General features: G+C 31.7%; 3 protein-coding genes across 3 annotated transcripts; 2 read left to right on the top strand and 1 right to left on the bottom strand.

Moving 5' to 3' along the window:
• Positions 1 to 5203: 5203 nt before the first annotated feature.
• LOC145316536 (uncharacterized) lies at positions 5204 to 33131 on the bottom strand. The gene is made up of 7 exons (XM_080157108.1): positions 33087 to 33131; positions 25071 to 25177; positions 24364 to 24516; positions 22031 to 22158; positions 18097 to 18177; positions 12370 to 12440; positions 5204 to 9566 (listed from the first exon to the last, which is right to left on the bottom strand). Exons 4-7 carry the CDS (start codon positions 22033 to 22035, stop codon positions 8035 to 8037), a joined length of 1689 nt encoding a protein of 562 aa, XP_080013234.1. The 5' UTR covers positions 22036 to 22158; positions 24364 to 24516; positions 25071 to 25177; positions 33087 to 33131; the 3' UTR covers positions 5204 to 8034.
• Positions 33132 to 48132: 15001 nt separating this feature from the next.
• Positions 48133 to 79769, top strand: LOC145318273 (uncharacterized). Its single transcript, XM_080159588.1, has 6 exons — positions 48133 to 48231; positions 68889 to 69034; positions 70935 to 70986; positions 74597 to 74633; positions 76468 to 76549; positions 79529 to 79769. The coding sequence occupies exons 1-6, from the start codon at positions 48160 to 48162 to the stop codon at positions 79668 to 79670; spliced, it is 531 nt and encodes a 176-aa protein (XP_080015714.1). The 5' UTR covers positions 48133 to 48159; the 3' UTR covers positions 79671 to 79769.
• Positions 79688 to 117541, top strand: LOC145315406 (uncharacterized). Its single transcript, XM_080155387.1, has 19 exons — positions 79688 to 79710; positions 81560 to 81697; positions 85121 to 85213; positions 85812 to 85886; positions 86365 to 86479; positions 87411 to 87516; positions 87582 to 87642; positions 88275 to 88349; positions 88698 to 88881; positions 89050 to 89142; positions 89594 to 89682; positions 95220 to 95269; positions 104866 to 104936; positions 105138 to 105211; positions 105563 to 105633; positions 106497 to 106572; positions 106890 to 106976; positions 107957 to 108061; positions 117406 to 117541. Exons 1-19 carry the CDS (start codon positions 79688 to 79690, stop codon positions 117503 to 117505), a joined length of 1686 nt encoding a protein of 561 aa, XP_080011513.1. The 3' UTR covers positions 117506 to 117541.
• Positions 117542 to 144179: the final 26638 nt, after the last annotated feature.

The raw sequence follows: 144179 nt of genomic DNA, 5'->3' as shown, positions 1-144179 counted from the left end.
ATTTTCAAGTACACTTATAAATATCTAATTTTTAAATACTTGAGCAACGGTTATTTCTAATTCCACGCAAATTTTTTCTTGCTAACTCTTATTCCCTAACTCTTATCAGAGAAAATTATTTTTCTTCATTTAGAATTATTTCTGTAGGTTATAAAACTTATTCGTATATTGTACAAAATTCATTTAAGCTTTTATATGGCTTTTAAAGAATAATTTTATAACAGTTTAATCAAAGTTTAAACCCCTAGCTTATATATGGATTAACATTTGATTTGGTCCTATAATTGTATTAAGTAATTAACTAGTTTTTGTTTTCATATTAGATTAAATCGATTTATTTATAATAAATAAATAAACACTGAAAATTGGTTGAACTGAAGGTCGTCGTAGTTTAACCACAGTTTGAACTAATGATTCGAACCAGAAAATACTGCAAAACCCTTCAATCATTGCTATACATATTGCCATTTTAAAATTAACACGTAGCATCTCTTAAAGTATCCATTTCCCACCAAGCGATCTTAATTGCTAAAAAGCTCATTTGTACTATGTTATGAATGTAAAAATCAAAAAATTTCTACTGCTATTTACATCAAATTTAGCAATTTCACAGTAATTTGAAAGGGACGTAAGTGTAGTCTTTTCCTTTAAAAAAGCATTAGTTTTCATGGGAACTCTTCATATTCATCATAATGTTCTATTTTTGACATCTTTAAATGTTCATGCCTTTGTTTATATTATTTTTACAATGCAAGGTTTCGTGATTGTAATTATAGGAATTATTTTCTTATTTTTATTTCACTTTCTCTCCAATTCAGCCACTGATGAATATTAATATAAATAATAATATACCTTACAGCAATCACAACTAACCCCCACCCCTTTACCACAGATATTATTTTGAAATATCTTTATGAACTTTGGTGTAATTGTAGTTTGGAGCCATTTCATTTGGCACTGAAATACTCGAATTATTACTGATATATAGCAGTGGATATCCCCTTTCATAATATCCACATCTATTCTACATCCATTCAGATCATGATCAAGCATACAATATATTATCGCATTTCCATACCTTAACAGTATAGTAGGACTAGTAGATATTATTGGAAATATCAGCAATTAGCGGATGGAAATTCTAATGATATCCTTATATACATACACTAGCGGCTATATATATATATACACTAGCGGCTTCCCTAGCCTCTAGGGGCTTTGCCCAAAGGGGTAATTTTAAAAAAATTGAGTACTACTGGTGTTTCCGCCAGTAATTTTATGTGAACTAACTTCTCCATAAGAAAAAAATCTAACTTCTCCATAAGAAAAAAATCAAAAAAAAAAATCGGAGAGGAGATTTTTTATTTTTTTTGGGGGGGGGGTGAGGGTGTCCCACCTTCCAAGAAAATAGCTTAAAACCACCACAGGACCAATATGTATATACCCTGAAGAGTAGAATCCGATCGGTTCAGTGGTTACCGAGATCTTCAGACAGACGGACAGACATCATTCTACTTTGTATATATACATACATGGATATTTTTAAAATTCTACTCTCTAACAAACCCTATGGATGTAAAAATACACTCTATCTCTGTGAAATTGTCAGGATCTAACTTTATAGTAAATTATATCCCAATTTTTTGAAAAAAATTTCTGGCTGATATAGAGCAGTGGGTCCTAAAGGATGTGAATTCACCCTCTTTAAATGTTGCCTAACCTAACCTAAGTACATATCTGGCGAACATTTTTGTAATCTATAATCAACACCTTAAAAAAAGTAAGTATGACCTTAAACAGAAACCTGTATCTATAATACAAAGTAGAACGATGTCTGTTTGTCTGTCTGTTTGTTTGTTTGTCTGTTTGTTTGTTTGTCTGTTTGTTTGTAGCGAAGGATCTCGCTAACTGCTGAGCCGATCGGGTTCTCCTTTACAGGGTAGCTTCTCATAGGTCCCGGGAAGGTTTATAACTATTTTCTTGGGAGATGGGACACACCCAACCCCCCCAAAAAATGAAAAATACCCCCCCCTTAAAAAAAAAATTTCTTTTTAAAACTAAAATTAAAATAGTGGGGTCGAATATCCCCCCCCCCAAAAAAATAAAAATTTTCCCCCCAAAAGAAAATAAAAAAAAAATTTCTTTTAAATCTAAAATACGAAAAATAGAGGCTAGGGGCGAAGCCGCTAGTTCATAATTAAATTAATATACATACTGCTTATTGAGTTTTGACACTCTAAAAGTGTTTATGTTCGCCTAATGTGTACTTAAGTTATGTTAGGTTAGTTAATATTGTGTAGCCCTGCAGGGTTAAGCTATGTTGGGTTAGGGTATATGGATGTTATGATTCTTATTTATGTTTGTATTTAATTTTGGCCTTTTGTAGGGTAAGGTCCTTGGTAATTTATGTCTTTTGTAGTTTTAGGTCATGGTAAAATTAGGTCTTTTGTAATTTAGGTGTTTTGTGTTTTAGGTCTTTTGTAGTATTAGGTCTTTTGTAAGACTAGGTCCTTTGTAAGATTAGGTCTAATGTGTATTAGGTAATGTAAGGCCTTTCACAGGAGTTAGGTTAGGAATTATGAATGTTGTCATTCTTGTATTTATGTTATATTTTATTTAGGCCTTTCGTAGGATTAGATCTTTTGTGTCTATTGTAATTTAGGTCTTTTGTAAGATTAGGTCTTATTTAAGGTTAGGTCTTTTTTAGCACCGCCGTTTAATCCGTTCAATTTTAAGATCTACTTAAAGTGTTCCAGTAATCCTATAATATAAAGCAGTTAGGTTTTTGTATGTAGCTTAAGAGTTTACTACTGAAAGATCTTCATTTTAAACTATTTAATTTCCATTTTTAAAGATTGGAATGGTTTGAGGCTATTTTACTGCCTCTCCCTGACCCTCTAAACACAAAAATCAAAGGATATACTTTTATTTATAGGAAAAATATTTGATAAGATGAATATAGAAGGTTAATTTTTTTTGGCAAATGATAAACAATTTCTTATATAAGCATCTATAAATTCACTACAAATATACTTTTTAATGTTAATCACATAAATTTCATTCATACAATTGTAATAAAAATAAATTTGATATGTATTTATGGAAAATAAATAAAGTTTTCTAACTATTTTCATGGTGATTTTTTACAATTGTAACATCAAAATAAAACAAGTTTAACTTAAGTAAGAAATAGAATTAAAGATAATTTAGTAAGAAAAGAATATAAAAGTTATAAGTCACAAATTCAAACAACCAATGAACTAATCAAAAAGGTGGAATTTTAACTAAAAAGAAATTCTATTTTTAAATTCTTTTAGTAGTCAAAATGCCCATAACTATTATTTTTCTATGCGAAGCTTTTCTATATTGAAGGTTTGCCCGTCCGCCCGTAAAGGATGGCTCTTTTCGATAGTTTAGACATATTAGAATTGTCCTATCAATTTTTAAATTTTGCTTGATGATCCCTATAACAGTTAGATACGATTTAGGAGGTGTATCAACAATATAATCATTACAAGAAAATCCGTATGTCTATGTAAAACTGCTTATGTTTAACTTTTTTTTGACGATTGATTTTTGTATGATATAAGTATCCTATTCATCTGATTTTGGTAATAATGATTCCTAGTACAACAAGGTCCTGTATCCCGTATTTGCAAATTTGCAACAAAATTATGTACAATTTTGTTAAGACAAACAAAGTCATGTTCTGACACTCTGCCCGAGTTACTGTTTGTACTTTCTTCTGATTTTAGAGCTTTGCTTTTATGGATGTTATCATCCTTGTTTAGATCATCAAGCCATCTGAAACCATTTTAAGAATTGATCTCAACAAGACCTTGAAATGTATATTGATTCCACGATAAATTTAGTTACGAGATCAGAGAAAGGGCTTGCTAGGGGTGAGTGTTGGAGGGGGTGGGGGGTAATTTAGATATCTGTCTTTGCAAGAAGTTTCCACACCATTAAAACATCTTTTTGCAGTTTTGAAAGAAATAAAACTACATATTGTTGGACAATATTACCAAACTTGTGGGTGGTGGGGGGGGGGGGGGGGGGAGATTAACCCTAAACTACTTAAAATTGTGCACGCACCTGGACCTGAGTTACATTGTAAGATTATATTAGACACAATTACAACTTGAAAGCTTTGCCAAAATTTCATCTAACCAACTTTACTTTCAGATATTGTGAAGGTTAATATTTCGTATACGTGCAATGAACTTCCCCCCCCCCCCCTCCCCTAAAAATCCCTCAAAATTGAATGCCTTGAGCCCAGGAATGCAAGAAGAGGACATTAGAAGATTTTACTCAATTTTACCCTTTAAAGGGATTAGTTCGCAAAATTTCGTAAAGTTGTGAGTAAGATTTCAGTCAAATGCGCTTATTAGGTCAAACTGTTTTTAAATATGCTGATAAGTATACTATGCGTTTAGGCAACATTAAGAACAGTTAGACCTAATAAGCGCATTTGACTGGAAGCTTGCTCACAATTTTACGGAATTTTGCGAAAGCTACCATTCAATTTTTAAAATATTTATTGGCAGAAATTTATATTGTATCAGTTATTGTTCGGCCCTCTGAATTTATCAAATATTATTAAAAGACTTATTTTTGGTGCATCTTAATTATATGGGATACTGCTTTCCTTCCAACCCAAAGATGGAATAATATAAAAGTTAGATAGAGCTATCTCAGTAATAAGTAAAACTATGCATGAGCTATTATATATATCCAGAGGCCGTCCAGTAGCAATCAAATAATTTTTTTCTGATATGCTTAGTTGTAAAACTAATTTTGATATGTTGATAATATTAAAAATAAAACTTTAAATAAGTGAAAAAAATATGAATGAATTTAAATATATGGGATAGGTAATAAATATTCCTAAACCTATTTTAATAAATAATATGATAAAATATCACTTTTTTTCAATAACAAACAATATTTTATACGATATGAATTATGGAAGCACTGGAATAATTAATAATTAATCAATTAGTTAATTAATTATCTAGATTAATTAATAATATTTATAACATTCACACAGTCTAGAATCAGGTAGTAAAGGTACAATCTGCGATTTTAGTTTATAAATATTATGTATAATGAATAGAGAATTTGTGGATATTGTGAGAGATTCTCGCATAACCCTGATAAAATGTTTTTCCAAGCTGGCTAATACAACGCCCCCCCCCCCCGCTTATGACTTTACCCCATCCCCTACCCTGATCATAGAGGCAAGTATTAACCAATATCTGAGGACTTTATTAGCTACCTAAATATGCAACAAAAATTCTCTTGTTACAATAACCACTTATACTATATCCATTAATTTAACTTTCTACTTCAAACTTATTTTTCAAGCAGAAAAATAATTGATTTTTTTAGTTTATTTAATTCTAAAATTGCAGATTGTTCACATTATAATAAAATTAAATAATCATTAATAAAAAAATATTTTAAATCAAGTTTCACTGAATTTTGAATCTTTATCAAAATATATCATTTGGTAGAGGTTTTAAATCTAACTATACGATTCCTAGAAAAAAATATGAAATTCAATTCTACTTTTTTTAATAGTAAATTTTGGAAAAACAAAAAAAGTGCTGTTTAAATTTTGATAATTTGAATACTATTCTATTGCTTGAGGATTGAAGATAGCAATTTTTATGAAATCATTTAGAGACTTTTTTAGGATAGAAATAACTTATTTTTAGTACTTTAAACATAAAAAAAATATGAATAAAAGTATTTAATGGGAGATGATTTATATCTAGCAATCTAGGTGTAAAGGGACGAATAAAAACAAGCCAAATCACCAAAATTATTTTTTTAAATCTTAAAAAAAAATTTAAATTCTTTATAATAATAGTAAAAATCTTCCAAAATACCGTTAAAAATCATCATAAAAATTGGATAATTTCTCACTATACTAATACTAATTTTAAAATATGGTATCTAGCTAATCGTAGCTGATCCAGGTATGCTTGTTTTTTTTAAGAATCCACCTCAGAGATATTACCCCGGATTGCAAAATACGGATATTATAAACATCCCCCCCCCCTGCTTTATCTTAATTAAATAAAATTATTGTAAAAAAAAATTTCATAGTTATTATTTTTTGATAATATAAGTTATTTCTATCACTGAAAGCCAACCAGAAAAAATAAAAATTGTACAATTACATTAAGTTGTATTGACAAACTTGTATGAAAAGCAAAACTCTTGTTGAAAAATGGCAAAAGCCTAAATGTTGATTGTTATCTATAAAAATTACTTGCACAAGTCCTATTCAATGTGTATCATAATTTAATTATAATTTTATTCATAATAATTATATTAATAATTTTACATATAATGACTGCGGCAGTAGAGTAATGGAAGGTCTAATGATTATGTATTTTCATAATGAAAAAGATATTGTTGAAAATGTCTAAAAATTCAGATATCAAACAAGATGTGTTTTGATGCTAAAAGATGAAAGCCTTAGTTTTGAAAATGGCGAGTCCTTTATTTGCATGAAGAAACGGAGCTTAGTATTTCTTTAGGTCTTGAAATTAGACAAATATAGAAAGCATTTGATAGGTAAAAAAAGGCATTTATTGAGCCTCACTTTCTTTCGGCAAAATATAACAACACAAATAAAAAATTATATTTTGTAACAATTAACAAATTTACAATATTTGACATCTAGTTAAAAACTATTTTACCCTTAGAATATTGAATACATGTAGTCCTTTGAACAAGAAAGGCACGTTCTTGGTATTGAAAAAAAAGTAAACTAATTTTTAAGATTAGGGCATTTAAGAAGATTAACATGTAACTAAGGGGCTATACTTACAATTTCTTTTATAAATCATTATTTTGGAAATAAATAAAAAACAAAGCTAAGGTATCAAAATATTTTTTTTTATGATAACATTGACTAAAAAGTTGTAAGCACATTATTTGTAGATTCATATTCCGCTAATATTTAAAAGGCAGACAAATTCTCATATTCTTAAAGGATCTCTATATTTTATTCTCATTTCAATAAGATTTAAAGAAAAAAACATTAGTATAATAACCGCTCAATAAAACACTAACTTAAACTTGTTGCTGTGTAACTTAACCCAAAGATAGAAAAAAATAACTAACAATTAAATGCTTGAAATGCAAACATTAAAATCTCATATTAAATGAAAATAGAATTTCTGGAAATTATTCAGTAATATCCTTCTAATCGCTAGTAGAAACAATAGCCCTCACTCTTTTGATTTCGCACAAAGTACCTGTCAAGCACTGAAACCCTTCTAAAATTAATAGAAAATAACTATTTTTCAAATGTCTTACCCCTGCGGGACTACCAAGTACCCAAAAGCTAAACAGACCTAGAGTAATAAACAAACAAGGGACCCCCCCCCCCCGTTGTTTTCAATTTAGTGAAAAATTAAGGAAGGCGGGTGTTTATGCGCAACCAGGCACTTGGGGGAAACTGGTAACAAACCGGTTATGGAAAAGTTCTTACATTCAGAAGAATTAAAGTATAGAGAGAAAAATATAGAGTTCCGTGCAAGAAATAGAAAAGAAATATATATATATGTGTTCTACTAGGAGATTTACGGGTTAATACCAAATATTTTGATGAAATTCTGTGTAAATTGTAATGAACAGGTTGCATAATTAAAAGACCAGGGCAAGGCTGCGAAATGTTGAAAATGATTTGAAATAGGGCAGCTCTGCTGCGAATTTACTGAACAGAATACAGACACTTAGCCGCAAAGTTTTTACACCTGCCGCTTGAAATATCGACTCAATCCGACTGCGGATGCGGCTGCTTTACCTTGACAAACTGTAATAAAGAGGTTGCATAATTAATACTAAAGTTTATATTGATAGAGCTCCTCGCTGTGTTGCTACAGTAATCAAATTCACACCAAGTTTGAAACCCAAGGATATATATTAGTTCACCAGTAGTTCAGTAATTTTAATATTTGTAAAGATGGTAGGTTTGGTAACAAACTTTGTTACTATAAATTTTATATATTTGTTTTAAATGTATAAAGGCTGCGGATTCTTAGGTTTACTTTTGGTCTTGGGTGGGGCTGGGTAGTATCGTTTAAATGTGACAGTTCGGTTCACATTTTTGGCATATTTTATCAGATTATTTGGATCAAAGCTGTATGAAAACTCAGGGGACACCATTTCTCCGGTTTTATTTCTAAGAACTTCCCACTCCCGCCAGATTTTGTTATCATAGAATTCTGGCGGGGCTTCGGTGTCACCCGCACCCCCAGTGCTGGACGACCCGCCGCCGTTTTCCAGCGATGAGGTGTGCTCGGATGTGCTGGCAGTAGCGGCCGCCCCTGCGATTGCTGTTGTGGGTGCAGCTGTTGTGTAGCTATTCTGTGTAACTAGCGATGATGTTGTTGTTGTTGTAACAGCCTGTGGCGGGATGGTCGTCTTTTCAAATGTTGTTTGGATTTTATCCTGAATGTTTAGCAGTGATGCGTAAGTGTTCAGATTTAGATGAAGATTTTCCCGCTTCGGCGGTTGGGTTGTGGTTTTGTTATCAGAAGCTGTTGTGGGCAGTGGTGATTGCTTGTCCTGTATTTGGGGCGTGGATTGTTGCTGCTGTTTTTGTGCTTGACTTCGCGCCAAATTCTTTGCGTCTGCACTAGCTTTGCGCCACCGATTGCTAATCTCGAACGTGTTTCTTGAGAAGAATTGCGGCAGCATAACGTTACTCTCCACGTTTTTATTGTCATCAAGGCCTGTGTATTGGTCATTACTCTTCAGAGTGTTCATCTCAAAATCTTTCTTGAGCTCCAGCAGACTTGAGAATACTGATTGTTTACGCTTGGCATTGTCTTCGTTGTTAGAAGCTTGTGTGTCAGCTGTTGTGGCAAGGTTGGCAATATTGGTGGCATCTGTGGCAACGTAGGTGTTATTATGACCTGTCTTATTGCACGACATCAGCTTCACATTGACATCCTTGACCTGAGGCGGGGACACGCTTGTGGTAACAGTCGTGGAAGCTGTGGATTTCAACGTGATATCAGTCCGTCTTGCCACGCCATAACTCTGATTAGCAGCGGCCACCGCGGCTGCCGCTGCAGAAAATGATTTGTTATTACTAGTTTTAACATTTCTATAATCCAAATCAAGATTTTGTCTGGCCATATAGAAGCAGGCGTTGTTACTTTTGGTCGACAGCATGTCCGCGGAATTGGTGACAGCATCTGTTGTTGAGCAACGAAGTGTTGAAGTAATTGGAAGCATTTGAGAAGCTGCGGCAGCCTTGGCGGCAGCGGGCACAACCATATCACAATTATTCACAGTCTGGGTGCAGTTCACAGAGAATTGAGACTCTAGGGGCGGCGAGGTCTGCTGGTTGACGCCCACGGACAGAATGTTGTTTCCCGGCTCCGGTTTGTAGCTAGGGCCTATGGGCGGCGGGGAAACGGCGGGACGATCCATGCGGCCTGAGGGAACTCCCCGCAGGTCTTCCTTCCACTCTGAGAACTTGAGTTCCAGGCACTCCAGTCTTTCATACGTCTGAAGCCTTGAGCAATCTGTTTCATCTAAATATACAAAATAAGGTCGTGTAAAGTGAATTTTAAAAAAACAACCTTTGTCTTCGTGTTCTACGAATGGGTTTGCTTTATAATGTTATGTACTTATATTAAACCTAAGCTAAAGTTGTGTAGAATAAGTTAAAGACTATGATTTTCTTTTTAGTTTAATTAGATAAGTTTTGTGTGAAATATAAATTAATTTCCTATTCTACAAAGCTTGATACAAGTTCAATTTAAGTCTTAGCAAATTAAAAAATGAGATCAAGTCAAATACACGAAGAATTCCCACATTCTCTGTTCTTTTATAGCGAAGCTTTTTAGAGAGCCCATAAAAATGACGTCATACTGGCCTTCAATTGGTCTATATAAAGTGTGTTACTTTTTTATATGTTTCATCAATATTTGGCCACAACTCAGTCAAAAATGCTTACAAAATAGACCTTTTTCGACCGAAGATGCTCAAATACTTTCTTTACAAGCCCCATCAATCAGTTTTGAGATATCTCCATATTTCAAGGAAAATTTACAAAAAAGGCTAATTTGGGTGTTACCTTTTTATATGCTCAGATACCATAAAATCAATAAAAAAATACTTATTTTTACTTTTCTCTCATTTTAAAAGTTTGATTCTGTTAAAGTAAATATTCTTGAAGGGATTTATGCATTGATTTTACAGAAACATAATATTTGGTAGAAATAAATGATCTTCAAAAGAATTTTTTTTGGAAAATAAGAAATTCAACCCCCATTGCCCTAGAGGACAGCTGCTGACCTCTAGTGTTCATGGTTTTGTCAAGTACATGTTAAAGAAAAAAAATAGCCAAAAAAGTACATAAAAAAGTATCTTAATGTGTTAGAAAATTAAATTGTTTAACTTCAAATTTGGGGATGCTGACCTTAAAGATGCTCTTACTGGTGGTGATGGTGACCCGGAAGGCATTGAAGTACATGAGCATTATGGCAACACAACTATTGATCTATGTTCTGATTTTTAAATTCCTAGCAGCCTCCAATGAAAAAATATAACAAGAACTTTTCAAAATTACAGTATTTACCTTATGAATTTGAGAATAAAAAAATCATTTAGGGATTTCTCTTGATTGGAGGCTGCTAGGAATATAAAAATCAAAACATAGATCAATAGTTGTGTTGCCATAATGCTCATGTACTTCAATGCCTTCTGGGTCACCATCACCACCAGTAAGAGCATCTTTAAGGTCAGCATCCCCAAATTTGAAGTTAAACAATTTAATTTTCTAACACATTAAAATACTTTTTTATGTACTTTTTTGGCTAAATTTTTTCTTTAACATGTATTTGACAAAACCATGAACACTAGAGGTCAGCAGCTGTCCTCTAGGGCGATGGAGGATAAATTTTTTATTTTCCAAAAAAGAATACTTTTGGATACAATTTATTTCCACCCAATATTATGTTTCTGTATAAATCAATGCATAAATCCCTTCAAGAATATTTACTTTAACAGAATCAAACTTTAAAAATGAGAGAAAAGTAAAAATAAGTATTTTTTTATTGATTTTATGGTATCTGAGCATATAAAAAGGTAACACCCAAATTTGCCTTTTTTGTCAATTTTCCTTGAAATGTGGAGATATCTCAAAACTGATTGATAGGGCTTGTAAAGGAACTATTTAAGTACTTTAGGTCGAAAAAGGTATGTTTTGTAAGCATTTTTGCCTGAGTTGTGGCCAAATATTGATGAAACATATAAAAAAGTAACACACTTTATATTGGCCTGTAATTTGTAATTTAGTGATTGGTCATTAGTATTTTTAGTATAGGTACTATAAACAGCCCATTTTATAGCCAAATGGAAGCTAGTAAAAGTGGCTGACTCAGATTATGACGTCAAAAAAAATTAACCAATTAAAGGCCAGTATACACTGTAATTGACCAATGGTAAAATTTATAGTGGCCTCCATTGGTTTATTTTTTTTTTGACGTCATAATCTGAGTCAGCCACTTTTGTTAGCTTCGCCAAATGGCTAGTTCTGAAGCATCGCTTTTTTCATTAAAGCCGTCCAAAAGGAGGCCTACAATAAAATTAAAATAAGGTGCTTTCATAATTACATTCAAGTTTTGAATTAAACAAAAACTTATTTTTTGGTCCCTCTGGTCGTGTCTAACCCCACAGGCCATAAACCTACGGGATATTATCCCTGTGGGGATTTTTTTAACCTATTTTACTTAAAATACCCTTATCTTAAGAAGCATAACTCAGTAGTTGTCAGTCTTAATTTATATCAATACAAATGGATTGAATTAGTCCATTTTAGCAATTTTATACTTGATCTTAAATTTTTGTAGTTCATGTATTTATCATATAAATATATTAAACTATTAAATTGCATTTTCAGCTTTCAACATGAATATAATTTTTGTTAGAATATATATTTTCTATTCAAAACCTTATTATCACGAAACCTATTGATTGACGTTGAAACGAAAACTTAATAGTAATGAATCAGTTTACCGTTCTTTTTTTCATTCAACCTATTGACATCTAATGTTGCGCTACTTATGGATACAATTTTCCTTGTTTCATCATAATTATATACTGTAAGCTAGTTATTGCTTCGCTTCCAATAATAATACACAAAATTACCCCTTCTGTAAATTACAATAAATGGTTTTAACGTTTAAACACTAAATTAAACGCACCAACCAATCTTATTTCACTAAAGTCCCCAAAGTTGTTAAGTCAACGAATAAAAAAACGTTATTACAAAACTTTGGAGACTAGTTTAATAAACAGACTATTGTCCCCTCTCTCTATGAAAAAACTTACCTTTTTCTAAGTTATTTGAGTTTTGGTTGTAAATCTTGGCATTATTCAAATCATGAGCACTATTGTCAGGCCTAAATAATTAATCCAGTTATCTACTTGTTTTATAGTAATTTAGGAGCTTTCAGGGAAACAGAATCAATTGCCGCAGCCAACTATAAAATAAAATAACAGGATGTAATAAGATAGATTTACAAGAGTTGAGATTCCTAATGGATTTGTGTTTACATACCACTTGTTAAAAACATTTCAGAGTTTCAAACTATTTAGAGAAATATTTCTCTTTTGATTCTACAGATAATGTTTTTGACAACCTATATTATTTGTTAAATACTGTTACCTAACTACATTTACTGATTAATATAGATTTGACTAGCTAGGTCCTAGGATGGTGTAAGTTTCGATTGTGTCCCACAAATATTTATAATGTGCACTGATCCTAAGGCAATCCTGGAATTTTGGATTTCAATCAAATGGGTTAGTTGTCTGCAGAACAAAATTGAAAAATTAAACATGGTTTTGGCTATTTTTAAGGATATTATTTTCCTGTAAGGTTACAAAATTTGAAATATTTTGTTTTTATTAGTGCAATTAATTTTTTTTTAAGCTTAGAAAAGTACAATATACCTATTCAAAACTAACCTATAAACTAGGTGTTTTTAAAAGGTGTAATTTTCCCAATGAAAAGAAAATTTGTATCCACTTGTTGTTGTGTTCTTTTGCTAACTGTAGAAAAAGTAGCACCTTATCAAATTTACTTTCTTTATTAAGAAATTTAAGACCTTTATTACTCAAATTTTAAGGTTTCCAAATAAAGTTACTCAAGAGACATATTGTCTAAATCGGCCAATAGGAGAATATTGACAAAACATTCAAGAGATCTCATTGGTTGAAACATTTTACAGATCTTGGCACTTAGGGGCATAATTTTTTCATTTTGTTCACATTAGGAGTCAGCTAGAAATTGTCGAATCTAAGGATTAAGCTTGCAAAACATATAATACGTTAATTATAAAACTTTTCTAATAAGGTTAGCTTTCTAAAAATCATATCGTCGAATAAATTCATCTCAAATTTCGTATCTGGTATATAACAAAATGTAAACAACATTTTCTGTGTGCAAAAATTTCCTTTTTAACCCTTAACAGTCGGGCCCCTTGCCGCACCTTAATCAGTCGGGGGGGGGGGGGGGGCGTTCAACGCCCTGCCTCATTATCTCAGTTCCTATTAGAGCTAGAGGGCTAAAAGTGCAAGTGCAAGTCCCCTGTGTTATGGTGAATTTCCGACCTTAAGTAAGTCAAGGTCAATTTCCGCTTCCTTCCCCCTTTTATTTAACAACCTTTGTTTTTAGGTCCTTTTTTACTTAAAAATATCAAACGGCTGTAATTTTTTTATTTTTAAAGCTAGAAGAAATTTTTTTTGCAGAAAATGTTTATTTATATTAAATTTTATAATTGAAATATCAAAACATAAGTTTCAGCGGCCGCAGCTGTACTTGGCAGCTGCCAGCCGCCGCAGTCGGCGGTCGGCGGGAAAACGGCGGCGGATCTTTATTAGATTATAATACATTATGTAGACATGTAAGAAAAGCTTAAGTTTAAAATTCGAAGTCTCTAAGTCAAAATTTGCGGCCACAGGAGCATTTTAAGATTTCTGGAGACCTGGAGGATCAGGACCTGCAGGATCATACCTGGAACCTGAAATTGAATTGAACACCTGTATTTAATATGAGGATGTAATACTAGAGGATATTTTAGTATTTTGGTAAGATAAAATGCTTTGTTTAAGTCAAAAACAAATTTTTGTTCTTTACCTGGATGACCCTGCCAGGTTTGCTGGCATCCTGTGCCCGCCAGGATGGAGATATTCAAAAAATTCCAACTCTCAGTTATGTGTCATACCCATACTTAAAAAGTCAAGCAGTTTGGGCTCTTTATCTTTCACACACAGAAAATGAGATAGAAAAAACCGGATGGGGGGGGGGGGGCGTTCAACGCCCCCCCCCCCCGACCGTTAAGGGTTAATTTTGACGAAAAATGAAGTCAGTTTGACCATCTAGATATACTATGTCTATTGGTTTCCATCTATAGTTAGCAAAACGAAGATGAAAAAGTACAGTATTAGTGGCATGATTGTTTTTGATTATTAAAATGCAGGTGTTGAGAAGTATATAAATTTTAATGTTCTCAAATAAATGGTCTAAATTTTCCACTTCTCAGCCTTTTAAATAGTACATATATTATCAATGTTAAGGATCGCACTTTGATCTTGAGGCCTGTGTGTAAGGTTATTATTAAAAACTAATATAAGGCTAATTATGGTTTTAACAATCATTAAGTAAAAAATACTTCTACTTAAATAAGTATATCCAAATACTGCATATAATGACTGAAAACTACTACTTTTAGCCCCCCGCAATAAAAATACAATGGAAAATTGCCAAGATAAACAAAATTTAGACAGACTAGTATAGCAGGTAGGCACACAGATAACTTTTTGAGACCATTGATTTGGAGGTCCTCGGAGCCATACATTGAACAAAAGAGCATTCAGAAAAATTGTTTTGGTGAAGAGGTAGAAATTTTATGATTTTTTCCCCAAAAAATTTAAACATTCATACAAAAACATTTGTACAAAAAAATTTATAATTAGGATTGTCCAATTCTAGATTGTAAAAAAATCAACCACTTTTTGATTCAAAATGAGGCAGAATCAGGAGGATGTAAATGATAGAAAACTATGAAAAGGTTCAACATATGAATATTAAATGATGATAATGTGAAAAGAAATATGTAAGAAAAATACATAAAATAATCCTATCTCTGATAACTATACAATGTAGGGAAAATGTAAGAAGACATAATCAGGGATACTCACATTGGGGTCATAATCTAATCTTTCCCAATTTGCATTGCAATTATGCTCCAAACAGCTTGTAATATTTATCATTAGGGTAAAGAAAATCATTTGAATAAGTCAAATAATGTCCTCCCATTCCCTGAGAAATAATATAATTGTGTGGTGTGTGTATGTATATATTTTTATGAAAGGTCTGATTATTTTGTTAGGTATTTCTCTAGGTATAGGCATAACTAATGATACCATCCAGGTCTAGTATTAGATGCATAGCATCACTATAAGTGGCTGTGTCTCTCTGTAGGTATATACATAACTAATGATACCATCCAGGTCTAGTATTAGATGCATAGCATCACTATAAGTGGCTGTGTCTCTCTGTAGGTATATACATAACTAATGATACCATCCAGGTCTAGTATTAGATGCACAGCATCACAATAAGTGGATGCGTCCCTCTCTAGGTAAAGGCATAACTAATAATACCAAGCAGATTATGTATTCTATATTTGTAGTAGCACTTCACTATATGAATGTCATCGAATCACATCAAAATATAAAACTTTTGATTCTTTTATTGTTCCTTATTGTATTATAATGTAATGATGTACCACATCCTATTTAAAAATATAAAGTGTCAGTTTATTTATGCATGTAAGTTTTGTATTTTTGCATAATGAAGCATATACTTTAAAAAAGAGCTCTAATTTTTACTAACATAAAAAAATAGTTAAAAAAAACAATAACTACATTCTCTTATTTTTTAATTATAATAACTACACAACTGACTTAATTATTTTATTATTTATTGGTTTTGCTGTGCACATGATGATGTTATTGTTCCTGTTATAGCCTTCTGTTGTGAATGGATTTTGAAAATACCTGGCAATTTATTTATACTCAGTCATTTATTTTTCTTAGTTTGTATGTTTGTGAAGGTGTTTCTGGATTATTAATCCATAGATTAATATAATACTCCTTTTTTTTGTTTTTATTTATAATTTCAATCCACTTCTACAAGGCCTACTTGTTGGATGCTTAAATATATAATCAGCTTTAAACATTCACTTTGATTTTAGATTTTGCTTTTTAAGATAGCCTTTTTAATTGTGTTGTTTACAATTTATCAGATTTATAAATTGTCTATTTTTACAAAAATTGCCTATTTTGATTATAGTATCCTTTTTCGATGGTCTTAAAGTTCATACCAATTTTTATTTGTCAATAGATGCAAAGAATTCTAACATGTTTACAAGAACTATTTATTATTGCTTTAATATAATTGTTAACCACCAATGACTGGCGGCTGGGGCACCCTGGATGTATGTTAGTTAGTGATGTTTGTGAATGAATAGAATTATGATGACACAGAGAGATAGGGACAGATATATTAGTAAAATAATAGTTTTAAGTTAAAGCTAAAAGATAGAGAAAGACACTTTCTATACTTTGAAATCATGAAAATAAGAAGATAATTTTATATTTTCCTGACTTCCCCATGTTCCTGGATTCCACCTTAAACATTGAATCTAAAATCTAACATTCCTAAAATAACAGAAATTGTTGTCACCTATCACTACTTCCTAAAGTCAACCTTGAACATTTTAACCCTAATATATACGCTGACAGAGATAGATTTACCCTATCCCCTTTCCCTGAAGTCAAACTTGAACATTGTAACCTTAATTTCAAATTCCTTATCCTCTGACAGATATTCAAATCATAAATTTAAATTGAATGAACATAAAATTACATTTGCTCTATAAATTTTGCATATTTTAACTAAGATGTGCTTAAATTCTTTAAAGATTCAATAGCAAATCTACAATACAAACCCTATGCATTGGTATTTTGGTACATTTGAAGATTAGAAGATTTCCTTGTTAAGCCTATTTAACCTGGGTAAACACAGATTTGCATATTCCACTGACACTGGCTAAACTTTAAATCAGTTTTTACACAATTTCTTTAAAGATTTTACTTTTTTATAAATAATATGCATTGTAACAAACTTTTGAAAAAGAATTTCCTTTTTCATCGTTTTTATTGCAAGTCGATTCGCCTCTAGTATCTAGGGGTTTATGGCGTAAGGGAGATAATCTTGACTTTTCTATAAACACCACAAAACCACCTTAGAAAAATTAAATTCTTTTGCTTTCACGACATATTTATGATTAATCTTTAGCTTACACCAAAATGAAATATACATATTTCAGAGGTTTGACATTTTCTTTAAAAAAACCTTTGAAAAAAAAACAATTTAAAATTATAAAACCTCTCAACATAACCTTAGATTAAATATTTTAAAAACGGAGCCACACTTTGTTTGTATTTCATATTGGTTTATTTAGATTAGTTTTACAAAATATAACAATAATAACAAAATCTATAAGTAGCGTAGCGCAGGAATATATCATAATTTATTAGAATACTAAAGAAGGCTGAATGAACCCTATAAACATAAATCTTGGATGCCATTAGAATTAAAAATCTTGCTTGGAATAAACTTTTAACAATTTGTTAAAACTATTGAATTTATCCCCAGCTTATAAGAACTGCGTTAAAAGCAAGTTGACTTTCTTGGAAAATTATGGAATTGTCCGTCCTGCTGATTAAGATATCTTGGTGGACATTAATACAGAAAAACATACTATGACTTTATTTTATATAGATTTGATCAAACCTTTTAGCTTTTTATTATAAGTTATAGATTTGTTTCATTTATAAGTAGAAAAGCTCGTAATAATGGTTAATAGAGATACTACTTTTTATTGTTGTAGACTATTACTTACTCTATTCAAGGTTTCAGGATGGTAGGATGATTTTAAAAAGCTAATTCAAATTGTAAAATAAATGCTGAAATCAATAAAATACCTTGTTAATGAATTTGTGAGCTGATTATTTTGTGAGCTGTTAGACACACTTCTACCACGTAGTCTTCGTTGTATAGTTGATCTAAATTAAAGTAATGTCTATTTTGCAGGTATAAAAGTAGTGTGCTGTCAATCTAAACTTATGTCTATTTTACAGTTACATATAAAAGTATTTGGCCGTCGACCTAAATTTATGTCTATTTTACAGGTATAAAAGTGTTGTGCTGTAAATCTAAAGTTATGTCTATTTTGCAGGTATAAAAGTGTTTAGCTGTCAATCTAAAGTTATGAGTATTTTGCAGGTATGAAAGTGGTGTGCTGTCAATCTAAACTTATGTCTATTTTACAGGTATAAAAGTGTTGTGCTGTCAATCTAAAATTATGTTTATTTTACAGGTATAAAAGTGGGTACTTGCTTACATGTGGTAGACTGGAGCACCGAAAACCCCCATTTTGCGCAAAATTAAAACCTTTTACTGGCCCCCCTCCTCCTTATTTTCTGTTCAGGGATACATCAATTACTAAAATCAGTCAATAAATAAGGAAATTATGCCCCAGAACATGAATATCTCTGTAATAAGGTTTCCCCTCTGGTATACTGGATTTACTTGATTTACCTCACTCAACTTTCTGGCGTGTTGTACAGTGAAAAAACTACCCCCCCCCCCCTTATTTTTGATTTTCTTCGAAATTAAGGGGGGGGGTAAAAACTACCCCCCCCCCCTTATTTTTGATTTTTGTCAAAACTAAGCGGGGGGTTAAAAAACTACCCCCCCCTTATTTTTGATTTTTGTCAAAACTAAGCGGGGGGGGGGGGGGGTTTTCGGTGCTCCGGTCTTCACATGTAAGCAAGCACCTAAAAGTGTTGTGCTGTCAATCTAAAGTTATGTCTATTTTACAGGTATGTGCTGTCAATCTAAAGTTATGTCTATTTTGCCGGTATAGAAGTATTGTGTTGTCAATCTAAAGTTATGTCTATTTTGCAGGTATAAAAGTGCTGTGCTGTCAATCTAAAGTTATGTCTATTTTGCAGGTATAAAAGTGGTGTGCTGTCAATCTAAAGTTATGTCTATTTTGCAGGTATAAAAGTGCTGCTGTCAATCTATAGTTATGTTTATTTTGCTGATATAAAAGTAGTGTGCTGTCAATCTAAAGTTATGATTATTTTGCAGGTATGAAAGTGGTGTGCTGCCAATCTAAATTTATTTCTATTTTGCAGGTATGAAAGTGGTGTGCTGTCAATCTAAACTTATGTCTATTTTGCAGGTATAAAAGTGCTGCTGACAATCTATAGTTATGTCTATTTTGCAGGTATAAAAGTGCTGCTGCCAATCTGACTACAGATGATATAAAATTACAGAACACATTGTTGTCAAATATCTTGTCAAAATTAAAAGAAACGCTACTCTACAAGTCACTTGTGTCGGATTGTCTATAGTAAAGTTCACCCCCCTACATAAAATAATTTTTGGAGGGGTGAAAAAATGTGGGTCCCTAATATTAAACTAACTTGAACTGTTATGTCTGTACAGTTCTCCTGGACATACTGACAATGCTAGTTAAAGATCTGATTATGAGTATTAAAAAGAATCTCAACAAAAATAATTCTGCCGTCTATCTCAAATTGCAAAAAAGTTATTGACCATCTTACTCGTTTAGCAGACATCTGAATGCATAGTTTCGACATGTTAAAGACTAACGTTTTATGACTGACAGGAGGACGGATGGACAGACAACGTTAATTATAGATTAGCTTCGCTGCTAAAAACTGAGGGACATAATTGAGGGACAATGCGACACAGTAACACAAACACACACACACTCACAAACACACATGCACAAAAGAATACACATAGAATACTGTAATTATAGGGATAAGGCAATGAAAGAAAAGAAGTTTCCTTTGAATTTCAGAAAAGGGGGTGTATCCATCTTCTGGTAAAATTAAGAGTGTTGTATAAAATCCCCCTTCAACCGTCTAAATCCAGCTTATACCAATAACGAAATTAATTCGGGAAAAAATCACGAAACCTATACGTGTTTTTTCAGCTGTCGTTGGGGGGCAACACATCGTAAAATTGACGACCTCTCCATTTGCCCCCCAAATATTATTTTAGATTTATTTCACTTGTTGGTTATAACTTATACCTGGTCTAAACCCCCTACACCCGTCTATACCCCCCCCCCCTCCCCTTTTAAAACCCTGTGTCATAATCTAAATATTTGTATTGCGTTACATTGTTTAGTATCGCAGTTACTCTGTAATCTATGCATGTCCGTATGTACGTCCTCCCACCGCTTGGTAACTGATAATTCAACAATAAACACTTTTAATAAATTATTGATATTATATGACAATACGGTTCCATTAGGTTTAATAGAGGTTATAAAAACACACAAAAACAAGTTACCCACAACACACATGCACATCACACACACAAAAACACAGACAGACACAAACACATATACACATAAAAAGTAGCATACTTTTTTATGTAGCCTGTCTTGTTATCTATAAAGATTACATTACAACCTACAGCAGCAAAGCTTTTGAGCAAAAAAAAATATTCAAAACACGACAATTTAAAACATATTAAACATCACGAAACCTTTTTGTTAAATACATTACGCCTCATTTGTAGCATTATCAATTAACCAACGGATCGAGTAAGTTGTATACTAGTTAGAAAAAAAATCAGCCAAGTACCTAAAAAAAAGGAGTCGAAAACCACTTTTCCAATCTTACAGACAGACAGACGGACGGAGTAAATTGTAGAGTAGCTTCGCTACTAAAAATACTTGACAAAAGGTGAGACATAATTAAGACACCAAAAGAAACATTTATTTATTTGATTTTTCTTTTTATGATAAAAGAGGAAGAATCCCTTCAATCATTAATAGTGGACCACCAACCCCCCAAGCCTATTATAAAAAAATATATATTATTGAGGAGTGGGGGGGGGGGGGGAGAGTTAAAGAAAAAAAAACAGGGGACGAGAAGCTCCATATCCACCCCACTACAAAATTTATGCCCGGCCCTTTGGGAAGCTCTTACACTTGATGCTTGAAGGGATATTACTATTGTATTCTACAGATGTACCACGAGGTTAAGCTTATAAAAAATCTCCTTTTCTTGAAAAGAAAAATAAATCATTTAATGAATCACAAAGGGATCAGAGATCAAAGACGCGTTAAGGAGAATCTTGGGAAAAATTCTTGAAAAAATAGAATCTTCTATAGGAGGTAGTCTCACCACTTAAATTATTTTTGTACAATTTAATCAAAAAGTTTAAAGGAGGTTTGATTTTTAAGATATAATTATGTTGGTGCGGCTTTGCAATAGACAATTCTCATATTCTATTTTTGAAGAACTCCACTCTAATAAATTCTTACTTAACTTAACAATATTTTAGATGAAAGGAAAGGTTAAGAAAAAGAAAGAGGACTTTAAAAAAATATAGAAAAAGAAAAAAGACGCACACACACATACACAATAACACCAATAAAAACACAAACATGTGTTTAAAACTATTTTGTTGACTGACAGTGTCATAAAGACGGACAAACGGACCAATTCTATTTATAGAGTAACTGCGCTGCAAAAAGGGGGAAATTACGATGTTTGAAATTAGCGAGAAGATAGTCAACTAACAAGGATGACAACATCCAGAAAGGGAGGCTCTGAAACTGTAAGCAGAATATAAATTTATGATTCTAAACAAAATTGTATGTATTTTTTTTGCAAAACTGCATAAATAAAGGATATTATTTACATGTTCAGGACTTGATTATACATATGCTTCGCTTATAACATTATACCTTGATGTAATAGGAGTCTTTATTTCAAAAATAAGATGAAAAGGAGGATTATAACACCGTTACGGACGGCCGACCCTAATTATAGAAAAGATTCGCTTTAAAAAAAGATGTCTTACCTCATATGAATTGAAAGAATGATAGCCACAATAAGAAATAATGTAGAGAATATTAGGAAAATAATCTTCAGATTAATACCAGAACTATCATCAGTAGGCACCACCAGGTTTCTTTCTTGTGCGGTTGCCTACAATTAGATAATAATTATTCCAAAGCAACGTATTATAGACACCTTTCCGCGGATAATAAAGTAAGAAATTATAACATTTATTCCAGTTTTGTTACAAAAATTGTATTATGATTATATTTTTTCTATTTGTAGAAAATTGCTATAATACGATGGGATACATGATTGTTCAACGATATTATTCGATTTCGAAGCCATATTGGGAAAACAATGATCTTTAAAGAAAGAAAATCGTATTTTTCATATTTATGTTAGGTTAGGTAAGTAAGGATTGTAATCACAGAGAATTTGTAAAAATCCTTAAACCATACAGGAACATAGTTGAAGGTTCTCCTAAAAAGAGACTTTTTTTTATGATAATTTTATATAAAAATTGTCGCGTTTGTGATTGCCATTATTGTTTGCGCATTACCAATCAAACAATTTCTAAGAAATACCTATCCCTGTATCTCTAAATTGCACGAATGCAAGGTATTGCAATCATTTATCTCAAAGTCCCTGCAGGCTTTCTAATACCTGGAAAAATGGGATTGGGAATCATATAAAAAAAATATTTCTCAGTCAATCAAAGTAAAGTTGTATGTGTTTGTGTAACGCGAAAGCCCAAATTTGCAGGAAAGTTTTTAAATTTATTGGAAAGGTTTTAGGCTATTTTATGATAGGGTTCGTGGGGGAAGGAGATACCGCCACCTCAATAAAAATATAACTTTTCAAAATTAAGGATATTTTTTTCAAACTGAAACAAATGTAGGAAAAAAATATTGGAAGTAAATTTTTTTTAAATAAGCTAAAATTCGCGTTTTTTAAATGCCAATAACTATAATGATAGTGTTATAAAATTGTACTTCTCAAGAAAAATACACAGGTTTTGGGAACTTAAAAGTTTTTATTTGAAGTAGTTATCCCTTATATTTTATTGTAATCGAAGTGGCAATGTTATTTATATATCATACTCCAACCAAGATATATTTATATCATAATAGAAACAATATTTAAAAATGTACTTTTAGGTCGATTTATCAATCTTGTAAAGGAAAAAGCATTTGATTTTGGAAACACCGAGGAAAATTTATTTTTCATTTGTGTAACAAGGAAGAAAACGTTATAATTCGATGTTTTTAAATTGTAAACTCTTTTCAGTGACTCTTTTTGTTTTTTTAGACATGTCCACAGTAGTTACAAAAATAATGTGCATTTGTTTCTTATAAATGCATCTATTTTTTTCTTAAAAAGCAGTCAATAAACACAATAATAATTAATTTGTGTATGTTTGTGCCTATGTAATATATGTTTTACAATTTAGGCAGTGTTTTCAAGATAAATGTATCTAATTCTATTCTTGTTCTAACACAGACATATAGGTATAGCTACCCGCATTTGTTTTTCTAAACTTTAGTTTGCAGTTGAAACTAAATATGTGATAAATATAGAGAGCCTAGACGTTTAATACCTTAATTGAACCAAAAGTAGGGAAAATGTTGGTTAAAAATTGTACACCTCTTGTTAAAGTTGTTATTTCATTTCATTGTAAGTCAGCTATGAAATACAGCTTTTCTTGTACAAATTTTTTAGTCGAAATGATTGGTCTGATTGACCATTAATATAATAATTAATAAAATGATTAAATCTATTGAATTTATCTAAAATGACCTTTATTTCGTTTTTACGACAAAGGTACACAAAACGGTAAGAAAGTAACTTTTTGTAAAAGTTGTCTTATGCAATTTTAAACTAAAGCACTTTCTCCATATATTGAAAAATCTTTGCTGTAATTGGATTTAGTCATTACAGATTTGCGTAAATTTTAAAGAATAGTAGAATTATGTAAATCCTAAATCTAGGGAGGAAGGGGACATTGAACTGTAAAGTGTAGATTATACTAATTCCCAATGTTTTTAAACACATTCTCACATTTTTTGGCTAACAACTATGGGGTCTCGGTTGAATTATGATTTGTCTGTATAAAAAAAGAGTATCCAAACTTTTATACCTATAGTTTTGATACAAATAAATTTTAAAAATTAGGGAAAGTGAGATTTTTGGTGCCCCAAAAAGGCATGTTTTAATTGCTGCGGTCGGATATAACTTAATAATGTAAATTTTCTCGCGGCATCGGCTGCCCGACCCCGCAGACAACTAAATGAAAAAGTAAATAGTGGAGATTAGATTAATTTGAAGATGTTGGAAGTGAAAAGAAAAACTTACTAGATTTGATCTGAATAGAGAAAATTCTGCGCGGGAGGAGAAATAAATTCTTTTTCTCAATGGAAAGCCCAAACTGTCTTCAAACTTTTTATTATCATTTCCATAATTTTTGGAAATCTGTTTTGGCTTCCAGGTTGACTCGAGTTCTCCCTGCTCCAAGACAGGCAAAGTCAGATTAGAATTTTGTTTGGCAGCTTTTACATTTAGATTATTCCTATTCAAGATTAACCTTAAACTTTTGGGGGATATATATTTGCTAAAATATCTTGTTCTTTACTATAAAGAAGCAAGGTTTTGTTGTTTATCCGTTAAGATCTCACTAACTACTGAACCAATGTTTTTTAATTTCGGGTAAATTTTTATATTGATCTAAAGCAAGTTCTAAATATTTTATTTATGAATTAAAAAATCCCCTCTAATAATTTAAAAAAGTGAAACTTTTCAAGAATTTCAGTTAGTCGTTCCGTTGTCGGTTTGTCTAATTCTATGGGTGTTTGGTAAAAAGAATTTTTATCAAAAATCTGTAAACAACCAAGTACTAAACCTCTCTACCCCTCCACCGTAATTCAATAAAAAGATTAAAACTAATGATAACTATAGTTTTTAAATTGCCAAAAAGTATAAATAAACTATTTTCTATTTTTCGCAAATTAAATTTGAAGTTACTTTAGAACTTGGGAATAGTTAAAATCTGATCTTCCTTCCTGGTGGTTGTCTGGTGGCCATGTTGGAATATGTTGTTGTGTGTGTGGTGAGTCACCAGAACCAACCTCCTCATTCACTCCATACAACAACAGATTTTCTAGCTCTGTTACTAAAATCAAATAGTTTGTTAATTTTAAGTAAAAAATAGAAATTTGAATTTGGTATAGAGTCAGAGGCGTACGGAAGGGGATGTACGATTAGAATAAAACAATAGAGGGAGAAAGATTTAAATAACTGTAGGTCCCCTTCCCGAGGACCCTGTGCCGACTTTCAATTGGGTTTTTGAAAATTAATCAATAGCGTCACAGCCAAGTCGTTACAAAAGACCAGGATGCAATTTACTAGCAGACGAAAAAGGTCCACAACAGGCGGATCCAAGTAGTTGTCTGGTCATACATATATGCTACAGATTTATTGATGTAGGAGTTAATAACACCGTTTCTAAAATTCAAATAAAGAATGCTTGTCCTCCCTTTTTCATACTCTATGCACGACGCCTTTACAGGAATACAGTTTGTTCTTCATTCAAAAAAAGTGAAACTTTTTGATAGGTCCTGGGAAAGTTTTTAACTATTTTTTGGGGAGGATTCCTCCATCATAAAATGAGAATTTACAATATTACTCTGTGTCTTGATTGGGGGAGGGGGGGGGGGTTGTCTCTAGTCATGGAAGACCTACCCTTCTCCAACAAACCTTCCTGGACCTTTATTAGAAGTTCCTGTAAAAGAGAGCCTGATTGGTTAGTGAGAGCTTTTAATACAGACAGACAGCCAAACAGACATCCCACATTTTAAAAAACAAAGCTTTTCTATAATTAGGGTCGGTCCGTCCGTACGTCAGTCACACACGGATAGCTATTTTCGTTAATTTAGGCATGTTAGAAATGTCCTATCGATTTCAAACTTTGCATGGTGATTCCTTTAGTAGTTAGGTACGATTTAGAAAGCGTAGCAACTCTATAATCATTACAAGAATGACCGTACGTCCGTAAAATTTTTTTTACTTTTTTAACAACAAATTTTTGTGTGATCTAATCATCCGATTGATTTTTGATATGTTGATTCCTGGGACAACAAAGTATAATGTTATAAGCGAAGCAACTCTATAATCAAGTCCTAAAAATGTAAGTATGTCCATATTCTGATTATTCAATTCTGACTCTATATAAGTGGTAATGTACGTTTGTCCTACCGTTTCAGTGCTTCGCTTTTATGGATGTTATTACTTATTCTAACACTAAAAAAAGGTTCATTTCTGAAAGTAATTTATTATTGTAAATTATATAGTTCCATGTGATAAATTAAGCAAATGTATAAATTTAGAATGAAAAATTTAAATAATGGATGAGTAATTAATAACTTAAAAAGTCTGAAATAATGCAATTTAAATGATGTTTGCATTCATTTCGTTTAGACTTAGGCGTGGTCAAGGGGGATAGTAATTTAGACCTCAGAGAACTTTTGTAGATTATTTACACTCACCAGATTGACGCGCGAAGCTTGCAAATTTTTTTTCAGCTACATCTTCCCCCATAAATTTATGGGGCTGTGACTTTTTTTTACCTTGACACCCCCCTTGATAATTTTAGAGGGGGTAGACCCTTGTCAAGAAAGTTGTCACACCCCCTTCTGCAAGTATCTACACAAAAAATAATAGCGCGAAACGTTTTTTATTTGTGAAAATAAAATTATGTAAATTGCTTTAAATGTACAATCGGTACAGCGGTTATTGAGATCTTAAGTTTTAGACGGACGGACGGACAGACACCATTCTGCTTTGTTTTGTAGATATATATTTCTTTTTCACAGACAGATTTTGCTGATACACACAGAAATGATAAATCATTTTCGAAGTCAATTGAAAATTTATCATCAATGTTTAGAAACGGTTTTTATCCAATGTAAATAAATCGGATTCTGAGCCGTGATGATTAAATTAAATTTCTTCCCAAAGCATATTCTGTATTTTTTGTACATTTTATGTAAGTGTATGTATGTGTAAGTATAAGTGAACTTATTTCATCATATTTAATTTCCTTATTTAATTTTAGCTGATTAATGGAAAAACAAAGTAGAAAGCACAAAGCAAATCTTGGTTGAAATCAATAATAGATGTTTAGAGAAGAAATTCATGAAATATCTTGTACTTATTTTATCGTCAAAGTTAATTACGTACAGGATGCTCAGAACGACAGGAAATTAAATTTTGATATCATTATCCACAAAAAATTTTTTAAGTCGGACCAAAAAAGCCAAAAAAATGCTACATCTATCATTTCCGAGCAGTTTTTTGTATCGTTTACCAAAAAATGTTTCAATCTTTCTAACATTTAGAATTAAGGGATTTAATTTAAATTCTTTTTTTAACCGAGAATTCCAACTATAAGTTTTCAGAATGGAGGTGTAAGGGGGTGTCTACACCCCATAAAACAAGATTTTATTAGGAACTGCCTTCCACTTTTTGCACCCCACTAGTAAAACTCTGTGCACGCCACTGTAACTTTCATTGTAACCCCCGCCCCCCATCTCAAGATTATTGAAAGGGTACAAGCGAACATAAAAGTAAATTGAAAATTGTGATCATCTGCAAAACTAAGATATGAAGAAGAAAGTGTTGAAGTAAGATGCTCAACCCAATAAAAGTGTGTGTATGATTTTGGCCTTGCAGAGAAAATAATTAACATCTTTATTAAGTTATAAAAGAAGATAACAAATTTCATACCTTACTTTACTTTACTTTAAGATTTTTAATTTTTATAATCATATTGAAGGCCGGAAGTTTTTGGATTCGAAATAAATGCTTGTTGTTTGGGAGGTGCCGAGTTCTAGTCTAAACCAAATTGCGTCATACCAGAGACGTACAAATTGTGCTATATCAGAAGCTTGACATTAAAAGTAAGAGTTTTTATAATGACTTGGTTCATGCACAGTTATAACTTACAGACATCGGTTGTGCAATCAAAGTAATAGGTTGATTGTCTGTTTGTTGTTACTTTACCTAATCCCCGGATGTTTGTACAGAAAGGGAAAATCAAAAGTTTAAATGTAAAACCACCTAACCTCTAAAGTTACCATGATATTGCTGCGCAACTTTTCACAAAAATATTCCTTGTTATAAAAAAAATGATAAAGCATTTTTCTCCACGATAAAGAAAGTGTTATTCTTATTTGTATTTTTTCCTTTGTGTTTTTTTTTTCAGGGTTAATATTGTATAATGAATGGATTATATAACCTACATTATTACAAACATATTACCTGTCTGATAACCTTTCCTATATACTAGCTGCTCCACCCCTAGCATTTAGGGCTCAATATTCTAAGAGGTATATATCGACAGGAAAAAAACAAACCAAGACTTATTTATGTAAATAAAAAAAACCTAAAACTAACCCTAGACCTATAAGAAGATTCACTATACAGGAGAACCATATCGATTTTTAGTTCTTTCGCTACAAACAGAAAAAGCTCACTTCTTTATATGATAGGATAAGTGCTGGAGGCTTCGCCACTAGCATCTAGTAGAATTGTTTAATTAAGGGTAGTGTTTCGGAACGCAATGCCTAGCCGTTCTCGAAATCTTATCTCCAAGCCCTCCGAATGACCAACATAGTGAAGTTTACGAATGTGTATTTATTACCATGAAAACAGTAAGTCTAAAACAAAAATATAAGAATTAATTACATAAAATTAATGGTTATTATTTTTGTAAGGTCGAGGTTGCGTGATTTCAATTTAATTAAAAATATAAAATTTCTAAAAAACTTTAAATTGGCACGAAACATATTAAATCACATCAGAAATTGATAATTTTAGAATAAAATAATCAATAATATAAAGGAAAATATTCATATGTCAAAACTTAGCAGTTAAATGGTCTATTTATTGAAAAATTAATGTTTTAAATTTCTTCATAAAATTGTACCATTCTACGCTTATTTTCAAGAATTAAAAGATAAATTCTTACCACATATGATGTCAAACTAAGCAGGAAGGCTTATTTGAGATATTCCACACATCAGAGCGCATGTATATTCAAGCAATACATTATTTTCATTCACGTAGCTCCTCACGTGGGACTAATCAAAGGAAAAGTGCGCGTTTCTTTTGTTCGTTTACAAGCCACGCGCCGCGCGGAGATAGTTAGGAATGCCGCGTAACACACTCATTCTCTGGGAAATTTGGTGTAAGGAAACAGGGATTAATGGGTTCGAGCTTGCCAGGGAATACAAGAAATACATACCGAAACAGGTAGGGTTACTAAATAGCCTTAAACCACCTAATATAAAAGAAAAAGCGACCAGTTATTTTCAAGATAATTGTCTAAGAAAAAAAATTCTTTAAATGATCGACTATTCATTTTTTTTGGATAATTTATTGATAGAATTTATCAAAAGAATTTCACAAACAATTTACGGCTAAAAAATATTTTTCTTTAAAAAAACCAAAAAAATAAGCTAATTCACTTATACGGATGAAATATAAAACATTGTAAAATGAGTAAAACCAAACCTTAAAGAACAAGTATATATAACATTAAATTATATAACAAGAAATATTTTGTCCATAAGTTGCGCAGCAAAAACATTTTTCTAAAAAATACATATGTTATCAAAGTCCGCTCATCAATCAATTTAATTATTTCATTTTCCCAAGTTTATTTAAAATACATTTCTGAAAACAATCTATCACTAAAAGACGTATTTATTTACCCTAGTTATATTTTTTTACCATTACCTCATAAGGGCGGGATTCTACTTCGATTTAAGAAATCATTTAGAGAACCTTTTGATTGCACGACCTTTGTCTAAGAAATCCTAACTGTGTATAGTAATGAGTTGCGCCTGTTTATGGGCCAAGGCATTCCAACTACTCTTACTATTTATGTCGCACACCTGACATCGGAGCAGTAGGAACCATTTTAAACGTCTTTAGTTGTGATGCGATTCCGGCCCGAGATTCGAACCTATTACCTCCCCGGCGACAAGCGGATGTGCTACGTATTAAGCCACGATTGCGGGTTTGACCCTAACTATATAGTAGCTGCGTAACCCAAAAATGAAATATATTTTGAAGAAAAGACTTTGTGAAATGTTTTATTGATATTGATGGGTATGAAGTAAATGTGTCATTTTCACTCCACAATATTTTACTAGAAATATTATGCTCAAAGTTTACAGAATAAAGTATTTTCCACGACGATTAGGTACAATCATATTTTTGAAGGATTTAGTTAAATAAGTATACTGTATACACCGCAAGGACGTCCAAGCTTTTCTTTTGTGTGGGGTGGGGACAAAATTTGAATTTGTAAATTTTGTTTACTCCCTGCAATATGTTAATTCCTGGGGTAAAATTTAAGGAAGACTTATAGAAGCTCTTAATACTGACATTAAAAAAGGGGATAAATTAAAAAAAAACTTTTGGCGGAAGTTTCCCGAATTGCGTCATTTAGAATAATGGACTATTCTAATATGACGTCATTCGGGAACCTTCACTAAAAGTTTTTTTAATCTTATCCCCGTTTTTTATAGGCACTATAAAGAGCTTGAGACAACACAGCTATTTGTATTGTTGCTACACTTCTAAAAATAAAAATAATTTTACTTTGTACCTTATATACATACATACCTGGGGGGCCCGGGGGGGACTATAATTCTACTGACCCATGAAGTTTTAGAAAAACAGTCTCGCATTCGTTGGCTTCAAAAATTAAAGACTGTTGAACAATATTTCAGAGTTTATTTTTTTCCACCAATAAAGTAATTTTGTTTATCATGTTACATCAATTTATATTTCTTTTTGTCTTTGAAAACTAAAAACTGCCCCTAAGAGCATACTAGAATTTTAAAAATCTGCGCCCTTTAAATTTTTATACTTTCATGGTAGTTACTTTTCCTGTCTCTTTTTTCTTTTCATAGAAAAATTCAAAAATGTCATCGCTAATAAAAATCTGATAGGTTAAATGTTTCATATTTGGATCTTTTTTAAATTTTATGGTTGACACTTGTATGCAAAATCTAATATTAGTTATTTATCGCATCGTATTATAGACAGCTTTCCGCAGATATTAAAATAAAAAAATACAAGATTAAAACTAGTTTTGTTAGGCCCGAGGGACCGAAGGTCCTGGCTAAAAAAAATGGTATTATTTTAAGATTTTTGTTTTTTTTATTCGTGGAAAATTATCTGTAAGACGATGCTGTAAATGATTTTTCAGTATGGGTGAAAATCGATTCTAAACCAGCGTACATTAATTAGTTTCGAAGAAGATAGTTTCCTTAGCTTTTATGGATGTGTTTATCCTTGTTTTATCAAGCAAATTGAATGGTTTGATTGTAAACTAATATATTGTAAAGGTATATTTTTATAAATTTATAATTTTCCATATCATTTACCACTAAATATCATAAAGGTTTTATCTTTCCAGGATAGAAATACAGGGTTCTGAAGGAATTAGATAAATCTATGAACATCCCCAATAATGATACAATAATTGGTTGAAACGTTTGGACACTCAACTTAATGAATCAACTAATTAAAATTCCTAAAAGTTAAGCCAACGAATTAGAAAACAGTGTTAAAAACATTGGAGACTAGTGTATTAATCAGCCCATTGCCCCCTTCTTTTCTGATAAATATGTGCTTTACTATATTATACATCCAATAGTACCTTAGCCCCCAGAATCTAATGGAAAAATTTAATGTTGTAAGGGAAAAAAAACTAAACTTTTGGTAAAAGTAATTTCTCGGCACCTATACAAAGAGTTGGTAATTAAAATGACACAGTTAAACAGTTTTTGTAAATTACTAAATTAAATTTTGTAAATTATTGTTTAAAGCAAAATTATAACCTACTCTATAACTCTATTTCCCTATCTCAATTAATTACAAAATTGGAGTTAATAATTATTATATTGTTGGTTAGTTAGGCAAAGTAGGGTTTAGGGGAACCTGCAGGGTTAGATCCTACTAAAAGGGCTAAAAATTGACATAAACCTAAATGTAAACTAAAAATAAACTTCCATGAATTATACAGGACATCCTAACATGTTAAAAAAGAGCCACCCTAGTGTAGAATATGCAAAAAAGTGCATATCAAGTTAAAATTAATACATTTATCAATATTGTAAATATTGTGAAAATAGTGCACAAAAATACATATAGCGTTACACCATCAAAAGATAAGATTTGATAAGTTTTTATTTTTGTTATTCTGCGGTTACTCATGTTCCTAAGGAAACATATTCTCTATGTAAGGAAATGTGGCCATTAGACGTGCCCATACCACAAAGACCTCCCTCATTGTCACTATCAAGGAGAACTACGCCAGCTTGGACAGGTATATTTTGACCTGGACCTGCCGGCGGTTGAGAAGGCGGGTAGAGGCGGTGATTGAGGCTGGCGGCGATTTTATTGAAGAATCCACTAGTCATATACCTATTTTGCTTCCCAGTTTTTAAAATTCAATAAAATCTTTAAAATTGACGATTTTATGTTCATTTCTTTAAAAATTACAAAATGTCCCGATTTATGTGCCGCACCCTGTATATTGATTTATATTATTTAAAAACTTTGATTTTTTCTTTTTTTTAATGTTTTTAAAAATTTCTTTGCCACTAGCCTTTTTGGGGCTTCGTCCCTACAGGAGAAGGAAGGTTTCACAATCTTTTTGAATTTGATAAAACAAAGTTTAAAAGAAGAAAAGAAATTTAAAAAGAAGAAAAATAATTGAAAATATAAAAAAATATAAAAAAGTAGAAAAAATATAAAAATATATATACACATATAAAAACATAAAAAAAGATTTAAAATTAGAAAAAAATACGAAAAATTTGGGGGGTTGGGGGTGTCCCATCCCCCCAAAAAATAGCTTAAAACCACCACAGGACCAATAGGTATATACCCTGAAGAGTAGAATCCAATTTGTTCAGTGGCTACCGAGATCTTAAGGGACAGACGGACGGACGGACGGACAAACAGACATCATATTACTTTGTCTTATAGATGTTTAAACATACCTGTGGTGAAATTAAAACTGATGAAATCTTCATTCCATGAATATTCCATCTGAAAAGAAAAGATTGATTACAAAAAATCCACAATTCTGTAAGAAAAATCAGGGAAAATGGATAAATGCACTATAAGAAATATCCGCTAGCCTTATAAATGAAATTTTAGACAAAATTCATGGTTTCTAACGCCCTAAAACAAACCGGCTAGTTGTATGTACCTTTTAAAAAAAATTTTAGGAAATGCAAAACATTTGCGTAAAGTTGTTTTCTTATGGTGAATTATAATTTGTTCCTGGGTGTATTTGTGGCACAGATGCTCTATAATTAGGCTTAGTTCTTCTAGTAAATTGTCTTTTATTTATTGACTTAAAAGTTTAAAAACAAGGATTGCTAAAAGTTAATAAGCTTAGGAATATGTCATATGCAGTTTTTTAAGTGACAATCCTATTATATAAAGTAGTAAGCGTTTTTTGTCTGTCCCGAAGGATCTCTCTAACCGCTGAACCGATATTGTTCTTCTTTACAGTGAAGCTTCTTATAGGTCCTGGGAAGGTTTTAAACTTTTTTTGGGGAGGGTGTCTTTACCCCCCTCCCTCCAAAAACTATTTTTTTTACTCTTTTGAAACTCAAATTTAAAAATAGAGGAGGTCAATTTTCCCATTCTACCTTAAGTGCCCCTAGAGGCTTCTAGGGGGCGTAGCCGCTAGTGCATTTAAAAAGTAAGATTTTAAGCATTTCTTATAGAGATAATTGTTCTTGTTAATTAGGAAAGAAGATATGTTAGATTATAAGCTAATGATTATATTTATGATTAATGTTATCTAAGATAGAAAATGATTACATATTTTAAGAATGTAAATACATACAAAAATAAACTGCGAACCAAAAAAATAGGCAAATCTGAATTTGCAGAATAGCAGCTTTAATATTCATTTAGGATGATTTTACTGTAAATATAAAATGTAGATGCATCTTTTGGTTGAAGCACAAGATCTCAAAAACAGCATTTTGGGTAAAAACTGGTGAACCAAAAAGATATGCAAATCCAAAACAAATCAATGGAAAAACGATATTTTTGCACTTTTCTTCTGTTTTAAAGATTGATTTTGATAAATTAACAATTTTTTAAGGGATTTATGCCTTAATTATTATGAAATGTAATATAATGTAGAAATTAATAAATTTAAAAATAAGAAATATTAGAAAAAAATAAATTTGACCCCTATTACTTTAGAGGACAGTTGCTGACCTCCAGTCTTATGGATGAAGCTAAATACATATTAAGAATAATAATTAATCCCAAAAGTATACAAAAATGATTTTTAATGTGTTAAAAAAATCCATTTTAAAATCTTGATTTTGAGGATGATGGCCTTTAAGATGCTCCTATGGGTTGTAATAGTGAGCCAAATGTTATCAAAGTGCATGACCATGATGATTACTTATATATTAAACTATGGTCCAATTTTTGTATTCATAGCAGCCTCCAGCCAAGCAGTATTAAAAAAGAAAAATAATGCAATTTTAATTACTCCAATTCATAAGGTAATTACCATAGTTTTCAGAAGATGTTTATATTTCTTGACGTCAGGCTCCATTGGAGATTGCTATGACTACAAAAAATGGTATATAGGTTGATAGACAAGTTGTTGTAATGGGCATGTACTTAGATAACATTTAGCTCACCATCATCACCAATAGGAGCATCTGAAAGGACATCATCCTCAAAATCAAGATTTTAAAATGTTTTTTTTTAACACATTAAAAAGCATTTTTGTATACTTTTCAGGGTAATTTCTATCTTTAACATGTATTAGGCTACATCCATTAAACTGGAGGTCAGCAGCTTACCTCTAAAGTGATAGGGGTTGAATTTCTTTTTTTCTTATATTTCTTATTTTAAAAAATCATTAATTTCTACCTTATACTACATTTCATAATAATTAATGCATAAATCCCTTAAAAAATTGTTAATTTATCAGAATAAATCTTTAAAACAGAAGAAAAGTGCAAAAAAAATCGTTTTTCCAATGATTTGTTTTGGATTTGCATATCTTTTTGGTTCACCAGTTTTTACCCAAAATGCTGTTTTTGAGATCTTGTGCTTCATTGGTGCTGATTAATAAAAAATCAACGGTAGAAACTTGTAACAAAAAAATGCATCTACATATTATATTTACAGTAAATTCATCCCAAATGAATAATGAAGCTGCCATTTTGAAAATTCGGATTTGCCTATTTTTTTGGTTCGCAGTTTATATAAGAGAAAATTCTATAGTTTAGAAAGAATAATATTTTTAGAAATGTGGTTACTAAGCTTAGTTAATCCAAACTATCTATTCATGATTAATGCCTTTTCATTTCTATAAGAGATAACACAACGGAATTTATTTACATCCCTAATTATGTTAAACAAAATTATCCCTTATTAGAAAAGTTTGGTTGTGATAGTTTGTACCAAGATTTTAAAAATTTGGCGATTGTTTGTAAAAAAGTTTGGTGTCAGAATAATTTATAGTTCAATGTTCACTCCTTCCCTGCCCTTTACAAAGAAATCTATGATTGTTAGTTTTGTTATTTTCACATCAAACACTATTCTTATGTCTAAAGTACACAAATTGTCCATAAATAAAGTTTTAAATTTAACATAAGTTAAGGCCTAAAGTTATATTTTTCGCAAATCAAGAATTATTCTTTTTTTCCCAGGGGGGGAGGGAACATTGGACTGTAATGTATACTCTAAGTTTTTTCATTACGATCTCCCATTCGTTGCTTTAAAAACTTTGGAGACTTTTATCAAATCTTAATTGGGCAGTCCAATATCTTTAATCCATAGAAGAAATATTTTTGTTTATTGTAATTGTGGGTGTATATCAATTTTTCATCCATTGTGTTATTCCTTATGATCACTTTATTTATCCAGTAAATATTTTTTTTCTATTTTTTCTTTTATTATTATGTAATAATTTGAATTGAGTTTTAAATTCAAATTAACTTTTAAAAATTTAAATACTGTAAAGAGTAATTAAACTTGAGAAATAGTGCAAAACAGTATTACAAATGCTAGGCGGTGTTCATTTAATTCAACAAAGTTTGCATGGGTAGTTCAAAATGTAATTACTATTTATAGATTACACTTTGAAATTGTTAAATGGTATTATTAAAGAATACCCATAAAATGCTTAGGTTCTCTAATATTTCTTTTAGACATTTTCACTTTTTGTATGACACTTATTGTTGTATATTTTTATGTTTTTAATGAGGTCATTGAGGGACTTTCTTCGTTTTCTCTAAAAGCATTCAAAGGGGTTTAAATTGGTGCAGCTGCCGATACTTTATTATCAGTAGCAAAACTACTAGAAAATGTCCTTCTGTTCGTAAGAACGTTTCGGTAAAAAAGTGTCTACTTATTGTAATTCAATAAGTTATTTAAGTCTGTGTTTCGCAACCAATGGATCATGACATTTCTTGTTACATTTTCTATTATATTTATAAAGTAAATAGTTAGCTATCTGACTTTAAAATACATGTAAACTGAACACCAAAGCATAATATTTGGCCGGAAGCAATGCAATAACAAAGAAATAAATTTGGTTGCAAGTATATTTATTATTTATACCAAGAACTCTATTTATTGGTCAATATTAAAGGAAACAAGTATATCAAAAAAAAATTCAGTTTTTAAATGTTTTTAATATTATTTTTTTATATAGCTGAGATGATTTAAAAAAAAATTAAGCATTAATTAAGCTGTCAATTCAAAGCTTATTTTAAAATTCTTTAGTGGTTGGAACTAAATGAAAGGTATACTGCTTGTTTAAATGCGATAATATTTTATTAATTTTAGTAACATAAAAAGTCTCATTTTTAAACCAGGCAAATAAGCTGGAAAACAGTTTTAAATCCCATACACTGTCCCTAACAAATATCTATATAGCCTATTTTGTTTTGGTTTTCATCTTCTTTAGGTAGATTAGCCATAAATAACCAAAGAAAAAAATTTAGGGGGAGAATGTTTCAAAAAGCTACATCAAAATAAAAAATACTAAAGTTATTTTGACAACCAAAAAACCCAACTTGTTTTATATAAAAATTCTACTATAGGTATACAAGTAAATAATTATTGCATATATACCTATATATATATATTGTAAACAGAAAAAGATTTACAACTTTCTAATTAGATAATTAATTACAATTAGATAAAAACATCTCAGTAATTACAAACAAATTACTCTAAGTATTACTAATTTCTAACCCAAAATCTACAAAAATAATGATTACAAAAATTAATATAGAAACCAAAAATTAATGATTTAATTAATGGTTATTGTTGTAACATTGTATAGATGAAATGACACGTATAATTGTTTAGCAGCAAAGCTTTTATCTTTCAGCCGTGCAAATCTGAACTGTTGTTAGGAGAGAGAAAGAGTGATAGAGAGAGATAAAGAGAATGAGTAAGAAAGAGAGAGATATGGGTTCTGTAAAGTTTGGGTACTGCGGAAGGAAGTGGGAAGGGGACTGTATGTATGTACATATATAGAACAGAGGGTACCCAAATTAAATATAATAATGGATTTATGCTGGATAAAGATACAATTATTACAATAAATATGCTTTTGTATTTTCTTAAATTTTATTTATAAAATCTTCTAAATAATAAGTTGAAAAAAAATTGGAAATAAATGAAACCTCAACAAACAGTCAAGTTTTTAGAAATGTTTAAAAACAGTAAAAATAAAAAAAAATTCTGCAAAATATTTCAAAATTTATCTTTTAAGTCCATATATTGGTTAAACAACGATTTACACAGTATTTTAAAAAGTTTAAGATTTTGGAAGCCTCTATTGTATTTATATATTATGTATATAATATACCCCATACCCCCATCTGTTATAATATTGTACCAAGGCCTATTTATTGGCGGGTGGGTGGGTGGCTCTGCCTGGAGAGGGGGGCGGATAAAAGTTTTAGAGGTCAATATTCCACCGAGGCCTATCCAAATATTTTTTGCAATGTTTCTCTACTTTGTAAGCTCATGCCTACCTGCGCATTTATTCATTTTATTAAAAAAAATAATTAATAGTATTTAATAAATTTAACCACAAATGATTCTAATATAAATATCCCCCCCCCCCAAAAAAAAAAGGGAACATACTTAAGTATCCAAAGAATTTAATATTTTACACCCAAACTTTACAAATTCGCTATGACCTAAAACAGTTCTGTTTTCATTTTTTTGTTGTTTTTTTTTCAGCTGAGATTGATATGAAGTAACTAAAATGGAATAAGATTAATTACAGTTTTTATAAAATGATCAATGCAAATTATGCCTTTTCATTAATTGAAAATTTGAAATATTTTTTTCCAGTTATTAGTTAACTTTTTTCTTTGACATAATATGTTGGGATTTTGTCAGTATTTTTTTTAAGAGTTGGTTTTGGTTAAGCTTCCTTAAATGAATTTAATGCTTTTAATTTGCCAACTATATGGTTCCACCTTAATTTCACCCCTCTCTTTATCTCACTTTCTAGCACTCTCTTTTCTTTCTCTCTTTCTTTTTTTTCTCTCTTTTCCTCTTTCTCTCTTCTTATCTTTCTCAGCATTTGAAAAATTTCTCACCCACCTTTTATCTTTCTTTCTGCGTGTGTGTTTGATTGTGTAGTTGTGTGTGCATGTGTGTGTGTGTGTATTGGTGTGTATGTGTGTAATACCTTGCCTCCTCAAAATAAGGGTCTGTGTATGTGTGTTTTTGTATAAGTGTTTGAGAATGTAAAAATATACATAAGTGAGTATGTGTTTGTTTGTGTATTTATATGTGTGTATGCGTGTTTGTGAGAGGCATGTTTATATGAGGAGCTTCCTCTTGGTACAAGTAAAGAGGGTGTGTGTATGTGTGAGTGTACCTCCGAGAGCCCCAGCAATATACCCCCTCCCCCGGACTAAAGCATCCCCCCCCCCCCCAACTCCCCTGTTCCCATCCAAATTTTATTACCTTAACCCCAAACTCCACGAGACAATTCACCGGTCTTCTCATGTGATGATGATATGGTTGCCCAGCCACCCCTCCCACCCCCCCCTATCGCACCCAGCCACCCCTCCCACCCCCCCGTATTGCACCCCGGAGCCCCTCCACCCTCACCCCAGCACACTTACCCTGTCCGCCCGTTTTGGTTGGCTATTATGGTTTTGGTCCTTATGGTGCTGGTTCAAGCCCAGGACTTCAACACCCAAGGTATACCCAATTATTTCTTTTTGCTTTCAATTTACTCATTTTCAACAAAAACTAATTTGACAATATCCATTAAAAAATATACTAGGTCCTTCACATAATCATTAAGGGAAAAAAAGAAAATAGAGATATCAAGATAGATAAATGGAAATAAATAAATACAAAATATAAAGGAAAATAGAGAATAAAAGACAAAAGTTGAAAAAGCATGAAAGAGAAAGATAAAGAGAGTGTGAGTGAGAGGGCTATAAGAGATTTTACAGAAAGGGTTGTTAAATTTATGAGCAAATAGAAGAGAATTTGGTAGATAGAAATTCTTGCGTGTTTGCAACCCTCTTCTATTGCTTCTTTGGCTGGTTCCAAAAATAATTTATCAGTTTAATCACACCATAGTAAGAGACTATCTTCAACTGTAGATAAATTGTTATTAAATAGTATAAAGATATTTCAAGAATCTCCTTTTTCATACACAGAACTGTGCAAGCATTATTACTTTTGTCCTCACAATTAATTCATTACAATTTTAGTTTTCAATATTTTTTTTTAAAAACTTACTTTACACGACTTAATCAAAAATAAGAGGAGTAAAATTCGTCAATATGCTTTTCGCTGACTGCATAACATTTTGTTCTTCTTTTCAGGGAAGTTTTTTACTTCTACTTTGAGAAAGGGTGGGTAAATACCGGGTACCGGGGTCGGATGAACCACCCAAACGACTAAGTTTTAGATTTTCTCTCTCGATTAACATACATCTTACAACTATGTAAAATACTTGCGGCTGCGCCCATAGCATTTAGGGACTCTGTCTTCAAAGTGGTAAGAAGGGAGCATCTTAAAGATTAAATATAAAAAATAGCATGAAACCATCCCAGTTTATAACCCAAAAAAAAATCGCAACCAGATTTTTTTTACAATTTTAAAACTTTTGAAAACTGAAATAAAAATTGTAAGCTGGTCGATTCCTCTCCACCCCCTCCCCATTTAAAAATGTATTATCCTATTATATAAAGTAGTAAGCGTTTTTTGTCTGTCCCGAAGGATCTCACTAACCGCTGAACTGATATTGTTCTCCTTTACAGTGAAGCTTCTTATTGGTCCTGGGAAGGTTTTAAGTATTCTAGTATAGAAGATATAGATAAATAATTAGATAAGACCATGTATCTATAATATTAAGAAGTATAGAATTAGTTTACTATTATTATATAGAATAGATAAATAATAAAAAAAGACCCTATATCTATAAGAATAGGAAGTATTAGTTTACTAGAATTATATAGAATATATAGATAAATAATTAGATAAGACCCTTTATCTAAAAGATAAAGAAGTATTGAATTAGTTTACTAGTATTATATAGAATACATAGAAAAATAATTAGATAAGACCCTGTATCTATAATTTTAAGAATATATAGATATATAATTAGATAAGACCCTGTATCTATAAGATTAAGAATATATAGATATATAATTAGATAAGAACCTGTATCCATAAGATTAAGAAGTATATAATTAGTTTACTAGTATTAAATAGAATATATAGATAAATAATTAGATAAGACCCTGTATCTATAATTTTAAGAATATATAGATATATAATTAGATAAGACCCTGTATCTATAAGATTAAGAATATATAGATATATAATTAGATAAGAACCTGTATCCATAAGATTAAGAAGTATATAATTAGTTTACTAGTATTAAATAGAATATATAGATAAATAATTAGATAAGACCCTGTATCTATAAGATTAAGAAGTATTAAATTAGTTTACTAGTATTATATAGAATATATAGATAAATAATTAGATAAGACCCTGTATCTATAAGATTAAGAAGTATTGAATTAGTTTACTAGTATTATATAGAATATATAGATAAATAATTAGATAAGACCCTGTATCTATAAGATTAAGAAGTATTGAATTAGTTTACTAGTATTATATAGAATATATAGATAAATAATTAGATAAGACCCTGTATCTATAAGATTAAGAAGTATTGAATTAGTTTACTAGTATTATATAGAATATATAGATAAATAATTAGATAAGACCCTGTATCTATAAGATTAAGAAGTATTGAATTAGTTTACTAGTATTATATAGAATATATAGATAAATAATTAGATAAGACCCTGTATCTATAAGATTAAGAAGTATTGAATTAGTTTACTAGTATTATATAGAATATATAGATAAATAATTAGATAAGACCCTGTATCTATAAGATTAAGAAGTATTGAATTAGTTTACTAGTATTATATAGAATATATAGATAAATAATTAGATAAGACCCTGTATCTATAAGATTAAGAAGTATTGAATTAGTTTACTAGTATTATATAGAATATATAGATAAATAATTAGATAAGACCCTGTATCTATAAGATTAAGAAGTATTGAATTAGTTTACTAGTATTATATAGAATATATAGATAAATAATTAGATAAGACCCTGTATCTATAAGATTAAGAAGTATTGAATTAGTTTACTAGTATTATATAGAATATATAGATAAATAATTAGATAAGACCCTGTATCTATAAGATTAAGAAGTATTGAATTAGTTTACTAGTATTATATAGAATATACATATATAAAGTGAACCAATTAAATGCAAATGAGATGGCGTGTTCTAACACTAAGCTTTAAACTTCTCTCTCTCTCCTTCTTTCTCTTCTCTGTCTCTCTTTCTTATTAGTTCCCCCACGCAGTGTAATGTTTGTTTGGTAAGCATGTTGTTAAACATCAGGGAGTAAGGGAGGGGACAATGGACAATTAATTCAATTTAAGAGTTTTTGAAGAAAGGCCATGAAAACCAGAATAATCCCGAAAATATGGTGGAAATTGTAAAGTGATTGTTTTTTAAATCTAGAAAACCATAAACTAAGAAAAAAGTTCCAAGAAAAAAAGCAATCATTTGAAAATAAGATTACCAGTATTACAGACTGACATAACCATTCTGTAATTAATTACTAGAAATATCTCCCTGGATCTCTTCAGATGACAGGGAAAGAGAAAAGAGATTTGGGGGCAAGTGATGTGAACACGGAAAAAAGGGGCAGGCAGGCGTGTAGCTGGATGGGCAAGTATATGACCCGCACACCTTCCTGCCCCTTTTTATCCTGTTTATTTCCCCCACCTCCCTTCTCCATTTCCCTTTCTCATCTACTTTTAAAAAGGAGGTGGGGATGAAGGGAGTGAAATATAGTATGGGAGGGGGGCCGTGTATTTAAATTTGAACTACTCTCTGTCTGCAAAACTATATATGTTCAAAACTAACATAGCAAGTAATGGCATTTCTTGCGCAAGTCCCAAAACTCAGTCAGAAACTGCTAAATTCTTGCACATTCCCTTTAAGCCAGTCCCCAAAGTCTGAGACTCCTAAAGATTGAATATTCGATCCATTGTCCCCTCCCTTACTCCCTGGTTAAACATCCTTTCACAAGTCTAACTTAACTTTAAACAAAATTACCTTAAATTTAAGAAAATTTAGTTTTATTTCCCAAACACCTTAGGTTTTTCTTTGCGATGATTACTGAACCGATTGAGTTCTAAATTTTAGTGAAGCTTAACATAATATCTGAGATGAGTTTTGGCTATTTATTTTTAGATTTAAGTCTTAAGCTTGTTGTAGCCTTTCTTTCTGCTCCATCTTACCCCTTTGAATACAATCCTCTAGATACTAGTTTACTGTGATAAAACGACTAAAAGTTGTTTTAAGTTGTTGTGGTATTATATTTGAATGTATATGTAGGGCTGAGATACAATCACAGGAATGAAAATAAAAAAATGGACCTTTCTCTTTATTACCAGACCTTATCCTGGGTATGGCAGGTGTCCTACGTTAATCCAAACTTATATGTGATTCTTTATGAGTTAATCTGGAAAAGCTTAGCTATCCTGAAAAGCAATCAAAATTATTTGTCTCTTTGAAAGTAGATGTCAGGGATCGGAAGCCGCGCGTAAGCCGCGTGTAAGCCTCAGTGAAATCGTCATTTTATCACTATAAAATTTAGCTGGATCTATAAAACTGCTCTTTGGCAGACAATCCTTTTTTCTGAAATTTATTTTTCTGCTCACAAGCAGGTTTAAAACTGAGGCTTATGCGCGGCTGAGGCGCGGCTTCCGAACCCTGGTAGATGTATAGCTTCAGACAATCAAAAAGCAAGATACTTTAACATGAGATTCACGGGCGTGTGATCGAAGGGGGCGTTGCCCCTTCCATTTCAATCGTCTAAAATGTTTTCCTGTTTCCCCCTTCCCCTTAACTAATGTAAAATTATTGTAGAAATTATCCCAAAGTACACCTATGATAAATGGTGCGTAAATGAAAAGTAATTCAATAAATAATAATCTGATATGTACATTAAAATGTCCCCCCCCCAAAAAAAAAAAAAATATTAGACGAAATGGGGTGGGGAGGGTGGGAGTTTTGGTCAAAATTTTGCAAAATTCCCAAGGTATAATAATAATCTTTATCATTATTTTTGAAAAATCTTTGCTTTGGTATTTAAGTGCTTCTCACGTCCAATACTGTACAACATATATAAATGTTGTTTAAATTGACTTGATGTATACTGTAACTCAAGTTGACATGTGTAAAGAGAAATCACAGGGGATTATTTACAAAGTCCTGCCCTTCAAAAGAAAACACAGACAAACTTTATCAATCTTTCTCTCTGATAATTTATAGTAGCAAGGCTACAATATACTCAAGGATATTTGTAGGGCGTCACAGAAAGGGGGGGGGGGGCAACAGAAGACTGTGAATTTTACAGGTACCCTACGTTTTAAAATCACGTTTTCTAATTCGGTAGCTAAAAAACTTTGTTTTCACTAATGATTTTAATATACAGAAGGGATCTTGGACAAAATATACTCGGACATAATAGCCTCAGGACAAAATATCCTAGGACATAATAGCCTCAGGACAAAATAGCCTCGGACATAATTGCCTCAGGACAAAATATCCTAGGACATAATAGCCTCAGGACAAAATAGCCTCAGGACAAAATATCCTAGGACATAATAGCCTCAGGACAAAATATCCTAGGACATAATAGCCTCAAGCCAAAATATCCTAGGACATAATAGCCTCAGGACAAAATATCCTAGGACATAATAGCTTCAGGACAAAATTTCCTCGGACATAATATCCTCAGGACAAAATATCCTAGGACATAATAGCCTCAGGACAAAATATCCTAGGACATAATAGCCTCAGGACAAAATATCCTAGGACATAATAGCCTCAGGACAAAATAGCCTCGGACATAATAGCCTCAGGACAAAATATCCTAGGACATAATAGCCTCAGGACAAAATAGCCTCGGACATAATAGCCTCAGGACAAAATATTCTAAGAAATAATAGCCTCAGGACAAAATATCCTAGGACATAATAGCCTCAGGACAAAATAGCCTCGGACATAATAGCCTCAGGACAAAATTTCCTAGGACATAATAGCCTCAGGACAAAATAGCCTCGGACATAATAGCCTCAGGACAAAATATCCTAGGACATGATAGCCTCAGGACAAAATAGCCTAGGACATAATAGCCTCAGGACAAAATTTCCTAGGACATAATAGCCTCAGGACAAAATAGCCTCAACTGATAATAATGATCATGGCCGCACTGATATAACCTAACTTAAAATTACCTAAAAATTGAAAAAAAATATTAAAATTTGAAAAAAACCTACCAACCACTTTTTGTAAAATCCACGAAATTCTAAACCACCTATGTATAATTAGTAGAGGCTATTTTTCTCAAGCAAATGCCCTTAGGCTATTTTTTCCTAGAGGCTATTGTGTCCTAGAGATCCTTGGAACGTCGTACATGTTGTCCATTTGTCGCGTGATTACTTGGTAATTTAATGGCCGCTGTTTAAATATGCGCCATAAATAGAAAATTTACAATAAAATCAAACTTATATCTATTATAACAGCTCTTAATTTTATTTTTTACTCGTACGGACAAACGGACAGATCTAAGCTATGAAGAAGTTGCACCACTATCTACACTGCATTGTGTTAAGATTTTCATATTTGAAACTACTCCATATCAACAAGAACAATTACGTGACAAATAGTAGCGAAACTGTTTATAATTATATTCAAGATATACGGCCAACAATTGAGAGTCTTGGAGTAAGAAGAAAGAGGAAACAGTTTGATTTTTTGGTAGAATAACTTTATAACTGTTGCGTTGAAGTCTCTGCGTAAAAAATTTGATTTTTTTTGTGTGCTTTCTCTTGGGAGGGTGGTGGAACCCTCTGCCCAAATAGTTATAAACCTTCCTGGGACCTATGAGAAGCTACCTTGTTAAGGAGAACCCGATCGGTTCAGCGGTTACCGAGATCCTTCGGTACAGACAGACAAACACACATCCTGTTACTTTATTATAAGGATATGTAAAAGTCGGACAATCCTATCATTACGGACATACAGACAGACAGGCAAACTATTGTTGAGTAGTTTTGCAACTAAAAATGTTCCTTGAAGATAGTTTTAATTGAGCCGCAAAATTAAATATTCCAAGGATTAAATGTTAAGCTTGGAAACCATTTAAAGTGTAAAATCTGCAGTATGTATACATATATACATTTATATGTATTTTATAAGAACAAACGTTTGGATACTCAGCTTAATAAACCGATCACATAAAATATTTTTTAAAAGTACCCAAAGTTTTTAAGCCACAAACAAGAAATATGTCACAGGGATCTAAAGGGATAAGACAATGGACGATAAATTTATGTAAACCCCCCTCTTTAGATAAAAATTAGTTGCGTCCAAAGTTGTTAAGCCAACAAGTGATTATTTAGATCCTTTGGTACATAGACAGACAAACATCCTTTTACTTTATTATAAGGATTTAACTCCTTGTCTATGGATGTTGTAATCCTTGTATCCGAGGGAAATAGTAAATACATATTGATCAAACAAAATAGATTCGTGTAACAGGTTGATATAATGGATGTAGAATATACGTGGATATTATGACAGGTGAAAAATTGTCATCCATTTAGGTTGCAATATCCCCTCGCATTTGTTGGTGGGCCGTTTATACAGTAGGAGGAGAAAGGATGTGGTAAAAGAAGGGAAAGGATAGATCGTTATTTAGCCCGCTACAGAGTTCACTTTACTATAGAGTATTAAAAATCTGATGTAAGATCCAGGTAATAATAAATCCATTGTTTATATATATTTATTAGTCAGTAGTGTACACTTTCTTGTAGGGGACAGGGATATACCACTAGTCTACAATTTATCCGTTGGTCAATAATGATGATTATTGCGACACAACAACTTTTAATGAACTGTTGGTGAATATAAGAATTTCTTTTGAAAAATGAAAAGAATATGTTATTTTTTATGGTGGCTCCATAGTTTATCTAAATTTGCCCTATTCCTGCATGTTACAAACAAATAAAGCTATGGTGAAACATATTTATAGTTTTACAAATAATTTTGTACTTATTATTTATGTGTATTGATTTAATTCTACTATGGGACTTAAACTTTTGGTAAAACAATTTGGAAACAGTAAATAATTTAGTAATACAATATTTAAAACTAGCGGTTTCACCCCTAGCCTCTAGGGGCTTCGCCCTATGAAGTAATGGGAAGTCATACCTCCTATATAGAAATATTCAAACAAAAAAATTATTCTTTGTTAAATTACTCTGTGGTAAAATTAAACCCAGGTTGTGCGCTTTATGCACAAAAATTTCAATTCGTACAAACTAAACCCAGGTTGTTTGCTGTATACACAAAAATTTCAATTCGTAAAAATTAAACCTATATTGTTCGCATACACAAAAATTAAAATTTGTAAAATAAAATATTAAAAAAAAATTTTTTTTGGAGGGGGGGGGGGTTCATGGGGGCTTCGCCCCATGGTGCAGTGGGGTTCCCCCACCCCAACTACTGGTTGTTGTTTACAAAAGTAAAAAAAAATAAAAAATCCACCAGAGGACCAGTAGGTATATTCCTAGAAGGGTAGAGCCCAATTTGTTCAGCGGTTACTGAGATTTACAAAAAAATTTTTAAAAAATTTTTGGAGGGGTGGTTTTTTTTTAGTTTTTGGGGGGGTTGGGGGTGTCCCTACCCCCAAGAAAAAAGCTTAAAATCACCACAGGACCAATAGATATATACCCTAAAGAGTAGAATCAGATCGGTTCAGTGGTTACCGAGATCTTAAGGGACGGACAGACAGACGGACAGACATCAAGCTACTTTGTATTATAGATAAAAATACTTACTAGTGCTACTCCATAATTCATTTTGTCTGTCGGTCCATCCGTCTTTAACTCTATGGGGGATATGAGATTTACTCAGCTCCTTTAAAAGGTTGAAGGCTGAAACTTTTTGACAACATTCCCATCATGAAGGAGCATAATTAACTAGAAAACATCAATGGCGGTCAGACTGCTTTTTAGCAGGTTTTTTTGACTTTTTTTTATATTTTTTGCATTTCTCTATTTTCTCCAATTAATTTATACTTGATTTTAACAAATACTAAACAAAATCTACCTGTATGTATTCCCATCCACGATTCTTTTGTGCTTCGCTACTTATGGATGTTGCCACCCTGTTATAAGGTGATCCATCATTTTTATTTTTAATAAGAAAAAGTAAAAAAAGTTGTCAGTTAAAAAAATTAAATAAAAAAACAGTCATAAATCCTTCTTGACCTATAATAAGTTTCACTTTAAAGAAGAACCTTTTCTGTCCACCAATAACGGTTATACAGACATATGGACAGCCTCTTACTTTTATTTAAATATATCTTCAAAATTTGAATTTTTTAAAGTAAAAAGATTGCTAAAAAATGGCTGAGGACATAGTGGACCCAGATGAGCAACAAATTTGGAATTTGTTGAACATAGACCATCTTAACAAGGTTAGTCTAGTAGAGGTAAACACTAGAGGGGGAAGGCGTTAAATAACTGTATGTCCCCATCCCAAGGACCTTGTGTCGACTCTCAATTAGGTCTTTGAAAATCAACAAATAGTGTTGAGAATATTCACACAAGTTGCTAGCAGACAAAGAAGGTCCTTGGAAAAGAGGGGCAGGTAGTTATCTGTAAATACATCTATACTATACATCTGTTGTTAGTTTAATGTTTAAGCGCTGCTTTTCCTCAAGGTAATTAAAATAAATTAAAAATAAGGGGTGGGGGTTGTTTTTTTTTTCTCTAACCAATTAGGGGCCTATACTTACGGCACCTAACCCTGTGGGGGCTACCCTATAGCCAATATAACATAGATGACACATTACTAACACCTCCCCCCCATAATTTTAATTTATTAATTTATTAGGTAGGTACGTAACTGAAAACCATGAGGGAGGTGACTTTATATTAGGGTAAATTATACAGACCCCAAAAGCTCGTTTTGCTTTTTGATGGCTTAAATAACTTTTGGATTTATTAATAAATTTGACTTGGGTGTAAAATCTAACATATATTACTTTGAAGCCGGCTGTGAAAAAAAGTGGCTTCGAAAATGAGAGAATATATGCTATTAAGTAAAATTTCTTAGTATTTATATAGTAAAACTCCATATATAAAACTGAAGCCGGCTGCAAGATTTTTGGAACTTTTAGTGATTTTTTCACATATATTTTTCAATAAAATTCCTTTGATTAATTACCATTCTCAGATTTCGAGGAAAATAAATTTTTTTTTAAATAAGGGAAAATCAATAAAAATAAATTTTTCAAATTATTAAGTTTAAAAATCACTAAACTTATAATGATCGCTTCTAGTTTGGTTGTAATTTACCTAAAATGACTCTTTGAACCATTAAACCTAACTTTCTTGTTTATTGACCAATTTCAACCAATTTTTTCCCTTTCACCGGGAAACTCATTGGAGATTCCAAATCTGATATCGTAGTTTACCTAAAAAATGACTATTTGAACCAATATATCCAACTTTTTTGTTTATTGACCAATTTCAACCAATTTTTTCCATTTCACCGGGAAATTCATTGGAGATTACAAATCTGATATCGTAGTTTACCTAAAATGACTACTTGAACCAATAAATCCAACTTTCTTGTTTATTGACCAATTGCAACCAATTTTTTCCCTTTCACCGGGAAATTCATTGGAGATTACAAATCTGATATCGTAGTTTACCTAAAATGACTCCTTGAACCACTAAGCCCTACTTTTTTGTTTACTGACCAATTTCACAAAAAAATCAATGAAGATTCCAAATCTGATAACATAGTTTACCTAAATTGACTCTCTGAACCACTTAACCCAATTTCCTTTTTTTTATGGACTGATTTCAAGTAGGGGGTATAAATAAGAAAAAATATGATTTTGGACAAAGAGTTTTTAGCTAAGATTCTGTGAATGTTGTCATCCTTGTTTAAAAATAACTGACTTTTCCCTTCTTTCTTTTGTTATTTTGTTAAATTAGGACAGTCATGACAATAAAAGCGAAGCTCAAAAAATCAGGTTGCCTAACAAACAACATTTGTTATTTTAAGCAGCAAAGCTACTGTATAAATACAAAACTCAAACTGTAACGTGATTTTCTCGGCTCCTATTCCAAAAAACAAGGACAATTATGTTTTTAAAAGCGAATTTAAAGAAATCAGATTTACAGAAATCATTAACAAAATAGATTTGCTGAATGTATCTAAATATAATTTATATATTAACAAGGATGACAACATCCATAAAAGCAAAGCTTTGAAATGGCGGACCAAACGAACATTAACACTTGTAGAGTGTCAGAACTGAATAACCAGACCATAAATGTTAAAAAGTCAATACATAATTGCAAGTAATTTTTTTGAAAAACTGCTTAACTACAGGATAATGTTTAAGGACATACTTACATTTTAGGACTTGATTATAGAGATGCTTCACTTATAACATTGTTCTTTGTTGTCCTAGTAATCAGTATTCCAAAAATCAGACCAATCAGATAAATGTACAAAAAGTTTAAAATTAACATGTTTAAAATTGACATACGGACATTCTGGTAATGATTATAAAGTTGCTATGCTTTCTAAATCGTTTCTAACTACTACAGAAATCACCATGCAAAGTTTGAAATCGAAAGGATAATTCTAATAAGTCTATTTCAATAATTATATCAAACAAAAGATTTTTAAATGGACATACGGGCTTTCAGGTTACAATTATAGAGTTGCTACTCTTTCTAAAATGTACCTAAATGTTGTAGGAATCATCATGCAAGGTTTGAAATTGATAGAACAATTCTAACATGCTTTAATTAACAAAAAGATCTAACCGTTAGGGACGTAAAGACCAATCCTAAGTATAAAGAAGCTACGCCTTTAAAAATGTAGTTTATAAATGGAGTTAAATAAAATATCATTTATCATTAAAACCCCGCCAAAGATTTATGACATTTTTGACATTTAACAAAATACAAATGAGAACAATTTTAAGGGGGTTGTTTGTAATTGAACAAGGATGACAAAATCCATAAAAGTGAAGCTCTGAAACGATATGACAGACGAACATTAACTTTTGTTGAGTGTCAGAACTGACTATACAAAATATGAATAAATAAGATTTTACAAAATTTTAGGTAAATTTGTTGCAAAACTTCTTAAATACAGAATTCTGTTTAAGGACATACTGATATTTTTAATACTTGATTATAGAGATGCTTCGCGCATAATATTGTACCTTATTGTAATAGGAATCAGTAATCCAAAAATCAGACCAATCGGATGATTTTATCACATAAATAATTGTTATTAAAAATCAACATGTTTAAAATGGACGTACGGACATTCTGGTATCGATTATAGAGTTGCTATGCTTTATAATTCGTTCCTAACTACTACAGGAACCATCATGCATAGTTTGAAGTCGATAGGACAATTCTAACATGCCTAAATTAACAAAAAAAGCTATCCGTTACGACGGACGGACGGACAGACGGACGGACTGACCTACCCTAATTATAGAAAAGCTTCGCTTTTAAAAATAGATTTGGATTTCTCACTTATTTTAAAGTTGACTGTTTTGTAATTCTTTACAAAAGAATTTTAAAAGGGCAGCTCTTCTATAATTAGGGTTGGTCCGTCCGTAACAAATAGCTTTTTTCGTTTAATTAGGCGTGATAGGATTGTCCAATCGATTTCAAACTTTGCATGGTGATTCCTGTAGTAGTAAGGCACGATTTAGAAAGCGTAGCAACTCTATAATCATTACCAGAATGTCCGTATGTCCATTTCAACATGTTGATTTTTAACTTCATGATTATCGGATTCATTGATGTGAATTTCGGGATACTGATTACTGGGACAATAAAGTACAATGTTATAAGCGAAGCATATCTATAATCAAGTCCTAGAAATTTTAATATTATTTAAGAAGTTTTTCAAAAAAATTAGTTACAATTTTATTTCAACTTTTTTTAATTATGTTCTGATTATTCATTTCTGACTATCTTCAAGTGTTAATGTCCAATGGTCCTACTGTTTCAGAGCTTTGCTTTTATGGATGTTGTCATCCTTGTTTATTTAAGTTAATTCAAAACGTTTATAATGGGTGTACGACCTTTTGTCAGAATTATAGAGTTGGTTCGCTTTCCACAATGTACCTAATTGTATGAGACACTTCTAACATGCCTGGATTACCGAATCAAAAAAGCTAAAATGAACATAATGATTTTCTAGTAACTTGGAAATTAACATGAGAATTTTAACATGCCTAAATAAAAGATTAAGAGCTAACCGTTATGTGCGGAAGTAAAGATTGTAAGACTGATTTTAATGATAGAAAAGCCTCACTTTTATTAATATAATTAGTAATTTAAAACAAGGATGACAACATCCATGAAAGCGAAGCCCTAAAATGGTAGGACAAACGGACATTATCATTTGTATAGTGTAAGAACTGAATAATCAGAATATAAATGTATAAGAGTCGAACCAAAATTGTAAGTAAATTTGTTGAAAAACTGCTTGATACAGGATAATGTTAATGGACATACTTACAGTTTTAGGACTTGATTATAGAGTTGTTTCGCTTATAACATTATACTTTGTTGTCCCAGGAATCAGTGGCGTGCGAACCGAAGGGGGCATTTGGGGCAATCGCACCCCCCCCCCCACCTAGCGACCAAAACGCACCCCCCTAAAATGTTGCAGTCAATTAAATCAAAGAACAGTTACCGACATTGAGCAGGCTATAAAAAAAAATAATAAAAATCTAGAAAATCCACCAAGTATTATTTTAAGTGAATTTTACTTTAGCCGAAAAATCACGTAATAAAAATTATTTTAGCATTGTGTTTGTTTAGAGTTTTATCTTTAGCACAAGATTCTGTGTTCATAGACACCTTACCCAGCTTCTTACCTCTCATACAATCATTTGAGCCTTGAGGCCAAACAGTAAGTATCGAGAACTCAAAATCTATGATTTTTTGCAGGTTTGAGGAGGGCAATGATTTTGGATAGTTTCCAAATGGCAGGGATGTTGGCAGCGGAGATGGAGAGGTTGAAAAGTTTAGTGAGGTAGGAGATGCCATTTGGACCAAGGTGTTTAAGGTGAAGGATGTTAAGGTTGTCGGGGCCAAGTGCAGAGGAATTGGAGGAATTTTTAATTGCTTCAAGGACAAGGGCAGGGGTAAAAGGTTGGAAGTTTCTGTTAAGGTGGTTGCGGCGGCGGATTTTACGGATAATTTTTCTGGAGAAAGGGTTGGAAGTATGACGGGAGACAGAGGTGAATTGACTGGTGAAGGATTCGGCAATGTGGAGGTGGGAGGTGTGGACTTTGTTGTTGTTGAAGGAAATGGGTTGGTTGGAGGGAGGGGAGTTGTTTTTGCCGGAAAGGGACTTGAGGAGGGACCAGAATTTGGAAGGATTTGTTCTATGGTCGGATTTGGAAAGGGTTTCTTGCCATTTTTTGTTGGAATGTTGGTTTACTATTGCGGAGATTTGGTCATTAAGGATTTGAATTTGAGGATCATGGGGGTTGGTTTCTCTTAAGGAGTCTCTTTGCTGGATAAGGGGTTTAGCAGACTGAGGGAGGGTAGGGTTGGAATTTTTGATGAAGCCAGCAGGAACAGTGTGTTTGGAGGCAGTTTGGAGGATTTGGCGGAAAGTGGCTTCACCTTGGGAGCAGGAGGAAGGGTCAGGAAGGTCTTCAAAAAGGGTTTCAGTTTCTAGGGTAAAGGTGTCCCAGTCTGCTTTATGGAAGTTGTGGAAGGTTTTGACAGGGCGGGGGGTTCTGGTGATTTCGGGAATGGAGAGGAGAATGGGAAGGTGATCAGAACGGAGGGTGGTAAGGGTGTGCCAGGAGAAATCAAGGGCAAGGTGGGCAGAGCATAAGGAAAGGTCAGGGGAGGTAGGTTGGCCATTGGGGGGAAGGCGGGTAGGGGAATCCTCGTTGAGGAGGCAAAGGCTGCTCTCATTGAGAGCTTCCAGCAGAGCCTCCCCACGATTCATGGCAGATTGGTCAAGGGTAATGGAGTTCCAGGCAGGGTTGTGGGCATTGAAGTCACCGACTAGGATAAGGTCATTTGGATTTTCAAAAAGGAGGTTAAAGTCAGGGGTGTATTGTGGGGGGCAGGAGGAGTGTGGGGGGAGGTAAAGGTTGATGATTTGTAGAGGGGAGCCATTGCGGGAAATTTGGATGCCATCAACCTCAAGGGGGCCATTGGAGAGGTGGTTGAGGTTAAGGTGTGTGAAGGGGATGTCTTCGGCAATGAGGAAGGCTATTCCTCCACCAGGTCGGTCTTGTCGATCCTTCCTGATGAAGTTATAGCCAGGGAGGGGTTTAGGATTGGATTTGCAGGAGAGTTTAGTTTCTTGGAGGCAGGTAATTGGGATGTTAAGGGTTGAAATAAGGTTGTGGAGTTCATCTTGGGTGGTAAGGAGACCATTACAGTTGAATTGGAGGATGAAAGGTTTACCAGGAGGTTTGCGGGGGGCAGGGGTGGGGGGAGGAGGGGGCGGGGGTGATTGAGGGTGTGGTGGTGATGGAGGTGCTGTTGGGGAAGGTGGGGGAGACGGGGAGTTGGGTGTGGAGGGTGAGGGAGGGGGGGAATTTTGGGGGGAACAGGAGGGGCATATCCAGAAGGGGGAGTAGTGGGTGGAGGATGGAAGGAGGGAACATTTGGGGTGGACCCATTGGAGGCAGGAGTTACATTGGAAGGAGCCAGTGGATTTTGTAACACCTAAGGAACAGATAGGGCATGGAAATTTGGGGCCACGGGATTTAGGTGGGGGTGTTGATTGTTGGGGGGAAATGGGTGAGAAGGGGGTAGGGGAGGCAGAGATGCAGGGTGGACAGGACCAGTTAGAATTGTATTCGGATTTGGATGAGAGGAGGGAACATTTGGGATGAACCCAAAGTTGGCAGGAGTTACAGAGGAAGGCACCAGAGGAGCGGGTTATGTTGCGGGAGCAGGTAGAGCAAGGGTATTTGGGATTCTGTAGACTCAAAATTATGTAACGAGAACTAATTTTAATGAAATTTTGGCCTCTTAAAAATCAAGTAAAAATCTATGAAAATCAGTTCTAAATACATACTTTTTGGCTTTAAATGAGTTATATGAGAGTTAGGAGGGTGGTTAAGTACAATATCAACGTGTCTTGATATGAGGAATATAATTTTAGATAATTACAGAGATCTAAAATGAAGATTTCATTATGTTTTAAAAGGTACGGTGCAAATGCAAAATCACAAAAAGTTTGGTTCGCTATACAAAACTTGATTTTTGACTAGGATTTGCATTGAGTTTTACCTTAGGCATGTCAAGACGCTTCTGTAGACACCTTAACCTCCTTCCTAGCTCTCATACAAGTCATTTAATCCTTAAAAGTATGTATAAAGACCTCAAAATCTAAAAATATCCCATTTTGAACCATCTAAGTTTTCAACTTTATTCGGGCCACAGTTGAACCAGGTAGGTTGTAAGGTGTCTAAAAGTATCAAAAAAGGTACTACGTCAAACACTTGATACGTCAAATACTAGGTAGACAAACAGTAGACAGACAAACCCTAGACACGACATATGCTAGATATGACAAACGCTAGAATGCGACAAACACTATTAAATCTTATTTTTTTCTCTTTAATTAAAGAAAATTGCAGAAATATCCGCCTCCTTAAAAAATAGGTAATTGTATTTTTCAGTTTTAAGCAAGTATATTCATAATAATTTTTTTTTATTTAATACCTATATTTGCGATTATTTTTATTTAATGAAATCTTTAAATTTTTAACATGTACAAAACGGCCTACTGTATTGCATCAAGATCCATGACAGATCTGTATAGGAAATAAACGTCTATAAATGAGCTTGAATTCTCCACGAATATAATGTTTAAAACTCATAGTGCTCAAATAATCCCTAATAAACTCTCATTGACCAGAACGATAAGACCCATTATTCTCCTTTTAGCATCATAAATTCAGTTTGTTTAATTCATGTTGCTATTTGAATAACATTGAAGTATTTGATTTCTATTCATAAAACAGAAAACTTAAATTTGTAATATAGTAAATATAAGAAAACTTAGTTTTAATATAAATTGATTCGTGCAACAATCCCGTAATGTGGTTTGATATTAAACTAAACATTTTAACCCTTTCAGAGAGGGGGGGCCTCTACAAATTCTTAACTGACCGTATTTTATACCTTAATATTTGCATCAGCCTTATACCTTTCCAGTACAGATATTTATTATTCTCAAGAACATTACAGACCAGTGAACAACGTGAACTGTAGGCTAGTCAGTGATAGATTTAATATTACAAAATCAATCACTAAAAAGAAGAATTGCAATTTTGATCTGACAAAACATAACTTTTGCTTAACTTACTGACAACATACCTATGATTTTGAGTAGCTGCGCTGAATTAATATTTTTACAGATGGCTATCATTCTTTTATTTCATTAATACACCAAATTTAATGAATTTATTGATTATAATCTTTTCCATATTTTTACTTGGCCATTTTTAAATGGTCAAACAATTAATGCTCATAAAATGTTGTTCATCCTTAGTTTATATTACTCCGCCCATTTATATCTCCCTTTGTTGTTTAAACAAAGCTAATGTAAGAATAGTTATTTCTCGTATCGTATTATAAACGGCTTTCCGCGGATATAGAGTGTACAATTATAAAATTAAAACTAGTTTTTTTAGCCCCGAGGTGCCGAAGGCACCGGCTAAAAGTTTGTAAAGGGTTTGTTAAATTTAGAAAATTATAAACTAAGAAAAAAATCATGCAAAGCGAAATCACATCTTGTTTTTGATGAAATATATTGAGGTTTTATGGTGCGATTTTTATCTTACAAGATGTTGGACCCAGCCAACTGCTGGCTGGATGGGCAAAAATATGAACCAATACGCCAGCCTGCCCCTTTTTATCCAATTTATTTCCCTTGCCCCATGCCCCCACCTCACTTCTCCCTTTTCCTATGGTGTGCTTAAAAAAGGGAGATGGGAGGAGAGGGGAGTGAAATAGAGTATGGAGGGGGGGCCATGTATTCTCAACTCTCTGTCTGCTAGATTCAAAACTAAAACAACGAGTAGCGGCATTTTATGCGCTAGTACCCAAACTCAGTCAGAAACTGCTAAATTCTTGCACATTCCCTTTAAGCCAGTACCCAAAGTCTGAGACTACTAAAAATTGAATATTCGATCCATTGTCCCCTCCCTTACTCCCTGTATTATACTAGTCCTCAAAGTTTTATAGGAACTTTTTTTATTTGTTGACTAACAACTTTTGGTACTTAAATGAATTTTGATTGGTTGGTTTAATAAGTTGAGTGTTCAAATGTTTCAACAACTAAGTTTACGATATAATGGATGTGCATAGATTTTTCGGCCATTATCTTATCCCTTTAGATTCCTGCATTGATAGTAATATACATTTAGTATTTATGAACAAAAAATGGATGAATATTTTTTAAGTTTAAATTCTAGCGTATGTCGCTTCTAGTGTTTGTCGCACTTGAAAAATTCTACTGTTTGTCTCAAAAATGAAAATTCTACTGTCGCAGTCTAGTTTTTGACGCATCTATTGTTTGTCTGTCTAGCGTTTGAGGCATCTTCTGTTTGTCTGTCTAACGTTTGTCGCATCTACTGTTTGACGTATTTAGTGTTTGACCAAAAAAACATATGATACCTTTGAAATTTCATTTTCCAACTAATGAAAATTTTCATAGAATAGAATGTTTGGTTAAAAGTGTGGACACTAGTAATTTGTAATCAACCAATAAAAGTACCCAAATAATAGAGCCAATATTTTATTCTCGAATATATTATAAGTTCTCTCATCCATTGGCTCTAATAATTTGGGCACATTTGTTGAACCTTGATTAGTTGGTACCAACTAGCAGGGTCATAATTTTGATATAAAATCTTAGTTGGTTCTAACTTACAGTTTCTACTAATTTGGGGTTTACTGAGGATGTATATCAATTTACTTCACGTTGTCTTATCCCTTTAGCTCCCTGAATTTAAATGCAACCCCCCTTATTCATTTGCTATTTATTATTAAATAATCACCTAATCTTAAGGGATAAGACAATGGACGCAAAAAATAACATTCATTACAATCTTAAAAACCTCTTTTGTAGATGAAAATATAAGGTTGAAAAATTTAGATTCAAAATTTAACAATGGTGACAATATCCATAAGTAGCGAAGCACAAAATCTATTGTGAAATAAACAGACGGACAAAGTGGAATATAGGGTAAATTAATTGTTATCATAAAAAAGAAAAAATGAGATATATTCAATAAATATGCAAGAACTTAAAATCATGAAAAATGAAAAATATTTTAAAATCTGACCATAAATACCAAAGATGTGGGGGGAAATGTGAATAATATAAAAATAGCCAATAACCTGCTAAACAGCGGTCCAACTGCCATGGATGTCTTTCGGAAAACGAGGGGAAATCAATTTTAATATCCTTAACTACAAAAATTTGAATATCATAATTCCCTGAATTAGATAGACTGTGGTTATAAAACTTTGGGGACCATTTCATGATTCTACTATACCTTCCCTGTGAATCTTATTATAGATTATTAGCATAGATAAGTTCGATAATGCTTACATTATTTTGTTGCCAAATTTACAAAGATATAGGGGACCATAAACTGTAAGTTACACAGGTACCCAAAGTTATATAACCAAGTTTTCTTATTTGGTGGGTACTTTTGTTGTTTTCCATTTGTTGATTTCAACAAGTAGTGTGCAAACTTCTAACCAATTATTTTAATCTAAAAAGATTGGGTAATTTTTTATTTTTGGATATGTATTATGTACATCAATTATCGTCCCTTGTATATAAATATATATAACTAATTAATTGAAATTATTAAAATGATACAATGCATGTATTATGCCTGTTACTTATCAAATCGTCTATTTTTAAAACTAAATAAAATATTATTGAAAATGCAATTTTGTTTAATTTCAAAAGCTTATAATAAGTCAATAACTACAATTACCTATGCTAGGGGCGCAGCTGTAAGATTTTAAAATTGAAGCATATTTCTATAGTCTACATGTGAAAAACAGTTGAAATAGTTGACTATTTAGATTAATTAGCTGTGCTTCAAAAAAGAAAACAAATCATAAAACTTGACACCTTTTGGACAGGAATATAAAATCTAAAAAAATGATCAATGCTGTGTGCGTGTTTTGAAAGAGTAGTTAAAGTAATTATAGGGTAGCTTCCTTTCTAAACTACAAGATAATTCCTGATAAAAAGAAGTGCAAACCTTGGTATTTTATTTATATTTAATTTCTTTGGTAAAACTGTGATATTAATTCATTGCATTTTTCTTTGATTATTCGTTTCTCGCCACATACACACACACAAATACAGACCTCCTTTGCTTCTAGAATTTAAGCCTTGAGAAAAAAAGGACTGATAAACAAGTATGACAACATTCATAAAGCTAGTTAAAAGTTTGATTAAAAGCTATAATTATTATATTTCTTTCTTAAACGTCTAAAGAGAGAGAGAGAGAGAGAGAGAGAGAGAGAGAGAGAGAGAGAGAGAGAGAGAGAGAGAGAGAGAGAGAGAGAGAGAGAGAGAGAGAGAGAGAGAGGGGAGAGATCTGATTTTTGATATGTTGATTCCTGGGACAACAAAGTATAATGTTATAAGCAAAGCAACTTTATAATCAAGACCTAAAAATATAATTATGTCCATAAACATTTTCCTGTATCAAGCAGATTTTCAACAAATTTACTCACAATTTTGCTTCGACTCTTTAATTTTATATTCTGATAATTCAGTTCTGACTATATAAGTGTTACTATCCTTTTGTCCTACCGTTTCAGTGCTTCGCTTTTATGGATGTTGTCATCCTTGTTTTTGATAGAATGTAGGCCCTTACTTATAATATCATTATAATAAAGTAACAAGATGTTTGTCTGGTTCTCATTTACAGGGAAGTTTTTCATAAGTCCTGTTAATGAAAATATATTAAGAATTAACTAAACAAGGATGATAAAAGCCATAAATACAGAGCTCAATAAAATGACGGGAATATGAACAAACATAGTAAAGTGACTTAGGGAGTGATAGAAGAGACATTCGGCTAAAAATTGCACCTGTACTGGAAGTTCTCTAACCAAGTAATCTTATTCGTTGGCACAAAAGCTTCAGGTACTGTTAAAAATTCTGTTTGGTTGATTTCAATTACTATTACTGTCCAAACTTTTAAATCAATAATTTTAATATACCGTCACAGGGAAGTCTTATTCATAATGATTGGGGATTAGATCTTTTCATGAAAATACACTTTTTCGAATTTTAGTCTTCTGCTAACCTAAAAAGTTACTTTAGGAGCCTAGAAATACATGTACAAAATTTCAGCTCTCTATCTCTACTGGCGACCTAGCGCCAGGCATGTAAAATATTAACAGATAACGGTAGCACGGCGGTTTTAACAATATCTCAGCAATGTGCAGGTTTTAAGCTTTTCTGCATATTTCAATTTAAACACTTAAGGACAAAGATATATTATCCCCAAAATCTTTTGTCAAAGTCTACTCTACACCTAGCGCCAGTCAGTTTTCTAAAATCATGCATTTTATACCTGTGAAAATAGAAATCGCCAGCGCTAGGTGTAGAGTAGACTTTAACAAAAGATTTTTGGGATATTATAACTTATTTTTAAAGATATCAACCTGATTTTTTAAAAATCTTTTGTTACCATAATTGAACTCAGTAACATTTACAGATTTCATTTTGGGACTTTCCTTCTGGGGGCTTGTTTGGCAAAAGACCCCCAAAAACTTAAAATATGAGTTCTGGACTTATTTTTAAAGGTAACAACCTAATTTTGTTTGAGAAAACTTTTTTTCACATAACCAAACTCAGCAATCTATACAGATTTCATTTTGGGACTTTCCTTCCAGGTGCTAGTGGAGCAAAAGACCCCCAAAAACACAAAAAATATGAGTTCTGAGCTTATTTTTAAAGATATCAACCTGATTATTTTATAGAAAATCTTTAAAATAAAACAGAACTCAGTAATGATTACACATTTCATTTAAGGACTTTCCTTTGAGGGGCTTGTGGAGCAAAAGACCCCCAAAAACACAAAAAATATCAGTTCTGAGCTGATATTTAAAGATATAAAACTGATTTTTTTAAAGAAAACTTTTTTAACATAATCAAACTCAGCAGGGGCGTCCAAGCTTTTTTTTGGGGGGGGGGGGTAAAATTAGCTTGGAGGGGGGGGGGTGGTAATTACCCCCCCTGAAATCTGTTGGTAAACAAAATTTGCCCCCAGGGTAAAAAATTTTTTAATTTTTTTTTTGGGGGGGGGGGGTAATTTTAATTTTATTAAATATTTGGTATTTTTTGTTAGAGATTTTTTATTTTGGGGGGGGGGGTATTCAAAATTGTTTACCCCTCCTAAATGGTTGATATCTTTAAATATCAGCTCAGAACTCATATTTTTTGTGTTTTGGGGGGTCTTTTGCTCCACAAGCCCCTCAAAGGAAAGTCCCAAAATGAAATGTGTAATCATTACTCAGTTCAGTTTTATTTAAAAAATTTTCTTTAAAAAAATCAGGTTGATATCTTTAAAAATAAGCTCAGAACTCATATTTTTTGTGTTTTGGGGGGTCTTTTGCTCCACTAGCACCTGGAAGGAAAGTCCCAAAATGAAATCTGTACAAGTTGCTGAGTTTGGTTATGTGAAAAAAGTTTTCTAAAAAAAATTAGGTTGATATCTTTAAAAATAAGTCCAGAACTCATATTTTTAGTTTTTGGGGGTCTTTTGCCAAACAAGCCCCTAGAAGGAAAGTCCCAAAATGAAATCTGTAAATGTTACTGAGTTCAATTATGGTAACAAAAAATTTCAAAAAAAATAAGGTTGATATCTTTAAAAATAAGCCCAGAACTCATATTATTAGTGTTTTGGTAAGTCTTTTGCTCCACAAGCCCCTAGAAGGAAAGTCCCAAAATTAAATGTGTAATGATTACTTAGTTCAGTTTTATTTAAAAAGCTTTCTTTCTCTGTGTTGATATCTCTTTTACTTCTTGAGATAACTACTGTTGGCCGAAGAGGGGGGCAAGTAGGGTCACAGAACTTTAACAGCCAGTTTTTGCCGGTTTTGGTGCTGAAGGCGCCGATTTTTTTTAACTGAGCATAATATCTTAATAAGTTGTAACTATAAGCAGTGAAAAAATTGACAAAAAAAGATATTTTTTAGGCCTTTTCAAAGGGCAGTTTTGAAATCCCGTTATTTCATAAAAAAAAAATTAAAATGCCTAGAGAATGGCTTGGAAGATGAATTTAGGTGTTCTGCATATTTCAATTTAAACACATAAGGCCAAAGATATAACATCCCAAAAATCTTTTGTCAAAGTCTACTCTACACCTAGCGCTGGCGATTTCTATTTTCACAGGAATAAAATGCATGATTTTAGAAAACTAACTCGCGCTAGGTGTAGAGTAGACTTTGACAAAAGATTTTTGGGATAATATATCTTTGCCCTTATGTGTTTAAATTGAAATATGCAGAAGAGCTTAAAACCTGCACATTGCTGAGATATTGTTAAAACCGCCGTGCTACCGTTATCTGTTGATATTTTACATGCCTGGCACTAGGTCGCCAGTAGAGATAGAGAGCTGAAATTTTGTACATGTATTTCTAGGCTCCTAAAGTAACTTTTTAGGTTAGCAGAAGACTAAGATTCGAAAAACAGTATTTTCATGAAAAGATCTATTGGGGATGTATATTTATTAAAAAATTCTTATCCCTTTGATAGTCGCTCATTCGCTGGTTTAAAAACTATTGTGACTTTCTTCATACATAGATACGTTGCACATCAATTTACTCCATTGTCTTAGAATCCTTGTTTTATCATTATTTAAAATTGTCATAGGGTCTATAAGTAAGATATTTATTTTTTTAAAAAAATGTTATATTTAAATACGTAAAAACTAGCAGATATCATATCGTTGCTATTATGCCTATCTGCTACAGGCATGGATATAGAATACTTGTATATTGTGGCATATGAATTTTGTCAATTTAGGTTGCTAATATAGTCCTTAGATATAAATAAACAAGGCAGGACAAACGAACAGTGACACTTGTAAAGTGTCAGAACTTAATAAGCAGAACAAGTGTTCATATTTGTTTGTCCTACCATTTTAGAGCTTTGCTTTTATGGATGTTGTCATCCTTGTTCTTTAATCATTTAATCTAATATTGTATTTTTAATGATATGATGAAAACGATTAACTATCATTTAAATATTTTAATTGATTCACAAAATCTAATTTTAAATTATTAAAATCATAAACATTAAAAGAGAGCGGTTGCTTTCTCAGAATTCCATAAAGGTGTGTGTTTTAAGGCTTTTAAATAGAAGAAGAACTATTATATTTGGCATGCCAGTTGCTTTAATTGAGTATTACACAGATTTATGAAGAAGAAAAAACGCAGTCGAACCGCCGAATATTTTATTCGCGATTTCTCGCCAAATTAGAAAAACTTTTTTCTAAAAATTTTCTCCTGGCACTTGACACATGTTCTTGATATTTAAATCAAAAAATCACAAGTGTCCAGAGCAACTTTATTAGAAAATAATAAGTTTGTCTCAAATTTGTGTAATTTAGCAAGATAAAACAAAAAGAAATTGTCGTGATAAATAGGTTTCCGGCGACATAGCGGCTTTGTTACCGTTTGTTCACAGTTTTACAGGGTCATTTAAGAGAAATGATTTAAAAAAAACTTATTGTAGAATATTATGTTATAGAAACTGTACAGCAATATAACGGCTATTTATTAGGGTAATTTCTATTTAGTTTCCTTAATTAGATATTTTGTAATTTTATATGTTTTCATCTGTTTAACAGCTGCATCTAGAGATTTCACATTTTGCATTGTGATTCCTGTAGTAGTTAGGTAAAATGTAGAAAGTGCATCAACTCTATAATCAAAATCAGAATGTCCGTACGTCCAATTTTAACATGTCGATTTTAACTATTTTAACAACAAGTTTGTAGTGATATTATTATCCGATTAATCTGATTTTTGGAATACTAATTCCTAAGACAACAAAGTACAATGTTATAAGCGATGCATATCTATAATTAAGTCCTAAAAATGTTAGTATGCCCTTAAACATTTCCCCATATTTAAACAGTTTTTAACAAATTTAACGTTTAACGCCACCTACCCCGCCTATCCTCCAACCGTTAGGGGTTAATATTACAGATTGAGGGTAGTAATAGTTCAGTAGATTATTTGCATAGAAGAAAGATCATTTAATAGTTACTTACTTTTTAAGTTTTGACCTTAATTTCATATATTAAATCCCCAGTTTATGAAGAAATTTTTTTTGACTTTAATATCTTGTAATTTGGCCGGTTATCTGAACATTATGGGGTCTATTTACAAGATTTCAAGTACTTTAGAAAGTTTTATTTTTTTAAAAAGACAAGACTTTCTATCTATCTATCTATCTATCTATCTATCTATCTATCTATCTATCTATCTATCTATAGTTATATCTATCTATCTATCTATCTATCTATCTATCTATCTATCTATCTAACTATCTATTCAATACATAAATACACAAAAATTTTAATTCGTAAAAATAAACCGAGGTTGATCGCATACACAAAAATTAAAATTTGTAAAAAAAATATTCAAAATTTTTTTGAGGGGGGAATTCATGGGGGCTTTTTGTTTACAAAAATTTTAAAAAATTTAAGATTTTAGAAGTGGGGATTTTTTTTTATTTTTGGGGGGGTTGGGGTGTCCCACCACCCAAGGAAATAGATTAAAACCATCACAGGACCAGTAGGTATATTCCCTGAAGAGTAGAGCCCAATCGGTTCAGCAGTTACTGAGATCTTAAGCTTCAGACGGACAGACAGACGGACAGACAGCTACTTTGTATTATAGATAGAATAGCTACACTTTTTATAAACATTTTATTATTAAATAATGTTTCTAATTTTGAACGGCCATACAAAGCCAGTTTAAAGAGCTTTGCTAGTAAGATATCTTTTAATAACTAAAGTAAAAAAAAGAATCAACCTCGGGCTGTGAATTAATTTATGTAAGTATGATGTTAGATCTTGAAAACGGCTATTCTGAAGGCTACAAAATTTAGGGAAGATTCACCTTGGCCTTTATTAAGGTTGAGGATATTTAAAACAATTCTCCTTCCCCACCTTAAAAAATATAAATTTATAGGTTGTTTTGGTGACTTCTGATGGTTAGTATGGCGGTCAGAAATTTTAATTAAAAAAAAACTAGGATTGCAACATCAATAAAAGCGAAGCTATAAATCTAGATGGTATGACAAACGAACGTTAACATAAATTGTATATATGTGATGAAAAATTACTTAAATACAGGATTCTGTTAAAAGACATTCTTACATTTTAGGATAAAATTATGAAGATGGTTCGCTTATAATATTGTATGTGTTGTTCTAGGAACCAATACTCAAAAAATCAAATGAATAGGATAAAGATATCATACAAAAAAATGTTGTAATTAAAAGGAAAGACAAACGAACGTAATCACCTGTAGAGTGTCAGATCTGTATAAGCAGAATGTAAATGTAAAAGCATAAACAAAATTGGAAGAAAAATTGCTTAAATACAAGATAATGTTTATGGACATACTTACATTTTTAGGATTTGATTATAGAGATGCTTCGCTTATTACATTGTATTTTGTTGTCCTAGGAATCAGCATTCTAAAAACCAGATGAATAGGATAATTAAATCACATGAAATATTGTTGTCAAAAAACTTAAAAAACAACATATTTTAAATGTACGTACAGACATTCTGTTAACGATTATAGAGTTGTTACGTATCTTAAATCGTACCTTACTATTATAGGAATCATCATGCAAAGTTTGAAAACGGTTTGGACAATGTCTAAATGAATGAAAAGAGCTAATCGTACAGACGGACTGACCAACTTTCATAATAGAAAAACTTAAAAATCTATTAGGATGGTGGTATATAAAGTCTAATGCCTAGATTATATTAAACAACTATTAACTTTTGAACCATGAAACATTGTCAAAGCAAACATTTTCTATAAATAGGGACTGTATGTCCTAAATCTGGATCATTAATTTAGGCCTGTTTGAATTTTCCTTCCGTTTTAATCATGTCATGATGATTCCTGTAATCATGCCTTAAAAATAAATGAATTAAAAGTATCTAAGCAATCTTCCAACAAATTTACTTACAATTGTGCGTTGTGGATGTTTAAATCATTGTTTTAAAAAATACAGGAAAATTGTTTAATAAAATGAGTTTTCATGGCTTTCCATGATCAAATTTTTTTATAGCACTGACTCGCCCCAAAGGAATGTACAGACAGGAGGACGTGTTTTACCACATTTTCAAAGGTCAAAATTTCATAGAGTTTTAGTTCTAATTGAGAGTGTATGTGAAATCACCTATTTTTTTCTTACTAAAACACTTTAATTGTTCTCTATCTCTCTATTTGTCTATCGATATGGTTGTCTTTTTTATTTTTACCTGATTTTTACTTTTTTTATAATATAGCCATTTCAGATTAAAAAAATATCTATATTTCAAAAAAAAAATGAAAATCTGTGTTAAAAATGACATAATTAATTACTTAATCTAACAAGGGAACATTTGTTGGAAAAAAGGTGTCAGATATCTCCCACCAACTTCGCTAAAATTGAAAGTTCTTATTCTGTAAAACAAGAATGACAGTATCCAGAAAAGCGAAGCTCTGAAACGGTTGGACAAGCGCTCATTGAAATTTGTAGAGTGTCGAACTGAATAATCAGATTATAAATGTATAAAAGACGAATCAAAATTGTAAGTTTTGTTAAAAAACTGCTGAAATACAGGATAATGTTTAAGGACATACTTACATATCGGACAATTATATCACATAAAATTAGTTGTAAAAAAGTTAAAATCAGCATGTTTAAAATGGGCGTACGGACATTCTGGTAACGATTATAGAGTAGCTATGCTTTATAAATCGTACCTATCTCCTACAGGAATAACCATGAAAAGTTTGAAATCGATAAGACAATTCTATAATGCCTAAATTAACCAAAAAAGCTGTCTGTTTCAGACGGAGTTCAGACGGACGGACGGACTGACCCTAATTATAGTAAGGCTTCGCTTTTTTGTTAAAAAGTCAAGTGTAAAAAGGGAGACCTTAATAGTTGAAATGGGACGGCGGGTTACAAATAATTATTAAACATTTATTGGACCTTAAGGGATAAGATATTAGAGGATAAATTCAGGGGCGTCCAAGCTTTTATATTTGGGGGGGAGGGGAAAATTTTGAAAATAAAAATTTTGAGGGTGCCTACGGCACCCCCAAGCTCATTTTGGGGGGGGGGGTAATCTTCATTTCATAGAGGCATTTTTTTTATTTGGGGGGGGGGGGGGTAATCACCCCTTCCCCCCCCCCTTGGACATCTATGGATAAGTTGATAAACAACATTCTCAATAACGATAAATTAAATTACCCTATCTTTACCTCATTTGTTGAAAAGTTTGAAACCAACAAATAAAAATTTAATAAAAGTACCCAATGTTTTTTTGTCAACAAATAAAATCAAGTAGTTGAAAAGCTTTGAGTACGAGTGAAATTTACAGTTCAATGTCCTTTCCATCCCTGAAATATCTACCCATCATCCAAATACTAAAAAAACATTTTTTTAGGAAATATAGCACACCAACTCTACTGTGTTGGATTTGATTTAAATAGTAGCCATACAAATTAAATATATATACGTTATTCAATTGCATTAATCTAGCAGAACTTTGTGTTATATCATAAATTAAACATTTTTAAAAAAATTATGTTTTAAAAAATAATGTTTTTTTATCCGAACCCCTTGGATGTCCTTGATTTTTTGCATAAACCTTCCAGGACTAATAAAAGCTTTATTAATAATTTTAAGACTTATTGTATTAAAAATATGGTATCGGGTCCCCCCCCCCCCAAAAAAAAAAAGTAGCCTAAACCCTAAATAGTTTAGCCATGACATTTGTAAAATTCCCTTGGAAATTTGTATTGATTCCTCCTCCAAAGAACTTAGAACCTACCCTGGAACTCTGTATAACTTCCCTGAAAATTTTGTTATAATCGGTCCAGCCGTTAATAAGATCTTAGTTGACACACATACATACAGAACGATAAATTGATAAATGGGAAAGGTTGTGTAATTACAAAAAAATATGTTTTAAAAAGCTAAAATTTTTGTATCAATCGGTCCAGCGGTTAAATGTTGTGTGATTTAACCGTTTATGAGATCTTTATTAACCTATAAATACAGACAGATAAATTGATTTATAGAGAAGCCATAATGTAGAAAAATGATTTTCAATTTGGAAAGTTTAGTGATTTTTTGCCTTAAAAAAATATTTCCTTCAGAAAAATTAATTAAGTATTAATAGATAGATATCCTGCAGCCGAATTACATATATTTTCAGTTTTTATCAAGGGGTTAAATTTGGAAGAAAAAAAGGGTTTAAGTATCCTCAAATATTTTTTATAGGAGTTTATTTTTAGTAAAAAGGGGTTGAGAGCTGTCACATATATTTTCATCTTTTTTCGGCTTTGAAAGTGTTTTTCACAGCCGGCTTCGAAATAATATATATATACATCTAAATCTAACAATTTAATCTAAACATGGGAAAATTTTGTTAATCATAATTTGGTGGTACATCAATTCAACGTTCATTTTCTTATCCCCTAAGGTCCTGTTCATAAGGTTTTATTTGAGGAACAGTTCTTGTAGACATCTTTGCTGGCGTTGTATTCAAGAGCGGGCACTGGATTGTTAAAAAAAAATGCGCGAAACGCACCAAATATTTCGACAACCCCCCATATAAAAGTCTAAATTGAGGGGGGGGGGGGGGGTGTTGGTTTAATAAGCAGAAAATTTAACTTAAACGCTTAAACTTTAAAGGAGGATGTTTAAACTGAAAAATTCCTGTCTGTCTGTTTTTTTTTATATGCGTATGTCTCAAAATAACAAAATTTACCACATTTATTGTTATATTTTTAGTTGGAGAGTTTATTTACCAGCGTGCAGGGCAGTGTAGTTGGCTCTCTGTCTATAACTGATTCAGTGTATAGTAGCAACCTTCCCAGTGATAGGATGGCTAAATCTGATTTTATACTCTCCGTATCATCTATACTTGGTAATGAAAGGTAGGCTTCTATTTTATCTAATACCAGCGGCTACGCCCCTAGAGGACTCTAGGGACACTTGAAGAGGGGGGAGTTGAATTCGATAACCCAATTTTTTATTTCAGATTTAAAAAGGTCTATGAGAAGCTACCCTGTAAAGGAGAATCATATCGGTTCAGCGGTTAGCGAGATCCTTAAAGATTTTATTTAACCTTGTCAATATTTTAACTTTGCATTATGTATTTTGTACGGTTGCGCCTGTTCAAGGGACAATGCAATCCCTGCTATCTCATGCTTCTGACATAGCAGCAGTAAGTATCATTTCCTAATATCTCTAGTATGACATTGGGTGATCCAGACTCGAACCCGATACCTTCAGTGGTTAGGGAGATCCTTCAGTAGACACACAGATACAGATCCTGTTACTTTTTAAAATAACACTCGTTTAAATAAAAATAGTTTTTTTTAAATTTAATCTGAATTTTTTTACTTTTTGTTTTTAATATGAATTACATTTTAATCTTAAACAGGTTAATTCATTAGATTCTATTCTTTTCATATGCAAAATAATCTAGAATTACCGAGCTAATTTTGTTTGCCCAGTTTAGGTTAAAATTAGAAGAAAGGCTATTCTAAATTTACAGTTGATACGTTTTAGTAACTTTGCCTTTTTAAATAAACACAGTGGAATCAATAAATAAAGAATAGAATATTATATTTTCCAGTATAGCTCTCTGAATCTGATTAAATTACGCTGACTCATACTGAAAAATGATGTATCGTATGAAAGAGAATTTTCCACGGAAAATAAAGATTATAACATAAAATTAATCTGTATTTTGTCAGGCCTGGTGTATGGCCTCTTGGGGCCAACAAAACTGGAAATAGACGTATATTTTGAAAAAATTCTATCTATGGAAAACTGTCTTTAATACAGAGCTGATAAAGAACTATTACAAACCTATTTCAGAGTTATATTTTTTGGACAAAGTACTTATTTTATGACTTTTTTAGAAACCCAGCACGAATTTCATTTTCCTCAAAAATTGCATGTCTCATTTCCCCATATTTTCTATAAAATGTTGTTCGGTCTGTAATGATACCCAGGAGTGTGAATATTCATTCTTGCTGTAAAGTTTAGTATCGCATCGTATTATAGACAGCTTTCCGCGGAGAGTAAAATGCAAATTTTATTATTTATCATTTATTATTCGTAAAACATTGTTTATATATATGTATATACAGTGTGTTTTTTTATGAGAACTTTTTTGAAGGCAATTTTACCCCACTTATAGTTATCAGAATTTAATGATTAATGGCTTATTCTCTTCGTTTTTTATAACCATTTATAGAACATCAAAAAAATATTTCAGTTTTTATTCAAAAAGTACAGTAAAATCAAAAAATCAAAACCTAGGTGACAACATCTAAAAATGGTTTTAGCGCATTTTTCTCATGCTCAAATCTTCTACCCTTCGCAAGAATGGCTGCAAAACGCTTCAAAGTTTAGATACATACTTAAAAATTGATACAGATACTTTTGGGGACATGTACTAGAACATGTTAAAGTTTGAAGGCCATATCTCAACCAGGGAGGGAGTACTGGCCCCCCCAAAGTGGACTACTGAAAATCCAATTTTTTCTTGCAAAGGGTAGAAGATTTGAGCTTAAGAAAAATGCGCCAAAACCTTTTTTAGATGTTGACACCTAAGTTTTGAATTTTTGATTTTACTGTACTTTTTAAATAAAAACTGAAATATTTTTTTGATGTTCTATAAATGGTTATAAAAAACAAAGAAAATAAGCCGTTAATCACTAAATTCTGATAACTATAAGTGGGGTAAAATTGCCTTCAAAAAAGTTCTCATAAAAAAACACACAAAAGTTTTGAAGCACTACTGTAATATTAATTATATTTCAGATATGCCCAGGCGGCACAAATATTCTTTGAAAAAGCTACTTCTGATGAAAAGGTATGAATACATACTTATATAAAAATAGCAGGATGTATGTGAGTCTGTCTGTCTGTTTGTACCGAAGGATATTGCTAACTGCCAGGCTGATATGGTTCTCCTTTACAGTGTAGCTTCTCGTAGGCCCTAGGAAGCTTTATAACTATTTATGGGGATGGTATTACCAAACTCACAAGAAGAATATTGACACTAGAAAAAATGCCCCAAACCACCATTTTTTTTACTTTTTCTTTTTGTCAATATGTTCGCCCTATTTTATACAGTTGATCACACCCCCCAAAATTTTTTTTTTTAATTTAAAAAAAAACATGCATGAAATAAAAATTTATTCATCGCATCGTATTATAAACAGCTTTCTGCAGATATTAGTTTAATGATTTTTATTTTAATCTTTGTGGAAAATTGTCCGTAATAAACGATGCTATATATGATTTTTCAGTATTGCTGAACACCGTTTCCAATAAAGCGGGTATTATTCGGTTTCGAAGCCATATTAGAAAACCATTTCATAAAATTTATTTGAGAGTTTTACATTTGTCAAAATAAATGTAAATACGTTTTGTCAAATGGAATTTAAATTTGGTCTTTTAAACAATTTCACATCAGTCTTTATTTGATTCAAGACAATTTAAAAACAAATAAATCTTTGGAAGGTATTCAGCATATATTTATCAAATGCTTTGCTAAAATCCAGGGATCTAATGGGATAAAGCAAAGGCAGATAATTTGATGTACATTCCCAAAGATGATACACTAAATTACCCCTTCTGTAGATTGAAATTAGTTGTTAAAACGTTTAAACACTGAATTTGATGAGCCAACCAATCAAAATTCACTAAGGTCCCAAAAGGTGATAAGCCAACGAATGAGAAAACATTTTTATAAAACTTTTGGGATAAGTGTAAAAAACAGACCATTGTCACCTCTCTCTGGATAAAATCACAAAAGTTCAGAAACAGTAACCATGGTCTTAATTATTTTCTTGGAGCTAATGGTGGACTAAAAAAAAGCTTGTAAATATTTAAATTGTACTTTATCACTGCTGAGGGGTCTTGATGAGTTTAAATAGAATATGTCTTAATTTTTTTAGAAGTAGTGTGATTTAAATTTTCGATGTTTGATAAATAAACTACTTTTGGAATGAAAGTTTATTGTATCAACAACAATAAAGTGTGTAAAATGTTCTTATGCTCGTAGTTATATAAAGCAAATCTTTGTTATTAAACAAGATTTATTTCCTTCGGCTTTTCAAATAGTTTTTGCATGGATTAATTTTATTGATAGATAATGAAAAAGTAATTAATTCAAAAAGGATCCAAAATAAATAGATCTAAAAATTAAACAAAATATGTTAAATTTTCTACTAAATGATTATTCTATCAAAAACTGAAAGAGAGAAAAAGTAAAAGAACCATACACACCTCCGAGCATGCAAAAAACTAAATCTATTTAACGACCATAATGAAGTTTTATCTACAATACAAAGTAGAATGATGTCTGTCCGTCTGTTTGTCTGTCTGTTTGTCTTTCTGTGTGTCTGTCTGTCCGTCAGTCTGTCCCTTAAGATATCGGTAACCACTGAACCGATCGGATTCTACTCTCCAGGAAATATACCTACTATACTGGTCCTACTGGTACATGGAAACAGACAATCTGCAACTTCATATCAGAAAATGCTGTATATAAATAAATATCCCCCAATAAAGTAAAATAGTTACATACATAATATTGTCCCCTCAACAAGAACAAATATTACTTTAAGTAGCGTAGCATCTATTACAAGGATTTAGTTAAAATAAGTTTTAACAATTTGATTACATTATAAAACAATTTTGAAAGATCTAATAATAAGAAAGCAAGTTGAAGAGAAATGAAGCTCTCTTGAGCACACCTCCCCCCAGGGGTTAAGAACACAAACCCCCCACTAATTTTCATTTGTACAGGAGGAGAAGTGTTATCAGTGTTTAACCAGTGAAAGACCCAATTTTGAATCCCTAGGGACAAAGCTTCCCGAGTTAATAGTAAAGTCTATATAGCCTATTATTATTTTTACAGACAGATGAACATATATTCTTTATGTAAAGTATCTGCGATACTAATAAGCAGATGGGATATGACTTGTAATTGATAAATTACCTATCAAGGCTGGCGAGACATTATTTTTGGGTTCTCCTCATTTATTTACTATTTTTGAACAGCTTTGTATTATGTACTTCGAACACTGTCCAAACTCTCGGGGTATTAGGTTAAGTAACACTAATCAGACAACCAACTCTTTGTTTGCACGACCTTTCCCAACTGTGCATGGTAATGGGCCAATGCATTCTTAAATGTAACGCACCTGACACAGCAGCAGCAGGAACCATTTTTAACGTCTTCAGAAATATGACGTGTTAAGCCAAGATTCGAATCTATCCCCTCCCCGACGACAAGCGGATGTTCTACGTGTTGAACCATGGTCGCGGGTTTAACCTAACCGATTTCGGTTTCGTATTTCTTAATTTTTATAAACTGGTCATATAGTATAGATAATACAAGACGACCAGTTGTAAGCCCACCGTTTATACACATACAACAAACATGATAACAATAATAGTATATAAAACCCTAATATACAATATATAACAGCGAAGCCTCTCTTTGATATGAGAATTGAGAACGTTGCCGTTTCTATAACTAGTGGAAGTTTTTTGCCAAAATTGTTTGTATTGATGTAATTTCGACAGTATTTTGCTAAATGTTGTATGTATACTGACAAATATACATCTAATACTGTCCAAAATTATCAAATTTACATACATCTAAACTTTTTAATGTGTCATAAATACTTCCTGTACACTTTTTCTAGACTTTATATATTTAATAACTTAATGTCAGATTCATAAGTCATACATTTTAAAGGTCTCTTTGGGAAATTTTGCTTTATGGATGCATGAGAAGGGGTGGTCAGATGAATTGAAAACCAAGTATATATTCTTCAAATAGAAATCTGTAATACATTTTTTTGGCATCGTATTCTAAACAGCTTTAGTTGAATAAAAAAAAACTTATATTAAACTTTTAATGATTTTATTTTATTTTCATCAAAATTGTCTATTGTGCGTCTGAATAATATTTTCATAGCTCAGAACCTGTCCTAATCCAGCGGATATTTTTCGGTTTCGAAGCCATACTGGAAAAGATTTGTTGGTAGAGACACCATGGATACAACTATCCTTGGTGTGAGCCCTGGGACACTCTTCCTGGAATTTATTGAAATTCCTTAAAACAGTATCTACACATCTACACATCATAGATCAAAATATTAGAAATTACATTAGAAATAAATTATATAAGATAAAAAACATTAGTTAGTACAATAAAAAATGAGCGTGTTTTGGGCAAAGGCATTCCCTCTACCCTAACAATTAATGTCGCACACCTGACATTGCAGCAATAGTTACCATATTTAAAGTCTTCAGTTATGACGTGGTGTTAATCGGTTAAGTCAAAAAAGAGTTCAGTGTAATTCTCTGAAAAGTGCATAACCAACCAATAATTATGTCCTGGTAATCAGCTTTCTATAGATTCTTTTTTCTCTGGTTTAAACTGATCCCCAATATATTTTCAGGGAATTTCTTGGGCTGATATTCTGGATTTTTACATAGGTAACATTTTCAATTATTTAACTCCAAAAGTTACAAATAGTTTCACTTATAAATATTCTACAACCAGAATTGTTTAGTAGCGATTGAAGCAATGCTATAACTCATATTATCCGTCTGTTCGCACGGTTATTAAAGAACTTAAATTCTTGGCTACTATGAAAGTCAGATGACTAGATGTTTTTTATTGATTTTTATCCAACCAATTAGCAGTGTAGAATATTTTCTATCCGTCGCGTCGGTCTCTAAGATGTACAAGTGCAGCACTTTTTATATTTCGGACCGTCGGTAATGCTACAAGGGGACATTGGATTTTCATTGGTAATTTGCAATTTATTCTGCTCTATTAAATAAATATTGATGAAATTCAATTTTTTATTTTCTGTTTATTTAGCATCTACTCTTTAACCTATTTTGTCCGTCAGTGTCTGTATTTGTTATTGTACTTCATTTCAAATATTTTATATTCATTTTTAAAAATAATCACTGCGTTATATATAGTTTCATTCATTAGGCATAAGAAGCAGGGCTCGGCAGCCGCGCGTCAGGTGCGTGTAAGACTCAGTGAAATCGTCATTTTATAACTTTAAATTCAGCTGAATGTCTAAATATGTTCCTAGGCAGACAACCCATCTTTTTAGATTTTATTTTTATGTACACAAGCGGATTTAAACTTGAGGTGGATGCACGGCTGCTGAGCCCTGATTAGAAGACCAATCCTTATTATAAAACAAACTTTGAAAAATATATAAGATAAAACAAGCTCTAGCTTGTTATAGATTTATTTAAGCTTATTTAGGCTTATTTAGAGATTAATAAATTGTCTTTAGATAGAGTAGAAATTCTATTATTTCTATCAAGAGCCACCTTCACCAGTGTTTTTACAATTCAGCTATTTACAAAATATATTAATTTGGATTTCATTTAATTTTTTATCACTTTATGGACCAACCAATCAAAAAGTTCTTTTTTTGTTTTAAGCTTACGAATGAAAGATCGTGCTTTTAAAACTTTATGTGGCAGAATGATTTATTATCCAATCACCCCTCCCTCCCATCTTAATCAACCCTCCTTATACCTAGTTTTAAACCAAATAGCAAATTTAAATACAATTAAAGGACTGAATCTGATTTTATTTGTTAAGTCAAAAAAAGGTTGTTAGATGTAGAGTTCTGTAAAATTATTTTTATATTTAAATCAACATATAACCTTCAAGGGACTACAGAACATCTGCCAAGGATTATTTGTAGAGTAGCTCTGCTAATAAAATAATATAATTTATATGCAACATTGTAAGAACAGTAGAATGCTTCCCGGTGCCAAATTTTGGTTTATATAGTATTGGAAAAACAATAAGAAAAGAGAAAATCTTACTCAAATCAGAATCACAACATTCTTTCTTTTTTTTGTGCAAATATTTAATAGTTTATACATGCGATCTCTTACAAATGATTAAATGCCCCTAGAGGCATCTAGGGACACTTGAAGATATAGGGAGTTGGGGAAGTCGACCCTTCATTTTCAATTTCACTTATTTTTCAAATATTTTTAGTTAGGTGGGTATTTTTTCCAAGGGCAATATTCCTTGGAGGGTGGTGGTAACCTCCCTCAAAATAGTTGTGAAACTTCCCTGGATTTATAAGAGATCCTTCTGTACATGTACAGACAAAAAAACCTTAATACTGGGACGTCCTTGACTATACTAATATAATTATTATATCAGGTCTAGAAAAAGAGTGGGAGGATAAACTAAATATGAATCCTCTAGTACATGATACTAGTATCTAATTAACTATAGAGTTGCTACACTATAATAATATAATTATAATTATATCAGGTCTAGAGAAAGAGTGGGAGGATAAACTAAATATGAATCCTCTAGTACATGATGCTGATTTCAGAGCTGCACAACATTCAAGGTTCAATATTTTTTTAACATCTGAAGATGCTCTGTGAGTATCCTCAGCTGGTTCTTTAAATCATTTAGTCCTGCCCATTGCCACTGTAGATGCCACTGCAATTGCTGCCAATGAAACGTGGATCTTGAAATCAAATGAGCAGTGATGACAAGGACATAACAAGGATGACAACTTCAATAAGTAGGGAAGAATATAAATAATTAGAAATATGATTGAATGATAAGAAACAGACATACACACATAGGAAATTAGTGGATTGTTGTTGGTCAGAGACTTATTCTCAAGATTACATCCTTCAATGAAAGATAATTTTATCACAATTCCCTTAATTCATTAAAGACGGATCAAAGGATAAAGTTGGTTATTATAGAGAAGATCCTCTTAGGTTAGGAAAATCTTCTTAATAAATTTCAGATTTTTATCTTCTATAGAAGCCAAGCAAATTCCATTTTATTCATAGAAATACCGAAAGGCTGCTAATCCAAGAGATTTATTTATATACATGAGACTTATTTAAATGGGTAATCTTCATTAAAGGATTTATTAATCTATCGTAATGACAGCCAAGAAAACCTCGTTTCTTAAAAAAACTTTTTAGTCGGACATACAGACATATAAAAGTACATTTGTAATTATAGAGTAACTGCACTTATGATATACAGCCAAAAGAACTCTTTTTTAATAGTTAATTGTTATTCTTCAGTTTTTTTAAACAAAATTATGATTAAAACAAAATAAATAAGTTTAACAATATCTGAAGTTTTATGAAAATATTTAAACTATTTTATGTAACTTTTAGAGGAAATGTATCTTGTTTTTATTTTAGCTAACGTGGTTAAATTATGCATTATTAGTTGTTGATAATGCATAACAAAACACTTTAAGAGATGCTTTGCTCATAAAAAGAATGAAAGTTTGTTCTAATATATAATTTAAAGTCTGAAAATATTAGCAAAGTTTAGACAATGTTTTATTTATATTTTCTTTTAAACTGTTTTCATCTTTAGTGTTTAGATTTCCCTAGGGATCCAAAATTTATTATGTAAATAAAACAAAAAGTTTAAATATTTTAATTTTGTATTGTAAGTTGTGATTTTTAAAGAAAAGTGATTATTCTTATAATAAAGTAACATGATCTCTGTCTATCTTTTTGTTTGTCTATCTGTCAGTAACGAAGGATCTCGCTATTCATAGAACCGATATGGTTCTCCCTTACAGTGTAGCTTCTCAAAGGTCCTGGGAAGGTTTATTGCTATTATGGGGGAGGGTACCACCACCCTCCCAAGAGAAATCGTCAAAAATGAAAAGTATAAAGCGCTGTCTAGCGGATATTTTATGGTAAACATCTTAATATAGATTGAAGAAAATATTTACGTGCCTCTAGAGGCGTAGCCGCTAGTGGAAAATAAATCAAAATTAATTTAAATAATCTTTAACACGTTGAATTCAATTTCTAACGGATAGTTAAATTTTTAAACAAATTGGCTTCAATATTGAATAATTTAGCACTAAAGTATTTCTTTGTTTCTCATATATATGGTATATATTGGCCTGAAAGAAATACTGAAGCAAAGTTTGTACCCTAGTCTTTACAATAGATAATCATATAGATACACATTTTATTCTATTTGTGAAAACAGCTTTTAAAACAGTTAATAACAGAAAAATGCTGTTTAACAAGAAATTTAAAAAAAACATATGGAAATATATTTCTAATTCTAGACTTAAAGGTTAAGCATGTAGCTGGTCTCTTGATTAGAAGGCTCTGCAAGGGTAAAAGAAAGCCAATATCTGTATATACTAACTATTCAAATAGTTTAACCTCTAATTACTTTTTTATCAACACTTGTTTTTGTTTTAAATGGCTTATTCAGTTCTTTGAGCAACTACTTTAATAAGTTTTTTTTTGTATTTCTACTCCCATATTTAATAGTCTATTTATTTATCTGAGCATCTTCTCTAGTATATAATTTTTTTATCCCCTATCTATTAGTAAGCTTTTGCTGTCAAGCAACTGGAGATTTAAACTCTTTGAGGATCTAGTATATTACATTTATTGTATTCCCCCGAGCAATCTGATTAAAAAGAAATAAGAGCCCAGGGTTTCTCCAGGCGATAAAGTTAAATTTTATTCTTCCTTCCTCAAATAATTCTCTTTGTCTCTCTCTTTTTCTTTCTCTCTTTTTCTCCTTTCTCTCACTTTCTCTTTCTTTTTCTTGTCACCCCAAAAATTCTTTAATTTGTTTTAGTTATTGGTATTTAAATACCATTCCGTCTGGATAAAAAAGAAAAAGGAAAGTCTTCGAATTGTTTATTTTGTCTGTTTTAAAACTTTCAGCATTTTAAAAATTTTAAATTTTGTAAAGACTAACAATTATAGGCGTACAGACTTGTATGCATACGTATAGAAAAGCTTTGACACCTAAATGATAGGGCCCCGTAGGGTAGCTATGTGTACATCAAATAATTATTCAGGAGGGAAACTATAGTGAAGATTATACCTGTATCTACTGGTAGTAGCTATGTGTACATTATATAATTATTTAGGAGGGAAACTATAGTGAAGATTATACTTGTATCTACTGGTAGCAGCTATGTGTACATTATATAATTATTCAGGAGGGAAACTATAGTGAAGATTATACCTGTATCTACTGGTAGCAGCTATGTGTACATCATATAATTATTCAGGAGGGAAACTATAGTGAAGATTATACCTGTATCTACTGGTAGCAGCTATGTGTACATCATATAATTATTCAGGAGGGAAACTATAGTGAAGATTATACCTGTATCTACTGGTAGCAGCTATGTGTACATCATATAATTATTCAGGAGGGAAACTATAGTGAAGATTATACCTGTATCTACTGGTAGCAGCTATGTGTACATCATATAATTATTCAGGAGGGAAACTATAGTGAAGATTATACCTGTATCTACTGGTAGCAGCTATGTGTACATCATATAATTATTCAGGAGGGAAACTATAGTGAAGATTATACCTGTATCTACTGGTAGCAGCTATGTGTACATAATGGTGAGCAAGTTTGGTAAGGTTGGCATCTATGATGATAAACACAGGAAAGGTTTCATTTCAGTTAAACACACTTGCCACTAGTGATAATCGCGAGTAACATGCCCCAAATAACTAGCTTCAGGTACACTCTTTCATGCGCCTGGCATTAAATTTCCTTTGGTAGAAATAGAAACTTTCAACCAAACTTTCAACTATCAGACTAATTATACTTTTCGGACCTTTATTTTAGGATAAATTCACTGAGTGAAAAAGTCTTTGATACTTCCCAGATTTGAATAGTCCTGCAGGGGTATATTTCTATGGAGTGTTTTTAATGTGGGAGTGGGGGGGGAAATCACCACTCCACCTTGGACGTCTTTGGGAGGGGAAAGGTGGGGGGGGGGGAGTAACTTCCGCCCCACTTGAAAAATAACGTTTAAACCAAATATTCCTATCAAGTGTCTGGTTTCTAGAACAATTGCCAATTAATTCATTAATAGTTCAAACTTTCAATTCAATCAAAATTATATTAGATAAGTACTAATCAAAATTGATACAAAGTTAGAGGAAATAAGACTTATTCTCAACGGTACAATAATGAAGAGTATCTATGCTGGTTTTGGAAAAAAAACCTAGAAAGTAAAGATTATAAAATGTGTATGTAAAGTTTGGAGTCGTCTCGTATACAACTTAGGAACAAACTTTTCACTTCATATACATTAAGGAATAAAGATTTTCATTTAATATAATATTTCACTTAAATTGAATATATGCAGTTTCTACTGTGTATATAATAAGGGATAAAGATTTTCTATGTAGGATTATCAGATATCTTAACCTAAAAGGAATAAAATTTTGTACATTAAGAAAAAATTTCATTATAAAACTAACTTTATAATTAATATAATGATTTTTAAATGAAATAAGTCTCCTATTGATATCTATTATTTTAATTGCCATGCAAATAACCCTTCTATAAATTTTTAAGGCTAAAATAAAATAGAAAAATGCAAAAATTCACCTGCGCTTGATTTAAATTAATTTAACCTACCCCTAGAGTAGGGAAAAAAATAAATTTAGCCTACAACCATTTGAAACTTAAATATGTAAATAAAATATCCTAAACCAATTTTAAACTTTTTGATTACCAACCTTTATTCCTCAATATAAATATACATAGATGGAAAATTTAATTCCAATTTTAGTTAGAGAAATATATGTCCGGGTTAATCTGAATAAATATTTTCCCTAATTCTAACATTATTACTTTTCAAAAATATTACATAAACATAATAGAAATAACAGCTTACATATGTAGCAAAGCTTATGAATATAAAACAAATAGAATAGCCAAGAAAGATAAAAATGTGAACATAACATAATGGGTTGTAGAAAAGATTCTAAATTTATGTGAATCTTCACACAAAATTTCATAGAAGCAGATTATAAAGCATAATAAAAAATGACGTCATACAATACAATCGACCAATGATAGGCCAGTATACATTTTACCAGTAGTCAATATAAATGTATACAGGTTATCATATGCCATTTGCATTGTATGGCTTAATTTTTTATTAGGCACGGACATTTGTAATGTTAGATTAGATTTGCTACTAAAAGCTTTATTTAACTTAATTCTTTACTAATGAGTAAAAGATTTTAAAATCTATTAGATATAATGAAAACTTGCAGTTTATGGAGAAAGGACTGTAAGTTATATAACCACGTATATAATTCCTTATCTTAAAAAAGTTTAGTGTACTTTTATTGAATTTTGAATAGTTAGTTCAAACTAGTTGTGTCCACTCTTTTCAATCAACTATTTTTATCTGCAGAAATGGTAATTTTGTCCTTATAATTTGGGACATATATCAATTCAACGTTCATTGTCTTATCTCGTAAGACCCCTGGGTTTATGACAATGTTACACAATGAAAGTCCGAAAAATAATGTAAACTATTGACCATAACCTTGAAATGTAACTGTAGACTGCAGAGAAAGTATGAGATTGATATTGACACAGACCCGGACTCTGACCTGGATGTTGGAGCTTCAGATCCTGGCTGGATCACGGATGCTATCTGGATGGAAAACTCTAAACACATGGTTTATACCTCATCATTACGGTATGTTTAAAAATGTTATCGTAAAATAGAGATCTCATAATTAAATATTTGCAAAGATCAATTTTCCAATTTTAAGTTCGATATTTTTCTGTAGAGAAGTTTTAATTTTTAGATTTTTTCTTAAAAACACAAGTAAAATCATATGCTTTGTTTTTATTAATTAAATACTCACATAAAAATTCATCATTGATGTGAAGATGGTTTATAATAAATTTTCCTTAAGTTTAAAAAAAAACAATTTAACCAAGAGCTTTCAAACCAAATTTCCGGGGGAAAATCAATTACTTTTGTGTAATTCGTTTGTGGGTGATTTGTGTGTTTGTGGGTGTTTGTCTGTGTTTGTGGGTGTATGTCTCTGTTGTGTGGGTGTGTGTGTTTGTGGGTGCGATTTTTTTTGCTAGAAGGTGTTCAATGCCAAGGACCTGCAATGGATGGGCGAATTTGTGTGTTGGAAGTTTTTGTGTAGGTGTTTGTGTGGGGATGTGTGGCTGTTTGTGTGTGATGGTGGGTGCAAGCGTCTAACTAATCCATCTTTTCTGTCATTTTAAACTTTTTTTTTGTTGGTTGCATCTGTTGGTGTCGTCCCCCCTCCCTCCCTCTCCTCCTTTCAGGTTCAATGTTCAGTTTGGACAAGAACAAAAAATGCAAGAAACGGAAAAAAATTAAAAATAACTTTATGCCACACTTATGTGGAATTAAAAAAATAATTTGGATCTTTCGTACCAAAGAAAGATTTGAACAATTTAAGTTTGGATTATTTTAAATTTATGGAGTAGGATCTAGTAAATGCAGTATGACTTGGCTGGCTCTTCTTTAGAGCATTCTATATGAAGAGGGGGGGGGGGGGAGATATTGAAAATAGGGGAACAATATGGATTAGTGCAACAATATTTTAGAATATGTTCAGATGCATACTACTCAGGACTAATACTTAAATATTTAGAATATGTTCAGATGCATACTACTCAGGACCAATACTTAAATATTTAGAATATGTTCAGATGCATACTACTCAGGACCAATACTTAAATATTTAGAATATGTTCAGATCCATACTACTCAGGACCAATACTTAAATATTTAGAATATGTTCAGATCCATACTACTCAGGACCAATACTTAAATATTTAGAATATGTTCATATGCATACTACTCAGGACCAATACTTAAATATTTAGAATATGTTCAGATGCATACTACTCAGGACTAATACTTAAATATTTAGAATATGTTCAGATGCATACTACTCAGGACCAATACTTAAATATTTGGAACATGTTCAGATGCATACTACTCAGGACTAATACTTAAATATTTAGAATATGTTCAGATGCATACTGCTCAGGACCAATACTTAAATATTTAGAATATGTTCAGATGCATACTACTCAGGACCAATACTTAAATATTTAGAATATGTTCAGATGCATACTACTCAGGACTAATACTTAAATATTTAGAATATGTTCAGATCCATACTAGTCAGGACCAATACTTAAATATTTAGAATATGTTCAGATGCATACTACTCAGGACTAATACTTAAATATTTAGAATATGTTCAGATGCATACTAGTCAGGACCAATACTTAAATATTTTAAAATATGTTCAGATGCATACTACTCAAGGCCTATATAAGGCTAATACCTAAAAAAGACCCAAATAAAGTATACCATCAATACATTTTTAGATTTAGGTCTTTTGTAACACGGCCCAATTTAATTTTTTTGCCTTTTTGTTTGTAAATATTTGAAACTGGATGTTGTTTAAGAATCAACTTCTGAAAGTGTCACAGTCTTTCTCTTTCACTCACTTTTTTTTTCTTCCTCTTTCTCCATACTTGTCTATCTATCTATTCATTTTTAATGCTATTTATCTATTCATTCATCCATCTATACGAATCAATCCATTTATCTTTTTAACAATCCATCCATTTATTTTTCTAAACATCTATCTATAACATTTATCTAATAATTTCATACTAGCGGCTTCGCCCCTAGCCTCTAGGGTTTTTTTTCCCTAAAGGTTCAGGGGAGAATCAAAAAATTTTTTTTTACATTTTTATTAGATATTTTCTGTATTTTATAACTTTTTACAACTCTTTATAATTTTTTCTCTTTTTAAATGTTTTTAAGATTTTTTTTGCCATTAGCCTTTTATGGGCTTCGCCCCTACAGGAGAAGGAAAGTTTCACAATCTTTTTGAATTTGAAAAACAAAGTTTAAAAGAAGTAAAGAAATTTAAAATAAAGAAAAAAATTAAAAAATATAAAAAAGTAAAAAAGATATAAAAAAATTAAAAAAATATATAAAATTATATAAAAACATAAAAAACATTAAAATTAGAAAAAAATAAAATTTTGGGGGGGGGAATCTTTATTTTTTGGGGGGTTGGAGAAAATAGCTTAAAACCACCACAGGACCAATATGTTTATACCCTGAAGAGTAGAATCCAATCGGTTTAGTGGTTACCGAGATCTTAAGCTTCAGACGGACGGACGGACAGACGGATGGACAGACATCATTCTACTTTGTATTATAGGATAGTTTTTTTTTCGATCTAACATCTGTACTACCACAAATTAATTTATCTCTCAAAGTATTTATTTATTCATCTATCAATCTAGTCATCCGCCTATCCATCGATTCATTTATCTGTCAATCCATCCATCGTTTGAAACATGGATAGATTCAATTTATTTAATTATATTCATCTATTATATCACTATCCAACCAGCAATGTAAATAACCAAATACCAATTATTTTACTAATTCATCCATACATCTATCTATTCTTCTATCAAACTATCTATCTTGTTTTTGAGCGAATATAATGTATGTGACATGATATATATTGAATGCATATTACAACAAAATATTTTCTTCAAAGGTCAGGTCTCTCAGTTTATTTCTTCACAATGAATATTTAAAAATTGTACTTGCAGTTGTATAAAAATAACAAAAAAATTTTTCTCTATTGTTTTAGCAATTTAAATGATCTTTATAGGCAGATAGTCAAGTATTCCTATGCTTTTTATACTAAATTCTTTCAACTCAAATCATATAAAATAGTTACCCTATTATGAGAAGTAACAAATGCAATATTTTAGTCACTTTGAATTTAACAAAACCTTTGATGTTCATATTCTTATATTTGTTCATTGCTTTAATTGATTATCAACTATTACCATTTTGGTGAGAAAGTAACTCTACAACTCTGATTTGCCTGACTGTTCAACAAACAAACCGTCCTATTGTAAAAGTAAATGATTAGGTTTTGCAATTTTTAAAAAGATAAATTCAAAAATAACTTACAATTTGTAGACTTAATATCAAATTGTAAATTTGTAAAGATTGTAAATTTTGAAATTCAAGAAAAATATCGTCGTGAATATAAATATGTTTTTGTTGTTGTAAATCCAGGACCATGCATTTCTTTGACGCCTCAGCATCTGTACATTATGAGGAATACAGAGGATTTGGGCTCAGAAATATTCCTACTTGTCTATTCTACTGGTGAGTAGAATTATTATTTGTAGCAAAGCTGCTCCACAAGTTTTATTTAAACATTTTAACTCTTTTGCAAATATGACCAATGATGTTCTTCAGTTCTACTGTATTGTAGTTTATTGTTTGTGTCTTAAGCTATAATCTAAATTGTCATTGCTGCGTTACTAATATACCATATTAACATAGCTTTAGTACATCAATTCTATTATACACAGCATTCTGCGGATAGTAAAATGAAAAGTTAAGTAAGGTTTATTCAAGTTGAACCCAAGGGGTCGAAGGACAAAGACCAAATTGCTACAAAATTGTCAAAAAGGATCCATGTGACGTCATAAAAATGAGGTAGATGAGAGGAGAAAAACCCTAAAAAAGAGATGGATAATCCCTCATTTTTATGACGTCACAAGGATGATTTCTGACACAACTTTGCAGCAATTTGATCTTTGTTGGCCGAAGGCTGGTATTAATATTTTCAAATTGTCAATAAAACAATACAATACGTTATTTTTCAGTGTGGATCAGAACTGGTATTATTCCAAGGGAATATTAATCGGTTTCGAACCCTCACTGGAAATAGATTATTGTACTGCTTGTTGTTATTAAGGTATGATATAGAAGATGAAGATGGACCATCACTAATGCTTTTTGGTGATGATGGGGGTGGTCTCTCTATAATTAGGTAATAAAGCATGTGGACTCTATCTTACATTTATAAAAGGGTGTGGACATTATCCAGTTCAAGCTTTAGTAAAAGGAATTTTTTTTTAAAATTTATTATTTTTTAGTAATGAAAGACATTGAATTTGTAATTAGCAGCAGTAGCAATACTTTAATTTGTAGTTTTTTAGGATTCATTCTTTATTACCATGCATTTTATTGCGATGGTTAATTTTCAACAATTCAATGAAGCTGTCTATAGTGCCCTTAGAAAATGGGGATAGATGTCACTGCTTTTGGCCCACCTATTCTACTGTCAGGAAATACCCTATATCCCATCTATTTTCTAGGGGGTTTCTTTCCCCCTTTCCTTTCTCTTTTTCTCTACTATGACGTCAATAAAATAGGTAGGCCAGAAGCTGTGATATCTATCCTCATTTTCCTAGGACACTAGACACAGCTCCAAATTTAATTCAAGAATGACAAAATACAATTTTTAGATTTTCTCAGCCCCCCAACTCACTGTTCAAGAAGGATGAAGTGGACAGTGTACAAACTATTTTCTGGCAGAGGATGGATATACATGCAGAGTTTGCTACCATACAGTATATACAGGTAGGCAGATGGACAGATAATATTCTAGCAAAGGATGGATATACATGCAGAGTTTGCTACCATACAGTATATACAGATAGACAGATGGACAGATAATATTCTAGCAAAGGATGGATATACATGCAGAGTTTGCTACCATACAGTATATACAGATAGACAGATGGACAGATAATATTCTAGCAAAGGATGGATATACATGCAGAGTTTGCTACCATACAGTAAATACAGGTAGACAGATAACAGGTACATAACAGGACTGTACTAACTATATTTATATATTTCTAGAACCTACATGGAGATGGTGTTAGTAGTATAAGATATCTAGCACATAACAGGACTGTACTAACTATATTTATATAATTCTAGAACCTACATGCAGATGGTGTTAGTAGTATAAGATATCTAGCACATAACAGGACTGTACTAACTATATTTATATATTTCTAGAACCTACATGCAGATGGTGTTAGTAGTATAAGATATCTAGCACATAACAGGACTGTACTAACTATATTTATATATTTCTAGAACCTACATGGAGATGGTGTTAGTGGTATAAGATATCTAGCACATAACAGGACTGTACTAACTATATTTATATATTTCTAGAACCTACATGGAGATGGTGTTAGTGGTATAAGATATCTAGCACATAACAGGACTGTTAAAACTATATATATATTTCTAGAACCTACATGGAGATGGTGTTAGTGGTATAAGATATCTAGCACATAACAGGACTGTACTAACTATATTTATATATTTCTAGAACCTACATGGAGATGGTGTTAGTGGTATAAGATATCTAGCACATAACAGGACTGTACTAACTATATTTATATATTTCTAGAACCTACATGGAGATGGTGTTAGTGGTATAAGATATCTAGCACATAACAGGACTGTTAAAACTATATATATATATTTCTAGAACCTACATGGAGATGGTGTTAGTGGTATAAGATACCTAGCACATAACAGGACTGTAGTCACAACTAGCAGAGATCAAAATTCATCAGTAATAATAACACATATAGGTAAAACTTAACATGAAATTAAAATCTTAAAAATTGTACCTCAATTAAACTGAATCTTTATCTAGATGGAAAATTTGATCCGTATGTGTTTAAACTCGCCTGGGGAGTTAGATGCTTTGATATATGGTAATATTATTTCTAGCTCATCTACTCTGTAGATTGGGTATGTCAGTATGTCAGAGTACTTCCATAATTTTTTTTGTAAATTCATTTGTTCAGTAATAAGAATAATAAGTTCAGACAAACGTTATCTTAAAAAGTTTTAAACTGTCGCTTGATAGAACATAAGCTTATCTGTACTTAAATGTATATTTTTGTTTAAATAAATGAAATTTCTATTATAACAAATGTAAAATAATCTAATGTAATTTAGTAACATTTTATTTGAATTGTACAATTAAAAGATTTTACATATAAAAAGTTTATAAACATTTTTGCTTAAAATGTAATCATGAATGGAAGCTCACTAAAAAAACATTATATTCTTGTGTGAAAATGTCTGTTAATCACTAAAACTGATTATATGCCATACTTTTTTGATTTGTATATATATCCTATTATTATGTATATAAAGTAGTATTTTTTTTTGTCTGAAGCTAAAGATCGCGAAAAATGTAAGTATGTATGTATATATTATGAGTGGTTTTCCTGACCTCAACCGCCCTTCCATAGAACCAAGGCGATGTAATTATTTTTTTAAAAAAGTTGTAGAATTTCTAAATAGGAGATATGGCGAAAATTTACTAATTTTGTTAAAGCATTGATGTTGGAGTGTTGGCTACAGGAAGCAATGATACCAAGGTCAGATTATGGAATCCTGTTGTGACAGCCAGGTACAATCATAATCTTATATTTAATGTTATTGCTGCGCTACTTATGGACATAATCAAGCTAGTTGACATTATACCTACATCTGTATTGAGTAGGCATATAAGGCTGGCATAATTGATATTAATATTCTTGTATTATATTAGACCTACATCTGTATTGAGTGGGCATAAAGCTGGTATAATTAATACTATTAATATTCTTGTTTATATTAGACCTACATCTGTATTGAGTAGGCATATAAGGCTGGCATAATTGATATTAATATTCTTGTATTATATTAGACCTACATCTGTATTGAGTGGGCATAAAGCTGGTATAATTTATACTATTAATATTCTTGTTTATATTAGACCTACATCTGTATTGAGTGGGCATAAAGCTGGCATAATTGATATCAATATTCTCACAGCTCGAAGCCAGATTCTGACTTACTCTAAGGAAATATTACAGTTTTATTGTTTGAATAATATTTCTAGAACAAAATTACTTTACAGGAACAAAACGTTGGTGTGGTTGGTGGTCACTAACCAGTTGGTATTGTTCTTATTAGCATGACTCTTTCAAAGAACTCTTTCAAAACTTTAATGCTTTAAAATTGATTATAATAATGCAAACAAAGATGCTGTATTAGTTTTTTTCATAATAATATAAGTTAAAGCTTTTTAAAATCATTTAAATTAAAACTGTAATAAAACTGTGCAGGATGCCGTGCTAAAACTGTGGGACTTGATAAAAACCACAATTATACAAACTTTAAGTTTACACTTTCCAGCATTCTTGGTTCTTGGCAAAGAGGTGGCAATAATTTTCGTCCTTTCACTAAGATATATCTATTTCTAAGTATGATCCTTAAAATTATATATTTTTATTTTTAGCCTTTATATTTCTTTATGATTTTCAAAAGCATCAAAAGTACTTAACCTGAATATATTCCTCAACTGAATTAAAAAAGGTTTTTTACAATAAAATTAACAATTCACGCTTTTTTTTTGAAACTTTAGACTAAAAGATTGGCATTGATGCATTTTGACTAATGAATTTTTTCTTCTACAAATATTGGTATTGAAATTTACAGTTAACAAGGCCGGATTTAACTTCCTTTAGGGCTTAAATGGCTACACACCATATTTTTTTAAGGCTTACCTTACATTTTCAGAACAAATAAAAAGGTTATGACTTTGAAACGAATAGGTAAATTTTCTCTGTATTGAACCTGGAAATCACTTCTGGTTGTGAATGCTTTTAGGTAGAATTTGGACGGCCTGGAATCTACCTGGAACCTGGTAACAAAGACTCCATCCTGGCGCTCTGCTGCGAACATATTGCACAAATCAGGTACAATTGTATGCAAATAATGTTCTGTAAAGCTGAGGTCCTTGTACTCTGTCCGTATGTAACTCTAATTGTCCCCACTATGTAATGATACTGATCAAATCCATTTTAATTAAGTCTCAAATCTCAGGGAAGAAGAAGACATTCGACTGAAAATCATACTGAAATTCAAAGATTAAAAACATAATTTCTCATTTGTACTTTGGGTACCTTCTTTGAATCTTAATTGGTTGGTAAAAACTAGTTGTCAGCAAATTTTTCCACCATTATTTCTAATCTATCAAAATGTAATTTTGGAAGTGTACACTAATTTATCGTACATTGTCTTATCCCTTTAGATCCCTGCTTGAATCTTGTTTAGCAACAAGATTATACATCCTCAAACTTTTTATCTGTAAAGGTTTGAGAACTAGCAAAATAAGATCCCCCTCTATGAGGTTTCGTGACAATAAGATTTACTTTAAAAAAATGCCATATCACTTTTTAATTTATTTAACCCCATAGTAATGTGATCAAACAAATAGGAAGGAAGGTTAAGTAATTTTATGCAACATAGAAAAAATCAAAACAAGGATGACAACATCCATAAAAGCTCTGAAATGCTAGGACAATCGAACATTAACACTTAAGCAATTTTGTTGCAAAACTGCTTAAATACATTATACTGTTATAGACATACTTACATAGGACTTGATTATAAAGAAGCTTCGCTCATAACAATCTACTATATTTTTTTCAGGAATCAGTATTCCAAAAATCAGATGGATAGGATAATTGTTCATATAAAAATTGTTGTCATAAAAGTAAAAAATAGCATGTTTTAAATGGACGTGTAGACTGTCTGATAACGATTATAGAGTTGCTTCCCTTCCTAAATTGTCTTTAACTGTTATAGGAATCATAATGCAAAGTTTGAAATCGATAGGACAATTCTAACACGTCTCAATTACCGAAAAAAGATAACCGTTACGGAAGGACGACCCTGCCCTGATTATAGAAACGCTTTGCTTTTACAAAGCTTGAATAAAATACACCTTTGCATAAGATTAAATTTAAAAGAGATTGGTGAGCAAATAAAATTTTCCAACTATTTACAAACCATCTTCTTTTTGTTTAAACAATATTATTTGATGTAAGCGAGATCAAATCCACACTGTAAAAATACAAATTATTTTCTCTTAAGTGAAACTTTTATGACTGTTATTTTAACTCATGTTTTTTTTTATATGCTACAATAAAGCAATGCTAAAAACAGAAGCAGCTTATAGTGCCTAATTGATGTTGACGTAATACAATACAAATGACTAATGATAGGCCAGTATACATTTTACCATTGGTCAACATCAATGTATACTGGCCTATCATTGGTCATTTGTATTGTATGACGTCATTTTTATTCGGCACTTTAAGCTCCTTCCTAAGAACAAGACTATTTTAGCTATATTTTTTACAGACAAGCTATGTTTTCATTAGGGCTTTCCAGCTGTTTGTAGATACCAGGGAAATCAACCTTTTATAATATTGAAAATAAGCTGAAATTTTTAACAAAATTAAGCAATCTCTCTCTTCAAATTTTTTAAAACCATTCAAACAGGTTTAAATTGAGGCTTAGTCACGGCTGCCGAGCCTAAGTTTTTATAGATTGAGGAAAAAAGGATATTTTGTCAATTTTATAATCAAAAGCCCATTCTTTAAAAAAATTTATTGAAAAATTTTATAAATGGAAATAATTTTTTACAGTGCATATTGATTTCATCTTGTTTGATGAATTTTACATTCTTTGATTATAACATTTTTATAAATTCTAGTTCATATAGAAAATCATTTGACAAATTTCTACAAACAGAATTTACATAATTTCTGCTGAATACAAACCTGTTTGAGGTTTAAAAATCTTTCCAAATCATACTTAAAGGGACTGTGAACGTAAATTTTTCTCATATTAATATCAAACCTTAACATTATCTCATTCATAATATCTCACAGATAGAGCAAAAGGCACTTTTGTTTGCTTAAAAAACGGCTTTTTCCGACGATTTTTATTAGGTAATGGGAAAGGTAGAAATTTTCCGTATTATATAAAATGTGCATTAAATTGCTTTTTTCTCCCATTATAGCTAAAATTAAACTTTTTCACATAGTTCTTGATTTTTCCCAGCGGTTAAGCCGACTTTTAACATAATCCTTGCTTTAAACCAATGTTTAGTTACTTAGAAATTGATAAAATAAGCAATATTTTTTATTGAAAACCAAATACAATAACAAAGCTATAAACAGGTTTTTTTATTAGTATCTAATTAACTTTAGATGGCCCATCTCTCGCCCACCTTTAATTACAAAGAAGTTGTATCAACTTTTTTTTTATAGCTAGCTGGTCCTTTTAGTAAGTAGTAGATGTAAAATTTTTCATAGAATTCAGATATGCAATCGGTTTTTTTGTAGACCTCTTATTTTTTAAGTAATTTAAGTTTAAAAAAAAAAAATTAACTCGATTTTAAGGTACTAAAATGCAACAAAAAAAAGAAAGAAAATGGCCATTATGAACAAAAATAGTAAGATCTTTGATTTGACACCTTACTTTTTCAATTCTGTCAGGTAATTATTGAAAAAATCGATTTTTTAAAACCCACGAGAATAAAAACTTTGAACTCAATTTTATCATTTCACAAGTAAAAAAAAATATGGGTTCATATATACCTTTAGAATCAGAAAAATATTACGAATCCATTGTAAGCAAAATTGAAAAAAAAAGTTTACAATATAGTATATAAACTACAATAAAAGGAATTATATGAAAATATCATATTATATTGTACAGGCAACGTCTTAACTTTTGAATTGAGTATAAAAATGGGAAGGGGGTATAGAGGGGGTAAAGAGGGGGTAAAAAAGGGAAACCGATAGTGTTGCCAGAACAAAAAATACAATTGGCCATTTTTATATTTTTTATATTTTTTTACTTTTTTTCAATTTTGCTTACAATGGATTCGTAATATTTTTCTGATTCTAAAGGTATATATGAACCCATGTTTTTTATGTCTGTTTGAGAAAATATTTAGGTCTAAAGTTTTTATTAAACCGAGGTTAAAAAAATAGATTTTTTCAATAATTACTCAACAGAATTTTAAAAGTAAGGTGTCAAATTAAAGATCTTACTATTTTTGTTCTTACTGGCCATTTTCTTCTTTTATTTTGTTGCGTTTTAGTACCTTAAAACCGACTTAATTATTTTTTTAAAAAACTTAAATTACTTAAAAAATAAGAGGTCTACAAAAAAACGATTGCATATCTGAATTCTATGAAAAATTTTACATCTACTACTTACTAAAAGAACCGGCTAGCTATATAAAAAAAAGTTGATACACCTTCTTTGTAAATAATAAAGACGCAATATTTCTTTATAAACAGTCTGATAAAAGTGTAAACTAATTCTTGAAAGTGGGTTATTTATTGTCCAACAAAATAAACAAGGATATTATTATTTTAAATAACCTATGAGATTCAACCCTTTGTAGACAGTGAGGTTTTTTTGTCAATAGTACGAATTTAAAATAGGTCTTTATTACCTAATTACTACGTTATAAAAAAAACTAATTGGCAATTTTATACCATAAAATAAATCCTTAACAGTAAGTAAATTGTTTCAACTATATATGACAAGTTAAATTTCCCTACAAACATTATAAAAAATAAAACCGTTCAGATTTTCCCTGTTTTTTCCTTTTTCCCTCCCAAAATACCATAAAATCAAGGCATTTTTCCTGGATATTTTTGTAAATAGGACGTTTTTGGTTGATCAGTGTAGTGAAAGGTGCTTAGAAAATGTTAAGATTTGATAATCAGATGAGAAATTTTTACGTTCACACTCCCTTTAAAGTAAAGTAATTATTGGCTTGTTTAAAATAATTTACAATTTCATTTCATATGATCCTAAAAACGTTGATAAAATAAAATTTTCACTTAATTTCTACTTTAAAACTATATCAGGTGAAGACCATCACTCACACACACACACACACACACACACACACACACACATGTCCTAGCTGATGTGCATGGTTCCTAGTTTAAAACAAACTTAGTCCAATAATGAATATATTTCTCCACTTAGTCAAGGATACTTGGACAAAATTTAGCATTTTTCAATTCAATTAGATTGTTTATCAGTTAAAAATTTTTGGCACTATATAAAGACTAAAACATTCGTATTTGTTTTGCGAAACTTTTCTATAATTAGGTTGGTCCGTACGTCCATCATTCGTAACGGTTAGCTCTTTTAGTTTGTTTAGCCATATCCTATCTATTTCAAACTTTGTAGGGCGATACCCATGACAGTTAGGCACGATTTAAGAATCTAGCAACTCTATAATCGTTACCAGAAAGTTCGTACGTCCATATAAAACATGCGAATTCTTTTACTTTTTGACAACAAATTTTGTGTGTGATACAATTATCCTGTTCATCTAATTTTTGGAATAATGGTTCCTATGGCAACAAGGTACAATAATAAGCCCACTTATATCTTTTAAAGATATCCAATCCAGCAATAGATTGTTATCTATTAACTACAATTTTCATACAGAAGCACAAATCAAATATTCTCTGTAGCGATATGGACAAACACTGAATTTGTCAAAGACGAGAGAAATCTTAAATCTATACCACATCTTTAATAGCAGAATAATAGGATATTTTCACCCTAAAGTAATCCAACATTTTTACCAGCATTAATGACGGACATACAGCAGACAGAATAATTATGGGCCAGAGGAATCTTCACTAAAAATTTCAGCTTTTTAACATAAGAAATAACAGTGAGACACACATACATAAATTATGGAGTAGCTTCTATCATTGTCCCTGCAACATGCAAACTCATGTGTCCATCATTGTCCCTGGTTGACTCTCACATGCAAAACTGCAAAGTCAGATCGATTAAGCTCTCTGCTGCTGTGTTTATGTGTGTGTGGATGTGTATGCTGTATATGTGTGTGTTTGTGTATGAATGTAAGAAGCAACTCTATGAAGATGTTTCAAAATTTCATATTCCCTAAAAATCCAATTGAATGCCTCAATGTGAGGTGATCTACTGAAATTGGCTTTACTATATATTAGGTTTGTTTAACGAAATAATTAGGACATTTAATTTTGTTTTATTCAAAATTAGTTTTGTTAAAAATGCAAAAAGTAATATTTAGCGCAGAAATCGTTCCTAATAATCCCCCCCCCTCTCCTTAAAGGTATTTTTTATCCCCCTAAGACTCACATCCCTTATACCACCCTTATCAGAATTTGTCAAGACATGTCCATGTTGTGAAGGAATTTAATTTTTTTTCTGTGCACCTGCACATATCCTTGCAAAATCATGCACACGCGACAATTTTTTTTAGTTTCAATATAAATCTTACTTGAAAAGCACAGATTTTTCAAGTATTCTGAAACGCTAATTAATTTTATTGATATTTGTCTATATTCAGTTAAAAAAGAATATTTTATTCAAATATTATCTGTCTTTTTCGTGAATACCAGAATTTTTTTAGAATGAAGGAAGACCTGGCCACCCCAACTGGAAGCAGCGCCAGCAAAACAGGTACATATACCTGATTATAATGTTTGAATTCCACGGACGAGGTAACTATTACTGGCCAATAAAGTAACAGCATTTTAGTAAAATTGTACATTGTAAAGGATAAAATATTTAAAAGTTTTTGACGTATCAGAGATCTTATTAACAGACAAAAAGACACTCAGTTCTTTTGTATCATAGGTAGTGCCAAACAGTTTAAGCTGAAAATCAATTAATGTTTTTATTTTGAAATAGAAAACAAGGATGACAACATCCATAAGTAGCGAAGCACAAAATCTATAATAAAATTGACAAACAGACAAAATAATTTATAGAGCTGATTAACTGTTATCATAACAAAGAAAAAAAGAGATAAATATGCAAATAAATATGCAAAAACTTAAAATAATGAAACTTTGAAAATTCTGAAAGTTTTAAAAAGAAAAGCAGCTTAAAAGCAATCAGACTACCAAAGATAGGAACCGAGAAAATCTGTTGCAAAAAGTAAAAGCGGTTAAAGAGCTGTTTAAAAGCAGTCTGGCCACTATTGATGTTTCATACTTAATTATGCTTCATATCAATAAGATTGTTGACAAGAAGTTTCAGCCTTCTCTCTTTTACAGGTGCCGACCAAATCAGTTTTGAAAAATAAAAGCGGCCAAAAAGCTGCTTAAAAGCAGTCCAACCGCTATTGATGTTTTATACATAATTATGCTCCATATTAATAGGAATGTTGACAAGAAGTTTCAGCCTTATATATTTTACAGGAGCCGAGCAAATCAGTTTTAAAAAATAAAAGCGGCTAAAAAGATGCTTAAAAGCAGTCTGATCGCTATTGATGTTTTATACTTAAAGGAAGCCTGCAAGAAATACCACGCTTTAACTGCTGAAAGACTGCCACAAGTAGACCAAATACCCCAAATTTGAAGCCTTCAGCTTCTATAACAAAAAAGTTCTAGGCATTTTAAAATGACATTTTATGTACAATGAAAATTTTGAAAGAATTGCAATGCTCATGTTGAAAACTTTGAAATTAAACTACGTGGCCTAGAAACAAAATTATAAGCTTATTTTTGCCAAAAATTTAGGTTTCCAGTAACTAATTATATTTTTACAATAAAAATACCCATTTTTATAGTCAAAATCATTAAAAAAAATTAAGTTTTACTTGCGTTGTACCGAATGTACTGTAGCCAATCAGAAGGCTGAATCAGCTTAACAACCAATCACAGCTAAGCTTGTATTAGTTTACCCCTTTGTTTCCGCTATGATTTTCGTTTAAAAATGCAATTTAAATCGATTTTTTTTCATAGATTTTGACTATGAAATGTGGTGTTTTTATTGTAAAAATATAATTAGTTACATGCAATCTAAGTTTCTGACAAAGATAAGGTTATAATTTTGTGTCTAGGCGACGTAATTTAATATTGTTTTTTTCTTTTATGAGCATTGGAAATCTTTCAACAATTCCATTGTACATAAAATGCTATTTTGAAATGCCTAGAACTTTTTTGTTATTAAAGCTGAAGGCTTTAAATTTGGGGTATTAGGTCTTCTTGTGGCAGTCTTTCAGCAGTTAAAGCGTGTAATTTCTTGCAGGCGTCCTTTAATAATGCTTCATATCAATAAGATTGTTGACAAGAAGTTTCAGCCTTCTCTCTTTTACAGGTGCCAACCAAATCAGTTTTTCATATTGATGGAAATTTTGACAAGAAATTTCAGCCTTCTCTCCTTTACAGGAGACAAGAAAATCAGTTTTTAAAATTAAAAGCGGCTAAAAAGCTGCTTATAAGCAGTCCGACCGCTAACGATGTTTTATACTTAATTATGCTCCTTATTGATGGCAATGTTGACAAAAAATTTTAGCCTTCTATCTTTTGTAGGAGCTGAGAAAATCACGTTTCCCCCAAAACGTTTCAGACATACAGACGGACATTTCAAATTATAGAGTAGCTTCGCTACTAAAAAGAAATAAGTATACTGTTTACATTTGAAAGATAGGGTAATCACTGATGATAAAACTGTGAACCAAAAACAATAAAAAGTGAATTATTTCAAAACTCCGTGTTGTCTTCTTTTTTATTCTGTGTTACAGGCCTAGGGCCTTCACGTGGTGTCCATATAAAAGCCCAAACCTTAGATAGCATCTCAAGTGCCAGGTCTTTTCTATTCTTTAACTAATTTTGATTCTTTTGTTTTCCTATTTTCAAAATCTATTCATGAGCAACAACTCAGCCACTTCGGTACCTTGAGGTTAAAGGTTTGAGATCCAGATATGACATTATATATGTTAGATCATATTTCACCCCCCACCCCCCCCCCCCCCCCCCTCCTTTCGATTACTATTTATGAAGATAATATTACCTTTTATTCATTACATTCTCCATTGCAATGCGAGTTTTTTTTTACATAAATATGATGCTATATACCTAGTTTGTTAAAATTAAAGGCTATAAGTATCATATTCTGTATCCTTACATTAATTTATTTTTATGCATAGCAGTTTTTGAAACTTATTATTTTTTAAATTTGTGGTGGGTTTGTGGGACAACCCTGAATCACAAGAAGGGAAAGGTTAATTGAAGAAAAAGAAAATTTTTACTAATATTTCCAGCTACTAATGACAGTGTTTCGCCTAATATGATTTAAATGGGAAACCAGAAGCGTGTATGTACAGGGTTTTAACACTTTTTGACACCCCCTTTTAAATCAAAATCGAAGGGGAAACAAAATGTGTTATCTAACCCTCTAAACTGCTGCACTCTTCTATGAGAAATTAATTAATTTTCCAATGTGCTGTCCCTTTATCCCTGTTCTATCCACACCTCTGCATTATCAAACTTTACCCCACTTTTCAAAGTTTTCACATTACCAAATCTTTTCAAGATATTTTATATTTTCTTACTCTCATAAATATTTTACTAACAAATACAAAACATTGTCACCAGGCATAGCCTAGGTAGCAATAGATTTAATAAAATTGAAAAATTTTGTGGTCAGACCTTTTTTGGACTCAAATATCAATATATTTAATTGGTTTAAATATTAAATTTTTCGTTCACAAAGGAAGTATTAATTAACACCTAAATTTATAATTTTGTTCAGAGAGGAAGGGTTTATATTTTCAATATTAATATTGGAATAAAAATATTCATTTTTTTGGTCAGGAAAAGTAATAAAATAATAAACAAATTTATGAATTTCTTGGGTTGGCCAGTTTTCGTTACGTGGGGGGAAGGGGGAAATTTTACGAGCTCACGGAATTTTTATTACTTTAATATGAATTGAAAATTAAAATATATTTCAAAAATTAATCACAAAACCTTCATTTCAAGAAATCTTTAATACGATGCGATAATTATATTTACATCAATTTATCGACCATTGTCTTATCTCTTGAATAAAAGCTTTAAAACAAGAATGACAACATCCATTAAAGCGAAGTTTATATACAATTGAATCCATACATATTAAAATATTACTGACAGTAATATGTACATTAATTTATCATCCATTGTCTTATCTCTTGCATCCATTAAAGCGAAGTTTATGTACAATTGAATCCATACATATTAAAATATTACTGAAAGTAATATGTACATTAATTTATCATCCATTGTCTTATCTCTTGGATAAAAGTTTTAAAACAAGAATGACAACATCCATACATATCAAAATATTACTGACAGTTCATTAGTTATAAAGCAGATATTCGGGGTAACAACAAAGGAATCTATAATATGATGCGATAATTATAATTTGGCTTCCATTTTAATAAATATTTATAATAAAGCTTGCTAAATTGATCCTTTAAATTTTATGCATTCTATTAATCAGTCGGATTGACGTACTGACAGACCTTTTTCAAAATGGTTATATTTATTACATTAAATAGAATTATGTTAAAACTTAACTGTCTGTAATACGATGCAATCAATTGTCTTCTTAACTATTACTTTTTTTTAAAGATACCAAAACTTCTGGTCTAATACTCAAAAGATTATTTTTTTCCTGATGTCTATCAATAAACTTTGAGCTTCGCTACTTATGGATGTTGTCATCCTTGTTTATTAATTATTGTCCTATCCTTTAAAAATCTGAGTTGTAAAGTTGTATTTATTTTATGAAGGATAATAGATTTTCTCGTATTCATTCGAATCCGGTGGATAGGAACCGGTTCTCATCCATACGAAAAAACTATGTCTAGCATCGTATTATATCCAGTTTTCTACGAATATAGAAATGTACAATCATAAGATTAAAACCAGTTTTTTTAGACGGTGCCTTCGGCACCACGGGGCTAAAAAAACTAGTTTTAATCTTATAATTGTACATTCTATATCCGCGGAAAGCCGTTTATAATACGATACGAGAAATACCTATTCTTGTATTCATTCGAATCAGGTGAATAGGAACCGGTTCTCATCCATACGAAAAAACTATGTCTAGCATTGTATTATATCCAGCTTTCTACGAATATAAATAAAACTCCGGGGCTAAAATAACTGGTTTTAATCTTATTATTGTACATTCTATATCCTCGGAAAGCTGTTTATAATACGATGCGAGAAATAACTATTATTGTCAATGTTTTACCTTTTACCTTTATTTTCGCAGAACATAGTAGTAAATCATATTCAATTGAATATGGGGGGGGGGGGGCAACTCTGTTTAACTTTAGCCAAATAAAGGAAATCGGAGGGTTTATCAACAAGGATGACAACATCCATAAAAGCAAATCAGTAGTACAAACAAACATTAACACTTGTAGGTTGTCAGAACTGAAAAATCAGAATATAAATGTATAAGTATAAACAGAAATATAAGTTAGTATTATAAAGTTGTTACACTTACTAAATCGTACTTAACTACTACAGGAATCACCATTCAAAGTTTAAAAACAATAGTTTTAATACTAACATGCCTAAGTTAATGAAAAAATCTATCTGTTCCAGATGTACAGACGGACGGACGTGAAACAAACACCAATTATAGAAAAGCTTTGTTTTTAACAGCAGTAGATATAATTAACACCCCCTCCCCATAAATCAATAGGAACTTGATGTTTAATTATAAGCAGTTTTAAAAGTTATAAGAAACAAAAATTAACTTTCACTTTTAATTAAGAAGCTTCATTGTTCATTGGTTCAGCGGTTATGAAAAACATATCGGTTCAGTTGTTAGCAATATTAATATCTAAACATACAATACATTTAACATTATAATGGTAATTTTATTTTAAAATCTGCAGAAAACTATCTTTCTGGCAAAAATATGTATATGATGAATGAAAGTAAAAGTCGATCTTCATGACTAGTAGGAGGAGTAAAAATGATATATACAAAGAAGCTTAAATTTCATTGGGAGGTGCAGGCGATGGTTATAGGGATTAAAATAATATGAGAAATAATCCGAACCATCCCACCCCCCCCCCCTCAGCTACGGTTAGCCTATTAAGCATTTGGATAGTTTTTGGCTACCCACCACTGCATATAGGGGCGCAGCAGCTAATGATATGATAACCACAAGCAAAAATATATCAGTAAATTAAATGTTCTATGCTCAATTGTATTAATATTATTAGAGCTATAAGGATGACAACATTCATAAAAGCGAAGCCCTAAAACTAGAAAAAAATAGATGGGGAGAGAGATTGTTAGTGCTCAAAGGAGTATTTTGTTTGACAATCCTATCCTTTTAATAAAGTAACAGGATGTTTTTCTGTTTGTCTTTCTATTTGTCTATTTTAGAGTATAATACAGAGCAGCAGTGGAATTAATCATGTTTAATTATAATAACAACTAATATCTAATATCTAATCATGTGAATGGGGGGGGGGGGGGCAATGGGGGTTAAATTATTTGTGTGTCAGTCTATTTTAAATATATTAATTTTCAGTTCTAAGTAGAAAGACAAATACAATGATTTGATGAACAAACAAGGATGACAACATCCATAAAGCTCTTAAATGAAAGGACAAACGAACATTAACACTAGTATAAACTGAATAGTAATGAACAAGCTTATATGTATAAAATTGTTAGTAAATTTGTTGCAAAACTGATTAAATACATGATACTGTTTCAGGACATACTGACGTTTTTAGGACTTAATTATAGAGATGTTTCGCTTAACACATTGTACCTTGTTGAAATAGGAATCAGTATTCAAAGAATCAGATGTATAGGATAATTTTAACATTCAAAAATTTGTTGTCAAAAAAAGTGAAAAATCTGCTTCTTTTAAATGGACGTACGGACTTTTTGGTAACGATTATAGAGTTGCTACGATTTCTAAGTCGTACCTCATTGTTATATGAATCAGCATACAAAGTTTGAAATCGATAGGACAATTCTAACCTGTTTAAATTTACGAAAAAAGCTAACTGTAACGGACGGACCTACCCTAATTGTTGAAAAGCTTCGCTTAAAAAAAAATAAATTAACCCCATTTGACCAACCCTCCCCCCATCACACCTAACACATGTATTTTGTAGTATTACAATAGATAATTAAAAATGTTACCCCCAAATCCCCCCCCGCCCAAATATATCTATCTAACTTTTGAGAAAATTACAAGGATGACAACATCCATAAAAGCGAAGCTCTAGAATGGTAGGACGAATATTAACATTTTTAGAGTGCCAGAACAAATTAAGCATAATATAAATGTATTATTTTTAACAAAATTCTACGTTTTTTTTGTGAAATACAGAATACTGTTTAAACGAAGGACATACCGACCCTAATTACAGAAAAACTCTGCTTTATAAAAAGTAAGGTTAGACCTTTTGCTTAGATGAAAACCTCAACTTCCTGTTTTATTAGTAAAGATATATGGGAGGGATATTAATTATATCTACTGGAAATAACAAAATTTATCTAAAAATTTATACGTTTAAATATTTTCTATATATTAGGTTTGTCTGCCTATAACAGATTGATTTTTAGGGTGATAGATAAGTCCTATTTGTTTCAAACCTTTTATGATGACTCTTATCTTAACATATCTTCAGCTTTTTAATTTGAATTTAGATTGCAATTTCCATTATTTCTTATGCTTATTAAATGGATGTACTATTACTTTGATCTTACACCAGATTTTTATGAGCTCTAATAAAATGAATTATGCAGCTGTCTAAAATAACGATTTCTCCCTTCCACTTCTCTTACCCCATCCCCTCCCCTACTGGAGGATAAAAATCCGGAATCTAAAGGGATAATACAATCGCAGATAAATTGATTTACATCCCCAATCATGATACACAAAATTACTCCTTCTGTAGATTACAATTTGTGGTTAAAATGTTTGGACACTCAATTAAATGAATCAACAAATCAAAATTGAATAAAAGTTCCCAAGGTTATTAAGCAAACCAATAAAAAAACGTTATTTTAAGACTTTGGGGACTAGTTTAATAAACAGCCCAATGTCCATTGCCTCCCAGATAAAACTATTGTTAACTATTGGTAATATAGAGACTAGGGGCGAGTTAACTAATACTTTTACTAATTCATATTTGTAGCACAAGAATGGGAGTGGTTAGATTCATAGATAGAGGGTACAATGAGCGGTTTATTACTCTAGCCCCCAAAGTTTTATAATAACGTTTTCTTAATCATTGGCCTTAGTAGAACCTTGGGAAAATTAGTGAATTTTGAATGGTTGGTTTATAAAGTTGTGTGTCTAAACGTTTCAAACACTAATTGTGTTCTAAAGAAGGGGTAATTTTGTGTGTCATCATTGAGGGTGTACATAAATTTATCGCCCATTGTCTTATCCCTTTAGATACCCTGGGTTAGATTTAAGTTAAAGTAAAGGAAATAATAAAATCAAAGGGGTCAGTAAATCGGGGAGGGGTGGGGGGTGGAGTTGTATAAAGTAGGCGGAGAACGGCTATTGCAATTTAGACATGTAGCAATTATTTTCTTTATTTTGTATCCTAACCATGGGTCCTAAGGGATAAGACAATGGTTAAAAAAATGATGAACACTCTCCAATTAAGCCATAAATAACCCAATACTAATACTTTAATAACAAGGATGACAACATCCATAAAAGCGAAGCACTGAAACTGTAGGACAAACGAACATTAACACTTGTATAGTGTCAGAACTGAATAATCACAATATACAAGTTGAAGCAAAAGTGTAAATTTGTTGAAAAACTGCTTGATACAGGATAATGTTTTGGACATACTTACATTTTTAGAAGTTGATTATAGAGTTGCTTTGCTTGAAACATTATACTTTGTTGTCCAAAGAATTGAAGTTTGAAATCGATAGGACAATTCTAACATGCCTAAATTAACTATCTGTTTGTGACGGACGGAGGTACGGACGGACCGACTCTAATTATAGAAAAACTTCGCTTTTAAAAAATTCTCATAGGTAGACATTATATATCATACGTCAGGGGAAGGGGGGAGGGGCTATATACTGTTTAAACGTTTGTCTAAACGAAGCTTTTCTATAATTTGTCCGTCTGTGCTCCATTAATTCATGCATGCTAGTATTATTTAGATTTAGAAAGAGTAGCAACTATGTAATACTTTTTGTTTATACATATACATTTATGTTAATGTTTGATTGTACTACCATTTCGCTTTTATGGATGTTGTCATCCTTGCTGATATAAACCCCCCCCCCCCCCCCCCTTTCATATTATGGAAGTAACTTTAGATACTAATGTAATTAACAGCTCAATTTCTCCTCCCTCCCTATGTATTACAGAAGTTTTTCGCGGATATTTAAATAGATAGTAATTTAGATAATTATAATGGTAAATTGCGATGATAAGATTACTACGGATTTTAAAATAAAATAATCATTTCAAAATTTAGATAAGAATAATCAATTTAATGTAAAATGTATTCTATGTTAATGATTTTCATATATATCGCATTGTATTACAGACGGCTTTTTTAATTAGCAGTGTCTTAACTTTTCAACTAAGTAATAATTTGAATATCATCATTGGGTACAAACATCAATTTATCATCCATTGTCTTATCTCTTGAGATCCCTGGTTGTGAATATATGTAGAGATTGTAAGATTAATTTAAGAAAAAAAAACAAGGATAAACAATGATATATCTTGGATAAAAGATTTGATGTCTGTACTAATTGATCTCGCTAACCCCCAAAATATGTAGGTAGAAAGAGGGGGTTTCGTTGACTTTAATTAACTAGTTATTTATCGCATCATATTATAGACATTTTTCCGTGGATTTTAAGTTTGAAACAAAAAAATTATAACAGGAAAAAGGTTAAATTAAAACTAAATATAATTATATTAAGATATGCCTAGATGTTAAAAACTAATAGTGTGCTAAAAGGGGAAAAATAGCTTAAAACCAAAGGAAGAACCAATTGTTGCCATAAGTAAGATTTTTTCTAGAAACGGACATGAGTAATTGCTTTGTTTTATATATATAGGTAAAGTTTTGAGGAAACAGCTTATAGTTAATAAAAAGTGACGTTATACAATACAAATGAAAAAGGATAGGCCAGTATACATTTTATCATTGGTCAATTACAATGTATACTGGCATATCATTGGTCATTTGTATTGTATGACGTCATTTTTTATTATACACTCTAAGCTGCTTCTGTTTTAAGTGTCGAGAAGTGAGTCAGAGGATGAGAAATCAGAATCCAGAGCATCGGATATTGATAGTGAGGACAAGAAGGTAAATTATGTATACAATATTATCTTGGTTAGATTTTCAGGGAAGATTAGCATAGTCCTGGACAAGTTTTAGGCTATTTTGTGGTGAGATATGGCGGGGCAGGTCAACTTAGAATAATGTAGGTAGAAGAGTCAAAGGGGGTACGGAGGGACCAACCTTAATAATAGAAAAGCTTCGCTTTTTACAGGTTTGTTAATTTAGGAAGATAAAGAAAGTGACCTCCCAGATGTTCCAAAACAACTTTTCAAGAACAGCATTCAGGATAGGAAATTAAGGTATATTTTATTTGGGATAAATTTGTGGTAAATAATAATATTAAGTTTTACAATTTGTTTGTATAATTGTATGTGTGATCAAATATAGGCGTGCACATGGAGAGGGGGGTGGGTTATGGTTTTTTTTTATAAGTGGATATACCTCTAACCTTTAGGGATAAATTTACAATAAGTGGTGGGGGAATAATCAGCTCGATAATAATCATTGTCCTAACAATTTATTTTGGGAAAGATGGATATTTCTAGCGAGGGGGAGGAGGAATAAGACCCTTTTGGACGCTTTTCCCTATTCCCCTGTCAAAATTTAACCAAACATATATGTATGTAAGAGTAGCTTCGTTTATTTTATAGAATTGATGCCTCTGAAACAGCTTTAATTCTCACCAGACAAAATATTGTGAGGAAAAAATTGAGAAAACAAGGTGATAAATCAACATTAACAAACAAACACAACAAAGTCAAAAAATGGCGATGCCTAAAGCGAGAAAAAGTTTTGATAAAAGAACAAAAACTAAAGTATCAGGATTATTTGTGTATTAGTATCCTGTAAGATCTCGTAACGGGTTATTTGTCTGGTCTTTAACTTTTATGGGAATCTTGGTGCGAAACCACTAGTAAAAGATATCATACATTAACAAGAACAACTATGTCCATAAGTAGAAATGTGCAGCCGTAACAAGTTTAAATGATACAAAAAAAAGTAAGTCAAACAGCACTAAATCTTACAAAAACTTCTTCAAAAAAGGATGACAACATATAGCGAAGCTCAACGCGTACAACATTCAACATCACCTAGAAGTCAAAACCCAAATTCTTTAAATTACTTTCAGCATAATATGTTTAAAAATTTAAAAACTTCTTACAGAAAAGCTTTGCTTATAACATTGTACCTAATCGCACTGGTAATTAAAATAGAAAAAAAATAAAGTGCATAGGACAATTATATAGAAATATAAAATGAACATAAGGATTTTCTGGTAAAGATTATAAATTTGCTATTTTATCAATATTGTACCTAATTTAATAGGAATCATCAATATGACAAGTCAAACCTGCCTAAATTGACAATCAGAGCTATCCATTACGTATTGTAAAGCTTTGCTTAAAAAAATAATGCATCCGTCATGTACAAAGTTTACAATGATTATAGAGTATCTACGCTATTAAATGTCAGCTTTTACCAACAACGAAATCATTTCGAAAAAAATACGACACATCAGCTGTCGTTTTAGATTTAGTTTGCTTGTTGGTTATACCTTATTTCTGATTAAATATGTGTGTCTAGATGGTATAGATGGAGTGAGGAAGGATAGCACATATGATTCAGATGTTAGCAACCTACACGAATATAAATCTTTTAGGTAAAAAATAAATATTTAGTGTATAGATTAATAGACGGTTTCCACGACTAAGAAAATAAAAATATGATTGTTTTTTTCTTTGTTCCAGTCTAAAATCTTAGATTAGTTATATTATATATATATATATTTTTTTTTTGGGGGGGGGGCTGTGGGTATTCTACCATTCAAAAAAATGCATTTACACCATAAGGGAGAATTGCCTAAATAATGCTTTACAGTGAAGCATAGCATATATTATGGCAGTTTATGCTATTTTGGGCGCAAGTGATGAAGTATAATTAAAATTAATACTTAAAATTCTTATTTTTTATGTCTAGAATATTTCGAGAGCCATACAACCATTACAGCGCAAAAACTCTGAACCAGCTGAGGGTTGAAAAATACCTGGATACGTCACATTTCAGGTTAGGTTACATAGGATCTTGCATTTTGCCTCAAAGTGCATGTTGAGCACCGTAGGGGATGGGGGAATTTTTGATTTTTTTTTGTTGCGTTAAGGCAGATTAGTTAAGCTATATTAGGTAATTTGCGGAATTGGTGCTGTATGGTTAGGCAATATGAGATAAAAAAATCCCCTCCCCCTTTATTCTGATTTTCATTTTATTTCAAAAATCAATGCATTAACGGGTACTTTGATGAAAAGCTTCAAAGATACTACGCATACTTACTCCTCATCAGAAAGATTTTTATATTTTATACATATACATAAACTCGTTCGTCATTTCTCAGTTTGATAATTATTCCGTATTATACATATGTAATAATTACATTAATTTTTCGTTCATTGTCCCAACAACCCCCTGTTCCATTCCATAGATTTATTTATATTTCTTTTGAATTTGCTTGAGAAGACGATTTTCAATTTGACAAATTCTTGAATCTTAAAATTTTATTTTAATTTACTTTTATATTTTCCAATAACCTTTTTCCTAGTCTTTGACTTCCAATTTCAATCATCATACTCTTTTTACTTCCCTATATTCTGTCTTTTCTCTGCAATCAATTGCTAGCTTTTGGTGTGTTTATGTTATGCTAATCACTTGACAATCGCATAAAAATTCTAAATGTAAAAAATGTTGCTTTTACTATAAAGTTTTTTTTCTAACCACCGAACCCTATTCTCTTTATTGTTTAAAAAAACTTATTTCTAGCCAAAATTTCAAGCAGACAGAGGCGTGCAGAAGAGGAGTGTATTTACCCACCTGGTAATGGACTACACACCTCTCACGCACTTCACGCACGCCCCTGGTTAAACTCTCTGCACGCTAATGCATGCGAATCTCATGACCTAATAAGCACAAACGATATGTTTTTTTTCTCCCAAAAGTTCATTTGTTGCAATATGATGAGAAAAACCGCTAGAAATTACAAAAAAATATTGTAGGAAGCTGGCAAAGGACAACATGCCTTTTATGTCACTTGAAATTCACGGACTACAAGAAATCCAAATAGACCCAGACCTACCACACTCAGATAATATGAGAAACAGGTAAATATACCCAGACCTACCATACTCAGATAATATGAGAAACAGGTGAATATACCCAGACCTACCATACTCAGATAATATGAATAACAGGTAAATATACCCAGACCTACCATACTCAGATAATATGAGAAACAGGTAAATATACCCAGACCTTCCATACTCAGATAATATGAGAAACAGGTAAATATACCCAGACCTACCATACTCAGATAATATGAGAAACAGGTAAATATACCCAGACCTACCACACTCAGATAATATGAGAAACAGGTAAATATACCCAGACCTACCATACTCAGATAATATGAGAAACAGGTAAATATACCCAGACCTACCATACTCAGATAATATGAGAAACAGGTAAATATACCCAGACCTTCCCCACTCAGATAATATGAGAAACAGGTAAATATACCCAGACCTTCCATACTCAGATAATATGAGAAACAGGTAAATATACCCAGACCTACCATACTTAGATAATATGAGAAACAGGTAAATATACCCAGACCTACCATACTCAGATAATATGAGAAACAGGTAAATATACCCAGACCTTCCCCACTCAGATAATATGAGAAACAGGTAAATATACCCAGACCTACCATACTCAGATAATATGAGAAACAGTTAAATATACCCAGACATACCATACTCAGATAATATGAGAAACAGGTAAATATACCCAGACCTACCATACTCAGATAATATGAGAAACAGGTAAATATACCCAGACCTACTATACTCAGATAATATGAGAAACAGGTGAATATACCCAGACCTACCATATTCAGATAATATGAATAACAGGTAAATATACACAGACCTACCATACTCAGATAATATGAGAAACAGGTAAATATACCCAGACCTTCCATACTCAGATAATATGAGAAACAGGTAAATATACCCAGACCTACCATACTCAGATAATATGAGAAACAGGTAAATATACCCAGACCTACCATACTCAGATAATATGAGAAAAAGGTAAATATACCCAGACCTACCATACTCAGATAATATGAGAAACAGGTAAATATACCCAGACATACCATACTCAGATAATATGAGAAACAGGTAAATATACCCAGACCTACCATACTCAGATAATATGAGAAACAGGTAAATATACCCAGACCTACCATACTCAGATAATATGAGAAACAGGTGAATATACCCAGACATACCATACTCAGATAATATGAATAAGAGGTAAATATACCCAGACCTACCATACTCAGATAATATGAGAAACAGGTAAATATACCCAGACCTTCCATACTCAGATAATATGAGAAACAGGTAAATATACCCAGACCTACCATACTCAGATAATATGAGAAACAGGTAAATATACCCAGACCTACCATACTCAGATAATATGAGAAACAGTAAATATACCCAGACCTACCATACTCAGATAATATGAGAAACAGGTAAATATACCCAGACCTACCATACTCAGATAATATGAGAAACAGGTAAATATACCCAGACCTACCATACTCAGATAATATGAGAAACAGGTAAATATACCCAGACCTACCATACTCAGATAATATGAGAAACAGGTAAATATACCCAGACCTACCATACTCAGATAATATGAGAAACAGGTAAATATACCCAGACCTTCCCCACTCAGATAATATGAGAAACAGGTAAATATACCCATACCTTCCCCACTCAGATAATATGAGAAACAGGTAAATATACCCAGACCTACCATACTCAGATAATATGAGAAACAGGTAAATATACCCAGACCTACCATACTCAGATAATATGAAAAACAGGTAAATATTCCCAGACCTACCATACTCAGATAATATGAGAAACAGGTAAATATACCCAGACCTACCATACTCAGATAATATGAGAAACAGGTAAATATACCCAGACCTACCATACTCAGATAATATGAGAAACAGGTAAATATACCCAGACCTACCATACTCAGATAATATGAGAAACAGGTAAATATACCCAGACCTTCCATACTCAGATAATATGAATAACAGGTAAATATACCCAGACCTACCATACTCAGATAATATGAGAAACAGGTAAATATACCCAGACCTACCATACTCAGATAATATGAGAAACAGGTAAATATACCCAGACCTACCATACTCAGATAATATGAGAAACAGGTAAATATACCCAGAGCTACCATACTCAGATAATATGAGAAACAGGTAAATATACCCAGACCTACCATACTCAGATAATATGAGAAACAGGTAAATATACCCAGACCTACCATACTCAGATAATATGAGAAACAGGTAAATATACCCAGACCTACCATACTCAGATAATATGAGAAACAGGTAAATATACCCAGACCTTCCCCACTCAGATAATATGAGAAACAGGTAAATATACCCATACCTTCCCCACTCAGATAATATGAGAAACAGGTAAATATACCCAGACCTACCATACTCAGATAATATGAGAAACAGGTAAATATACCCAGACCTACCATACTCAGATAATATGAAAAACAGGTAAATATACCCAGACCTACCATACTCAGATAATATGAGAAACAGGTAAATATACCCAGACCTACCATACTCAGATAATATGAGAAACAGGTAAATATACCCAGACCTACCATACTCAGATAATATGAGAAACAGGTAAATATACCCAGACCTACCATACTCAGATAATATGAGAAACAGGTAAATATACCCAGACCTACCATACTCAGATAATATGAGAAACAGGTAAATATACCCAGACCTTCCATACTCAGATAATATGAGAAACAGGTAAATATACCCAGACCTACCATACTCAGATAATATGAGAAACAGGTAAATATACCCAGACCTACCACACTCAGATAATATGAGAAACAGGTAAATATACCCAGACCTACCATACTCAGATAATATGAGAAACAGGTAAATATACCCAGACCTACCATACTCAGATAATATGAGAAACAGGTAAATATACCCAGACCTTCCCCACTCAGATAATATGAGAAACAGGTAAATATACCCAGACCTTCCATACTCAGATAATATGAGAAACAGGTAAATATACCCAGACCTACCATACTTAGATAATATGAGAAACAGGTAAATATACCCAGACCTTCCATACTCAGATAATATGAGAAACAGGTAAATATACCCAGACCTTCCCCACTCAGATAATATGAGAAACAGGTAAATATACCCAGACCTACCATACTCAGATAATATGAGAAACAGTTAAATATACCCAGACATACCATACTCAGATAATATGAGAAACAGGTAAATATACCCAGACCTACCATACTCAGATAATATGAGAAACAGGTAAATATACCCAGACCTACTATACTCAGATAATATGAGAAACAGGTGAATATACCCAGACCTACCATATTCAGATAATATGAATAACAGGTAAATATACACAGACCTACCATACTCAGATAATATGAGAAACAGGTAAATATACCCAGACCTTCCATACTCAGATAATATGAGAAACAGGTAAATATACCCAGACCTACCATACTCAGATAATATGAGAAACAGGTAAATATACCCAGACCTACCATACTCAGATAATATGAGAAAAAGGTAAATATACCCAGACCTACCATACTCAGATAATATGAGAAACAGGTAAATATACCCAGACATACCATACTCAGATAATATGAGAAACAGGTAAATATACCCAGACCTACCATACTGAGATAATATGAGAAACAGGTAAATATACCCAGACCTACCATACTCAGATAATATGAGAAACAGGTGAATATACCCAGACATACCATACTCAGATAATATGAATAAGAGGTAAATATACCCAGACCTACCATACTCAGATAATATGAGAAACAGGTAAATATACCCAGACCTTCCATACTCAGATAATATGAGAAACAGGTAAATATACCCAGACCTACCATACTCAGATAATATGAGAAACAGGTAAATATACCCAGACCTACCATACTCAGATAATATGAGAAACAGTAAATATACCCAGACCTACCATACTCAGATAATATGAGAAACAGTAAATATACCCAGACCTTCCCCACTCAGATAATATGAGAAACAGGTAAATATACCCATACCTTCCCCACTCAGATAATATGAGAAACAGGTAAATATACCCAGACCTACCATACTCAGATAATATGAGAAACAGGTAAATATACCCAGACCTACCATACTCAGATAATATGAAAAACAGGTGAATATACCCAGACCTACCATACTCAGATAATATGAATAACAGGTAAATATACCCAGACCTACTATACTCAGATAATATGAGAAACAGGTGAATATACCCAGACCTACCATATTCAGATAATATGAATAACAGGTAAATATACCCAGACCTACCATACTCAGATAATATGAGAAACAGGTAAATATACCCAGACCTTCCATACTCAGATAATATGAGAAACAGGTAAATATACCCAGACCTACCATACTCAGATAATATGAGAAACAGGTAAATATACCCAGACCTACCATACTCAGATAATATGAGAAACAGGTAAATATACCCAGACCTACCATACTCAGATAATATGAGAAACAGGTAAATATACCCAAACCTACCATACTCAGATAATATGAGAAACAGGTAAATATACCCAGACCTACCATACTCAGATAATATGAGAAACAGGTAAATATACCCAGACCTTCCCCACTCAGATAATATGAGAAACAGGTAAATATACCCATACCTTCCCCACTCAGATAATATGAGAAACAGGTAAATATACCCAGACCTACCATACTCAGATAATATGAGAAACAGGTAAATATACCCAGACCTACCATACTCAGATAATATGAGAAACAGGTAAATATACCCAGACCTACCATACTCAGATAATATGAGAAACAGGTAAATATACCCAGACCTACCATACTCAGATAATATGAGAAACAGGTAAATATACCCAGACCTACCATACTCAGATAATATGAGAAACAGGTAAATATACCCAGACCTTCCCCACTCAGATAATATGAGAAACAGGTAAATATACCCATACCTTCCCCACTCAGATAATATGAGAAACAGGTAAATATACCCAGACCTACCATACTCAGATAATATGAGAAACAGGTAAATATACCCAGACCTACCATACTCAGATAATATGAAAAACAGGTAAATATACCCAGACATACCATACTCAGATAATATGAGAAACAGGTAAATATACCCAGACCTACCATACTCAGATAATATGAGAAACAGGTAAATATACCCAGACCTACCATACTCAGATAATATGAGAAACAGGTAAATATACCCAGACCTACCATACTCAGATAATATGAGAAACAGGTAAATATACCCAGACCTACCATACTCAGATAATATGAGAAACAGGTAAATATACCCAGACCTACCATACTCAGATAATATGAGAAACAGGTAAATATACCCAGACCTACCATACTCAGATAATATGAGAAACAGGTAAATATACCCAGACCTTCCCCACTCAGATAATATGAGAAACAGGTAAATATACCCAGACCTACCATACTCAGATAATATGAGAAACAGGTAAATATACCCAGACCTACCATACTCAGATAATATGAGAAACAGGTAAATATACCCAGACCTACCATACTCAGATAATATGAGAAACAGGTAAATATACCCAGTCCTACCATACTCAGATAATATGAGAAACAGGTAAATATACCCAGACCTACCATACTCAGATAATATGAGAAACAGGTAAATATACCCAGACCTACCATACTCAGATAATATGAGAAACAGGTAAATATACCCAGACCTACCATACTCAGATAATATGAGAAACAGGTAAATATACCCAGACCTACCATACTCAGATAATATGAGAAACAGGTAAATATACCCAGACCTACCATACTCAGATAATATGAGAAACAGGTAAATATACCCAGACCTTCCCCACTCAGATAATATGAGAAACAGGTAAATATACCCATACCTTCCCCACTCAGATAATATGAGAAACAGGTAAATATACCCAGACCTACCATACTCAGATAATATGAGAAACAGGTAAATATACCCAGACCTACCATACTCAGATAATATGAAAAACAGGTAAATATACCCAGACCTACCATACTCAGATAATATGAGAAACAGGTAAATATACCCAGACCTACCATACTCAGATAATATGAGAAACAGGTAAATATACCCAGACCTACCATACTCAGATAATATGAGAAACAGGTAAATATACCCAGACCTACCATACTCAGATAATATGAGAAACAGGTAAATATACCCAGACCTACCATACTCAGATAATATGAGAAACAGGTAAATATACCCAGACCTACCATACTCAGATAATATGAGAAACAGGTAAATATACCCAGACCTACCATACTCAGATAATATGAGAAACAGGTAAATATACCCAGACCTACCATACTCAGATAATATGAGAAACAGGTAAATATACCCAGACCTTCCCCACTCAGATAATATGAGAAACAGGTAAATATACCCATACCTTCCCCACTCAGATAATATGAGAAACAGGTAAATATACCCAGACCTACCATACTCAGATAATATGAGAAACAGGTAAATATACCCAGACCTACCATACTCAGATAATATGAAAAACAGGTAAATATACCCAGACCTACCATACTCAGATAATATGAGAAACAGGTAAATATACCCAGACCTACCATACTCAGATAATATGAGAAACAGGTAAATATACCCAGACCTACCATACTCAGATAATATGAGAAACAGGTAAATATACCCAGACCTACCATACTCAGATAATATGAGAAACAGGTAAATATACCCAGACCTACCATACTCAGATAATATGAGAAACAGGTAAATATACCCAGACCTACCATACTCAGATAATATGAGAAACAGGTAAATATACCCAGACCTACCATACTCAGATAATATGAGAAACAGGTAAATATACCCAGACCTTCCCCACTCAGATAATATGAGAAACAGGTAAATATACCCATACCTTCCCCACTCAGATAATATGAGAAACAGGTAAATATACCCATACCTTCCCCACTCAGATAATATGAGAAACAGGTAAATATACCCAGACCTACCATACTCAGATAATATGAGAAACAGGTAAATATACCCATACCTTCCCCACTCAGATAATATGAGAAACAGGTAAATATACCCAGACCTACCATACTCAGATAATATGAGAAACAGGTAAATATACCCAGACCTACCATACTCAGATAATATGAGAAACAGGTAAATATACCCAGACCTACCATACTCAGATAATATGAGAAACAGGTAAATATACCCAGACCTACCATACTCAGATAATATGAGAAACAGGTAAATATACCCAGACCTACCATACTCAGATAATATGAGAAACAGGTAAATATACCCAGACCTTCCCCACTCAGATAATATGAGAAACAGGTAAATATACCCATACCTTCCCCACTCAGATAATATGAGAAACAGGTAAATATACCCAGACCTACCATACTCAGATAATATGAGAAACAGGTAAATATACCCAGACCTACCATACTCAGATAATATGAGAAACAGGTAAATATACCCAGACCTACCATACTCAGATAATATGAAAAACAGGTAAATATACCCAGACCTACCATACTCAGATAATATGAGAAACAGGTAAATATACCCAGACCTACCATACTCAGATAATATGAAAAACAGGTAAATATACCCAGACCTACCATACTCAGATAATATGAGAAACAGGTAAATATACCCAGACCTACCATACTCAGATAATATGAGAAACAGGTAAATATACCCAGTCCTACCATACTCAGATAATATGAGAAACAGGTAAATATACCCAGACCTACCATACTCAGATAATATGAGAAACAGGTAAATATACCCAGACCTACCATACTCAGATAATATGAGAAACAGGTAAATATACCCAGACCTACCATACTCAGATAATATGAGAAACAGGTAAATATACCCAGACCTACCATACTCAGATAATATGAAAAACAGGTAAATATACCCAGACCTACCATACTCAGATAATATGAGAAACAGGTAAATATACCCAGACCTACCATACTCAGATAATATGAGAAACAGGTAAATATACCTAGACCTACCATACTCAGATAATATGAGAAACAGGTAAATATACCCAGACCTACCATACTCAGATAATATGAGAAACAGGTAAATATACCCAGACCTTCCCCACTCAGATAATATGAGAAACAGGTAAATATACCCATACCTTCCCCACTCAGATAATATGAGAAACAGGTAAATATACCCAGACCTACCATACTCAGATAATATGAGAAACAGGTAAATATACCCAGACCTACCATACTCAGATAATATGAGAAACAGGTAAATATACCCAGACCTACCATACTCAGATAATATGAGAAACAGGTAAATATACCCAGACCTACCATACTCAGATAATATGAGAAACAGGTAAATATACCCAGACCTACCATACTCAGATAATATGAGAAACAGGTAAATATACCCAGACCTACCATACTCAGATAATATGAGAAACAGGTAAATATACCCAGACCTACCATACTCAGATAATATGAAAAACAGGTAAATATACCCAGACCTACCATACTCAGATAATATGAGAAACAGGTAAATATACCCAGACCTACCATACTCAGATAATATGAAAAACAGGTAAATATACCCAGACCTACCATACTCAGATAATATGAGAAACAGGTAAATATACCCAGACCTACCATACTCAGATAATATGAGAAACAGGTAAATATACCCAGTCCTACCATACTCAGATAATATGAGAAACAGGTAAATATACCCAGACCTACCATACTCAGATAATATGAGAAACAGGTAAATATACCCAGACCTACCATACTCAGATAATATGAGAAACAGGTAAATATACCCAGACCTACCATACTCAGATAATATGAGAAACAGGTAAATATACCCAGTCCTACCATACTCAGATAATATGAAAAACAGGTAAATATACCCAGACCTACCATACTCAGATAATATGAGAAACAGGTAAATATACCCAGACCTACCATACTCAGATAATATGAGAAACAGGTAAATATACCCAGACCTACCATACTCAGATAATATGAAAAACAGGTAAATATACATTGTCCTTTGTGTATTTCCAGATACTAGAGTCATGTACCATATTTTATAAAACTTGGTCTAGTATCTCCGGGGTGCTCCGACCCTGTTAGGAGTTAGAGAGTTAATTCTGTTTTGAAGTTGCATAATAATGCACTAAAAGATTTTTTTTTGTTTAGAGGGATCAGTATCAGAACAATAGAAGATCTTGTTGAAACTAATTTTAATTTTGGAGTCCAAGATAATAAACAATCGAGTCAAGAAAATGAAAACTTTTAAATTGTATAGGATTTATTTCCATATTTTCACTCAAAGTATTGTCACCCATTGTCTTATCCCTTTACATCCCTTACTTTTATAAATGGTTGTCATTCTTGTATTCTTTTTTTTAAATTACTGTTTCTTTTTTGCAATAAATAGTTTACTAAAACATTATTTTTTCAAAATTTTCTATAAGTTAGACGACATTTTGAAGAACTTTTATTTTTAAATGAAATAAAATCTTTTTAAAACCAAATTTATAAGTTATAATAATAGTTTTATGCCTTAGAATACGCTATAACATAATAAAAATTCAAATTCGGATAGCAAGATTTAAATATGAGGTATGCATTTTTAATTTGCAATATCCATAAAAATCTAAGTTGTATTTGGTTTAATTTACCCTATAACATTCACGCAACCTCCAACAAAATTTGCAAATATATTCTGCAATAATAATGCAAAATATCTCGCAACCTCGAATTATTATTTCAAACACCGGCATTCACGCAACCTCTCCAGACGTCTAGAATTTTGAAACCAAACAGCTTTTATTTTGCGAAGTGATTTTCGCGAAAACTTGCAAAAATTGCGACGACTAAATTAATGAGAGGAAGGGTAACCCCCATTGGCTCTCTAATCGAACTTTTAGGTTATTCACCTCGTCGAAGCAATGTCTAATGTCTATGTATTTTTCCAGCGAAATTTCAATGATTAATAACTTATAGAATTATCATTTTTTAATTGAAATTACTGCAACAAATGTTTTGCAACTTTTTGTAATTTAAGGCAATTCAAAATTGACTATAAAAACATACTTCTTTTTATATGTCACCCATTTTTTTATTAAAAATAACAGGATGCTTTTTTTCTACTAATATCTGTCTAAATGGATTATAGCATTAACAATCCTTTGATTCCAGGTAAGAGGGACAAAGTTCTTTTTTTAATCTACAAAAGAAAAGGTATAGCAGATTATATATATTATAGAAAACATTTTCTCAAAAGGCTTTATTTTTGTATTTAAATAGATATATCATATTGATTATCAAAATAGAAGGATCTGAAGCAGCAATAATCGTATTAAACTATTTCAGGCAAGCCGCTAATATTGTTCCATTTCAATTTTCAGAAGCCAACTGCATTTATTTCCTTCAGGGTTAATTCGTGGCAGCTTAGCCGCTGATTTATTTTAGAATATTTGTAAAATATAATTTATGGCATTATGAAAACCTGAAAAAATTATAAATTCATTAAATTTGTTAATGTCAGCTCTAAAGTTACTCTTTTGGAAAATAACGTTTAATAGTTTAAGAATACATACACACAGTACTTTTATACTTCGTAGTTTCACAGATATCTTTTTTATCTAGCAACAAAATATTTGGGGGGCACTTTTGGATTATTCCAAGTTGAAATGGATTTTTGTTTTCTAAAGTAAGTTAAATTTTCAATTACAAATAATTACTTTTTAAATTGTTTTATTTAATATCACTCATTTATAATGTTAGTTTCCAAAAATAAAAATAAAGTAGATTTTTTTTGGAAAATCAAGGTAATCTTATTTTAATTATTTATCAATAACTTCAAAAAAACTAAATAATATGATAAGGTCCAAATGTAGAAATATTTTTAAAAATGTTTATTTTCTAATTTAATAAAAACTGCAATCAAATTGCACATTTGCAATTATTATTTGAAAAATTTGCAGCTAGCTGCATCTGCTTGCACTCTAAAGCATGTAAGTTGCACATATGCAGTATTGAACTGCGCGCGCTGCAAGAGAAATGTGTGCATGTGCACATTAACAAAATGCACATTTGGATTTCAATCTTGGGAAAATAGCACAGGGGTGCAGTTCATCATTTAGTTAATGCACCTGGCCAACAACATTCAACAACAATCACCAACCATTACAACAACAAATATTTCTGCCCAACATCTTTTCGATTTCCTTTCTGTGAAATCTAAGTAAATTATGCACAAAACTCACCGCCTGCCCTTTTCCCTCCAAAATTGCAAGCACAAAATTTGTGAAAGTTGTGGAGTGCAAAGTTTTGTATGGTGTGGTGCAGCTGGGTGCAGCCAAGTGCAGACTTGTCAGGTCTGCTTGCAGTCTGCCTGCAGTCTGCCTGCACTAGGTGCGCAGCAAACCTGCAGTCTGGATACAAGTCTACTTACTTGCATTCACACAGATACATTCACCCCTCTCTCTCTCTCTTTATTTCTCGCTCTCCCTCTCTTTATCTCTCTTTTCATGTCATTCACTTATACCTTTTAACTCTTTCACTCCACTCCCCCGCTCCATCTTTTCGATAGACAACAAATTTAAATAAGCAAAATAAAAAAATCTATAAAATTAAATTAAAAATTTTTAATTCTTTTATTATTCCAGGTATAATTGTCATTAAAATGATGAAGTTTAACTTGAGAAAAAAAACTTCATAATAACATCAAGAAATATCTTTTATTTAAAGTATTAAGTATGAAGAAGTTTATTATTATTATTTTAATTATTTATAAGATAAATTAAGATAAAAATGAAAAAAATTGTGTTGCCATGAATCCAAACTTGTGTTAGTTTCAATATTTTGGACTCTTGAACTTGAGTTGAGCTGCAATACTAAAAAGGAAGGTGAGTTATATTCTCATAAAATTACGACCTATAAAGGTGGCTTTTGGATATCTTAAAAAAAGATAAAAATTAAGATTTAAAAGGAATTAAAAAGGCATGTACATTATTTAAGATGGCATGAAAGGGGACTTGTGAAAATTGTTTCAACTATTCTTTATATCCAATGCCATTACCATATTTTATTGAATAAATGGATATCCCCAATGAAAATATTTTTTTTAGTTGGGGGGGGGGGGGTTAGTTGGTTTGGGTTTCTTTTCATCTTGACCAGCTTTCCTGTACATGCAAACTTGTACATAATTCTTTAATTTTAATAATTTTAAATGAACCTGATATATTCAGAGGCATTACAATTACATATTCAGTAAGTTTGAATAAAAGTGTCATAATTTAGTCATAGCCTTACAAGAGTATGACGAAATTAGGTAACTTATGGAAAGTCAATGCCCCCTACAGACATATATACGAAGGAAACCATATCTTTGAAAAGGATCTAATTTTAGCAGGTTTTTGAAATCTTAACAAAAGATACCTATCAATTATTCTTACTATATTCCTATTCAAAAATAAAAATTTCATTTATGTTAATTCTAATATGAAATCATAACTCCATTTCAAAAGTCAGATTACTTGTACTGTGTCTGAATGTCTGTCTGTACAGCTACAAACTGTGTGTCTGTTGATTTTAAAGTTGTCTGTAGACCCTAAGAATGTCTGTAGCTACATGTCTGTAAACCTAGCTATGTCTATCTGTATATGTTTGTAAGTGTCTAGATGTAGTATTGTACTTTATAGTATTGTTTTTGTGTATGTTTGTATGTGTGTATATGAGTGTGAGTACGTACCATAGGCTGTGTGTGTGTGTATGTGCCATGTATTGAATATGCACTAGTTGCGACGTCTCATGAAGGTGCTACTCTGCAGCCAGCCACCTCACAATCAAACTCTCCAAAACTCTCTCTCTACTTCTGTGTCAGCCCTTAACAGACAAATTTTCTAAAAGGAGTAAATTTTTGATAATTTATAAAATTCTTAATCAAACTTTTAGGTTTAAAAACATTGTATTTCATTTTAATAATTTTATATCAAAAAGACGACATTTGCGATTATAGATTTTAAAATAATGAAAAAAATCTTTTCTAACATAACAATTAAAAAACAATTAAAATATTTCTAAAGAACATAATACTTTATATAGCTTAAAATCATATACACTTTTGCTTAAATAAAAAGTATAATAATATAAAAACCTTAAAATTATGTTCTATAATCTTTTGTGCAATTTTGAATAAATCAAAATGTTTGATCACCTAAGTTCAACGCTCTGTGTTCTAGAGTTTAAAACTACAACTATAGTAAAGGGATGGTTCTTAACTATTTACATATATTGAATATTATTATGTATAGACTTTAAACAAATAATCATATGTAAGCTTTAAATTAAGTTTTTTTTTGGAGGGAATAATTTAAGTTCAAACATGCCGGGGTCATATAACTTTAGCAAGTGACGCCGAAATACGCAAGAATTATGTCTTCTATGTTGGTCTAGATTTCTCCTTCCCCCTGGCTAATATTATAATGGAATCGTCCAAAATTTGCAATGCCCTGGGATGTACTAGGATGCACCTTCTATGCGCTCAACTGCAGGTCAAGATGCACGCGAGAGAGAGCGGGAGATGCAATTTTGGACCATATTTATGTTAGAACTGCAAGCGCCCTGCAATTTTTATATGTACCGCATACGTGACTTGGATATTTTCATACCTGTTTTCAACATAAGTTTTTTATCCAAATTTCTCTCTCCGCCTAGCTAGATATTTCTACCTTCCTCTTGTGCGAATAATGGAATAATCCATGAAGGGGTTTAAACATTTTGATAGGGAAAATGTTTAATAATTTTATTAAAAATAGTAAGATTTTTTCCAATAATTTAAAGAATCGACTTAAACCAAATTAATAATAAGCAAATTTAAATTTTTCTTTCTTGTTACATATGCTTAATGACATAGCGCCTTTTTAACGAAAAAAAAATGTTACAGGTTCGAGTCTGGTTTTAGACGACCAATAAAATTGTTAAGGGCAATGGTAACGCAATCAGGTTCCAGGTCAGAACAAAATCCAGGTTTTATGTCAGGACAAAATTATGGGAGAGTTAACAACCTGTGGAAAATCTGTTTTGTCCTTTGTATTTTTATCAGTTGGAAAATAATTATTATTGACACAGAATAATTTAAAGTTGCATAATGTTATTAAGCCAACAAAATGTTACACACAAATAGTGTTTTTGGGTATAGTCCTTTTCGTAACATTGCGCCTTATGGGGCGATTCTTCGTATTTTTCACAGTAGCTTTTCTCCTATTTCTAGCCCCTGCGGGGGGCTCTAACCCTGTGGGGCCAATTACCTAACCCTGTGGGGTAATTACCTAACCCAATATAACCTAACCTAACCTAAAATAACCTATAAAAGCCATTTTAAAAATACGACGAATCGCCCCTTATGGGGCGATGTTACGAAAGGGACTATTCCCGTGTTTTTTACTATGCAACTTAGGGCAAATAATTTTTGCCAAATTACAGAAAGTGCAAATTTTACATGTAGTATTTTTAGTAAATTATTTGTACCATTAGTTTTGACATTAAACAAGGGTAAACGACGTTTTCCTTCAAAGTGTCTTGTCGAGCACAGCCCCCCCCCCCCTTCATATTGAAATGAATTAAAAATAAGGGGAGTTAATTTTTTACTTGAGGTCAGGTTAGGTTAGGGTACAGGATAGTCCTGCTCATAGGCGTCCAAGGGGGGGGGTAATGGGGCGATTACCCCCCCCAAACGATTTTGGGGGTGCCGTAGGCACCCCCAAAATTTTTTTCATTTTACCCCCCCCCCATTCAAAATTTACCCCTACCCTGGGGGTGCCGTAGGCACCCCCAACCATTTAGGAGGGGGTATTTACCCCCCCCAAACAATTTTGGGGGGGTAAATACCCCCCCCAAAATAAAAAATCTCTAATAAAAAAAATTTTTGCGCGCTTCGCGCGCATTTTTAATACTATATATTTAATAAAATTTAAATTACCCCCCCCAAGCAAATTTTACCCCCGGGGTAAAAATTTTGGGGGGGGTAAAAAAAATTTGCGGCGCGCTTCGCGTGCCATTTTACCCCCCCCAAACACGAATTACCCCCCCCCCCCCTAAAAAATTTTTACCCCCCCCAAAATAAAAAGCTTGGACGCCCCTGGTCCTGCTGGTTTTTGGTATCGAAGGGATAGAGTACCCAAAATAGGCCTAACTTTTTAAAGATGCAATCAAAGGATTTTTTATCTGCAATGTTACGGAGAGGGGGGGGGGGTGAGACCACTCAATCTTTCAACCAGTACATTGAGAAACCTATTAAACAGAGAATCATTCATTTGATTTTGCAGATTTTGTCTAAGAGTGCAAACAATGCATGGTAATGAGATGCGCCACCAACAATATTTCTAATGATGCCACGCGCCAGACATAGCAGCTGTAATAATTATTCATAAAGCCTATAGTGTAATGAAATGTTTTCTTTTAACTCTAATTTGACACTTTTTTCGACAACAAGTGGACACGTTAATGTTGTAAAGTAATATTTAATTGTAATTGTTAGGTCAAAATTTTGATTGGTTTTGATTCGTAGTGTACAAACTTTTCAACCAATAATTTTAATCTACAGAATGGGAATCTTGTTTATCATCAATGGGGGATGTATATCAATTTATCTTACATTGTTATGTCCCTTAAGATCCTTAAGGTTTACATTTTTTCTATTTAGTTATGTTGTTATGTTCAATCAAAAAAACAATCTATATAATCCAGACATATTACATATGAAATTAATAAATAAAATATCAGCTATCCATACAAAGCTTTCCTGAATAACATAACTCATTTATTGAACCAGAAATTATTTGATAGGCGCGCGATATACTCCTCTAAAGATGTTGTCACTAATATTGTGATAACAAGCTATAAGGTTTCGTGATTAAATTGTACTTTTAATTAAATATTCTTCAAAATTTGCGTCGACGGCCCTCAGAGGCCTTTAAGACACCTTTAATCAAGAAATTATTTTGTGACAGATGTTTCCCTGGACCAATATGCAATCTTATTATAAAGGAGAACCGTATCGGTTTAGCAGTGAGCAAGATCCTTCGCTACAGACACAGAGATATCAAGCCACAGAATATTTAGATATTAATATTTTATTAAAATAAAATTTAATAATTTTCAGGGAAGCTTCCAATGACACTTATCATCGATTCATAAAGGACGTCTAAGTTTATCATTTTTTCTGGATGAGGAAGGAAGGTGGCTGGTAAAAATCTCAAAGCTTCATTTTTAGCAAACATAAATAAATAAATTTTCTTAAGACAAAATTTATTTAAATCAAAAACTTTATTCCTAAATAATTCTAAAAACAACATACTTCTTATCCCTCTGATTAAATCATTTATACGCCCCTGAAATATTTCTTAATTCTTAATCACTTCCTGTGACTATATTTAATCTATTTCAACATGCAAATCTATGATTAGCATGTTAAGAATAAGTGGACGCATTTTCAATTATTTTCAATTTCAAAAATTATCTTTCATTAAAGGTAGCATCTTTATAATTACTGACTCATTAAGAGCTGAATAGGTATGCATTATTTTGCAGCATAATTATTTCAAAATAATATCTCCTTTAAAGGCATTGAAATTTTAAAAGTTTTACTTATAGTCTTCATGGGGGTGATTACCCCCAAATAAAAAAGCTTTGACATCCGTGCCTATATCATATAAAAACAACCCTAACTCAATAAATTTGGGAGATGGGTACACCCTCCTATGTGTCCATCCCATTATAATCGATACACTCCCTTAAACAGCTAGCGGAGTGTCAATTTAAATAACATCCTTTAAATAAGGGGGAGTTTTGAAAAAAATATCTGCGTTCCGCAAGCATTAATTCACCAGTAAAAGGACGTTTTTTTTTGTTGACTATTTTGAATATGTAGAGGGTGAACAGAACACCTAGGGGAGTGTATCCACCCCTAACAATAAAATTACTCCTCTCTATTTGTCTGTAATACAACACCCTATAGCTCACAACCTCCTACACCCCTACAGTTTTAGATAAGGAGAGGTGTAAAATCTTTCATCTTCTTGCAAAACCCGTGTACGCCCCTGGTCTTAGTGATGTCTCTTGTGGTTACACCAATGATTTCTTCTAAAATTATGTTATAGTGGCTTGTTATTAGATCTATAACCTTCGTAAGTTTAATTAATTACATCTAATTTGGATCTACTGCAGTTCACAGTAAAATATTGATAGTAAGCAATATTCCAAAAAATCTATGAATTTTAAAGGCTACTAGCTGCCAAACGGCTGAACGTACAGATCATACCCGCACACTGTTTTAAGCGGCACAAGAAGACCTACAAATAATCTAAAATAGCCATGAATCAATAATGCATAATTATCTCGCAGTGTAGAGAAATGCGCGAATAAGACCTATTTTACGCCTTTTTCTTCAGTGATGCTCTCCCTACGCATAATTGGATCTTGGCTTTTCCAGATTATTTGTAGGCCTTCTTATGCCGCTTAAAATGGTGTGCGGGTATATTCTGTACGTTCAGCCGTTTGGCAGCTAGCAGCCTTTAAGATTCATAGATTTTTGGAAATATTGCTTACCAGCAATATTTTACTGTGAACTGGTGTAGATCCTCTAATTTAATCAAATCCATGAAAGACGGTGGTTTTATACCAAAAGGAAAGAAAAACGCCATCCGCAGTTATTTAAATATTTCATATCGTGGAGGGATTGAAATATTTCCCCAGAGACTAACCTTACTTTCAAAAATTTTAAATTCTTCAATCCTCCCTAATTTTTCAAAAAATCCCCAAACCTCTTAAAATAGAAAAATCTCCAAATCTCTTACATTAAAACTATTGAATCTCATAATTATGATAAAAAAATTATCTGCTCCAGTTATTATCTAGTGTAGAGGATGGTATATTAAATCTCCAAAGAGAAATGGCTTAGGAGAAAAATTCCCTCCTTCGACCCACCCCTCCCAAAAAACCCGGTTAGTTAGTTATACTAAAAATTAATTGAATAAAATAAAATCAATTCATAATATTATGGAAAATATGTTATTTGAATTGACATTAAAAATATTTTTGTGTGGTGTCCTATAAAGTTTCAATTTCTTTACTTTTTACTGAACGAATGTAACAAATCAAATGTTCATCTGCTGAATCTATGTTTCGTAAATGGAAATCTAAGAATTTAGATTTACCCGCTTGAAAGTTCTTCTAATTTTCTTGTCTGGATTTTTTTATAAACTTTTCAAATAACTCTTCTATTTTCATTTTTCACTATACTTGTTTATAGTTTTTTTTTTGTATTTTCTATCATATTATTATGATCAAAGGCTGCCTTGTTTTATCTAAATAACGCAATTGCAGAAGGTAAAAATTTGTTAGAACTAGATCTCTATACAATTGTACATGCAAATAAATAATCAATTCACAATGATTTCATAAGGGATAAAAATATGCAAGAAAAAATTGGCGGCTGATAACGACAAAAAAATATTCAGCTACAACTGTAGCCATAGCTAACATTACAACCGCATCAGGACCGCCCTCATTTCAATACACGCCACCTCTATTCTAAAATATACCACCAGCCGCCTTAAATATAAGTGACCGCCGAACCTTTTTTTTTGAGATATTATAAATTTTGAAATTTTTTTTTCTTTCTGAAAAAGAGTATTAAAGAACATTTGATATAGATAAATAAAAAAAAACAATTTCCGTTTTCTGGTAATGTGTAATATAATTAAAAACACATTAACACAGATTCAATTCATTACACACATTCTACTAATCCTATTTTCTGAAGTAGTTGGGTGTTTTTCTGTATGATACTGGTAAGAAATATCTTTAATTTTTAGGAAAGCTTTGTATAGGTTCAAGGTAGAAGTTCGAATATGTTTCTGTTTCTCACATATTGCATCTGGACAACAAATGAACTTTTTGAAGAAGAAGAATTGTTATGCTTTTTTGGTTTATGAGGTTAAGAGCCCATAAGGAATAGAACCCCGTAAGAATTGGGCTGACCAGAGCTAGAACCCCATACAAGGGCTAGAAATAGTTGGTTCGCAAAAATTCGCCAAAAACATTTAGTTGAGTCTACGCCCCATTTAAGCTAGGGGCGGAAAAAAGTATAAAGTTAAAGTTTGGGTTTAAACATGACATAAATCTTAACCCTTAATCCTTTTTTTTCTGTTAGTTGGCAATAAATTTTAAACCTAGTCATAAACATAATCTAAAGGGATTTAATAAATATTTCAAATAAATAACTTCAGTATTTTCAAAAGCGAAGCTTTTCTATAATTAGGGTCGGTCCGTCCGTAACGGATAGCTTTTAATTAATTAAATTAATTTAGGCATGTTAGAATTGTCCTATCGACTTCAAATTTTGCATGGTGATCCCTGTAGTAGTTAGGTACAATTTAGAAAGTGTAGCAACTCTATAATCGTTACCAGAATGTCCGTACGTCCATTTTTAACATGTTGATTTTTTCACTTTTTGAACATCAAATTGTTATATGATCTAATTATCCGATTGATCAGATTTTTGGTATACTGATTCCTGGGACAACAAAGTACAATATTATAAGCGAAGTAACTCTATAATCAAGTCCTAATGTAAGTATGTCCTTAAACATTATCCTGCATTAAGCTATTGTTTAACAAATTTACTTACAATTTTTCTTCGACTCTTATACTATATTTTGATTATTCAGTTCTGACACCATACAAGTGTTAATGTCCTTTTGTCCTACCGTTTCAGAGCTTCGCTTTTATGGATGTTGTCATCCTTGTTTTACCTTACTCTATCTTTAAAATATAGTATAGCTATAACAAGTTTGATATTCAATTTAGAGGGAATAATTATTATTTTCCCTTGTTGGTAATAATTATATCATAAGTTTTTAAAATTCGATGAATATAGCTTTAAAGCGTTGGGAATTTTTAGCAAATTTTGATTAGATAGTACAAACTAGGACTTCAAAAACTTTTCCAGCAATAATCTTAATATTCAGATGTGATAATCTTGGTTATGGTAAAGGGTTAATATAAATTTATCGTCCCTTATCTTATTCCTTAAGACCTTTGAAAATATGTGATTATTTTTTTAGGCTGGTCCCCATACAAAAATAAAATAAACACTTTAATGCCACTAAACAAACAATAATACATTAACACACGCACACACATATTTGTATTCCAAAAACAATCATGTAGCCAAGAACATGAAAGGAGTGAGTTTTTTTTATTGATTTGTACATCCTATACTTTTGCTTATATTACAAACCACAAACAACTTCTTTAAGCTTATGGGGATGATGTTCCGTTGAGTGGTTGACAAGCCCTACCCTAAATATAGGTAAAAAAACATGATCAATATAAAGTTTGTATGAAAATGAGAACTAAATGGCTCCATTGCAGTTATAATATTTGAAATGATAAGAAAACACTTGAATATCAACAGCAGTTGACAGGCAAGAATTAAGAAAACAACAACAACCGCAAAATCAACAACAACAACCATATGTTGATTGGCCCACACACATTCTGATGGTATTCTAAATAAAAGGTACTTCGCCCCTAGAATCTAATGGCTGCGTCTTACTCTTGAGGGAGACGGGATTGAATCCCTCAACCTAAAATGTTGATTATATTTTAAACGATTAAGTGTAAGGATATCACTCTGTACGGGTGAAAACAAGCGGCTACGCCCCTATCCATGAGCTTTGTATTCAAACGGGCAGAGAGTGGTTAAAAAATAGCTTAAATCAATCCTAAGACTTAAATCTTAAAATAAATTGCCTAAAAGAGATAGAGAACTCAATCGGTTCAGTGGTTATTGAGATCTTAAGCTACAAAAAAATCTTACTACTTTGGATTATATTTAAATTTCCCATGGCTATGACAAAGCTTTCCCTTAATTCCAGTGGTTATCGAGATCTTACTAAACACACATGTCCACACACAATCTGCTAGTATTATTTAAGTATTTGTTGTCTAATAGTCTCAGGGTTATAAGGATATTTGGATCATATGAAGGAAATGAAGTCATTCCTTAAAAGGACAGAAATTCCCTTCCTTGGGTATAGGAAGGCTATTTCCTTTCCTTTTTCTTACAAATTCTCAGTAAGGAAGGTGATTTCTGTCCACTATCTTACAAATTCTCACTAAAGGAAGGTGACCTCTGTCCACCATCTTACAAATTCTTCCTAGTTCTTAGAAATTCTTCCTTTTCCTCACTATTACAACAATGTTTAATAAATCTACCTTATTCCCCCAAATTCTTTCTTATTCTAAGAAATTCTACCTTATTCTAAGAAATTCTTCCTTATTCTAAGAAAATCTACCTTGTTCCCCCACATTCTACCTTATTCTAAGATATTCTTCCTTATTCTAAGTAAATCTTCCTTATTTCCCCAAATTCTTTCTTATTCTAAGATACTCTTCCTTATTCTGAGTAAATCTACCTTATTCCCCCAAATTATTTCTTATTCTAAGAAATTCTACCTTATTCTAAGAAATTCTTCCTTATTCTAAGTAAATCTTCCTTATTTCCCCAAATTCTTTCTTATTCTAAGATATTCTTCCTTATTCTGAGTAAATCTACCTTATTCCCCCAAATTCTTTCTTATTCTAAGAAATTCTACCTTATTCTAAGAAATTCTTCCTTATTCTAAGAAAATCTACCTTGTTCCCCTACATTCTACCTTATTCTAAGATATTCTTCCTTATTCTAAGTAAATCTACCTTATTCCCCCAAATTCTTTCTTATTCTAAGAAAATCTACCTTATTATAAGATATTCTTCCTTATTCTAAGAAAATCTACCTTATTATAAGATATTCTTCCTTATTCTAAGAAAATCTACCTTATTCCCTCTAAGTCTTCCTTCTCATCACATATCCTTCCTTTGTCTCAGATAATTTAGCTAATTCTTGCTAATTAGACCAACCATTCCTGGGATCTTAAGCTTCAGACAGAAAAACCTTACTATTTTCCTCATATTCTACCAGGAGATGAGAACAGGGTGGCAATAATTTTGATTTTATCTAGGTCAGATTTTTTTCATCCAAATAAAAAAGATAGCTTTTTATAAGAGCAAAAAATAAAAATGCTTCTTAATTTAATGACAAACTAGCTGCTATGCCCCTAGAGACCTCTTTAATTTTAGTGGGTTTCCTAATTTCTAAATTTTTTAAAAATATTTGGTTTAGAAGTTAACAAGATATACACACAGATAGACAGACACAGATCCTGTTACTTGTATTGTAAGGATAGTAAAATATATGTTCTTGTGTAAAAGCTAGCTTTTCAAAATAAGAAAAAAAATTGACACATAACTCCCCTTGCGATTGCGCAATATATCCTATGAAGATTAGAGTGGGTCAATTTTCAATGTTTTTTTTCAATTTTGAATTCACCACAATGGATTTATTATTACTTAGATCTTACACAAGATTTTCATGTTCTATAATAGAGTGAACTCTCTTGCGGGCTAAAATAACGATCTTCCCAACCCAATTCCTTTACCCTATTCCCTCCCCACCTACTGGAAAATGGCCCACCAAATAAAATCGAAGGGAAATTGCAACCTAATTTGACTAAAAACTTTCTCCTGTGATAATATCCATGTGAATCAATATAGAATTAATTGGATGATGAACCATAATTTCGTATCCTCTTAAAATATCATTGTTGTAGATGGTTAAAACATTATCTATCCCCTCTCCCCTTTACCCTATCTCTTTTCCTTCTTTATGGTGAATAAACTGACCAATAAACAGGTTAGCAACTTAATTTGGCGACAACTTTTCTATGTAACTTTATGTCATTAAGATAGGGTACTTATAACTTTAAAAATCGAACCATCCTTATAAAAATTGACCCAACCCGACCCAAAATGGTTGCTTGTAAAGACCAATACTAAAATCTAAATACAAAAAGTTTTGATATTAAGAAATATTTTATTTTTTGGTAGTAATTAATATGAATATTAAGAAAATTCATAATCCTTTATATATTTTCAACATATATTTTTATTTGTAAAATTATCCGAAAATCAACAATTCTTTAGCTCTGATGTTGGTCATCCCATATGTTCTATTATTCATTCATTCCACGAATGTACTATTAACACGGATCTAAAGGGATAAGACAATTGCCGACATAGTTGATGTAAATCCTCAATGATTAAACATAAAATTATCCCTTCTGTAAGTTATAATTGGTGGTTGAATCGTTTACTATTAAACAGGGATCTAAGGGATAAGACAATTGCCGATAAGTTGATGTAAATCCTCACTGATTAAACATAAAATTATCCCTTTTGTAAGTTATAATTATTGGTTGAATTGAATCGTTAATGGACAGGACACTCATTTTAATGTACAAACCAATAAAATTTAATAAAAGTTTTAAGTCACTGAATAAGAAAACGTTATTATAAAACTTTGGGGATTAGTGCAGTGTAATAAACAGCTCAATATTCACTCCCTCCCTGGATTATTACACGGTACACTAGGTTTTATTTTAACAATTTCTTATTTATGGGCTCAACAACTTTAGAGACTTTTTATTTAATTAATTAAGTAAATTGATTTATCATCCATTGTCCTATCCCTCTTAATTCCTGATTATAGGTTGATTTCTCTGTTTCGGCATGGGACAAGGACAACATATCAAAGACAATTTATAAATATAGAATATGTAATATAAAAGTTTTTTTAAAAATAATTAGATACCGCTGAACCGATATGGTTCACTTTTACAGTGTAGCTTCTCATAGATCCTGAGAAGGTTTATAGCTATTTTGAGAAGGGTACCACCACCCACCTTGAAAAATATTACTCCTTTACAAAAATTTCTAATTTAAAATAAAAAAAAACAGAAATGAAAAATGTGGGGATGAGTATGATCCCCCCCCCCCCCACCAAAACAAAAAAAATTAACCCCCTTCCCTTCATTTTTTCACTTTTTCATTTTAAACTACTATAGAAAATGGAGATATTAAATTCAATTCCCACCACCTAAAGTGCCCCTAAAAGTGTCTCTAGGAGCGTAGCCGCTAGTTTGAAATAAAACACTAACAATATAATTAATTATCCATTAAAATTATTAAAATTCTAAATATACATAGTCTATGGTCTTATTTTAAATGTATGTCTGTGGGTTTGTGTTCGTTCATGAAAAATACACGCCCTCCCTTACCATGTAGGCCGCCGTGCTGCGTCAAATTCTTGTCCAGGCTAGCCAAGCTGACGGACGTTTTTTTTCTAATTTCTAAAAGCTATCTTTTTTATAAGAATATTTTTTTAATATTATATATAGAAGCAGTATGGTTCTTCATTACTGTTTAGCTTCTTATAAGACAAAGGAAGGTTTATAGCTATTTTGGGGGAGAGTACTACCACATTCTAAAGAGATATCTCCCCCCCCCCCAAAAAAAAAATAGAAACCCATTAAAATTAAAGAGGTCTCTAGGGGCTAGTTTGTCATTAAATTAAAAACATTCTTATTTTTCACTCTTAAAAAAAGCTAGCTTTTTTATTTGGATGAAAAAAATCTAATCTACATAAAATTATTGCAACACAGCACTGTTCTCATCCCCTGGTAGAATATGAAGAAAATAGTAAGGTTTTTCTGTCTGAAGCTTAAGATCCCAGGAATTGTTGGTCTAATTAGCAAGAATTAGCAAAATTATCTGAGACAAAGGAAGGATATGTCATGAGAAGGAAGACTTTGAGGGAATAAGGTAGATTTTCTTAGAATAAGGAAGAATGTCTTATAATAAGGTAGATTTTCATAGAATTAGGAAGTATTTCTTAGAATAAGGTAGATCTTATTAGAATAAGGAAGAATTTCTTAGAATAAGGTAGGCTACCTGAGAATAAGGAAGAACTAGGAGGTATTGGGTTAATTTTCTTATAATTAGGAAGATTAAGTGAGATTTAGGAAGAGATTTTCTTAGAATAAGGAAGAATGTCTTAGAATAAGGTAGATTTTCTTAGAATAAGGAAGAATGTCTTAGAATAAGGTAGATTTTCTTAGAATAAGGAAGAATGTCTTAGAATAAGGTAGATTTTCTTAGAATAAGGAAGAATGTCTTAGAATAAGATAGATTTTCATAGAACTAGGAAGAATGTCTTAGAATAAGGTAGATTTTCGTAGAATAAGGAAGAATGTCTTATAATATGGTAGATTTTCATAGAATTAGGAAGTATTTCTTAGAATAAGGTAGATCTTATTAGAATAACTAAGAATTTCTTAGAATAAGGAAGAATGTCTTAGAATAAGGTAGATTTTCTTAGAATAAGGAAGAATGTCTTATAATAAGGTAGATTTTCATAGAATTAGGAAAAATTTCTTAGAATAAGGAAGAATGTCTTAGAATAAGGTAGATTGTCATAGAATTATGAAGTATTTCTTAGAATAAGGTAGATCTTATTAGAATAAGGAAGAATTTCTTAGAATAAGGTAGGCTATCTGAGAATAAGGAAGAACTTAGAGGTATTGTGTTAATTTTCTTAGAATTAGAAAGATTAAGTGAGATTTAGGAAGGTGATTTTTATCCTCTTTTTCAGATATGTGAGAAAAAGGAGAGTGATTTTTGTCCATATTTGAGATATCTGAGAAAAAGGAAGATGATTTCTGTCCTTTTTGGAAGGGAATTTCTGTCCTTTTTAGGAATGACTTCATTTCCTTCATATGATCCGGATATTTAGTATTTCCCTTAGAAGTTTGCGTTTTAAAAAACAAAAAATGGTTAGATAAGTGTATAAAGAATGAAATATTCTGAATTTTAAATTTTAAATTCAAAAAATATAAATATTTGATTAGAACTTACCTCAATACTAATAGTCAATAGAACTAAAATAATAAATTTTATATTATGCATAAATCCTCTCAATATAGCACAAAAACACCATACATTTATCATAACATGAATGTCAATATCCACGAAAGCAAAGCAGAACAGATTTAACGGACGACATAAGCAAACATAAACCATGAATATAGGTTAACTACATCAAAAATAAAATTTTTCTAAATCTCAAGATTTTATTATGTCTTTTTATACTCTTCCAATCTTTCCACAAAACAATTTTAAGCTTTCAAAGACAGAAACTATACCATTTAAAGATATTTTGCAAGATTTATTTATATTAATGTTTCTCAATACAATAATTTTATTGAAGAAACCAAAAATGGTCAAATTATTTAGGATGGGCTCATTAGATAAATAGATTTTTATGTTTAATATTAGTAGCGCAGATAATCTATATCTAGGAAATGTCCGTACTTCTGCTTGCACAAGACTTTTTTTAAAATTCAATCAATAATCCTATCACCTAAAGTAGTAAGCTTTTTGATTGTTTGTAGAAAATGATCTCGCTTACCGCTGATCCGATATGGTTCTCCTTTGCCGTGAAGTTTATTATAGGGACAGGAAAAGTTTTATAAATATTTTTGGGGAGTGTATGTCCACCCTCCCAAGAGAAATCGTCCATAAAATAAATGACCCCCCACAAAAACGGTTTTTCTTCTAAAAATAAAATTGAATATATATTTCCCATATAGAGGCCTCTAGGGGCGTATCCGCTGTATAAATATAAAGAGAGGGCTATATTGTTCATCATTATATAAAACAGTTAAACGTCCATGTTAAAAGTTCCATGTTTATTGAATTATTTAAAAAAACTTCAAAATATACAATTGTAAAAAGTAAGTAAAGTGTTTTCTTAGAAAATATTTGTAAACAAAATACTTTAACAAGCTTTTTATCTAAGATATTTTCATCTTTCTCTTACTGCGCCACTTGTGGACATAATCGTTCTTCTTAGGAAACATTTATCAAAAGTGTCTTGCTGTGAAATAAAATAACATTACTGGTAATAACAATTTTAGTATAACAATGTTATTGTACAGTTATAATCATTTTCAAAGTTTATTGTTATTTTGCTCTCTACTTTGCTGGCATAAAACTTTTTTATCATCGCTTTATTGGTTTGTTTAAACTAGCGGTGTTCACCCCCCCCCCCCCTGTCAAAACCATGTATACGCCACTGGTGGTTCGAGGCCAAAAAAATAATAAAACAAAATACAATTTTAAAAGAATTTTATTTTTTAAGTTTAAAATTAAGTTAATCTTTTTATTAGGCTTAAAATTGAAAAGGAAGATAGGGGATAAAATATGTGAGGTATGGCTGTGTGCATTCATTTCCGCGAAAATATAATTACGTTGTATGTGTGTTCGCAAGGTTTGCTATATCATTAAACAGAACTCAGAACTCACAGCTTATTACGTCACAGATTTTTAAGAGTCCTAGTCACTTATATTTCAACAATCTGCAGCCGACAGTCTAATTTTAATTTATATACAGCTGCAACCGAGCTGCTAGTTTTTTCAAACTTTCTATATAATCTGCTACTTTAGCCCAGAGGATTTTTAAAAATCTGTAGCCAATGCGCCAAAAATGAATAAGCCTTTTTAAGCATTATCAGAAAGCATTTTACTACTGAATGTTTATAAATTGCATTAGGGGTTTCAAAGCTTTCAAGCTTTATTAATAATTACTACTTTATATATTAGGATTTCTTAGATAATATTCAAAACATTTTTTGTGGTCGTGATTGAACACCGGTTTGATTGGCCTAAAGATCATATCAGTACAGAGTCTAAAACTGTAGTATTGTATACCAATTTAGAGGTTTCTGCTTTAAAAAAGGTTTTACCACATTATCCGATTTAACCAGGGTGGGAAAGGACAATAGTTCTTAAATCATTTTTTATACTAAAAATGGCCCTATAATGATCAAAGATTTTCCAGTATGGCGTCGAAACCGATTAATATCAGCTGAATTAACACCGGATATCGACCGTACTAAAAAATCATGTATAGCATCGTAACATAGATACCTTTCCACGAATATTAAAATAAAAATCATATTTTGAGGGGCCAAATTCAGGGCTAACAAAACTGGTTTTAATCGGTAAATTTTTCGTTTTAATATCCGCGGAAAACTGTCTATAATACGTGGATGCGATAAATAACTATTACACAATGTTAAACAAAACTTATTTTTAATTATTTGTCCTATACCTGAATCTTGTAATTTAAACAAGATAAAAAAATGACAAATTGGGTTATAAAAAATAGATTAAAATCTTTAAATACAATTATTGGAATGTCCTTCTGACTTTCCGTTTGGTGCAAAAAAGCTGGGCCATCAAAATTCTGCTTTTCAAGAGAGCTTGATACTAGGTCAATATTTCGTGAGTTTTTCTGGGGTTAAAAATTGTTGCTACCCACCTATAACTTTTTTGAAAGTCTAAGCAGAAAACGTTTATTTTTTGTGTCAAATTGAATAAAAAGATTAATTATATGAATTGAAACAGATTTGTTGTCGTTAATGGTTTAAAATTCCAAGAATTTTAGATTTTAGGATTGATTTTTTATTCTTTAGAATATACATTTTAAAATCAAGTTTTCAACATTTTGGTTTCCTAATATCTCTCCTTTCATTTATTAAGAAACGCAGCTACTCAATAATAAGGCCCTGGTCTTTCGACCCCTGACAAAATCAGCTCATGGTAATTTACCTCAAAACGCCTAGCAAGCACAGAACTCTTGTCTTATTTTTGAACTAAAATGAAAATGTAAAGGGGGGTGTTGTTTTTTCTTTATCCGTCAATCTGATCATAAATTTAGGTAGGTAAGAATTGTCATATCTGTATGAAACTTAGCATGATAGCAATTCACTTTATAATTCTCAAATTAGTTTGGGTTCATTTTAATCATGTTGATATTTTTTAGCTATTTTAAAATATTTTTAAAGTGTTTTAATAGGATTTTCTTATTGAAGTCACAACCAAAATTTAAAAAATATATATATTCAATTTTACCCCAATTTTCAAATATTTCCTGAAAGTGTCTGAAACTCACCCTCCAAAAAATTCGGCTTCGATGTATGTTTTAAAGCCCTTTTTTCAATGTTATTTATTGTTTTTTTTTCTTCGTGTTAATGCCTGAAATTATTGATTGTTATGCATGAGTGTTCGTGTGCTTGTGTGTGTGTGTTTAAGTGTGATTATTCGTGATATATGTTGTTTACCATACCAACAGCCTAGGGTCAATACCAATCTAGAAACAGGGCTGCCAATTTGTCTTACATCAAAATCATAAATTCTTTTACAACTTTTAAAGAATACATTTTGTATAGTTTTTGACGTTATGTAGTCTCTTTTTATATTCTCTCTAGTAGCCTACAATCATTAATCAACGGAGGAAGCTCAAAACAACCTTAGCTTTATTAAAAAGTGTTCATTGCTGACCAAATATTATCAACAGGCATTATTTCAAATCACACCATTGCCTACTTCTTATGTCGACAATGAAAATTAAAAAGTAGTTATGACTGACCTTACATAATTATATTTAAAAAAAACTAGGAAAATTTTGTAAAAAGAATATTTTTTATGATATTAAAGTTGATATCCCTGAAATAGGTAGGCAAGCCCATACAGCTCATCAAGTGTAATTACATGTCGTCTAATGATGCTGATGCAATAGATATAACATATCTAGATGGTTCATCCTATCCAAAAATTCGTCAAATTAAAGAAAGGAAATTCTATCAGACTTATGTTTGTTATCTACGATTCTTTCTTATAATGTCAGGATTTTTCAAGAATTTAATTTCCAAAAAGCTAAGCCTATCCTAAGAAATTCAACTATTCATAGCTGACTTTTAATACATGTTTTGTCATATGCTTCACATCACACGAGCGGTGAAATTTTTATACGATATAATTGTAGCTGTCTATAGTGCCCTAGCAAAATGGGGATAGATGTCACTGCTTTCGGCCTACCTATTCTATTGACGCCAGGAAATACCCTATTCCCCCTTTTTTTTCCTCCTTCCTTTTTCTCTTTCCCTCTACTATGACGTCAAAAGAATAGGTAGGCCAAAAGCAGTGATATCTATCCCCATTTTCCTAGGGCACTGAACACAGCTACAATATAATTTATCCTAAGTAATGCGACTATTTATAGCTGACTCATGATATGAATGAAATAAAAAAAACGGCCTTTTCGCTACTGTTTCTAACCAATCATATGACCGAGTTGTCCCTCAGCTGTTTTCCTATTGGCTGATTTGGAAAGTATGTCTCTAGATTATATCTATTGTTGATGCACACAAATAATTAATTATGTACCGTACATTTTACGGAGAATACGAGCGATACAGGGAAACTTGGAAAGTATCGTAAAAAGTTAGCTAGGCGTCAATAGGTGCATAATTATTAGCTGTTACCAATAATACACTTCAATGAAATATTTATTGATTTGATTTCTTCTTATCTGCCCCACCCCCCCCCCCAAAAAAAAAAAACCTATTTTGCTTATTGTTTAGATATAAAAATTTGGTTTTAGAGTGTAAGGCAAACAGCAAAAACGATTGAGGCCAAATTATGAAAATGATAATTAATAGCTAATATATAAATTTTTGAGGAAAGTTAAAGGAAGACAGTAAAGTTTTAATCATTCTACAACCCCTTCTCCCCCTAATATTTAACAGCTAGTCAAACAAGAATTTCATACGTAAGAAGATAAGTTTTCTGTCCAATTTTAAGACAAGAATTAATAAAAAAAAAATCAAAATAAGAAGCAAATTTGGTTTTTTTTCGGTTTTAAACTAATATCATTTTCCTTTTATGTTAAAAATACCATATCTTCAATATAGCGTTTTTCAACATTAATCTTTTAATGTTTATTGTAAATTGACATCCACAAAAGCGAAGCTTAACAAATCAAATAAAAAAATAGGATGTAATTTAGAAATCTGAACTAAAATTCATTAAATTTGAATACGGATGCTCTGAAGGTAATACTTACATTTTTAAGGTTTGATTATATGCAGAGAATCTTTTTGTGTACTCAATACTCATCCCAGGAATCAATATAAAAATGCATCTTTAAATAAGCATACGAATTGAAATAGTTTCTAAATTATACCTTATTGCTACAAATATCGTGAAATTTAAGGTTGTAAAATGATAACTTACGGACATACGGACGAAGTAAATGACTCTTCTGTAGCTGCGCAACTTAAATGGTATCCATAAAATAGTTTAAAAACAAAAAGTTTACTACTTTATCATTAGATTTATCTAAATCTGTAATTTAGAAAATAAAGAAGTCGTATATGTGATATTGAAGAACAATGGGGTACTTGGGGATATTTTAGTTTACTTAAGCAGGACATTTAAAATCAAACATACTCTTCTAAAGATATATTTTTTTGTTTTGACAAATATATTTTGATCTTTAACATACAAGAAATAGAATGAAAATCTGTTTGTCTTTCTTTATGTGTCAAGAGAAAGTTTCGCCCATTTTTTTGGAAGGGGGTTGGGAGGATTCACCCCTCGGAGTTATGACCCACAAAATTTTTATTTCATTGGTAACTGTAAATGGAGGGATGTAATTACCCTTACTGCTCGCGAAATTTATGAAAAATGAAATACAGATCTTCCAGAGAATACACTCTACATATCAATGAACTAAGATATATATGAAATTATAAATTTATTCAGCCAAAATCAGGTTTTAAACATTATAAAACACGATATGTAAGATATTTTTAAAATATTTAGAAAATACCCGCATTAGTTAAATAACATATTCTCATACACCACACGGGAGAACGTAGAAAACCCAAAAAGGATTCAATCTATTTATTTTTTTGGCTATCTTAACTAATGATATATACATATTTCACCCTTTTACTCACAAAAAGATATCTTTACGTCATTTTATTTAAAATTTATAAAAATATAGATGACAACATCCATAAAAGCAAAGGGCTGAAACGGCAGGACGAACGAACATTAAAAATTGTAGAATGTCAGAACTGAATAAGAAGAATATTGATGTATAAAAGTCGTAACAAAATTCTAAGTCAATTTGTTGAAAATCTGCTTAAATACAGGATAAAATTTAGGACATACTTACATTTTAAGGACTTGATTAATGATTATTTCGCATATAATATTGTACGTTGTGGTAATAGGAATCAGTATTCCAAAAATCAGCCGCTCTTGATTTATAGCACATTTGAATTCTTATAAAATATATTAACGCAATGTATAAAAATTAATTTTTATTTTTGATAGATAAAATCTTTGGCAACTTCTTTCTGATGGGCGACTTTTGAGGCGCAGCTAATCTGTAACTAAGGTATTTTGACCCACCGACCCACTGAAGACATACAGTTGTTAAGTTAATTTTTATATGTATAAAAATTACGCAAATGGCTCGTATAATTATTTTGTTAAATAAGCTTTATCCCAATCCTAACATTACTAAACATAAAAAAACTCAAAACTTTTACTGTTAAAAAGTAATCTTAGTTATTATTAAAGAAAAATAAGTTATTACAATACCCACCCATCCCATAATTGCATAGAAACCAAATTTCTCGCTCAAGAGTGCGAATAATTTTATAATATCCCGCAAATATTTGATAAATTTATTAAAGCAGATTATTTCTTGATATCATGCAACTTGTTGTGCTGTAAAAGATTTTTAGCCGCAGCATTTTTCAGCGGCAAAACTTTTGCTGAGAGGTTATCTATTATCAAACTGCAAAATATCAACTAATTTGAAGCAGCTGAAAGCCAGCATCAACACAATTCCTACAATAAAAAAAATCTCTCGACCCTTTTAAACAAACCCTAGTTCTGTTAAATTAATATGGAACTTTTGTCAAAGTCATTTTACAAAAAAAATTCAAATTAAAATCAACCTTTATTCAATTAATATGAGTTTTTCTAAGTTCTTTGTAATTGATAATTTGTACTACTTTGATAAAATCAACTAAATAATTAGCAAAAAGTTAAAAATGACAAAAAGCAAACTTAATTTTGTGAATTTCTAAATAAAAATTACTTTATTGTCCAGAGTAAAACATAATTATGAATAAAATTGAGTTATTTTTCAATGCATTTCAACATTGAAGAAACTTTAAAAAATTGCAAATTGCCTGAAACAATTACAAATTATGATTAGATATAAATGAGCTTTCACACAAACATACTTTTTGACTACCGAAACAATCGAAGTCAGCCCCTCCCCCTCCGCGATTTTTGAAACTTATTTCTAGTACATGCAGAAGGCTCTAACCCTGTGGGTCGCTATCTCAGCGGGGCTCATCAAATTCTTACTTAAAACAATTTCAAAAGTAAAATATTTCTCCAGTAAAACTACATATTGGCAAAGCTTTTATATCTTTTTATAGATTAGGGGAAATATCCTTTTTAAAACATTCATAACAAATTAAGTTTAGTAATATTTCTGGGTTAATTTTCTTCAAAAAGAAGAGTAAAACCTGCAATAGAACTTTTTAAAAAAATCGTTTATAACTTAATTGATCCATATAGCTTTTATGTTAATGAGATATTAAGTAACAAGAAAAATATTTATTTTATATCTAATCCAAAGTTTTATCTTCTAATATTCCCTTTTTATAAATCCCTTGGGAAATCCATAATTGATTTTTATCACTTTTTAAAAGTTATATAAATATTAAAGAGCAACGCACTCAACTCAGATATCAATTATTCATAGATTCATAGAGGTTATTCATTTTACTTTTTTATTCTTATTTATGAAAGCGGGGCTTTTCTATAATTAGGGTAAACATATGTATATCTGTACGTACGTATATATTGCTGTTATGAACGATTTAAAAACAGTAGCATCTATATAAATCATCGTTACCAGCAAGTCTGTAGGTTCATTTAAAACATTTAGATCATTTTTGGCGAAAATTCTTTGTATGATAAAAATATCTTAATAATCTGATTTTTGGAACAATGATTCCTGGGAAAACAAGGTACAATTATATAATCAAGTCCTTACAGTTTAAACAGTGTTCTGCTTTTCGCAACAAATTTAATTACATACAGTTTTGTTTAGTCGGTTGCCAATTAACAATAAAAACAGCTCTACTTTTTACAATTATCAGCCAAAGCAAAATTGGCGCCCGTTTACAAAAAAAATACAACAACAGCCAGCTATTATATCGGCCGGTTATCATGATTTTGTGTTGATTTTTAAAAAGATTTTTTCGGAAACCGCTCCCATTTTATTATAAGCTCTTTTGTTGGCCAACCATTTGTAAACGCTTAGTAAGAAATGGATGTAAGCATCCCTGTTAAAAATTGTAGTGAAATTTTAATATTTCTTCTTATCTATGCGCGGTATACGTATGATCTAGTTGTGATAATAAAAATATTAATTTTATGTTTTCTTAGCCAAGGAATAATTACCATAATTTACTGAGACCATAATAATTGAAAATATTTTAAAATTACCTTCTTGGAAAAATCCATGATAAATGTTGATTTTGAAGCAGCTGTGTTTAGCTGCCGTAGTATAGAACAGGCTTTTATCAAAGAAAACAGCTGCCTTGTAGCTAAGTGGCTGCTTCTTTGTCGCAACTCACAGAGACTGATGAAAACACATACAGACAGTGATCCTACTACTCTTATACAACAATGTTTCTTTCTTTCTTTCATTCTCCAGAAATTAATTTTTGTAAAAAATAAATTCAAGGAGATGTAAGTATTATCGGGGCCAAATCTCCTCGTACGTTTTAGATGACGTTTTCTTCTACTAAATAGCTTAAAACATGTGCTGGGTCATTACTAATCTTCTCTTAAATTGTGAAACATTAGCATAACTTGTTTAGACTTCTAAATAAAGTTGATTATGAAATGTTATTCGTTTGTATTTCATCTGATTTGCTCCGCTTTATACATGATGTAATCCTTGTTAAATTCAAATAATAGTTAGCTTTTTTGTTATTATTGCTAAGCTCTGTTAGAACAAAAATTCTATAGTCTTATCAAGAAATTTATCTATAAAAGAAAATGAAATATTATAATTAATATCCCAAAAGAAAATGTTTAAAGAGGCATAAAAGTTTATTTCCTGTAAATATCCATTAAAACTGTCCAGGTTTTTAGAGTTGAAATTATCAAAAATAATGACTTCTTTCTCCTTTTTATCTTTCACAATTGGTTAGATTTGGATAAAAAAAATATTTGTAACAATTCTTGTATCAAGATTTTTTCTAAGATTTACTTCTTTATTAAAAGACTAGCGGCTTCGCTTATAACATTATTCCTAATGATCCTAGGAATCAATATTCCAAAAATCATTGATAAGAAGGATTATATCATATAATATATTGCTTCATAAAAAGCTAAAATCTTTATGTTTAAAATGGATATGTGGTATTCGGCACCCCTAGGCCATGGTTTTATGGCAACCCTGCTCCCAATTTGTGGGAGGTCCGAGGGACCTCCCCTGAGTAAGGAGGTGGGTACACTTGAACCCCCCCATGTCTTAAAAGTATTTATAGTTTGACAACCCTATTATGTTTAGTCTGATTTGCTTGTTTCACCCACCCCTTTCCAGGGATGGGGGATAAATGTTGCCTATTGTGTTTATTGTATGTATATATCTTTAACCTCTGATTTTAGTATTAATTATTCCAATCTGTGCATTGACTATTTTGTTGTATTATAAATCAGTATCCTGTAAGCTCTGAATAAAGTAACACCCAATTAAATTCTGTTTGTTATTTGGTGATACATAGAGAAGCCCAGCTTCTCTATAATTATACTTGTCCACGTCTGTTCTCACTGCCGTAATACCCGGACTCGGGAAGCGGTTGACAAACTGCGGCTGCTACCACAGATACACAGACCTTCTGGAAATTATTCTGGAGTTGTAACACTTCCTAAATCGTACCTATATGTTACAAAAATTATCATGCCAAATTTGAAATTGATTGGACAATTCTAACACACCTAAATTAACGATAAGAGCTACCCGTTACGGACTGACGGCCGTACAGGCCGACCATAATCATAGAAAA

The sequence above is a fragment of the Acartia tonsa genome, chromosome 4, assembly GCF_053477335.1.
Source record: "Acartia tonsa isolate MP-2025a chromosome 4, ASM5347733v1, whole genome shotgun sequence".
NCBI classification, from domain to species: domain Eukaryota; kingdom Metazoa; phylum Arthropoda; class Copepoda; order Calanoida; family Acartiidae; genus Acartia; species Acartia tonsa.
Note: the sequence above shows the minus strand (reverse complement) of the source record. Positions and strands in the feature narration are given on the sequence as shown.

Excerpts from the sequence above, each read along its gene's own strand:
- LOC145318273 (XM_080159588.1), top strand. The coding sequence starts at position 48,160 with ATGGCTGAGGACATAGTGGACCCAGATGAGCAACAAATTTGGAATTTG. Across the intron at positions 48,232-68,888 it reads ACATAGACCATCTTAACAAG|TTGGAGAGTTTATTTACCAG; the intron begins GTTAGTCTAGTA and ends TTATATTTTTAG. Across the intron at positions 76,550-79,528 it reads AGAGCTGCACAACATTCAAG|GAGGGAAACTATAGTGAAGA; the intron begins GTTCAATATTTT and ends ATAATTATTCAG.
- LOC145315406 (XM_080155387.1), top strand. The coding sequence starts at position 79,688 with ATGCCCCAAATAACTAGCTTCAG. Across the intron at positions 87,643-88,274 it reads GTTAGATGCTTTGATATATG|CATTGATGTTGGAGTGTTGG; the intron begins GTAATATTATTT and ends ATTTTGTTAAAG. Across the intron at positions 106,977-107,956 it reads CTGGATACGTCACATTTCAG|GAAGCTGGCAAAGGACAACA; the intron begins GTTAGGTTACAT and ends AAAATATTGTAG.
- LOC145316536 (XM_080157108.1), bottom strand. Across the intron at positions 12,441-18,096 it reads CTCACAAATTCATTAACAAG|GCCTGACAATAGTGCTCATG; the intron begins GTATTTTATTGA and ends TTAATTATTTAG. Across the intron at positions 9,567-12,369 it reads CTCAAATAACTTAGAAAAAG|ATGAAACAGATTGCTCAAGG; the intron begins GTAAGTTTTTTC and ends TTGTATATTTAG.